Genomic DNA, 144,179 nt, shown 5'->3' on the forward strand with positions numbered 1-144,179 from the left:
AGTAATCTTGGTTGTAGGTTTTTCCCTTTCACCACTTTAAATATGTCCTGCAATTCCCTTTTGGCTTGCAGATTTTCTGCTGAAAGATCAGCTGTTAACCTTAGGGGATTCCCTTGTATGTTATTTGTTGTTTTTCCCTTGCTGCTTTTAGTATTTTTTCTTTGTATTTAATTTTTGATAGTTTGATTAATATGTCTTAGCGTGTTTCTCCTTGGATTTATCATGTATGCTACTCTCTGTGCTTCCTGGACTTGATTACCTATTTCCTTTCCCATATTAGGGAAGTTTTCAACTATAATCCCTTCAAATATTTTCTCAGTCCCTTTCTTTCTCTCTTCTTCTTCTGGGACCCCTACGCTTCGAATGTTTGTGTGTTTAATGTCCCAGAGGTCTCTGAGACTGTCCTCAATTCTTTTCATTCTTTTTTCTTTATTCTGCTCTGCAGTAGTTATTTTCACTATTTTACCTTCCAGGTCACTTATCTGTTTTACTGCCTCAGTTACTCTGCTATTGATATTTTCTAGAGAATTTTCAATTTCATTTATTGTGTTGTTCATCATTGTTTGTTTGCTCTTTAGTTCTTCTAGGTCCTTTTTAAATGTTTCTTGTATTTTCTCTATTCTAGTTCCAAGATTTTGGATCATCTTTACTATCATTACTCTGAATTCTTTTTCAGGTAGATTGCCTATTTCCTCTTCATTTGTTTGGTCTGGTGGGTTTTTACCTTGCTCCTTCATCTGCTGTGTGCTTCTCTGTCTTCTCATTTTGCTTAACTTACTGTGTTTGGGGTCTTCTTTTCGGACGCTGCAGGTTCGTCGATCCAGTTGTTTTTGGTGTCTATCCCCAGTGATTAAGGTTGGTTCAGTGGGTTGTGTAGGCTTCCTGGTGTAGGGGACTGGTGCCCGTGTTCTGGTGGATGAGGCTGGATCTTGTCTTTCTGGTGGGCAGGACCGCGTCTGGTGGTGTGCTTTGGGGTGTCTGTGACCTTATTATGATTTTAGGCAGCCTCTGTGCTAATGGGTGGGGTTGTTTTTCTGTCCTGCCATTTGTTTGGCATAGGGTGTCCAGCACTGCAGCTTGCTGGTAGTTGAGTGGAGCTGGGTCTTTGTGTTGAGATGGAGATCTCTGGGAGAGCTTTTGCCGTTTGATATTACGTGCAGATGGGAGGTCTCTGGGGGACCAGTGTTCTGAATTCGGCTCTCCCACCTCAGGGGCTCAGGCCTGAAACCCAGCCAGAGCACCAAAACACTGTGAGCCGCACGGCTCAGAAGAAAAGGGAGGAAAAAAAGAAAGAAAGAAAGAAAGAAAAATATAAAATAGAATAAAATAAAGTTATTAAAAATAAAAAACATTAAAAAGTAATTAAAAAAAGAAAAAAAAAAGACAGACAGAACACTAGGATGAATAGTAAAAGCAGAGCTATACAGACCAAATCACCCAAAGAAGCATATACATACACACTCACAAAAAAGGAAAAAAAAACCCATATATACATATATATCTCGTTGCTCCCAAAGTCCACCTCCTCAATTTTCGGATGATTCGTTGTCTATTCAGGTATTCCACAGATGCAGGTACATCAAGTTGATTGTGGAGCTTTAATCCCTGCTCCTGAGACTGCTGGGAGAGATTTCCCTTTCTCTTCTTTGTTCTCACAGCTCCCGGGGTTCAGCTTTGGATTTGGCCTCGCCTCTGCGTGTAGGTCGCTGGAGGACGTCTGTTCTTCGCTCAGACAGGACGGGATTAAAGGAGCAGCTGCTTCGGGGGCTCTGGCTCACTCAGGCCGGGGGGGAGGGAGGGGCACGGATGCGAGGCGACCCTGCAGCAGCCCGAGGCCGGCGTAACGTTGCACCAGCCTGAGGCGCGCCGTGCATTCTCCCGGGTGAGTTGTCCCTGGATCCCAGGACCCTGGCAGTGGCGGGCTGCACAGGCTCCCCGGAAGGGAGGTGTGGAGAGTGACCTGTGCTCGCACACAGGCTTCTTGGTGACGGCAGCAGCAGCCTTAGCGTCTCATGCCTGTCTCTGGGGTCCGCGCTTTTAGCCGCGGCTCGCGCCTGTCTCTGGAGCTCCTTTAAGCAGCGCTCTTAATCCCCTCTCCTCGCGCAGCAGGAAACAAAGAGGTAAGAAAAAGTCTCTTGCCTCTTCAGCAGGTCCAGACTTTTCCCCGGACTCCCTCCCGGCCAGCCGTGGCGCACTAACCCCCCTGCAGGCCATGTTCATGCCGCCAACCCCAGGCCTCTCCCTGGGATCCGACCGAAGCCCGAGCCTCAGCTCCCAGCCCCGCCCGCCCCGGCGGGGGAGCAGACAAGCCTCTCGGCCTGGTGAGTGCCTGTCGGCCCTGATTCTCTGTGCGGGAATCTCTCCGCTTTGCCCTCCGCACCCCGGTGGCTGCGCTCTCCTCCGCGGCTTCGAAGCTTCCCCCTCCGCCACCCGCAGTCTCCGCCCGCGAAGGGGCTTCCTAGTGTGTGCAAACCTTTCCTCCTTCACAGCTCCCTCCCGCTGTTGCAGGTACCGTCCCTATTCTTTTGTCTCTGTTTATTCTTTTTTCTTTTGCCCTATCCAAGTACGTGGGGAAGTTTCTTGCCTTTTGGGAGGTCTGAGGTCTTCTGCCAGCGTTCAGTAGGTGTTCTGTAGGAGTTGTTCCACATGTAGATGTATTTCTGATGTGTTTGTGGGGAGGAAGGTGATCTCCGCGTCTTAGTCCTCTGCCATCTTGGTCTCCCCTGAACATTTGTTTTAAATAATTTTCAGGATGGCTTTCTTTGATGTGCCCTCCTTGCTGAATTCCCAACTGAAAGATATATTTCTTTTTCAGCTCAACATTTTTGAGATATAATTCACATACAATAAAGAAGCTAATTTTAAGTTCAAATTGACGAGCTTTAGAAAATGTATGTAGTCATATAACTACCACAGCAATCATAATATAGGCTAGTTCTGTCATTCTAGAAATGTTCCCTTGAGACCCTCTGTGGTCTATTCCCACTTGTTACAATTAATGTAGTTAAAAATATGATTACATTTAAAGCTACCATCCAGCTCTTATTTTCTGTTTATCCCATCTGTTATTTGTTCCTTTATTTCCTCTTTTTTCTGCCTTCTTTTGAATTGTGTATTTCTTATGATTCCATTCTATAAACACTATTGACCTATTAGCTACATCTCTCTATGTTTTTGTTCTTGCTTTTGTTTTTAATGGTCATTCTAAGATTTATAATATACTCATTCAACTTATCACTGCCTACCTTCAAATAATATAATTACATTTTATCAGCCTTTGTTCCACTGTACATATGTGTTTCCATCCACTAGCCCCTACCCTTGGCTGCTTTTAAAATGTTCTTTTTCATTATTTTTCAGGAATTTGATTTTGATGTTCCTTGGTGTGTTTCCTCTGCTTTTTTTACTTGGTGTCTACTGAGTTTCTTGGAGCTTATAATTTGAGAAAGTTTTCACTGTTATTTGTTCAAATACTTTCTTCTATCCCACCATCCCTTTCCTTTATTTCTGGGAATATAATTATACGTATGTTAGATTGCTTGATTTTGTTTGAGATGTCACCTATTCTTTGTTTATTATTGTCTTTTTTCCTCTCTTTGCTTCATTTTGGATTGTTTCAAGTACTATGTCGTTAAGTTCACTGGTAATATTTTTTTAGGATCTCATCTGATGTTAATCCTACTCAGTGTTTTATTATTTCAGATATTGTATTTTCCATCTCTAGAAGTTACAATTAGGCCTTGTTTATAGCTTTCATTTCTGTCCTCATAATGTTCATGTCTCTTTCTACCTTCTTAGGCATATGTAGCATATTTATAATAACTGTCTTAAGTTCCTTGTTTGTTATGCTATCATCTAGCATTTCTTGGTATGTTTCTATTGGTTGATTTTTCTCCTGTTTATGGGTCATATTTTCCTATTTCCAGCATTCATGGTAATTTTTGACTAGATGCCAGACATCGCAATTTTTGTATTGTTGGGTGCTGACACCACTTGTTTTATATATTTGAAAGTTGCTAAGACAGTAAACCTTAAGTAGTCTTACCACAGAAAAGAAAAGGTAATTATGTGAGGTGATGAACATGTTAACAAACCTTATTGTGGTAATCATTTGGCAATACACACATGTATCAAATATCATGTTGTACACCTTAAACTTGCACGATGTTTTGTCCGTTATATCTCAATAAGGCTTGGGAAAAAATAGACACTGGGTTCTAAGCACTAACAGAAAATCTTCCTTCTGATTCTATTTTTAGACCCAACAGTTATATAGTCCCAGAGTACAGTAATGTCCAAACCAAAAAATTTATTCTTAATTTTGATCACCCCTGGGAGTATCATTATTCCAGTCACAAAGAAGCAAGTTTACCACCCTTACTACATGGTAATGCAGGGTGAACATAAAATTTACGTGAAATTAAAGAGCAAATGCTCTCTGACCAAAAAAAACCAAACATGTTATAACAGGAGTAATTATATTACCAGGCTCAAATTTTAAAATACCATGGTTCTAGAGCATGAACAAACAAACAGACCAATGAAACAGAACAAACAGTCTCAAAATAGACCCATATATGTCGGAATACAGAATTTGCTAAATGTAGCATGTCAAACCTATGGAGAAAAAAATATTTGTCTTTATTTTTTCTCAGACTGTCCCAATAAGTTATTAGCTCAGGACAACTTTACTCTGAATTCAACTTTACTCTGATTAAATCTGGCCAAGTGAACTGACTAGTTCCTTATCCTCAAAGTGAGCATAGGCTGTTTTAATAAGAAAGGTTGTTTGGTATCATACTTAGAATGCAAGATGTTGTGTTTATCTTTGTATATGTACGTATTACATATATTATTTAAAAGAAAGGTCCTGACTAATGGGTCTCTTCTTTCTGCGCTGTGAGGCATATGAGTACAAACACAATATATAGAAAAAAGTCTTGACTCTTGAAAGAAAAGCAATTACCAAAAAGCAAACGTTGGTAGTAGTAGTGTGATGATAACAACTCATCATTATTGTTCAAGAACACACGTTTCCATCATTAAAATACTGTGTGAAAAAAACCGACTTGTTTATAATCTTCATTTGTGGATAAACCTGAGGCATGAGAGGAATAACTAATTTATATTTGTGCAGTCTCATGTTCTTCTGTAATTACCACTTGGTACTATTGCCAGTGGTTCTATGTTTTAACAGGTCTGGATTTGTATGCATATGTCTAAGGAAGATGCTGGTGTTGGTGACTGTGAATTTCACTTCCTTAGTGTTTGACTTAAGGTAGCATCCAGGTATCACCCTAGGCCTCCTTAGGAGCGTGCTGTTAATGGGCACTAGCTGAGCTTCATCTCCAAGTATAGTACAACAGAATGAAAGAGACTATGTTTCTAGAAGAGGACATTTTAAAAACAATTTTACTCTGCTCTCATTTTCCCTACCCTTGTCTAAATGGACTGAAAATGAATTACAGCCAAGTTACCTACATGGTCCTTTAAGATGCAATTACCTAAACTTGTAGATCTATGAATTTTTGATATTTTTTCTTACTTCCAAATCCTTTATCCTTTTTCTTTCTCTTAATCCCTTCTCTCTGCATCCCTTCCCTTTTCTTCCTGAAGAATGATACACGTGGCTCTCCAAACTCTTTTAATTACTATACTTACCATCACCTTTCATGTCTCCATCTTTTGGTTCCACGCTATTCTTTTTGCCTAGATATTTTCACCATCTTTCTTTCCTGGATAACTTGTACATACAGTTGGCCCTTGCACAACATAGATTTGAACAGCATGGGGCACTTCTATGTGGATTTTTTTTTTTTCCAACAAACATACTGGAAAGATTTTTGGAGATTTGTGATAATATGAAAAAACCTGCCGACAAAACTCATAGCCTAGAAATATCGAAATAATTAAGAAAAAGGTATGTCATGAATGCATAAAACATGTAGATACTAGGCTATCCTTACATAGGCATAAGGTGAGTGATATTTAATATAAAATTAATAATGTGTTAGTTTTCTTACCATTTTATAACATTGTGTTCAAAAAATTACATTACAGTACAGTATACTGCTCTCTCCTAATTGAAGAAATTACCTGTCAGCCTATCGTCATGGGTAAGTGTTTTTTTAAAAAATGTAAATGTTTCTAATACTGTATTATGAATATGACTGTAATACCATATGCCATACTATTATAGCCGTTCATTCATTAGTGTATAGGCTAGGCTATCGTGAAGCAATCATTTTGATTACACTAGGCTACCATAAAGCATTCTTATTGCAGCTTCCTCGTTATCAATGCATGAAATAAATATGAATTTCTTTTTCACATGGTCTTTCCATTTTTGACATTTAGCGTTAGTAATATGTATTACATCTACAGTGTTTTGTATCATATAAGACAATATGACTATAGGTACTGACAGATGATTCATCTTGTAAACCGATGATGTAAACTTACGGTATTGATAACTACAGTACAGTGTTGTAAAAGTATTTTCTCTTCCTTATGATTTTCTTAATAACACTTTCTTTTCTCTAGCTTAATTTATGTAAGAATATGGTATATAATACATATAACATACAAAATATGTGTCAGTCGACTGTTTATTTTATTGGTAAGGCTTCTGGTCATCGGTAGGCTATTAGTAATTAAGTATTGGAGGGAGTCAAAAATTCCACACAGATTTTCAACTGCGTGGAGAGTCGGCACCCCAATCCCCCCCATTGTTCAAGGATCAACTGTATTCTTCAAGGTTCAGCTCAGAAACCATCAAATGGACTAACATGTCAAGTTACATGCCCAGTTTATCTGTAAATATTTGTTCGTGAATGAATGAAAGCATAAATGAAACAAGTCTTCCCTACATTTTCTCCTTCCTGTATCTTCATCCCACAGCTCAAGAACAAGAGCCATATCTCAGCCTACTAATATACCCTAGTGGATCATAGTCTGGGCTCTACTGTCTGACTTTTTCTCTCTGGGTTCAAATCCTGGCTCTGCCCACTAAGTAGCTGTGCAAACTTGTTTTCCCTTGTGGCTCAGAATCTTTATCCCTACAACTGTGATCATAATACTATCTCTTGCATAGGGGTATTGTGAGAATATGATGAGATAATACATAAGGCGCCTAAAATAGCACCTAAGGACTCTAAAAATGTAGCTATTATTATATTCAAGTGGTTCCAATTTCCTGACCCACCTCCACGGGACCTTCACAAGAACAGAGCTGTTCAGGTGCTTCTTTTCTATATCACATTCACTGATTCGTCAGCTCTGCAACCCAACAATCTCTTGAAGTCTCTCCTAAAACTACAAACTTTTTATGTTATCACAAGAAAGACTGCCTGAAGGTGACAGAATGTGAAAGTTATGCTTTTTATTATATTCACGTAAAATAGTCAGTTACACTGAGTTGTCCAAATGCATTGGTGAATTAAAGCCTCCAACTCTTACAAATTTTTATACATATATCTATGCATTTATAAATACACACATATGTAAAAGATATATATTTCCTTCTAAAATAAAGTGCCCAAATCTTGATATATGGGGGCATAATAGGGAAAAAAAATCATAAAGCTTTATCAATTATAGACTGTACTTTCTCAATATAAGAATCTGTTTTATATGCATTTATTCAGGTATAGGGAACTCTAATCACTCATTCTTTTCTGAATTCTCCTAAGTGAATTAATTTATCTGAAATATTAGAAGCCACATAGCCAACTTAATGAATCAGAGGCTGGTTCTTCTTACTGTACCTGCCACAAAGCCTGGGCTCCCCAACGGAAGGGTAGTTAAGCCTCATTCTTAATTTTCCTGTTGTTTTCAATGTTGTCTTTCTTCTAAGATGACAAGCAGAGAGAGAAATGAACCAGACACCTCTAATTCCAAATCCTCTATTAGCATTCAATAAAGTCAGGGCTTGGTGAAAAGATTCCTTTCGTCTTTACATCGCCCTGGGCTTGGTGAGAAATGGTCCAGGAGGATTTGAATTGAGGGGTCCTGCTGCCTTTGTTATAATTAAATCTTGTTGGAGCCACAGAAGAACAATTAGGGTGCAATGATCAATAGATCAAGGAGAGAACCAACTCAAATTGAAATGAAACTCTCTATGACAATGGAAAACTTTGTGAGAGCATGTTTGAATTTAAGAACAAAACAAGGGTTAAAGAAAAACTAGATGATTTAAGATAATTCAGAAAAATCCTCACTTTAAATAGAAACTAAGGCTCTATTCCCTGGTCCAACATCTTAGGTACTCTTCCTGTGTTTTCACTGTATTTTCTATTATCTTAGACTTTTAGGGTGATCATTTGTAGACTTTGACAAGGAATGGAATTTAAAAATGCCTTTGAAAAGACTTCCACCTATCGAAGCAAGGTGAAGATGCCTAAAAATAGCTTAATATGAACACAGCCGTTGCAGAATCTGGTGATTACATGTTCAAACTGCAAAAGAGCATATTTTATTCAAGCAGGCAAAAGAGAGATTGTCAGCACTGAAATTGCATTAAAACACTCTATAACTTCCCAGCATATGGGAGGCTGGGACCAGTGGGAAGCCCAGATGTTTCCCAGAGTCAGAACAAGGAATGGAGTATTTTATTTGGGGGGAGAAAAAGGGAAAAAGGGCAAGAAAGTGTTTCCATTTACCCAACCCACCTGAGCAGGGCCTTCACAGGAACAGAGCTGCCTAACTGCTGATTTTGGTGAGCATCTTGTTAATGGCTTGCTTGACGTGCGTGGTGGAGCTGCGTCGCCTCGTCTTGCCCTGGACCATCCTCCGGCGACGTACCTCTCTACACAGCTCGTAGAATATCTCGGTGATGTTCCCTTCCCCGGTACAGGCAGAACACTCGTAAAAAGCACATGCCAATTCTGTGGCCAGCTTCTCCCCTTCTTCGGTACTAACCTGTCTGGAGTGGTCCAAGTCAGCTTTGTTTCCAACCAAGATGAGAGTCACATTCTTGGGCTTTTTGATCTCATCCAGGATGTTCTTAAGTGGCAGCACTTCCTCAAAACTTCCTCGGTCAGTAACGTCATAGACCAGCACAAAGCCTTCCCCCCATCGCATGTGTCCTTCCCTCTGAATGGTGTCTTCCTGTTGGCAAGGAAAATACGGCAGTCGGGAGACCTGGCAGTAATTGCCATGTATAGATGCTGCAGATGCTAACGGTGATCCCTTAATGACTATTCCTTATGTTCAGTGTCATTAAAATTTCTTGGTAGTCTGCCTGAACAAGCTGACCTTCTCAATCAGTTTGGAGTAGAAGCATTACTTAGGGAACTAAACATTTTCTAACTGCATAGAACCTAACTTTCGGCTTCTGATTTTTCCTTGCCACATCATTAAGTGTGTAATCCCAAGAACTACAAAGAAATTATACTCTTAGTTGAGCATATTGCCTCTGAGACTTTTCATCACAAATAAAGAATTGGCCAATAGGTAACAGACAAGTAGACCTTATCCCATCCTTTGAGATCAGAATTAGAGGCATGGCATAGTGAAGTGGTTTTTAATTTTTTTTTTTTAATTTTTTTCTCTTTTCAGATTAGATTAGCCCCCAGGACAGAAAAACAGTGAAAACTTGTATAGAGAGTCAAACTCAAAGCCTGGGGATTTTGGCTTCTTTTTCTATCTCAACACCCTCCAAATATTATGCAGTCTCAATAATGACAGAACCTCATTTGCAGTGATTCTCAAAGTGGGTGATCCCTGCTTCCTCAGAAGGCAGCATGTGTGATTTGAAAATGCATTGCCTTTATAGGCTCAAATGATTTCTGCAGGCAAGTATTTCCCCGCTGCCTCTCTTTAGAATCAGTGCTGGAAGGTGAGAACATATATAGGGAGCAGGTAGTGATGAGAAGGAAAACTGTATAATTAGCTGCAAGTATATTTCTTGGATTAAATACTTTAATTCAAGTCTTCTTGGGATCCCAAGTAACTGAAAAGCATCATGAAATCCTTCAGCTGCCTAACTCTCATTCTTAGTGGTCATGCCTAATCTTGGGAACCAAACCTACCTATGAACTTGTTTATAATTTCAGAACGACTGGCTACAAAACAAATTTATATTAGTTTCATTTTAAAATAAGTTACTATTGTTCAATGATGTGGCTCAAATTTTCAATCGGATGTGGTGAGGTCTGAAAAGAATATTACAGAAGGGATTCTGAAAATGAAGTATTCCAAAAAAAGATTCTAAGGTCATATAAGTTTAGAATATAATACATAGTACATTTCTTAAAGATTCACCTTATACATAAGCATATTAAGGCTCTGAGAACTTCTCCAGTAATGATGTCTGTTTAACTTTATCACAGCATTCCAATGGGAGTTTTGGGAGATCTCTCCAACTCCCCAAAATATAGGTGGGCAATTCTATTCTAGATGATATTATGTGAATGTTATGATATTTTCAAAACCCCTTTGGAATACTGGGTAATTTACATAAGGATGCATTTGCAAATAAGTTAATACTGTTGCAAATAAGTTAATATTGTATTTAAAATAACTAGATAATTAAATTTAAAAAGTCTTTAGGCATCATTAGTTAATTATAGGAAAGTATCTTAATTTTGTTCATATTATGCACATCTCATTTTTATTTGATCCAGAAAATACTTTAGCTTATTCCTCATTCACCTGGCCAGCAGTATCTAGTATCTCCATGGTGACAACTTCATCATCAATGGTTGCTTGGTGTCGGTAGGTTGATTCTGAGGAAAGGTGAAAAAGAAGGGGAAAAGGTAAATAAGTGCATGATTTAATTTGATGCTTAGAATTACCAATTATTCACAGGAGTATGTCTGTTTTTATAGCATAAGGGAATGTGCATCCCAGGAAGTCTTTGCCTCTTATTTTATTCTCCTACGAGACCAGCTTCCTGATGCTCTCTTCCTTCTAGAATGAGGCCTCTACATCCTAAAATGAGAACGTGATTCCCACAAGTGCATTCTACCTTCATACTCCTAAAACTCCAGTTTCTGGAATCATGTTCATTCCTGTTCCAGACAAGATGGCATATAGACAGAAGCTGTTCATTTCTATCTAGACCTCAACCCTAGGAATGTAATGAACATTAGAGGGAAGTGGATGGCTATCCATGTAAAAAATGACTGTGTAAAGCTATGAGGGACCCTTGGGGCAGTAGAAGGTGGTTGGACCCCAGTGACTGGGGGTTGGTGAGGAACAGTTACCCAACATGGAGGAGGGCTGGGCAGCATGGAGGGGAGAGGGAACAAAGCAGAGTTCATGTTGCCTCTTCAAGGTAGAAAAATGGCAGCAGTTCAATACCAGCCGGAGACTGGTAGGATGATATCAGAGTAGTCCCCAAGCTCTGCTGGAGTCAGGAGAAGTTAGCAGGGCCAACGGCACCAGGTGGCTGCGTGTGCCCCTGAACGTGAAATGGAAACCAGAAGTTAAAATGGTGCTGCTCTATATGAAAGCTAGAACAATTGTCATAAAGCACTCAATAAATGATTAAGTTGATGAAGTTCAGGTTGAAGAACTCTCCCTGAAAGCACTAGTAAATGATAAGAAGGCAAATGTGAAAGTAAAATATAAGAGATATGGATAATAGAAATAGACATGTTATTTTCTACTATAAAATGAGCCTCAAAGAGAGAATAAAATCCATAGAAGAATGGAAAATATTTGAGGTTGTAGTGACTGAGAATTTCCTAGGATGAGAGGCATTGAACAACTTCATATCAAAAAGACTGACCTTATAGAGTGGATAAACAACAAGGTCCTACTGTATAGCACAGGGAACTATATTCAATATCCTGTGATAAACCGTAATGGAAAAGAATATGAAAAAGCGTGTATATATTTATAATTGAATCACTTCACTGGACAGCAGAAATTAACACAATATTGTAAACCAACTATACTTCAATAAAATAAATTTTAAAAAAGAACTAACAGGACACACAAGGGAAAAAGTCCCATGTCTCAACCTGTTACAACAAAATGTAAGGATATCAATGACAAAGAGGAAAATTTTAAAGGATCTAAAGGAAAAAAGCACATGACCTACAAAAGCATGTGATTCAGATTGACCCTGGGCTTCTCATCAGCAAAACTGAATTCAGGATCCTAATGGAGTCAAGCAAAGCAATGAAACTACAACAAAAGCAATCCAGAATTACAGTTCTAGATAACAACAATATATCAGGTTGGAGGCGGGGGAAGAGACCAGAGGCAGGTTTGAGTGAGCTAATGTACTTGTCTTACTCCAAATGATGACATGACAAAAAAGAAGAACTGAAAAAAGTGAGCAAATTATTCAACTCAACTGTTAGAAGAGGAAAACAGAATAAATCCAAGAAGATATGAGGAAAGAAGTAAAAGAGAAAACATTAGATAAGGTTGACAAAACCAAAGCACAGTGCTTGAAAAATTAAAAAAAAAAAGGTGGGTGGAGGAAAGGTAAAAATCTGGCAATACTGACTAATAAATTAAGAGAGAAGGTGCGATCAAACAAAATTTAGCATAAAAAGGGGAAATAATTACACATTCTGGTGAAATAGTAATAAAAATAATATTATGAACTGTATACCAAACAAATTTCAAACACTTGATAAATTTTGTGAGAGAAAAGAATACACAGATTGTTGCAATGAGAAACAGAACACAAGTAGATCAATAGTGGGTAAGGAAATTTAAATGCTGATTGTAGATTTCTCTTTGTCATAATGAAATAACCACACTCAATTGGCTTTATAGGAGGTTGCTATTAAACATTCAAGAAGCTGTTCTAGAAAAACAAAAAAAAAGAATAGCTACCCATTACACAAACTCCAACAAGAAGTATTGCAAAAGTAATATGAAGAGAAAAGAGAAAAAATTGTAACCTAATTTTATTCTTAAACATAGATTCAAAAATTCTAAATAAAATATTACCCAGTTGAATCCAACAGTGTAATAAGAAAAGTACATCATAAACTAGTAGAGTTTATTTCAGTAATGCAAAGTGTTTATAACTATTAGTGCAATTAACACATTAAAGGACTAAAGAAAAAAAAACACATGATTACCTCTATAGGTAGATCTACAGCATGATAAAATGTATATAAACTTAAAGTATATGCATATATAGAAAAATACTTTTTTCAAAAAATATGTAATAGCTAGCACATACTGCTTATCATTTGAACACGAATGGTTCTAAACGCTTTACTTATGTTAACTCATTTACTCCTTACAAATATGTCATGCAGTATGTATTACTATCAGATCCATTTTATGTGAAGAAACTGAGGCACAACAACATTTAATAAGTTGCTGAAGGTGACACAGGAGTTAAGTGGTAGGTACAGTTGAGACTGGAACCCAGAAGATTGGCTTTAGGAATTTAGGCTTTGAACCACTGTGCTAAGTAGCAACCGTATTAGATTATGTACCTATGGGAAAGAGGAGGGCAATGAAGGTCAGAAGAGGGGATGCAGGAAAAATAAAGTGAAATAATATAAAGGCTTCACATACACATGACATGGTGCCAGGAAAACAGCAGCATGATTAACTGAAGTATTAACTCAATTAACTCAATTATTTGCACTTCAAGTACCCAAATCACTAACCAAGCAACTAACTAAAACTTAGAAGTTTCTTTCTCATCAGGGTAGCCAGTAAACCAGTGTTTTTATTTCATTTCCTATCTGTCTCATGTTTCTGACTTTCATTTCTTCAGCTCATCAACTATTTTACAGTTCTTTTCTGACCACAGTTTTAAGTAACGTTGTTGTAAATCAAGTCTCCTACTCAAAATAGAAGCCACAGAAAGGAAACTTAACTAAGCAGCATAAGCTATAGCCAAGCTAGCCTTCGACCTGCCATCAGTCGTGTGTAATGATCATTGCCATAGGCATGGCCCATTGCGAATGTATTTTCTGAAAAATAAAATTTTAAAATGAAGTTTTGTTTTGTTTTGTTTTTTTTAGACTCCACATATAAATGATAACCTGGCCATGGACATTTAGAGTGCTTCTATATTTTGGCTATTGTAAATAAATGTACAGTTCAGGGAATATAGCCAATAGTTTATAATAACTTTCTATAGTGTGTAATCTATAAAAAATTGAATCACGATGTTGTACACCTGAAACTAATATACTATTGTGAATCACTATTCCTCCATTTTAAAAAATGAAAATGGGATTATGTTCAATAGATTTTAACAAGTGTATTTTACGTTACTGTCATTTTCCTATAATACGTAATCCCTATGTGGTATGTACAATGATTCTCAATTCTAGATCACTCCATCCCCCTACTCTTCTATGTTAAATGGGAGATTATTGTTTTGTCTGATTGAATGCTCTAAAATACCATTTACAGTAGCTACTCATCTAGAAGTTTTCTCTCAGTTATTTCCTTTTCATCTTCAGTGCTCCAGCCTGAAGAGGAGAGGCCAGAGGGCAGCACACAGCTAGGATCCATGCCCTTTTTGTTTCTCTCTCCACTGCTCTGCAGTGACCTTTGCACTGCCTTCCCTTTCAAAGGACTGGCATCAGCCCTGGAGCCTGGAAAACAAGAGTTCCGGGCTCTAGCCCATCTCTTTGCACCAAAAGTTGTCTGACAGGGACATTTTTCTCAGTTGCCCCCATGATAAATAGGATATGTATTTCAACCACAGAAGGTCACAGTAGGGGGGGGGAATAAAATATAATGAAAATGGTATGAAGTTGTGCGATTCTTTGGCGGTTTGTTAACCGAAACAGAAACGTTGAAAGGCAGGAAATGAGGGAATGTTAGCCACAGACAGAGCAGCGGGTGGCAGCAGTGATTTCATCTAAGCTGAACACTGGTTTCATGCCATTTGAAGCATTTTTTTCTTTAAGCCCCTTCTCTCTCTCATTAGGAACCCATGTCTACATGTAAAACAGTTGGAAACATTGCTTACAGAGGCAAAACCTTGTACATCGTGTGCTAGAATTATCCGAAGATAATTCTAAAAAATGTACTAAGTACTTTGGAGTGAAATTCTACTATTCATTCTAAAACATGAGAATAAGTGTGTATGTGTTTGGAGGGTGGAAACACTTTTCTTTTTTTCATACTAACAGAGAATGATAATTTTTAGTCTCTTTTCTTGAATGTTAGGGAGAATGATTGTTTAAGAGATACTTTGAAGTGAACCAAATATTGTATACTATAAGGTCAATATTAGTTTCAAGATGGAATTAGGCATATTAAATATATATATATATAAAACATATATCTGAAGTTCACTGTATATGAGAGATACATGATTTATAACCTATATTCATTACCATTTTATAAACAGAAGTATATTTTGTATACTAAAAGAAGCTGATGCTCAAAGGGATGTTTTGTGTGATTAATCCTTTCACTAATTTGGCTCTTCTGCAAATTTCAACATATTAATATGGACATTTGGCTAGTACAGTAACAATGACAGTAATGTTTATTTATGCTATAGTGGGAATTGTACTAACTGGAGTTCTATTGCGGTCTAACCACAGACTAGCCACGTAATCTTGGATAAATTTACTTCTTTGGACTTGCTTCCTTATTTGCCAAATGACGATCTCAAAGTTCCTTGCTGTGCCAACATTAAATAGTTCTGTGAGTTGTCTGAGCACCTCTGCTTAATATCCAGTTGAGAGCATTTGTTCCGGGTGTGTCTCTCTCTTAGAATGAGCCTTTCCAAGCAGAGGGAATTGTAATGCAGGCAGGAAGAGCCAATCTCAAAATCAAAGTGTCAGTGTGTCCAATATGTCTCCCACTTCCTACCCTCACTCTTGTCTGAGCCTTTACTAACCAAGTAGAAACCATAATCCATTCAAACACAGGGTAGGGTGCCTCCTGGGTAGTAGTAGCCTCTCTCTCTCTCCAACTGCCCCCAACAAGCATAAGTACACGTACACACACAACTGTACACGATCTAAGCCTTTGTCCGTGTTCTCTACCATGATCAGCATTTTCTGAAGGTAGTATGTCTCTCAGAGGTAGAGATTCAGTTCTTTCTTTGGAATCTAATCAGAACACAGAAGCTGTGCTGCACCCAGAGCACTGCTGCCACCTCCCTCAATCAGGGGTTTTTCCTGGCTAGGTGGTCCAAGTCCCAAATCCTATAGGCTCCAGTGGTGGTTTGCGAATGCAATTCACTCAATAAAATTTCATTCTTCTTTTTTTTTTTTTTTGCGGTATGCGGGCCTCTCACTGTTGTGGCCTCTCCCGTTGCAGAGCACAGGTTCCGGAAGCGCAGGCTCAGCGGCCATGGCTCACGGGCCCAGCCGCTCTGCGGCATGTGGGATCCTCCCGGACCGGGGCGCGAACCCGTGTCCCCTGCATCAGCAGGCGGACTCAACCACTGCGCCACCAGGGAAGCCCAAAATTTCATTATTCTTAGTGAAGGAAGCCCGAGCTACAGATAACTGATGCAGGAGATTTCTATTAATAGCTGTCATTTTTCAGAAGGAATAAAACCAAAGGGAAAATGGTTCACCCAAGACTAATTAAAAAGGAACATTAGTTACTAGAACATATTCAGAGAGAGCTCAAAAATTTTATGAGATCATTTTTTAGAAGCTTCATCTTTCATTGAGATGTACTGGTACAGCTAAATAAAATTATTATTTTTCTATTAAACTCCCATAAATTATCAAGATTCTCAGGGACTATAATCTTTATAAAACTTAGATAAGTAATAAAAATATAAGAGGAGAGTAAGCATTTACTTAGGTGGGGCAAACAATAGATAATGAATGATTTTTTCAAACCAAGTGCATTTTTAGATCCACATATATCATCTTAAGATTAGATTGTGGCTATATTAAAACATGTCAAAAATTATTGATGTTGAAAAACATTTTATTTAAAAGCAGAAACAGAGATGATTAATGAATGTAGAGACATGCTGTTCTCTTAGATTAAAAGATTAAATATCTTAAAGCTGTGAATCTTCTCAAAGTAATTTATAGTTTTAATGCAATTCCAATAAAAATTATGTCATGTTACGATAGAGTTTTAAAAATTGACCTGGAAGAATAAACTAGAGATAGTAGCCAAGATAATTCTGTAAAAAAGTAAAGAAGGAAGGCTTTCTCTACTGGGTTTCAACATGTTCTCAGGAACATACAATTATCAAAAGAGTGTGGTACTGGCATTGGATGTGAAAAGCAAATCTAGAACTGCAACCTCACATGCATGATCCCATGTATGAAAAAAAGGCAGCATTGGAAGCAGTGGGGAAAGGTGGGGATGGTTCAGTAAATAATAGGAAGACAGTTGGTCAACTATTTGGAAAAGATGTTGGGTCTTTACCTTTTACTTCTCAGTAAAATAAATTCTATAGATTAAAAAGTTAAAGATTAGATAAAATATAAGATCACTGTCTATTCCCTTCCCTGTTCAGTTTCCCTTTGTAATGCTTATCACTATTTGACATGTATATATTTGTTTTTTGACTCTTCTCTCTTCATTAGACTGTAAGTTCAACCAAAGCCCATGTTTTCTCCGTCTGCCTATTGATTTATCCGCAGCACCTAGAATCATCATAGGAGGCATTTAATACATCCTTGTCAGATGAATGAGTGAAAGCAATGAAAGGAGGCACAAGGGGGAAGAAAGCCCCCTTTTAAACTGAATGTGTGTAACCTTGTAGTGATAAACACGACAACAAAAAACAAACCAGGAATCACCTTGCCCCACTTCATCATTCTGAGGAAGGCCAGCTCGGTCTGGGACACTGTGCCTGTTAATGAAATGATGTATGCCTCTCTCTCTCCATATGGATTTCAAAGACATTGACCTTTACAAAACCAGCTGAGGTCCCGAAGCATACCAAACAAAAACTCAAAGGCTTAATTCAGAGTCAAATCGTAGCTTATTTGGAACCCATGGATTTTCAGTGTTATTTTGAAGATGAGAACTAAATAGATTACGAATAAGTACTCTGCTTTGGACTATGAAAAATACATGTGATGAATACCTCATCCATGAACACTACTGCTACTTTCAAGATCCAGAGATATCAATTTTTGCTGCTTTTTTATTTTTTAAATAGGCTTAAATCAGATTCATTGGAGAGAGGAGGGGGAGAAACATAGTTTATTTATACATTTTCCCAAAATGAGCATTCACAAGTTTTATATTACTGTTATCCTCTCCTCCCCATGCCATTCTCTCCCACACCCAATTAGCCACGACCGCTGCATCCTCTTCCTCCCACTAGAATGATGCTACGTTTACTGATGGAAGAGCATCAAGTTGTACCCATTTCCTCCTTGTCTCTGGTTTGACCTGATTTCATTCTATGCATTAAAATTCCACAGGGTTCTAAGCACAGATGGCATGCAACGCACATCCATCTTCTTACAGGGCTTCTTCGCGTGATTTGATACGGCACTTCCCAAATAGCTGCAAGATGCTTCAAAATGTTGCAACAGAAAATGTCATTCTCTCTTTTGGGTCAAAACTTTGATCAGAGAGAAGGATGAAACAAAATTTGACCTACCGAGGGTGGGGTCATATTCCCAGATGAACCGTTTGGTCAGAAATCTCACTACAAGAGCTGTGGAAAAAAAGAACAACATTTCAATCAAATTTGTTAATTTTCTTATAGTTCTTACCCTCATCAGGAAAGAGAAATAGCCCATACAACTATATGTGTTTTATGTTTCCTGGGCATATAAACCCAATACAAACCCGATATATCGATTTATGTTTATTCAGATATTTTTAAAATTTCATATTGTGGCCTAAAAATTGGTGTAATGTTTTAATGGTTTGTTGTGCATTAATGAACATCTTAGATTTGTTCCTTTAGTCACAGAGTTAAAAACATCACAATGTGAAAATGCGCACATATACAGTTTTTAGCAAAACAATGAATGTAGCCATAAAGCATTACAATATGGATCTCTAAAGTTTGAATACTGATAATGATTGATAAAGACCAGTTAAAATGTGATGATTTTTACTGTAATGAAAAGATATTTGTATTATAAAAAATATTCAAAATTACAGATTTTATTAGTGAATCACTAAAGCTTCTCAAAAGTAAGGCCAATGAAGTACTTACTGTCAGGATCTGGAACTATGCTATTCACTTCACTTGCATGATCTCCTCTACCAGCGCTTCACCCCTGAGAGGCAGGTACTAGGATTGACCCCATTTTTCAGATAAGGAAACTGAGGCTCTGAGAGGTTAACTCATTTAACTCAGCTCACCTAGCTAGTTAGTAGCTGAGTCAGGATGTGAATTCAAGAGGCTGTTTCCGAAGCCTGTAATTTCTCCATTGTCTAAACTGAATTTAAGGCCAAGGCCATCTGGCTAATATTTAACTAGAAGGTGAGTCAGAAAAAGAGCGATGCTTGAGAGAGGTGGATTCTATTGTCCTTAAAAAACCGATGGGACACACGCTGAACATTTTCTTATTCTTGTATTATAGTTGAAAACAATGGTTTTTAATCTTAAAAAAAACTTTTTTTGGAGGAGAGTATCACAGACAGTTTAAAAATAGAATGTAAGCTTTGGACCCTTTCCCTGGGAAAATGTATATACACACAGTCTAGTATATACTTTCAGCAGGCTCACCAGCCCTGTGAATACCCTTGATGGTCTTTCTGGGATCCCACTGACCTTAACTAAAGAATCAATGTCTACTGTATTTAATCATTTAAAAATGTCTATTATGGTAGTTTTACTGAAATCCCCTTTATGTAGTAGTCTATAAAGATAATCCTTGGAGAAACAAGACTATTGAGTTGAAAGTCACTGTCAGTCTCTCCTTTGTCCACTGCCTCTGTTAAGATCAACAGGGTATATACCCTCCTACCGCAGTGGTTTATATGAGAGATCCCAGGGCAAATTGCAATGAAAACCTCATAAAACAGACTACAAGTAAACGTGCCTTGGCTGGAGACTGAAAGCAGCAATGTTCTTTCTAATTACAGAGTGTGAGGCCGAATTTGAGCCAAAATATTTGCAGTGCCTAAAGTAGCAAGGCCACTGACCCTATAATACTTCCCACAGTGAGTGTACGTGTGGTTTGATCTTCAACTTGCAGAGTCTGTCACTGTCCACTCTCTTGAGACTGTCTTTTTTTTTTTTCATGTAAGAAACTGTAAGCCCTAGACAGATATTCTTCTGTTTTTCAATTGTCAGTGTTAGTCAACATAACTGCTTACAGTATTCAAAGAGTTTCACATTTTGTCAGAACATGGAGTTTTAACTCAAAAGGTTGTGACCTAGAAAAATTCATTTATCTGGCATCTTCAAGCCATGAGCTATTAAATTAAAAATTTACAAAAAAATTAACAAAATTTTTTACATAACTGAAGTTTGAAGTACCCCAGTTCCCAGACCATTTAAATTTAATCATTTCTCAAAGAAATCTTTATAAAATGTTTTAGACAGGCCATTGCCTTTCAAAACCAAGTATACCGAGTAGAACTAAATCACTCTTAAACGTTTGGATCTTAGTTAAGAATCTTGATTAGTGCCCTGTGTAGTTATGTGGCGATACTTTTAGAAGCTGTAGAGTCATTGAGGCAAAACAATTCTAAAGCGCTAGGGCTTTTGCGTATTTTTAATTTTTGGTTATCTAAATATAATTTTTCATATACACGCATATATAATATTTTCCTCCCTGAAATACCATGGCTTTCTCTCTCTCTTTTTTTTTTTTTTTTTTGCGGTACGCGGGCCTGTCACTGTTGTGACCTCTCCCGTTGCGGAGCACAGGCTCCGGACGCGCAGGCTCAGCGGCCATGGCTCACGGGCCCAGCCGCTCCGCGGCATGTGGGATCTTCCCGGACCGGGGCACGAACCCACATCCCCTGCGTCGGCAGGCGGACTCTCAACCACTGCGCCACCAGGAAAGCCCCATGGCTTTATCTTTTTGCCACGGTTTCCGAGACCACCTCTAATAACCTATCTATAAATGTACTTTGTTACTTTTATTATTCCAAAGATGGATAAGCCGTATTAACAAGCTTGTTAGAATTTTGCCTAATATTGGAGTAAATTAGTTCTGGGGTTTGGTTTTAAACAATTTGTTCCAAGAATATAAAAATGATTCTGGTGCACCTTTGAGTTATCATTTTGTTGTTGATAACGTCGTTCCTGCTTACTCCTGGGTTTTGGGCTTAGTTTCAGATTGTCACCTTGCAATGGGCAGTGCTGCTCGGCTTAATCAATGAAATCAATCTACACATTTTTAAAGGGGTCTACATCTTTATGTCATGGTTATTTTAACAAAAGAATCATACATTTAAAAATATTCAATCTACTTCAAATGCAGTAAAAATCATCAAAAGCCATTTTGAAAAATGGACATGTCATATATTCATTTTTTGAAAACATGTTTTCATCTCTCACAGATTATTCATGGAAAAGACAAATGCATTTTATATATTATTAAGTTTTCAATAATATCATAATGTAAAATTATTAGTCAAAAGAATGAAAATAATTTTATATCTTTGGAAATGATATCTGCTAAAGGCTTTATTGTTATTTAAATTGAGGTGCGTAAGTGACATTCACCATTTATTGATGCAATTACAAAACTTCACCAGTATTATTTCATCCCTAGTTTTATTATAATTTTATTACGAAATATAATTTTCATATGGGATATATCTTATCAAGTCTCACCTCCTCCACCACGACTACTCTCATCACATGGTTTTACCTCTTAACGATAATACAATTGCTTTCTCAGTGGTGTCCCTATTTTAACTGCACCCCCCAGTACTCCCTTACACTACTCTCCACACAGCAGCCAATGATTCTGTTAAAACTTGAACGAACTCTCACATCTTTTCCCCAAACGTTCGCTGACCTCATCTCATTGAATAAGTATTTTTCGAGTGACTTCTCTGTGCCAGGTTCTGTTTTAGCTGTTTGCAATAATCCAGTAAACAATTGAGACAAAGATCTCTGAACTTACCAAGCTTATATTCTTCTAGGAGGAGACAGATAAAAAATAAAAATAATAAATAACAATAGTCTGTTAGAGGTGTTAAGTGCTATCAGATAAAATAGGAAGAGCAAGGTAAGGGGGATTCAGCATTGGGAGATGAGGGTGTGAGAGTTATTATTTAAGATTGGGTGACCAGGGTAATTCTTGATGTGACCAGGGTAATTCTTGATGAGAAGGTGATAGAAGAAAGAGATGAGGGAAGATATGTGGGGGGAACAGTGCTTCAGGAAGAGGGAACAGCCAGTGCAAAGGCCCTACAGCAGGAATGTGTGCTTGATATGCTCAAGGAATATTAAGCAAGCCAGTATGGCTAAAGCAGAATGAGCAATAATAAGTATAGTAGTTGATTAGGTTATTTCCTGTCTGTCACGATTATCAGTGTAAGCTAGTTTCCAACAAAACGGAAAATTCACTAAGTAGAACTTAATCGAAAGAAATATTATTAAAAGCGACATCAAGATAATAAATAAATAGGATAAAATTCTGTTTATAAGCAAGAGTTAGATGGGAAAGTTTCTATATTAAAATAGCCATACTATTTCTAAAGGTTAACAAGATTGGGATAGTTTTTCAAAATAATTGCTGATGTCATTATCACGATGAGGCAGACATCTGAAGTACCAGCTGTAATGACTAGAATGATATTTTTAAATGAAAATTGATTGGATGTAATCTGTGCAATAAACCAACTTTTAGAAAGAAATGAACTTTTCAAGGTAAATGAAAACTAACACACATGATATTCTTATACTTTAAAAAAATTTAAGAGATAAATTCAAGAGAGATTCAGACAGAACTTTCAAAGGTTACTTTTTCGACTCATATTCTTAAAAAAAATCCTATTATGTATGTCATTATTTTTCACTTATACAATCATGAAACAACTTGATTAACAATCTGTATAATACAACTGTGTTGTAAGATACTTAAGCATATGAGACCTCCTAAATATTTGTGATCATTGTCTTTTCTCTAGGTCTCTTAAAGATGTATCCTTATTATTAAAAATCTAGTCTTTTTGTCTGAAAGGAACTTTTATCTCTTTACTGATGCATATTGAATGTGTTCTTAGTTAAAACAGTTTCCAATTACCTGTCCTTTCCAAACTCTGGCTTTCTCATCTATAATATATGGATAGCAATATCACCCTGTGGCTCATAGTTGATTCTTTTGCTTCTCCTGGATCCTCATATACCTCTGCAACATGAATTTCAATCATTTCCCATAGCACTCCTTACATCACCCCACCAGACTGATTGTACTCCTTACTAACATCACGCATATTCATCTCTTAATGCCTCTAATCACATTGTTACTGCTGCCTTGAAAGTCCTTATCTAACTAGTAAAATCCTAATCATCCTTCAAAATCTAGTTCAAATATAACCTCCTTTATGAAACCTTTCCTTTCTTTCTGTATCAGTTAGCAATTGCCATGTAACAAATACAACCCCAAACTCAGTAGCATACAACAATAAGCATTTATTATGGGAAAATTATCATGTGCTTATAGAATTGTGGTCAGTTGATTATCTTGGGAAAAAATCCAACTGAAAAGTGTTTAAAATAGTTAGGTCAGAGTTTTTAGGATAGGAAAAGAATTTCTGCTTCAATTGAGAGTACTTCAAGGAACATTAACTTTCACCTGCCCATTTTGACTAACTTTTGAACTTGCCTTTGATCCTGGTAACACACCCAGTGAAAACCCTTAATTTCATATTGTGCTAAGATGGTGCTCATTATCTCCTACATTCATATCATAATGAAAAGTTATTGTGAATATGTATTAAGTGATGTATATGGTTTTTATTCGGTAACCTGCAGGACTTTCATACAAAATATATTTATTTTTAAATTGTAAGACCAGGTAACTTTTAAATACTTTTAAATGACCTTCCACAAGAGTCTATTTAATTTAGAGCAATTATTTCACGAAGAGTTTTAATTATACTGTGAAAAACAAACAAAAACTTTTGTTATAGGAAAAGAAAGCAGATATGGATAATACTAGCATAATCAGAGTCCATTCTGGGTTATAAGTATATTTACTGCCCGTTATCTGAATCATTTTTCCTATTTTTTTACAACCAAACTTCTCAATGTTTAATACACATGTTAAAGCTTAAAAACCATGAAAAAACATTATAATAAACTTACACAGTATCCCATTTGTGAAACTTCTCAAAATTATGATGCATAGAAGATAGGATGTCTCTCTTTTCCTCTTCTTCCCGTTTCTACTTCATTACACTACTTACACTGTAACTACTTGGCCAGCAAAAAATGTGAAACAATGGTATACATTACCAAGCTTAAATGGGTGGCAAGAGTCAACACTAAATTGCTTTCAGTTTGAATTTCATGAGTGATAGGGAAAATGTCACAATAAGTAAAATATGTGAAAAATCATGAAAAAGAGAAAGAGGAAAGAGTTTAATACCACTTGGGAATGGTTTCCTCACTTCACTAAGCACAGCCTCAATTTAAACAATATCATAAAAATTATAATGGGAAAACAGTAAGAAAAAAATAGTGCAGTTTTGTCGGTACTGTTATCCACCTTCCTTTATTGAGTGTGTGCTATCAGATCAGGTGCTGTGCTGTATCTTTACATGTATATGTTTACTCTTCATTGCCCCATAGCATGGAATATATGCATGTGATTATGTATATGGATACACATATTATAGGTGTGTGTGTACCTCAAGGAAGAAATTGAGGCTCAGATTATTTACATTTCTTCCTGAAATATGTGCCCACTTGTCTGACACCAGTGTGTCACCCTCTCTCATTTAGTGGAAGCCCCTCTTTTTACAGATGAGGAATTTGCCACTAGAGAGCTGACAAGTCTTATTGGTATACTCCTCTATTGTTACTAGACTCTTAATTTGAAAAATTTCAGGGAGAAAGTTGTATGTACTTTAGAAACAGGGTCTATTTTGAAGAAAATATATTGTTTAGTCACCTAACACTGCTTTTGTGACCAAAAAAGGGATCAAAACCCTGGTGAAAATAAAGGCTTGAAATGTCTCTAGAAAAAAAGTGAGTTTCTAGACGCTTCTAAACACTCCTGGGCTTCTTTTCTTGCCTTCGTGTGGGGCACTGACCCTACTCCTTTCATTCTGTAATGCATGGTGTACTAACACACAGGGAGAAAATGCAATCATCCTGATGGTATCATTTGGCTTCATCGGAACGTGGTTTGCTGTATGTTTCTTCAAGGTTGCTTTCAAGGTTAATAATTATTATTTTAGATACAATGCAGAGATCCTTACTCATTTTGAGTGTCCCATAAATAATTTCAGGCTGATTTCTTTTTTAACTTTGCACTCTGGAAAGTCCAAAGAAGCTAAAAACTAGTCAGCATATTAAGTAGGTAACCCAGAATGGAACTAAATCAATGAAAGGGAAAAAGATGTATTTAGAAAGCAATAGACTCATAGATAATGTTACTATTCACCAGAGCATTTCTACTTGTGGTAACCAGTGAAGGATCACCTCCTCTTTCAAGTCTTCCCTGGCCTTCCCAAGCCGTTAATCACTCCCTATGTGATATGAAATTGTCACTTGTTTCTTCTCTATTATAAAACGTGCACAGCTGTCTTGTAAATTATTCACTTATACTACCTTATGTGTTACAAATTGTGAGTGACCTGAGATCAGAGATTAAGCCTTGTTCACCTTTATCTCCCATGGCTGGCATACTGCCTGATACATGATATGTGCTCAATAAATATTTGAAGAAACCAATGAGGAAACAATTAAAATCTGGATAAATTATTTGGCCCCCGTATTACTACTGTACTCAGGTTGGTACTCTAGTGTGCTTTTATTATCTGAAAACATCTTCTTTACAGCGGAACTTCCAGTGAATATATAGCACCACTTCTCAGGTTCAATGCCTACTTCAGATGTCTATTGAAAACCTGATTCGTCAACCTACAGGACCCTCCAGGCCCCTTCTCTCGGGCCAGAGGAAACCACAGCCCCAGACCTCATATTACTATCAGCCCTAAGTTTAACTCCAAACCTTCAGTGTTCATAAGCGTCAGGGAAATAAAAATGAGCTTACTTACAGAAATAGAGCGAATTCTACCTTAGACCTGTGGAGAGAGTTTATTGCTGAATACATTAATTTTGTAGAACTAAGTACCTATTTAATAACTATATGAGCTGTTGGATTAAAGTGTATATACTCTTAGAAAATACCACTTAAGTAGATTTTAGTTATGATTTAAATAAAGACACTAATGGAACTTCTGGAATGCTAACTATCAAAAGGGTAGTTTGTATTGAATATTGACTACAAGCTTATTTATTTCTCATAAACACTCTCAAAAGTAGGAATTAATGTTCCTATTTTACACATAAGAAACCTGAACTGAAAAGTAAATAAACTTGTCTATTTTGCAGAGCAGTCAAGTGACAGAACTGATTGAACCCAGGTTTGTTGACTTTAAAATGCATGCTTTTTCTAATGTCCAATATTTACCACTATATTTTAATATTTCTATGGATATGATTTAATTCTGAATGGTTGGAATTGTTTTCCCTATGAGCTTACATCTGACAAAGAGGCATGCTTTGAAGAGTGCATTTTTTCTTCATGACTAGATTTCTTCATCCTCAGTGGAGGGAATATCCATGACCAGAAACCATGGCAACACAGAAAGAGAATATGAATTTCAAGATGCAAGAAGGAAACTTTATATAAATAAGATTTTTGTTTTTCTCTTGAAAAGGTCTTTAAAAGATGGAGCAAAAGAAAAAAACAAGTGTGCAATGATACAGACATAAAGTAGTGTATGATAAGCAACTGTTTTCTTACTAGTTTCCTCAGTCATTAACAAGTTCCTTCTTTCAACAACACAGAATAGAATGTCAGGAAACATTTTAGGCAGTGAAGAAGACAGCACAGAAAATAAGACACGGTTCCTATTTTCAAGGAGCTGAGAATTTGCACTTTTGCATGTTCCAGGAAAAATCAAAAGACATGTGGGTAATTTAGAATGTTGTCTAAGTCCTGTTATGACGCCTGGGCAAAAGAAGGAAGGCCAGAGTGAGGTGAGTCTAACCGACTTAAGTGCCTCAAAGCGAGAAAACCTTCTTGTGTTTTCCAGAAGAGAAAGTGTAATATACAAAATCAGAGTCATATGTATAAAGTGTCAATCCTACGATTGCTTCTGTTCCATCTTTCAGATGGATGGGGTTTGGCTAAAATATAAGAGGAAGTTCAGTTTTACCTTTTTCCTTCCCTCACCCTGACCTCAATCATCCTCCTGTCAAATCAAGCCTCCAGATAAAATTTCCCTATTCCCCACCCCCTGGATCTGACACTTCTGGTCTTTTGTACTTTATTCCTGGGTCTCTCTTCAACCACCAAGCCCCAAGTTCATGTTCTTCCTTTTAGCAGGCTTCTCTTTCTCTGAATACACTAGTCTCCCCCAAAAAACTTGGGCCATTGTGCCTCAAATCAAGGACTGAACTATGGAAATCTCAGCACAAAGATTTGATCTAGAAGGACCTGTGGGGGACAGCACAGCTCTTTGAAGTTTGGGCTTAACAGCTGCAAGTATGGCTGAAACCAAGAATGTGGCACTTTGGAATCTCAGGACCCCTAGTCAAAGCAGACTAAAAGCCCTTTCTTCACTGAAAGGTTATGGAAATAGGCTGCCCTGGAAATGAGATGACAAAAAAAGCACCCGGAAATTGTGTGACTTGAAATGTCAGATCTTTTTTTTTTTAATTTTTAAAAATTATATTGAAGTATAGTTGATTTACAATGGGCTAATTTTTGCTGCACAGCAAAGTGATTCAATTATACATATATATTCTTTTTCATCCTCTGAAATGTCAGATCTTAAGGAGAGGGGCTCAGAGCAAAGATGTGTGCACAGAAATCAGATTTCAGATTTACTGATATCTAAATTTAATATTTTCAAATGCTTCTTGTATGGCTCTCTCATTAAGTCTTTCTCTCCTCCCCACATATATGAGATTTACACACATTTATTTAATCATTAAATATTTATTTATCACTGTGCTAGACATGAAAGAAAGCAAGACAGAGGATTCCCTAAGCAAGATCTTTGCAATGACTTCATATTAGACCTAAATTGTGAGCTAGGTCTTGGATGAGTTGAAATTGCTAACTTAGGGAGAGTACTGTAAGCAAAGAGCATCATGTTCAAAGGCCTCCCATGAGTCATGGGAGACCCTGGTTCATTTAGGAATCACAAGCGGTTCAGCGTAGGTTGAGTGGTGTGTGGATGGAGCTATGTAGGGGGTAGGTTGTGAGGTTCTTCACAGCCCAGACTATGAAGGAGCTTAGATGTCACATTGACGAGCTTGGATTTTACAGTGAAATCTGTGGGCACACACAGGTTCTGAGTAGGGAGATGGCTCAATCTGAGCTGGCTACCTATGGAAATTGTTCACTGATTCGTTGTACAAAGTGTGAGAGAGGGATTGGTCTATATGGAATAAAAGTCTGAGTTATTCTCTGAGGCAGAATATAATGGAGAAATTAGTTAAGTGCAAGTGAGGTTGGATTGAACACGTTGAACATGAGACATTAATGAAAACATCCAGGTAGAGAAGTCTCATCTCTCCATCCATCCACCCATCCATCCACCCATCCATCCATCCATCCATCCATCCATCTTCTATGCTTCTATTTATCTACCCATCTATCATACATTCAACATTTATTTATTAAATGCCTGTCATGTCCCAGTCACTGCTAAGCACTGTCCCATAGGCAGCTGACATCATAGCATGAAGCTGGAGAGAGTTGATAATTGCTAGAATGATACTTTCTAGTGATTGGCAAATGCAATGGGCATAGTTAAGATGCTCAATGTAGATAAAGAAAAGAGGTCTTAGCACAGAAGTGCTATCTATCTTCAATGTCATCTCATGGTGACTTCTCTTGATTCTTATGTTCTCCTCCTTCTCAGCTCCTAAAATTTCTAGCTGAACTAAAAAATTTAACAGATCTAGTCAGGGGACAAAAATTTGTTCATATAACCATAGTTTCTGAAGCAGTCCCATCCCCCATCCCCTACTCCCTGCTCTATTTCCTGTGATGGTCAAAATAAATTGACATAAAAAACATTTAAGCCCCATAAAAACATGGAGATTGAGCAATTTAATGGGAATTTTAAATTAATGCAGTATAAAAGTGGTTGCTTTATAATGCCAGAAGTTCAAATGAGATGTAAATTAGTTCCAGATGGGGGTCTAAGGATTGCTTTTATATTATTGTTTATTTAAGCCTGAACATTTTGACTTGTCCTGCATTCTGACAAAAATATCACTCTGAGAAAGAGTTACAGAATTAAAGTCAGTTCTCTGTGCAGGAAATTTTTAAAGATAAATGGTGTAATCTCCAAGAATTATTAGGGAGATGCTTTTGTATCTGAAAACCTAGCCTTGGAGTCTAGCTTCAGTGCATTTCAAGTCTTGAAAATCGACTTACTTTGGTATGGAATGGTAAGGTAAGGATTTGGTACTGACAACAGTGCTTTAGGATGACAAATGAGAATGGGAAAAAAAGCAGGACCATGACTTATAATTCTTAACGTGTTTGATAGGGAGTAGAGATTTGAGAATGCTTGTAGAGTATGTAAAGTCAAGAAAAAACTTTATATTAAATTAAAAATTAGCTTGTATGATTGAATAACAATAAATTTTCCAGAATTTAAATTGAAAGTAGAAACAAGAGAAATTAACTTTGAAATATGGTAATCAGCTGATTTGGCTTTGTCTCTTCATTTGTTTTTGAAGGTTAATAAGTCAAAAGCTATGGATTCTGTGCCCAGGAATTCGAACCAGTTTTATGTAAGTTGGAAATTATTATTCATTTTAATCATAATTCATTTTAATTATAATTCAATTTAATTATAATTTAATTATAAGTGATCCTTAAGAAATAAATTACCAGATTTCCTAAGCCAGAGTTTTAAATTTAATAATTATTTTCATTAAAATAATATTTTATACCAAGCCATTATATTTAAGAAGAATTACCTGTCTTGTATTAAGTATTTTTTCTAAATTTTTCAAGAGATTTGGATATAAAATTTTAATTTTTACTCTTTTTTGGAAGAGGAACGTGTATGGTGTTAATGTCTGAATTTCTTTTCCTATGCTTATATTACGAGAACACACAAGAAATTGGCAACTGGAAACATATGGAATTTGTTGGAGCATAAAACTGATTCAGAATGACTAAATATCCCAGACAAGCAGAGGAATATCTCATATGATCCCCACTGAATGCCTTCTTTTACAAAGAACCAAGGATCTTATAAGTTATTCCTCTCACACATGGCCTCTGCTTCAGACTCATTTTGGTTCCTGCCTATATGGGCACAAATGGATTTAAGAGGCTGTGTCTATGACTCTGGTCTTGAAGACTTACCTCTAGCAACTGGGTGTCTCCATTTGTAGCCCCATCACCACTCCTATTGCTATCTTCATAACCTCATAAGATAAAAACAAAACATGGAGCCTTAAAAAAGTCAGAGTTTATATGGAGAACTAGAGCTTGGCAAAATAAGACTGTAAGTGAGAGGAATTGTCAGAGATTGGGTTGGAAAAGGGCCCACACTATGAACAACATATAAGCCAAGCTAAGATATTTCTACTTATGCTTAAGATAATGAGAAGCCATTAAGATATTATAAACACAAAGATGACATGATCATCTTTTTGTTTTATAAAGGCCACTGCTATTTCAGTGCCAAGGTAAGGCTGGAGACAGGAGGACTAGTTAAGGAGCTATTCCAGTACTACAGAAGGAAAAATTCACTCCTACCCACCAGTAAATGTGTCAAGTCATAATTGGAATTATACAGTATATAGTCTTTTCAGTCTGACATCTTTCACTTAGCAATATGCATCTTAATTTCTTCCATGTCATGTCCTGCCTTGAGAACTTATTTCTATCTATTGCTGAATATTCCATTGTATGGGTATACTACAGTGTATCCAGTCACCAGCTGAGGAACATCTTGGATGCTTCCAATTTGGGGCAATTATGTTTTGGCCATAAATATTCACAGGAAGGTATTTATGTAGACATAAGTTATCAGATAGTTTGGGTAAATATTTAGGAGCAAAATTGCTGGATTATAGTAAGACTACATTTAGCTTTATAAGAAACTGCCAAACTGTTTTCCAAAGTGGCTGTACCATTTTGCATTCCCATCAGAAATGAACGACAGTTTCTGTTGCTCTGTATCCTTGTCAGCATTTAGTATTGTCAATTTTCTTTTGATTTTTTTTTTTTTGCCATCCTATTAAGTGGGCATTTTTATCTCACTGTTGTTTTCTTACAATTCTCTAATGACAGATAAGGTTGGGAATAATCTTTCATGTAATTGTTTGCTATCCATATATCTTCTTTGGTGAGGCATCTGTTCAGATCTTTTATCCCTTTGAAAAAAATAGACTTTATTTTTTAGAGCAGTTTTAGGTGTTCTGCCTTGCCATCCCTCCCTCTCTCCTAACTCCTGGCTACCACTAATCTTTTTATTGTCTCCACAGTTTTGCCTTTTCCCAGAATGTCATATAGTATGAGAGTTCCTGTTGCTCCACATCATTGCCAACATTTGGTGTTGTCAGTGAGATTTTGGCCATTCTAATAGGTGTGAATGGTTTATCATTGTTGTTTTCATTTTCAAATCTGTAATGACATATGATGTGTAACATCTTTTTATATACTTATTTGGCTTCTGTGTTTTTTCTTTGGTGAGGTATCTTCAGATATTCTGACCATTTTTTAATTGTGTTGTTGTTTTATTTTTGAGTTTTAAGAGTTCTTTGTATATTCGGGATAGCAGTCCTTTATCAAAATATCCTTTGCAAATATTTTCGCTCAGGCTGTGCCTTGTCTTCTCATTCTCTTGAAAGTGTCCTTCACAGAGCAGAAATTTTTAATTTAGAAGTTTTTAATGATTTTCATCAATCATTTCTTTCATGGATTGTGCCTTTGGTATTGTATCTAAAAAGTCATTGCTATACCCAAGGTCACCTAGATTTTCTCCTATGATATATTCTAGGAGTTTTATAGTTTTTCATTTTATATTTAGGTCTATGATCCATTTTGACTTAATTTTTGTGAAGGGTATAAGGTCTGTTATATAGATTTTTTTTTTCATGTGGATATTCAGTTGTTTCAGTACCATTTGTTGAAAGACTATCTTTGCTCCATTGTATTGTCTTTGCTTCTTTGTCAAAGATAGTTGGCATTATTTATGTGAGTTTATTTCTGGTCTTTATTGTGTTCCATTGATCTATTTGTCTATACTTCACCAATACTACACTGTCTTGATTACTGTAGCTTATAGTAAATCTTGAAGTCAGGTAGTTTCAGCTCAACTTTGTTCTTCTCTTTCAGTATTGTGTTGGCTATTCTGGGTCCTTTCCCTCTCCATATAAACTTTAGGATTAGTTTGTCTATGTTCACAAAATAACTTGCAAGGACTTTGATTGGGATTGTAGTGAATCTTTAGGTCAAGTTGGGGAACGTTGTCATCTTGGCAATATTGAGTCTTCCTATATATAAACATGGAATTTATTTAGTTCTTGGATTTTTAAAATCAGAGTATGGTAGTTTTCCTCATATACATCTTATACATATTTTATTAAATTTCTATATAATCATTTCATTTCGGGGGTGCTAATAAAAATGATATTATGGGGACTTCCCTGGTGGCGCAGTGGTTGAGAGTCCGCCTGCCGATACAGGGGACACGGGTTCATGCCCTGGTCCGGGAAGATCCCACATGCTGCGGAGCGGCTGGGCCCGTGAGCCATGGCCGCTGAGTCTGTGCGTCCGGAGCCTGTGCTCTGCAACGGGAGAGGCCACAACAGTGAGAGGCCCACATACCGCAAAAAAAAAAATTATATTATGGGCTTCCCTGGTGGTGCATCGGTTAAGAATCTGCCTGCCAATGCAGGGGACATGGGTTCAAGCCCTAGTCCAGGAAGATCCCACATGCCACGGAGCAACTAAGCCCGTGCGCCACAACTACTGAAGCCCGCACTCCTAGAGCCCGTGCTCCGCAACAAGAGAAGCCACCGCAATGAGAAGCCCGCGCACCACCATGAAGAGTAGCCCCCGCTCACTGCAATTAGAGAAAGCCCATGTGCAGCAACAAAGACCTAACTCAGCCAAAAATAAATAAATTTAAAAAAATGATATTATGTTTTCAGTTTCAAATTCCACTTGTTCGTTGCTGGTATAAAGGAAGGCAATTGACTTTTTTAAAAATTTAATTTAATTTATTTATTTTTATGCAACAGGTTCCTATTATCTATTTTATATATATTAGTGTATACATGTCAATCCCAATTTCCCAATTCATCCCGCCCCCCCCCCCCCATTTTCCACTCCTTTGTGTCCATACGTTTGTTCTCTACATCTGTGTCTCTATTTCTGGGAAGGCAATTGACTTCTGTGTTTTAATCTCATGCTGCAACCTTGCTATAATCACTTATTATATCCAGGAGGTTTCTTTCTCTTTGTCTCTTCTTTTGGATTTCCTACATATATGTGATGGCATTATTTCCTTCTTTCCAATCTGTATACCTTTTATTTTCTTTCCTCGTCTTATTGCATTGGCTAGAATATCCAATACAGTGTTGAAAAGGAGTGGTGAAAAGGTCGTCCTTTCCTTTTTTCTGATCTTAGCAAGAAAATTTCTTGTGTCACACCATTAATTATAATGTTAGCTGTTGGGGTTTTTTTTGGTAGATATTCTTTATTAAGTTATTCCTCTCTATTCCTAGGTTGCTGAGAGTTTTCATCATGAATGAGTGCTGAATTTTGTCAAGTGCTTTTTCTGCACCTATTATTGTGATCATGTGATTTTTTTTCTCTTGCCTGTTCATGTGATAGTTCCATTAGCTTATGTCTAGGTAAGCTAATCTTGGCTATAATTTTCTGTATTCACATGTCTCTCTCTAGATTTCAGGATATGGTATATTGCTCAGCAACTTCAATTTTTTTGATTGGACCAAAAAAGGTAATTGATTTTGTTTGTTCAGCTTTTTTGTTGCTGTTGTAAGGATAAGAGTGATGATTTAGAAGCTCTTTACATTTCAGGGCTGAAATTGGAAGGTTGCTTAGATATTTTACAGGATAAGTAGGTTTCAGAGCTTCTTCATCTTACTGTTATTTCTGCCTTTTCAGTATTCTCTCACTGTTCTTTCAGCTCAGCCATATGTGATATATATTCTAGTATTTTTCATGTGTGCAATGCGAAATGGATTTCACTGACCTACGTTGGCATCATAGGACTTAGAAACAGCGTTCAACTAACAAGTATTTAATATTTCACCATTAGTTTTATTTAGTTTTTTCTAACTCTTTCAAGTTACTCATAGTCACCTAACTTTAGACATATACACATATATATGATTACATACTCTTAATTATCCTCTACTAATAAATAAAAATGTGTTAAATTTTTTCATATACTCTTAAACCTACATGTGTTATCTTTTAGTCTTAATAATCCCAGAGTCATTGTTTTCTTCAAATGAACAAGTTATACTTCAGATTCACTTTGCTAGCCTTATTTTCTTTTCAACGCAAATGACACAAGGATATTCTCTTGCTAGCAATTTCTCTAACAGTAAATTGTGAGGCAAGACCAATATCTAATATCTAGAAATTAATGAACACAGAACAATGTTTCTATGTTGCTCACTAGGGTATTTTATAAGAAGATTTCACTTTATAATTCCCTTTGTTCTGAAATAAATTAATTTTAAAAGCTCACCAAATGATTGTCCTGTTCATTTATTTATTATATACATGATCCTAATATGTGTGTATGGCTGGTAACGCTCATGTGGTGTAATTTGAGTGTCAACTATAGATTATTTGGTGGTGAATTATCAACTAGTCTCTTTTTCTATTTTAATTTTTCTAGCATCTTCTCTGGATAATAAAAATAATATTTGGGGTCTAAAGGAGGAGAGAAGAGAGGGAGTGTGGGGAGAGAAGAAATTAAAAAATGTAATACCAGTCCCTCTTGTTAGATAAAATTAAACTACTAAAAAATTCACTGGCGTGTAAGGACATTGATTGGAGGCAGAGACACATCAGAAAAGAAGTGATATGATCTGAGTGCTCTGCAGATAATAGACTATCAGGAGGAGGGCAAGGGAAGAAGTAGGGAGAACAATTTGGAGGTTATTGTGATATCTGAGATCATGGCAGCTTGGACCAGGGAGGAGCCATGGAGGTGGTGGGAAATAATCAGATTTGCTTTTGGACTGGCTACAGAGTATGAGAAGGAAAGAAGGTTGGAGGATGACTCCAAGGTTTATGACCTAAGAAACTAGAAAGATGAAGTGCCCTTTCCTTACATGGGGAAAAACTATGAGTAGGGAAGATTTTAGAGGAAAGATCAGGAGTCAGTTTTGAACAAGATAAGTTTGTGATATCTTTAGGACATGCAATGGAGATGTGAAGAGGTAGAGGATATAGGAATCTGGAGTTGAGGCAGAGATCCAGGCTAGAGATGTAAATTTGCAAATATGTCAGTATAAAGATGGTATTTAAAGACACAAGACTGGATGAAGTCACCTGAAGACCGTATAGATATAGGAGCACCCTGAACTCTGGGGCACCTCTAACCTTTAGCAGTTGGGTTGATGAGGTAAAAGCAGTGAAGGTGACCGGGAAGGTGAAGTAGGAGGAAATCGTAAAGGGTTTAGAATCATGGAAGCTACGCAAAGAAAGTCTTTAATGAAGAAGAGATTGATCAACTGTTTCAATGTTGCAAGGAAGTAAGAGGAGGACTGAGAATTGCATTTGGCTGTGTGAAATCACAGTACGGATGGCAGCTTGATTGGAGTGGGCTCAAGAGAATACAGAGGAGAGGAAATGGAGAAGTAAATGTAGGCTTTTAAGCTATTATGGAAACGTTCTGAATCACATAAAAATCACAGAGATGGACCCATTTCAAACATTTATCAGTCATCATTTTGTTTGACGATACCATTTTTAATCACAGAAATTTAAGATGTTCATTTACTATTTAGTAGTTAAATGTGGAATGCCACAGAAAGAAGAGTAGAACAAAATGAAAGAAAGTTGTAAAATGAAAGAGGGGGACAGTGTTGTGAAGCATTTACTCAAGTGGTTTTTTTTTTAGAAGATTTCTTGGATTTTTTCCCATTCTTTTTTCCCCTTTAAATTAGACCTTGACCTTCACTCCCACAAGGGAAGGTAAGGCAGAGCACACATATAATACAAAGAGAAACCAGACAGTTATTCCTGGATTTTAGCATTCCAGTGACCAAGATTTTGGCATTAACAACTAGATTCTAGACAGAACCCCTTGTCTATCCCTTCGCCCTCCAAACACCCCCATCCTTAGATCCGTGAGATAAGCACTCTTTCTAGTCTAGGAAGAGAGAGGTCAGAGAGAAAAGTAAGTGAAAGAAGTGCTGATGTGGAGCTATATCCCTTTCCTCTTCGGCTGAGCCAGAGATGTTGCAGAAGGGGCACGGGAATTCCTGGTTAGCTTTAGGAGGTTTAAAACAAAGGGACGCCTCTCCTCCGCAACCTGTCTTGGTCCTGAGAGCCCTCTCCAGACCCCTCGTGACTAAGGAGGAACAGTAGCAGTAGCTCATGGGATGAGTGGGCAGATGCATCTCAAACAGGGTCGCAGAGCCACCGTCCAAGTAGGACCCAGAGCACATACAAAAGCTTGCTCCGTGGCTCGGAACGTGCCACAGGTGTGTCATCAAGAGCCAGTGGACCTGAGCACATCCTATAGTCTGATGAGGGGATTTCAACAGCAGATGTGCTCAAGCTCATCAGCACAAAGGGATGGCCCTGCCCGAATACCAAAGCCAGCAGACACCTTCAGGGACAAACAGTGAAGAACTTCCAATGCTTGATGGAAGCCCCTGAACTTCCACTTCACACAAGGGAATACATAGGCAGCAGCAAAACCCCACAGTGGACCATAAGTCCACGGCACAAAATCTGAAGTTTCAGAATAAACTCATAAAAATGGACGATTTTAAGTTCATTCAGAACACAGGATATGATTAGAGATTGAAATTAGGTAGTTTTAGAAAAATGTATACCAACCACCCGAGCCCACAATTACACAGAAAGTGTGTTTACAAGCTCTTTGGGAGAAATTGTGGTATAGGGAAATACAATACACTCTACTTGAAATGGTAAGAATTAGGTTTGGGTCCCACCTCTGTAACTTTCCAAAGAATTTCAAGCAAGGTAATTATGCTCTCTGAGCTCTAGTGTTCTTATTTGTAAAAGGAGAACAAGTAAATATATCCTACAAGACTGCTGTGATTATAAAATGCCACATTACATATAAAAGTGTTTTAAAAAGTATAAACGTTCCAAAATAAAGGGTAAAGAAAGTGACACCAGATTCTGCAATGTACCAGGCTCCTTGTACTGGTAAATATTATATGTATCTTGTGTTGTATTTAACATATTATATGTAGCAATTATATGTAGCTATTATATTATATTAGTTTATATTACATTATATTTCTGGCTTGTCTGGGAGAGCCTTATTTTACTGCTATTGCCTTGGCATAATTTTTAAAAATGCGGCTTGTACACTCAAAAGTATTTTTGGTTTGGATGATAACTAACATGGTCACCCTGTATATACTTTCCAGATCCTTGCAAGGTAAAGTAGGTATTTTTATTTTCTTTTCATAGGTGAGGTGCCTAAAGTTTAAATGGCTTGAGCAGTGTATCTATGCTCTCACAGTTGGTTATGCTGCTGTATGGAAAATCAAATCTAAGCCCACCAGCTTGAAAGGTCAGTCTGTTTTCCTATCTACTGTGCCCTCATGTAAGGTACAATGTTACTCTTTTGATTTACCTAAGAACCATGTGTATGTAAACAGAAGCAATTTCTCTGAGGCACAGAGGAATGGACCCACTTAGACTGAAGCAGCAAGTCAAAAGCAGAGTGAAGGCTAATCCTTGAATTCCTGAGCAGGCGGCTTCCCAAATCCTGTTTACCTTTACGGATTTGGCCTTTGCATTGGATTGGCAAACCGTTCAAAAACACGCAGATTAGCTTTAAGCAAATCAACTTAGAAATATTACATTAACAACCCCTCTCTTCAGTTTTCTTTTCTTTTTTATTTTAGTCAAACATTCTTAAAAGAAAATCTCTATCTCCCTCAAATCTGCCTTTTCCTTGGTATTCTAAAGCTTTTAATTGTGTCCAGTTTGTAAATCTAATTTAGTGAAACCTCAAAAAAAAGAAAAAAAAAGGTTATGTTTACTTCAGTTAAGCCTGGAGTAAGGTTCATGCCAGATCTCATTTTAACAAAATGAATTCACTATCCCCTGGTAAACATTGGTTGAAAGTTATAATTATACTGGTGACCAGAAAGACTCTCTGGCTCTGGTTTACAGAATTATTTGACCTTAAGTTAATATTATAAATCAAAAAGATGAAAATCTGGGCCTGAAAATGAACATAATTCATATTGTAAACTTTGCTCAAAGAAAAAAGCCTTTTGCAACATTCTTTAGCTAAACTGTGTCTTTACAAGCCAAATGAGATGAATATTTGGAGGAATGGTCTTTAGTTAATTCAAACTGAAATAATCTGAATAAAGATGGAGGGAAAGTGGCATCATTTTATAACTGTAATTGTGCAGATATATTTATTTTTCAGAATGGTGAGTGCATAAGTTAGCATCCTCTTATACAGACACAAGACGGGGGAAACTGAAACTCTGAAAAAAAAAAAACATGTAAATGTAGAACCTGTATCTGAAATTATGCCCACTGACCCCGAATACCTCTATCAAAATGGGATGAACTATTTAGCAACATTCAACAGAAAACAAAGCATTGCCCCAGAATAATTAACTGAAGAAAAGATCTGAATACATTAGATGGTAGACTGTGAGAAATTCATGTATTAAAATGCTGAACAAGAGAAACCACTGAATTGTTTTTTACTTGGAAGAATGTGTGTTCATAAAATTGGGGCTGAGCCTTCTACCTTTTCTATACAAATGTGTCTCTGGAACCAGACAGCATGTCTTGGAGTCTTGATGGATAATAGTTGTCTGTGTACATGAAACATGTCAAACATATACGTAAAGTACATCAGATTCCCTCAGAATAACGTGGAGGTGCGTCGGGATCTGAGATCCCCTCTCGAAGAGAGAGAGGTTAGGTAGATCCGAGAAAACACTGCCAAAGTTTTGTGAGTGCAGTATCTTCTTAGATAATTGAACTGAGAGGAAAAAGCCAGAGGGAGAAGTTTTCCAGAAGACAAGGCTACAGGTGCGTTCAAAACAAACAAATTGCAAGTGAATTGTAGGTAATAAAGTCAAAGGACACAGAAGGCTAGGCAGACTGGCCATCATGGGGACTTTGGGGGTTTCCAAAAGGACCACCAGAAATGCTAACTGGAATAAAACAAGAAGAGGTGAATAAAGAATGTAGAGACCCAAACCAAAAATGACCTAAAAAAACCCAAAACACAAAACCAGCAAATGATGGGGAATGCCAGTGATGTCAGCACAAGAAGCTTCATAAAGAATAATCTTAGCGTATTAACAATTTAAAGAAAAAGCTTTATGTGAGGTGACTTGATAAATCAGCCATTGATGCCAGGGGCAGAGGCACTGAGGGGACATGAAGTGAATTAAAGAAGGTCACTTTTATTAAAACTACCGATTCCATAGGTATTTAGAGATTTTTTAAAACTCATATATTCCTGCTCCAATATTAATGTGTCTATTTAGCTCTGAAATTTTGGTCTCTACAGTGAACATCAATGCTCTGGACAATGGTTCCATGAAACTCATTAGTGGTCCTTTAACTGTTATTATTGTCCCTAAAAGTAACTGAGAAGAACAAGGCACTGTTTGTTTATTTGCTCTATATTAAATTCTAGAAAATTTTCTCCTATTTTTTTATTAATTCATCTCAGGCTTTCCTTATGTAAGCTGAATTCTGACACTTAATTCTTAGCATTTCATTAGAATATTAAAATGTATCATTATTATTTAAAGCAAAAAAATATGTACCCACATCTATTATAGAAAAAGGAAACACCATGTTAGGCACTGTTAGTGGGGGAGGGGAATGAAATATAGACACACAAAACAGAACTTATACCCAGGGCTTTGCAGTTCTGATGGGGAGGTGGATGCTCACTAGTACCAATAATACAGGGCAGAATGTGACCTGTGTTATACATTGGCAGGGCAGAGTTCTCCTCTGTAGAAGAGTATGGGAGATTTAACGCTAATGCAAGAAATTCCAGTTTTAGTAATTTATCCCCAAAGATGTTTTCGACAAATACAGAAAGATATGCGTACCTAGGTGATTCCTATGTCAGTATTTAGCCTATCTGTACTGAACATTAGCCATCTTGACAGAATTTGGAGTTAATAGGAAATAAAATATTTAAAAGACAGTGTGTATACATACTTATGTATATGTGTATAAATGATATCTAGGGCCAGCCTACAGACCCTTACTATCCCCTTCTGTGCCTGTGGCAGACATTACTAATTGATCATGGCATACTTTGCTAGTGCTCTCACCATGGCCTATGATCCTTCTTGACATATTGATCCTGATAGTTGCTACCAATTGACTGAGGCGATGCAAGATGAGTGCATTTTATCATCCAGGATATAGGCACATCCTTGTGCCATGCTCCTCGGATCTGTTGTCGTCCTCGGGAGCAATGAAGGGAAGGCAGTGCAGGTGGAGATCTGAGGTTTCTCACTTTTGCTTCTGCCACAGCAGCTCCTCTGGTTAACATTTTGCACTTCAAAGTAAGATTTCTTTGGGGCAATGGACTTGTTACTAAGAATTTGAAAAATATTAAAACTTTCCAATGTGGTCCCTTTCTGTCTTCCTACAATCTTCCTAATTAATAAAGACAAGATCTCTGATATTAAACAGTTGGTTCTGTGTGGAAAACACAGTTTATGGATGACCATATAACATGCTTCCAAGCACACCAGCAAGCGAACTATCTATTCCATCCATGAGATACTTTGCTGTAAATACCACAACTGTGCTTACTCTTTTTATTCTTTTAATTTCTTGATATTTCATTCACATTATTGTATTTAACTATGTCAAAAATGAGTTATTTTTATTGTGTAAGTAAATTTAAACTTGTGTACTTTCATGCTGCAGAGCAACTAAGCCCGTGCGCCATAACTACTGAGCCGGTGCTCTAGAGCCCACGAGCCACAACTACTGAGCTCACGTGCTGCAAATACTGAGGCCTGCGTGCCTAGAGCACGAGAAGAAAGAGAAGCCAGCGCAATGAGAAACCCGCACACCTCAACTAAGAGTAGCCCCTGCTCACCGCAACTAGAGAAAGCCCGCACAGCAACAAAGACTCAACGCAGCCAAAAATAAATAAATAAATATAAATTTATTAAAAAAAAAACCTCGTGTGCTTTGCAGGAGCAACTAATTATTAACTGATTTTATTTTTTAAATCCAAAAATTATTTAGATCAAACTATCTTTTGTTCTAATGGTTTTAAAGATAAAAAGTGGCCTCTAATTCTCTTATATAGGTTAAAAGTTAACTCTCTAAAGAGTGTAAGTTGCTACAATTATTTTGGAAAAGTATACGGCAATAAATACTAAAGCTAAAAATATGCTTACGCTATTACCCAACAATTCCACTCCTAGGTATTAATCCAATGGAAAGGATTAATCCTTTCCAATCCAAAAGTCATGTACAAGCATTATTTTGGTAGCAATATTCATCATATTAGTCCCAAACTGGAAATCTTCCAAATGTCCAAGAGTAGAATGGGTACATTGTGATGTGTCAATGGCTATAACGCTATACAGTAATGTGGCTAAATCTTGCAAACGTAAAACTAAGTGAATGAAGTCAGACATAAAATGGGTTGTCCTGTATACTTCCATGGATGTAATGTTTAAAAACAGGCCAACCAACCTATGTGCTGGAAATGAACTTAGCAGTGACTGTTGGAGGCATTAGAGACTGGATGCAGGCACGAGGGCACTTTCCAAGGTCTGGCAAAGTTACGGTGCTGACTTCCCAGGTGATCTCATTGGTGAAAATTGGCACAGCTTTAAACTTATGATTTGTGCATTTTTCTATATATAGCTTATACTTCAATAAAAATTAAAGAAACAAAGTAATAGTTAACCCACCACATCCAACCACATCGAAAATAAGACGGCAAGCTCAGGCTTTATAGATAGTCAGATCTGGGCTAGGATTTAGGTCTAGGGGTAACTTGCCACGTGATTTGGACAAGTCACTGAGGTTCTCTGTTTCATGTTCGTTGTCTGAAACAGGGCAAGAATATCTAACTCATAGGATTGTTATGGTTACATAACAATCACATAACAATTCAAGACTCTCCAAGCATGGGCTCTAGGCGTGCGGGCTTCAGTAGTTGTGGCTCGCGGGCTCTAGAGCGCAGGCTTAGTAGGATTGAGCCTATAACAATCGTTACATAACAATTACAGAGTGCTTCCCAGGTACAGAGCGTTCAATGGCATAATGAATAAAGAAGAATGTAGTATAATGTCTAATATATCATCACAATATAGTAATAATGACATCTAATAATTACAGAGTGCTTCCCAGGTACCCAGATCTGTTCTAGGGACTTAATTTTCTCCTGAAAACCCTGCGGGGCAGGGCCTTTACTTGACAAAGGAGGAAACTGTAGAACAGACTTTAGACTCATCCAAGATCACACAGCTATTAGGGGGAAAAGCCAGAATTAAAATTCAATCGGGCTACATACTTAAGCACTGTATTATCTTGTGTAATAAGAACCTAATAAATGGTAGTTATTACTATTACAAGAACAAATCCTGGCAGAGATATGGGAGGCTATAGGGAAAAATTGACTTTGGGCTAAATTGCTGTACTCCATGAGGCAAATGGTGACTCTCGGGTTAGGCTTTGAAATTCTGTGCTAACTAAATAAATAGCTGCTATTATTGTTATGCAATTAGCAGACCTAATTTGAGACAGAAAATGAAAGTAAACAAATGCAGTATTATCATTGCACTTTATGAATTGAGAAAACAGCTGCGAAGAAGGTTAATGACATGCTCATCCTCAGTCCATTAATGCCTGTTCCCTGAGGTTATACACTCCAGGGAAGCAGGATACCTTGTCAGGCTACATCTAAAATCCGTCTTGGCCTTGGTGGAATTCCAGATAATTTTTTTGCCTCTGTCTTTTCAACATTTCCTATAATGAACACACTTTATTTCACTGTGGAAAACTCACTTTAAAAATAAAATGAAGTACAAACAAAGACCAATCTCTGTAAGGCAATAAGAACCACATGTCTTGTAAATGGAAAACATGCCGATTTCTCCTTTGTGTCTTGGAAGCAACTTGCCAGACACACAGTCCACAGCTTTGAACTGTTTACATAAACACACTCAAGCCAAGGGTTTGCACGCAACAGTTAAATTGCACCCACACTGGCATCTGATAGACTTGGAAGGGTAACAACTCGTATTCACTTCAGTTGAATTCACCTTAGGTGTCTCTTACAAACCACACACCAGCAATATTTGTAGTAGACTGTAACATCCGAAGTCACTGAAAGAAAAGCCTGTTCCTGCTGAGGTGGGGGAGTGCTAAGTGGTAGCTAAAGGTAAAATAGAGTGTCCAGGAATTGAGTGACGTAAGAGGATCGTTAATCCACCAGAGGGCACTACCAGTAAAGACAACAATTTCTCAGGAAAAGTGTCCATCCCTCCCACCCTCCAACTGTGTTTTTTTTTTTATAAAGATGTATGAAGTTTATTTATTTATTTATTTTGGCCACACAGAGTGGCTTGCAGGATCTTAGTTCCCCAACCTGGGATTGAACCCATGCCCTCAGGGCCCTCAGCAGTGAAAGGGAGGAGTCCTAACCACTGGATGCCAGGGAACTCCCTCACCCCCAATTCTAAGCAGAGAAAGCTGATGGGATTAGGTCAACCTAATTCCATTTTATTTTGCTTGCTCTTTCTGCATAAATCAGGTGAGGTCTTTCCTCCCTGTGAAGGGATCGATAGACTATGGGTTACCTTTACTCTTATGACTCAAATTGCTGTCATCATTTGATTGTAAACATGTCATTTTACAATAAATGTCGAGTGTTTCCCATGGGCCAAGTCCTGAGCTTGTCACCATGACGATAATAAATTAACTACAAGACCACCCTCTTGCCTGCAGGTTGGAGAGAAATAGCTTCTGAGATAACCAAGAGGCACATGAAATAACCCAGGAACTAAAAATATTAGAAGGTTGGTGTTATTTTGTTTTGCATTGCTAATTACTGTTGTTGAGTGATGGGAAAATTGGCCACGGTCATTTTGGAAAGCCATCTGAGGAAAGCAGAGAAGGATGTACTACTAGAATAGGCAGAAAGGAAAGCAGAACCCAGCATTAGCAAAGTCACAGAAGTAGAAATTTCATTACTAATGGAAACTAATGCCTTTCATTTAATATTTCTGGCTGTCTACATTGATTTAGAAAACTTCTAAATGCACCAATTCACCTACTTTAGAGACCAAGTGATATATCTGTCCCACCTACTGTAATAAGTGGGCTTTTCATGTTTTCTGAAGCTGTTATCTATAGTGTTTTATTTTCCCTAACAGAGTAGACTCTGAAGCAAGCCATCTCTGGGAGAGAAACAAAGTAGGGGTTTGCTCCAAGAACAAAGAACACATGACATCACCCCATTTGTGTCACTGAAATTCAAGTCATGTAGCAGTGCCCTAGGGGTGAAGTTTTGTTTTGTTTTGCAGTACGCGGGCCTCTCACTGCTGTGGCCTCTCCATCTGCGGAGCACAGGCTCTGGACGCGCAGGCTCAGCGGCCGTGGCTCACAGGCCCAACCGCTCCGCGGCATGTGGGATCTTCCTGGCCTGGGGCACAAATCCATGCTCCCTGCACCGGCAGGCAGACTCTCAACCACTGCGCCACCAGGGAAGCCCCCTAGGGTTGAAGTTTAACACTGACAACCTGAATTGAGAAAACCAACCCAGCTGGAACACCTCCCTGTGGTTTCCCATGTACTAGGAATAGAAATTTGCAATGAACAAATATAGTTTTTAAAATTTAATTTTCCCATAGTATTGGAAATTTAATAGAACTTTTTTTGATTGGAACCAGATTTATACACATATTCTTAGATACTAAAGCCTAATACAATTGTATTACTATTTGGAGGAGAAAAAAGGATTCTTTTGTCATAGTAACTCTTCAGAAATAACACTGCTTTTCACTTATATTAAATTCTCTACTGTTTATGTTATGCTACTTAGGAAAGTGCTATTTTCTTGTTAAATTAATATGTGTGGACAAGCATTTACTCACCACACATCAACATGACCTCCTTATAAGTCATCACTCCTAATATTTATGGTCTAAGAATGAGGTAGTTTGGGTGAGTCACAGATTTATACTTAGCCCAGAGATTAAGAAAAAAATTAACACCACAATTTCCCTTAAGTAATGGAAAAAAATTGACTTGTTACACATTTATTTTCTGGGTCAGTGTTTTTCCAGCAAGTCCACAGAGCCCTAGGTTTAGCCCAGGTTTCTTTATGTTTTCTTGAAAGGAAGAAAGGGGGGAGTTGTGATGGATGCTTAATTTTAAATTTGATTACAATCGTTTGCTACTTTAAGAGAACATATCTAACCGTATCTAACCATCTAATGTGACGGTTACTATTCTGAAATATATGAAGCAGTGGTACAGACTTTGAATATTACAAATGAATGAAACTGAATTAAGTTTCCCAAGTAGCAGGGCCCCAGACACGTACTTTACTTACAAAAGAGATCCTTTACTCACTCTTTAAACATTTGCTTATCCAGTATAAAAGAGGGAGAGTCTAGTATTTATAAAATGAAGGGAGAACGATGAAATTCAGAAAAATGCCAACAAGGTGTATGAGAAAGCTATAGGGAACCATAGTCCCTGGAAGACGTAGGAATAATTGAATAGCATTGATAATTTACAGAAAAAGAACATTCATGGTGCATTACTTTTGGCATCCTATCATCTAAATAAGATGTCTAGAATAAATAAATTCACTGAAGGCAAATTATAGGATTCCCATAAATTTTACTAATAGTTACAAATTATCATCTCTGGTGATTTTTCAAGATAGATATTGTTATGGGTTGAATTGATATTGATATTGAAGTCCTAACCCCCAGTGCCCTTGAATATGACCTTATTTGGAAATAGGGTCTTTGCAGATGATCAAGTTAAGATGACATCATTAGGGTGGGCCCTCATCCAATATGACTACATTCTTATAAAAAGGAGAAATCTGGACACAGAGATAGACAAATACAGAGGGAAGACAGCGTGAAGATACAGGGAGAACACCGTCTGCAAGCCAAGGAATGTCTGAAGCTACCAGAAGCTAGGAGAGAGGCAGGAATAGATTCTCCCCTGCAGCTCTCAGAAGGAACCAGCTGTGCTGCTGACACCCTGATTTGACTTGCCTCCAGAACTGTAAGATAACACAGTTCTGTTGTTTGAGCCACCTAGTTTGTGGTACTTTGTTATGGCAGCCCCTGGAAACAAATCCAGATATATATTCCTGAGCCCTGTCTTTTGGCTTGTCATTTACCACTGAGTCTCCCTGGCCATCAACAGAGCACAGAAGTTGTGTCCAGATTGCCCTTAGATTCAACCATCTGATCCGGTTCTGGATCATGTCACACCGCCATTCAGCTAAGGCAAGTTCCTTTTAGAACTGGCCAGAGCAAAGCAATTAGGAGGGCGATTCTGTTGTAAAAACTCACATATTGCATTATGAAGCCAAACAAATTCTATTTTTATTATTATTCCTCATGAAGGAAGCAGTGGCCCCCAATAATTAGAAAAGAATCAGGGGTTGATTGTATTTCATTTTCTTCAAGGAAAATTTGGCCAAATAGCTAGAGTAGTCTGATTTGTGAAAATTTTGCAGAATGTAAAAAACACTGGAACTGGACTTCCCTGGTGGCACAGTGGTTAAGAATCCACCTGCTAATGCAGGGGACATGGGTTCGAGCTCTGGTCCGGGAAGGTCCCACATGCCACAGAGCAACTAAGCCCGTGCACCACAACTACCGAGCCTGTGCTCTAGAGCCCACGAGCTACAACTACTGAAGCCCACGCGCCTAGAGCCTGTGCTCCACAACAAGAGAAGCCACCGCAGAGAGAAGCCCGGGCACTGCAACAAAGAGTATCCCCTACTCTCCACAACTAGAGAAAGCCCGTGCAAAGCAACGAAGACCCAACACAGCCAAAAATAAATACATAAATAAATAAACTTATAAAAAACAAAACAAAACACTGAAACTACAAGAAGCTACCATAGACATCCACTGATGGCCAGAAGTCTTCTGGTGCTTCCATAATGTGGCAGTTCATTGGTCCCCTGCCCAACAGGGTAATAATGTAGATTAAAACTTGCCTCAGTCACACTCAGAAATCACGTTTATAAACATTACCTCTGATATTGTTTGGGGCAGATGAAGACTTAAAAACTTGCATGCAAGCAGAATTTTTACATTACAGTTTTTAAGATACATTAAACTTCGGAATGGGTCTGCCCTAATATTTGATGAAGGAGCCTTGGAGAAGCTAATTTAAATGTGATGATAGTATCACACATTTTCCATTTTTGAAATATAAGTTACACATGCTTAGGCATTTAGACACTGATGTCACACTGTCTTGATCCTTGCTCTATAGAGACTTGGGAAAGAAACTGAATAGTATATGTATAAAATGATCGGTTATGATGAGAAACTCAGCTAAGACCTATTCAGACTGCATAAATAAATAAATAATAAAATAAAATAAAGAGACCAAATAAGGAAACCTAAATGAAGAAAATATAAAGCAAAAAGAAAAAAAAAAAAAAGAAAAAACAAACAAACAAAAAACAAAAAGGAAAGGAAGCAGGCATTGTATTTAGAATATATAAACACCACTAAGTTTTTTCGTCTTTCATTTTCAGGAAGGGTCTATGATGCATTGTAACTATCAGAAAAATATGCACACACCTGGGGCCACTTCTATAGGTGTGACCAGAATCTGCCTGTTGGAAAATAAAGGATGAAAAAACATGAAATTAGAGAAAATGACACATAAAAGGACAACTTAAGTTTCCAGCAAAGTAAATATATGGCTAAGTTAATCAATCCTCCAGCAAAGTCCTCCTGGGATGCGTTTTCACAGGAAAATGAGGGTGGAGAGGATTACAAGAGTCTTGGCTCTGATCTACCCCCGTGGCCTACTGACACGGGCCCAGCTCCCCAGAGCACTGGGATCGCACTGGAGCAGCTGCCGGAAGAGCTGCTTTCATTGAAATTGAGTAGGAAGGAGTACAGGCAGTGGGGCTGGGCAGAATAATAACTGCCCAATCTTCTGGGACCTGGAAGGGGTGAGGGCTAAAGGGAGGAGAAGGTTCCTGAAGCACTGGGTAGGACACGCTTGGTAGGACCTAACAGTCATCTATTTCTAGCATTTAGAGCTTTTCTCCATTCCTGGGGTCACTGCAATTTTCCGGGGGACTCTGAAAGCAGCCAGTTGTTAAGCCAGGGTATTCCCCACTCAGGCTATAAAGGGGTTCATGCTACAGAGTAGAATTCCTAACCATTTTCATGCCATGGACCATTTTGGCAGCCTGTATATCGATTCTCAGAATAATATTTTATAATATATAACATAAAAAGTGTAATTACAAATAAAACCTAGGTTGAAATACTATTAAAATATTTTAAAATATTGATGTACTGTTTTAAAAATATATAAAAACACAAATTTTTGATATAGCAATTACATGCTTCTTTGTTAACATTTTAAATAAGATCTAGTCACAAGTTTAATTAATAATTATCTACGAATTATCATAATTTCAAGTAAATTATGAGTATAGATGACATTTTGAAATATCAGCAGCAACCGATATATATGACTGAAAATATCTGTGGTATCTATGGGTGACAGTTACCGGTATTGCTAACAACACTGTGCTTTGTATCAACATTTGTAATGGAAGGCAAGGCTAAAGTTCGCTTAAATGAAATTTAAAGGTTAGTGAAAATGAAGATGAAATGTATTCCCATACAAGTTGACAGACCCTCTGAAGACTGCTTGGTTGGTCTGGACCTCAGGTTAGAAACATTGCTGTAGAGGTTTACCCATCCTGATACAGAAGTTTACCACAAATGCCACATCAGTTTTCGAGCAGTTGTATTATGATTACCTACTTCAAAAAAGTGTTAACTTAATCTCTATCTTTCTGGTGATTAAGAAGTCACTTCAAAATCTTGCAGTATGGGGCTTCCCTGGTGGCGCAGTGGTTGAGAGTCTGCCTGCCGATGCAAGGGACACGGGTTCGTGCCCTGGTCCAGGAAGATCCCACATGCCGCGGAGCGGCTGGGACCGTGAGCCATGGCCACTGAGCCTGCGCGTCCGGAGCCTGTGCTCCGCAACGGGAGAGGCCACAACAGTGAGAGGCCCCAAAAAAATCTTGCAGTATAACCGAGAGGTAACAGTGTGAGGATCAAATACTATTGTCTTGTAGGTTGGAGGAATGTTAATGAAATCACTGGGTTCAGAAAACAGATAATAGTTTTGGTATTTTCTGTCTAAACCAAGATATGCAACAAATTCTGCAGGAGTGGATGACATTATCACTGCACCATGTGTCCTCGGGGGGGGGAAGAACAAGTAGAGCAGGGTATTCATTACAGTTAATAAAACAGGATAATTAAAGCCTAATGAGACTCTGAAGTCAGGCAGCATTTCATTCAAATCTCAACCCCACCGCTCATATTTGGCAAATGATTTTAACTCTCTAAACTTCAGTTATCTGAGCTGCCAAATGGAGATAAAAGTAGTGCCCATCTCAGAAATATTAAGGGATTACATGAGAAAATGCACGGTAATGTATTAAACCAGCGCCTGCCGTAAAGTATCCCTCGCCTGTCGTGAAATGAGAAAAGAAGGACCAGCTACAGATTAATAAACGTCTCTCACCCTGTCTTCCCTTTCAGCTTCTTTTCTTGGACCTGCTCTAGGGTCTTCCCTTTAGCGGATGGGCTGTTTTTCATTCTGACCTCTGGATCTCTTCGGTTCAAGAAGGCAGGAAAAAGAAAAGAGGCCGCTTAGATTGCATTTGAGGAAGATGCGTAGGACATAGCAGAATAGCTTAAAAATATTTGCAGTCAGCAGATAAGAGTGTAGGTCTGGTATCAGCTCTAAAATATTTTGTAATTTGGGGAAATAGTTTACAATCCAGCCACCCCCAGTTTTGCTTTGCCAAAATGTCAGCAGGGACATGCAAGAAGCTTGAGAACTAGCAAGTAATTTTTCATACGAATTCCCACTAGCCGGGGTTGACCTGAAGGATATAATTTATGGCCATTCTTGGGAAACAACCATATTCCTGTTTCATGAAAATATGGTACTAAAACTGATCAACTGCTTCCTGTCCCTGAAGTGGTAGCTCTAAACTTACCAGGAGTGTCCCATTTTTACTCTTTTTGGCTTCCACCTTATACTTAAGGATGCAAAAAGTAAAAACAAAACCACAAAAAAGAACTCTAACTCCAAAACACACAAAGATAACTGATGACTAGGAAATGAGAACTTAGGCTGCTTACTTCTGGAAGCTGGGCTTTTCTTTCTTATCACAGTGAAATTCGAATGATGCCATCTGCTGATGGGGAAATTTTGCTTTCCAATTTTTTGGGTCACTTTTTTGGAATATATTTTCAAACTTAGAAAAAACCTACAAAAACAGAATAAACAACTCTCATATACTCTTTATTGAGATTCACTCACTGTTTACTATTTGTTCCATTGGTTCTATCATTCTCTCTTTATATGATATATAATATATATAATTTGCATTTTTCTTTACCATTAGAGAGTAAATTGGAGATATTGTGCATCCTTACCTCTAAGTATTTCAATATATATACTTAATAAGGATATTTTGTAATATAACAAAATAATTACCAATATCAGAAAATTTAACAGTGACACAATAATGTTATCTAATCCACAGTCCTTATTCCAATTTCTTCAATTGTCCCCATAATGCACTTTATATTTACTTTTTTTTCCTGGTCCAGTATCTGATCCAGGATCAAACATTAAAATTAGTTATTATACATCTCTACTCGCTCTTAAATTGGAAGATTTCTTTAGTCTTTAAAAAAATATATTTCAAGCCTTTGACATTTTCAACGAGTACAAGGCATCTTGAAGAGTATACAGTTTTTGAATACGGACAAACTAAAATGTCCCTCAACTGGATTTGTCTAGCATTTCCTTGTGACTAGATTCAGCTTATGCATTTGGGGGCAGAAATGCAACAGAAGTGACAGTGTGTCCTTCTCTGTAAATCATATCAGAAGACATATGTTGTTGGTTTGTCCCATCGTTGGTGAAGTTAACTTTAATCACTTGATTTAGGTGGCATTTTTCAGGGTAAAGTTGTTATTTTTCTGTTTGCAATTAATAAATAATTTGTGAGAGATCCTCTAAGACTATGTAAATATCCTGATCCTCGACAAACTTTCACCCATTACTTTCAGCATCCGTGGATGACTCTTACCTTAATCAATTAGTACAATGGCTCCCAAGTGGTAGTTTTCTAAATCTGTCATTCTTTCTACACTTATTGGTTGGTATTCTACCGTAAGTTATTGTTTTTATCAACATAGACTCATATATTCTTATTTTATTCAAGGTTGTAATCCATTACTATCAATATTTTGTCCCAGAATTGTCCAGCAAGTGCCCTTTCAAGCTGGCTCCTGTGTCCTTTTGACAGGCCCCCATCATTTATTTGTTGAGCACAACAAAAATAGTATTTCATTCTTTTGAAAAATTTGCTGCCTTCCTATACAGAAATGAATCTTTGGTTCTTACACAAAGATGATTCATTTTACTTTTACAGGAAGGAGAACAATGATTAATGATTGATTTAACTATGTATATGTATTTTTTAAAGTATGTATTTGGCTTTTCAGGATTTGTGGTTTCTTTATGTCAGTTATTGATTTCAGGCATTTTATATTTATGGAGGCAAGAATAAATCAGGCCAAAGCCAAAACAAACAACAAAAAATTCTAACCAAGTTTATCTTCCTGAGAACGGAAAAAGAGAGACTTGGTGGCTAGGAGACTTAGCCGAGGCCTTAGACAACGAAGGAAAATTGTGATAGTCCATTGTTCACATAAGAAGGAAGAGAGCAGTAGAGATTACCTTAAATGTTGGAAAACGAACAGAGAGAAAAATGCTCATAGCTATTTTTCTTTGTATAAATCTGCAAATATGTTTCATTAGAATGGCGGATATACTCTCTGTAGTTGAGCAGGTTTTTTGGGGTGTTCTATATATATAGTAGCACATTTGTGTCATTTTTGTTTTAAATCCTTTCCTTGATACTGTACTGAAAGAAATAGTGTTAGGTTGTGCGGATTTCACTAATTCTCAGTCTGCAGCACTGTGATCCTTGTTGGGGAGCACAGTAGCCTTGTTGGTCCCAGGCCACTTCATGAGCTAGAATGCAGCACATGAGGACTGAAGAGATGCAAGAGATGTGCAGATACCACTGAAATATGGCTCTTTAAAGCTCACATATTTGGAAAAGTTTGTAAAGCCTCCATCCATAAAGAAAACATAAAAGAACCATACAGTAGAAGGTATGCAGCATTTGGAGTGTGACCTCAGAAATGTCTGTTAACCTTTAAACCACAATTTCGTCATCCCTAAAACAGGTATGATAATAATACTTACCTTACCTATCCCACAGGTTATTATAGTAAAAAAAAATCTGTACAATAAAATACTTGGCATGGACAAAGAGTCATATTAATTATGATCACACTTCATTGAAGGACATTTGAGGACATTATATTGAGTGTTGGAAATTAAGAATACATTTGCCCCCATCACATGGATGGTAGCATAGTGGAGATGAAAATTTAAGAACTGAGTTGGAAAAATACATCTTGAGATGCTCAGTAAGCATTAAAGCCTAAAGGAATCATGCTTCCTGCAAGTAGAAACATCACTGAATGTTCCAGTCTATCTGGTATGAAATATGCCACCGCATCACACAGCAAAACCTTCATATATGGGCAATTGTAAGGAAAACCTCATAGTCAATGCAAGTATATTCTTTGGAGCCCCTCTATCTCCCCTTGAAGCACTCTCTTATCTCAGGGGTAAGCTAGTTACTGAAACCCCCTTGTACAGTGCACAGACCTGCTCTCCATACTCTGGGCCTTCTTTCTGCCTTCTTCCCATTTATATCTTGCCTCTTCAGGAACTAGCCAGATTCCCTTCACTCAGTGTGAATGGCTGATGTACTCAATTAATTCTCCTAGAAATACATGCGTTTTAGAAGAGATTTTAGGGATTCATTCATTCATTCAATAGATATTTATCAAGCACCTGTTAGGTGTTAGGAGTTTGGACTCTGACCATGCAAGAAGAAACACAATCTCTGCACTCGTGTAGTTACAGTTTGGTGATGAGAGAAATAAACAATCAATAATGTCAATAACAATCATAATAATAACAGCAAACCATATTGTTGAGCACTTAACAATTGCCAGGCACTGTTCTAAGTGTTTTACATAAAAAATCCTCCCCCCAAACACGGACGCATATGCAGTTATTATTCCCACTTCAGAATCTTAAAAATTAAGTCTTGTGAAGCTTAAGTAACTTTCACATGGTTATTACCTGGCAGAGGCAGAATTTAGAACCAGTTTGGCTCCAGTAGCTGTTCTCCTTGGTAAAGAGAGTAGAGGGCATCATAGAAGCATGCTCTAACCCATGCTAGGGTAGAAATGAAAAGCTTTCCTGAGGAAGTGTTGAATAAACTGAGATTTGAAAGATGAGATACTATCTTAATCAAAATGAATCTCATGAAGCTTTAGGGGTCCTCACACAGGACAATGGCAGGGGAATGGGAAGAGGAAGGTTTGAGGGCAAAAGAATCCGAATCTCATAGTTGAAATGTTTAACTACTCTGGTTATGCACAAAACTGACCAAGGCCCATGCATAACCCTGACAAGGCATTGCCACCAGGATAAAACATGGGTGGGTCAATCAGAATAAAGGAAAAAATCGGGGAATCAAGTCTTCCAGTATACCAAAGCTAAGATATTCCAAGCTAAGAAGAGTGGGACAGCTTGGGTCTATGAATACTAACTACACAAACCGAACATGCAGAACCAAAAGCCCATTGGTCTTTTCTCTCACACTTAGCACTGCTTCTAGGGCAAAAGGATAATATTAAGCATGCATCACACATTAAAGGAAAAAAGGGGTAATATGGATGGGAGTATTGAAGTGGGAAAAGCCAGCAGAGAAAAGTTTTTCTTTCTTTGCTCATGACAATCTCTTTTGTTCTCAAGGAGGGAAAATAAAGCCTGAACAGTGAAAAAAAAAAAAAAAAAGCCAAATTTACTATACAGTTATAACTTTATATTTATGGGCTCTTGGAAATTATCTAGTCCAATTATCTTATTTCACTAATGTGAAAATGAACCCAGAAATGAAAGTCTTGCTTCTGGTCACACAGCTAATTACTGGCACCATGAATAATGGAACCCAGGACTCCTTATAATGTACCAGACCTTGGAGTCCTATAATATACATATGTATTATGAAAAATTTAAATTCTACCATTAGCAGTAGCTTCACAGAGTGATATTCATGGTAAGCCTAAATTTTTGCTAAGAATTTTGACAAACTTTGCCGAAACAATACAAGTTATTGTTTTCTCTTGAGCCCCTGGCTGGGTTAATGAGGATCTCTAGCTTCATGGTGATATGGCATTTCTGCCCTTTGTTGAAATATGACAGATGTAGGTGGAGATGAGTGCTTTCTTTTTGCTGTGAGCCAACAATGCCAGAAGCACTGTAGAAACTCAAGCAGACATTACCCTTGCCAGGTGGCCTGATATTCAGATAGCAGAAAGGAATAACATAGTTGGAAAAGTGGATGACCCAGGCTGTAGGGAAGAAAGGATGGGAATTTACATTTATAATTTTATTTTGTGACTCATTGAGCCATTTTTCCTAGGTTGTATATCAAACAATGCCAGCTAATTTTAAGATGAAGATATAGATTTGAGATGAAAAGGACACAATGACCCCAAGGAACTAAAATTCAACGTGGATGTGAACAATAAGGCTAGAAAGGGGAAATGTTTCCAGTAGAGGATAGAACATAAATCTGAAACAGGGGAAAGAGAGTAATTTAATAATCATATGGTCTCTGATGCAATTCCACATCTGCTCGGTGGAAGCGTACCCTAGGGTCCTGCCAGGAATACAGAAACCACCATAGATCTTTCAAACTGAAGGCACTTAATAGAGGGAAATTGTTATCCAAAACAGTGGAAGAACTGAGAAGCCGGTCAGGAGACGGGGAGGCAACAGCAGAAAGCTATAACCACAACTAGAGGTGATGGGACGGCAGGAGGAAGTGGAGGGCCTAGCGTTTGAAGACTTCCAGAAGGGGCTGGAGTCAGTGGAGACTGCCTTCTGGGAGATGGGCTCATGGAGGGAGGGGCTTTTTTGAGGTAATGAGAGCTCAAGAGGAAATGTTGATACTACAGGAAACACAGCAAGGAGCAGAGAGAGAAAGAGGGAGACATATGGTGGTTTTCCGTCCTTCCAGCCCTTCAAACTTCTGTCATTGCCTCGTACTGGCCAAACATACCAGGAAGGCAAAGGACATGGGAGCCTAGGAAATGTGGTTTCATTTGAGACAGAGAAGAGCAGAAAAAGGGCAGAAATGAATCTGAAATTACTCAGTTTGTTGACCAGAACACATAGCAGAGTTAATGAAGTCTGACTCTAGCAGATCCTGTTCCATTGATCTCTGAGCCAATCCTAAGTGAAGCAAGTTTTCCGTTAGGACCTCTGTTGCCATGGGGTCTGGATTTGTCCATCCTCCTCTTTAGTGCTTTTGAAGTAAGCTCCAAACTCATTGTCTATTTGCCAAACTTTAGAGTTTCCCTAAACAACCAAAGTGTTTGGTCTATTATAAAGTCAACCTCCAGCTCACCACAAGAGTCTACTCTGATCCTGAAACATTTTTCTGAGACTCTGAAAGCCTGTTAATAAGCAGCTCTTATGAACTCCCTCTGCTAAGGGATGTGAGTAAGGCCTGAACCCTTAAATCTGGATGAAGATATTGATCCAAAATGAACAGATCATCTGGTGTCTTGGTACAGCCACCTATGGGATGTTCTTGATCACACCAGTGTGTCCCCAGGCTCTGTGTCCCCACCCACCAGGTTGGGTCTCTTTGATATGGTCAATAACAGAATTTCCCAAGCAGCACCATGCCTTCATCCAAAGGCTACCAGCCTTGGGGGCAATACAGCCTCGATTCAGTTCTCTGCACTTGGATCCCCCCTGGCCCACTAAGCAGTCAAATTGAATTTTCCTTCTCTATCTGTCCTTCAGTAATTTGCCATCCACGAGAGAGATTAATTAGCACAAAATAGTCAAAAGTGTATGAGAATAAGATAGAAATAAAACTAAATTTCCTTGGGAAACTTGACATTTTGTCCCTGGAGAGAATCGAAAAGGGTGTGATTGAAGTTTTCCATTGAAGTGCTCTCTTCATAAAGCCAGGGTGCCACTTTGAAATTTTAAATATAAGAGCAAATAGCAAATAATCTTCTTGGCACTGAGGATCAAGGTCTCAATCTGCTCCACCAGAGCAGACTCTGAGCTAAGTAAAGAGGGGAAATGAAGTGTCCCGAAACCCCCAGTGGATTTGAGGACACAATCAGCTCCTCAACCACATTTCTTCTCCCTTTGGCACTTGAGAGCTGAAGATGAGAGGAAGGCTCCTTGCTTCCCTGCTGAGCCCTGATGGCATTAGTCATGACAGGGCAGCAGCCACTCGAAGACTGCAAATTACAGCCCTGTGCCTCTGCATGCAAACTGTCCCAGTACCACTCAAGAGACTAGATTGGAAGCCCATATACCAACCCCTTCTTCTAGCCAACAATCTTTAACTTCTGCCAAGACCTTTTTTCACTAAAATAAAGTTGCTCGGCCTCCAAAAATAACATCTGTTGCTCAGAGTAACATTTTCAAACAACATAATAAACTGTACTTCCAGAAAATATACACTCTGTATCTCCCTAAGGGTCCTCGCAGAATGGATGATGTGGCATTCTGGGCTCCCTCCTTCCATGCACCGCCTGCCCTTAGGCAAATGGTTTTGCTGTCATGGGTGGTGCTAAGAGTTGCCATGTGGAAGGTGCCTTCATGTGCCGCATGCAGTGACCAGAGAGGCTTTAAATAACAGCCCTACCCAGATTTGCTCTGCAAGCTTTCACAAGCAGAATATTTTCCTTCTAAACTGGGGTCATGGTGCCCTGAAGTTAGTACCGGGGAGACCCAAGAAGGTTAAAAAATAACAATAACCATAACACTCCCAACTTGGTACATTTTTAGATTCCCTGAAAATTAACTTGGCTTTCAGGGATCAGCTAACGCCCTCTCTCCAACATCCCAGGATTACTCTGCAATTTGCTAATCTTAGAACCATATCCTCTCCATCTCTCCCTGTCAATCTTCAGAGACAGAAGGAGGTGCCTTGATCATGGTCTGCTCCATGACTATAATAAGCTCCCCTGACCATCTCCTAGGTGTAGGTCACTAATTACAGGAGAACTGGGAGAGGATATGGTGCTGTACAGTCATGAACAGCACTGGAGATAATTCAGAACACTCATTTCTGTATGTACAGGGTGGAGAAGGACTTAGATCCATGAAAACCCATCATTTGTAATTTGGGCAATAATTCCAAAGACACTTGTATTGTTATTAACCTCTTCTGCCTTGGAAGAACCCTAACCCACCCCCAAGACAATGCCTGTCTCTTCTGGAGCAGCTGTTTTCAAAGTTCAGAATCACCTGGAGGGCTTGTAGCATAGAGATTCAGGGACCCCAACTTCAAAGTTTCTGATTTGGTAGGTCTAGGGTGGGGCCTGAGAACTTGCATGTGCAAGATGATACTGACGCTGGTGTTCTGAGGACCACACGCTGAGATTCACATTCTGGAGGGGCCAGCATATATGCTGGCTATAAAATAACCTATAAAATAACCAGCATATATGCTGGCTATAAAATAACCTATAAAATAACCCTTTAAATGTGCCTCAGAAACAAGCAGCCTCTTGAGTTGATTCTGATGGCAGCTGGAATAGAAAAAGGTGCTTTTGAAAAGGTGGATAGGGCTTCCCTGGTGGCGCAGTGGTTGAGAGTCCGCCTGCCGATGCAACGGACTTAGGTTCGTTCCCCGGTCCGGGAAAATCCCACATGCCGCGGAGCGGCTGGGCCCGTGAGCCATGGCCGCTGAGCCTGCGCGTCCGGAGCCTGTGCTCCGCAACGGGAGAGGCCACAACAGTAAGAGGCCCGCGTACCACAAAAAAAAAAAAAAAAAAAAAAAAAAAAAAAAAAAAGGTGGATAATGGATATAAACTTTTAAGATAGATGATATTGTTATATAAATTACATCCAAATAATATTATTTTTTTCATGTAGACTTCACGTTTTAATATTTTTATAAAGACACAAAATCACCTGGTATCTTTTGTTTGTTTGTTTAATCTTTTTACACCCCTCGGGCTATAAAAGTGAATAATGTTTTAATTGGTTCTTTACCCAAATCAAGGACAAAGCCTTTCAGACTGACAACACAAATTTACAATTTGTCCTTTGAAAGTTGAATAAGAGTTAGAAATTATGCCCTGAGAGAAGGTAAGGTCAATTTTCGACCTCATTTTCCCCCTTCATTATATTTGCAAGTTTGGTTTATGATTGCTTCTCATCTAGTTAACCAGTTAAGCTCTTAGCCTTTTTTGTTGTCATACACAGAGCTCCAAGCCTCCACTTTAATAGTACACTGCACCTAAACAAAATGTGTACAATTCCCTGATCTCCTAAAAAGGCTACATTTCCTGAGATTTACGTGTTGTTTTCATGTTCAATATTAATGGTGTGGATGTGTCCCCTCTAGCTTCAATCATCCACCACAAACCAGAATGAAGTATAAGCTCAGTCCAGCCTCTGCCTCACTCAGTCGGCTTGCCTACTTAGCAAGCAAGCAACCCAGCAGTGAACGTCTCCTGTTCTGAGTCTAAAGACTCAGCCTCCATCCAGCTTTAATGCTCATCGGTTCCAGAACCTCCATGGAGCCCTTGACTCACCAGACTTTTTCCATTGTAAAATGGAGCCAATAATCAGTGCCTGGACTACTTCATTGGGTTGTTTTGATGATCAAAATAAGAATGAGATAACATGAGTGAGTGTACTTTGGAAACTTGCCTTAAAAAACAGCAAGGTTTCCATCTTCTTCGTGTCATGTTATGGGTGCCCTGTACTCGCAGTGATGGATTGTTAGTTTGCCCTGGTCCCTGTTCACAGGCTGCATTCCTGCTCCAAGTGAGTGGTTTCTCAAATGTATTCTTGGAGACTGATGTGAGAGGATGACAGCTCCACACCCACTCAACCACCACGGCAGTGCTAACATTTCACTGCTGCAGTATGGGTAATAAAGTCACTTCCAAATACGTGATCCCTCTTAACCCTTAAACCCTGTACAGTTAATATTAGTTCCCCCAATTTACAGATGAGTAAACAAAGGTGCAGATTCTTATTGTCTTCCCAAGTACAAAGTAAGGGACAGAACCCAGCCCTCTCAAAAATCCATGGTCTTTCCATCACTAAGCTGCTTTTCTTCTGGGAAACCAAATTTAAATAACTAAATGAACAGGTAGGTAGATAGGTAGGTAGATAGATAGGTGGTAAGCAGATAGATGATACATAGATAGATAATGGATGGACAGACAGACAAGTAGACAGATGGCCAACCAAAGGGTGTGTTCTGTTGATACACTAAAGTTTCCTCCTTTGTTTGAGAAGAACATTATTTTAATGACTTTTGGGAAGAAACGGTTTGATTTAGTTTACAAATCAAAGGGATACCAAGGCAGGGAAATAAAACAAGAGAATGGGAGTTACCTCTGGTTTGCCAGTGAAATGAACCATAAGCCCAGACTGTAATCTATAAGGCTTGAAGTGATGAGGTTTAAATGGCTTCAGCTCATGACAGGTTCAATAAGCGCCAACCTATAAAGACAGATCTATAGCGTTCCTTCTAGCTATAAAGGGCTCCCCCTTAAATGTGTACAGAATTTTATTTTTATGAGTTTCTAGTCAGTCATTCATGTGACAGCAATTCCTGGTCTGTACTAAACTTCCTCTTTTAATGATTAATCTACACTTCTTATGGAGAGCAGGAGGTGGGAACATTAACAGAAGCCAGACACCACATAAGCAATGGAACAAGGAGGGCACACACCAACACATCATCCACTTAAAAGTATGTGTGTGTGTGTGTGTGTGCGCGCGCGCGTGTGTGTGTGTGTGTGTATCAGAGATCTCAGCTCAGGAATTCTGAGGGCACCAGATATTAAGACCCAGCTTGCAAAGTGTTTTGTATTTTTAATTGCTGTAAACCCCATCGAATATAAAGTGAGACATACATATACAGAAATGGCAATCATAACTGAATTCGACTATTCTAATGATAATAAGACTTAGGACCATTTTAACATAAAAATACAACTTTATTTAAATAAAATTAATGTTCTAAATCATTTAAAAATAAATATTAAAAGAGTGAACCCTAATGTAAACGTGGGTGACAATGATATATCATTGTATGTTCACTGATTGTTACAAATGCACCAATCTGGTGTGGGATGTTGAAGCTGGGGAAGGCAGAGAGGGGGTGGGGTTTAGGAGTTTATATGGGAACTCCCCGTACTTTCCATTCAATTTAGCTGTGAACGTAAAACTGCTCTAAAACATAGTCTATTTTTAAAAAGAAATATTCATAACGTTTTCAGGTCACACTTTCTGGAGTTGTAGCCTTTAGGATCACTGCTATTAAGGGCATTTCACGAACATGCAGGGGCCAGTGATTCCAATCTCTGAGTGAAATATGTTGATCTGAAGGCTAGACTCTAGTTGAACTTTTGGTCACAGACCTTTGTTCTGAATGAATGTGTTTTGTAGAGCATACGATGGGCAGCCGCATGTTAAGGAAGCCTGCAGAACTCTGCAGTGTTAAGGCACTCTGGGTCAAAATGACATTTCCAGCTCTCACTGAAGGTACCAAAACTTTCCCATATGCTCTGCCTACTAACTACTTTAGCTCCCCAAAGAGAAAATGATCCTAAACAATCCCTTTTTAAAAATCGAAATCACTTCCCTCACAACCAGGGGAAGTAGAACCCTATCTGACTGACTGGGGGCCTAAAGCTCTGCAGACAACTTAAGTGAGATTTAGAAAATCTCAACTATATGCATAGGTTATTATTCTCTTTGATTGACCAACACAGAGGCTTTAACTGATGTATTGATTGGTTTTATCACTGCATAACATGAATGAAGCTTTGCAGGTCTCTGACTTATGAGAATCACTGCAGCGTGATGCCACTGTCTTGCTTTGGGATGTGTGTATCCCTCTGTTTGGGAAGCTGTAATCAGAGCTGGTGATTGGAGCTGAAGTTTGGCCTCCTTGCTGCATGTGTCTGAATTGATTAATACTGTTATTTTTTACTCTGTCTTGTGGTCTTCTGATTTCTCGCCACATATCAAGACCTTGAGATCATAGTAGTTATGACACATGGTAGACATTGAACAAATGTTTTCATTGAAAGACTAATGAAATAAATGATGAATAAATGCCAGGTGAGTTCAGAGACCAGATAATTTGAATGATTTACAGGGTTTATGTAAGAACAGCAGATAAGGCTGGCCTCTGGATTGGAGTTAGACTGTGGGAAATCCTGCATGGCCAGCAGAGAAGCCTAAGGGGAATCGATAAAGCGTTCTCAGTGGGGCAGGAACACAATGAAAACAGGAAAGCACGCTTTAGTAAGAATGTGGTTAGGAGCGACGATGAGTCAAAGTAAATATATAATAGACACACCTACAAAGCAATTGTTCTCTCTTTTAATTTTATATTGTTACTAAATTATTTTGACATGCATTTTAGGTTAACCTGAAAAGGTCTTGAAATGTCAATAAAATTATTGTAAATTATTCTGTTTCCTTGAGCTCATACAAATGAGTATTTTGTAAGTGATGGATTTCCACAGGAAATAATATTAACACATTTGAAGAGCGCAACCTACCTAAAATAATGGGAGTATTGGTTAAACATCCTAACGATAAAAATTATGTTAGTAATTGATAAAATAATGATTTGTAGCACTCTAATTTTCATGAAGTATTTTAACATGTATAAGACCTAACACTTTTTGTTTACATTTTTAAGCTATATAATAGCATTTTAAAATTAATTTTTATTGGAGTATAGTTGATTTACAATGTTGTGTTAGTTTCTGCTGTATAGCAAAGTGAATCAGTTATACATATACATATATCCACTCTTTTTTAGATTCTATTCCCATATAGGTCATTACAGAGTGTTGAGTAGAGTTCCCTGTGCTATACAGTAGATTCTTATTAGTTATCTATTTTATATATATAGCCAGGACATGGAAGCAACTTAAATGTCCATCGACAGAGGAATGGATAAAGAAGACGTGGTACATATATACAGTGGAATATTACTCAACCATAAAAAAGAACAAAATAATGTCATTGGCAGTGACGTGGATGGACCTAGAGATTGTCATAATAGCTTTTTAAAAATAGCTTTATTAGAAGATTATAATTATCACAACACAAAATTCACCAGTCTAAAGTGTACAATTCAATGTATTTTAGTGTATTCACAGAGTTGTACAACCATCAACACAGTCTAATTTTAGAATATTTTAATCACCGGAAAAGAAAACCCATGCCCATTAGCCGTCACTCTCCACCCCACCTCACCCGCCCCCAGCCCTATGCAACCATTAATCATTCTGTATCTACAGATTTGCCTATTGTGAAAATTTCATATAAATGATATCATACAATATGTGATCATTTGTGCCTGGCTTCTTTCACTTAACGTAATGTTTTCAAGGCTCATTCATGTTATAACATGTATTAGTACCATTCCTTTTTATTGCTGAAACTATTCCATTATGTAGATATACCATTTTGTTTATTCATTCATCAGTTTAAGGATATTTGGGTTGTTTTCATTTTGGGGTTACTATGAATAATACTGCTGTAAACATCCATGTACACGATTCTACGTAGACATATGTTTTCTTTCTATTGGGTGGGTATATAGCTAGAAGAATTGCTTGGTCATACAGTAACTCTATGTTTAACATTTTGAGGAACTGCTATTTTTTTTTCCAAAGGGCTACACCATTTTACATACCTATCAGCATTGTTTGAGAGTCCCTTTTTTTTTTTACATCCTTGCCAATATTTATCACTATCTGTGTTTTTCATTATAGCCATGCTAGTGGGTGCAAAGTGACATCTTATTATGGTTTTGATTTGCGTTTCCTTAATGGCTAATGATGTTGAACATCTCTTCATGTGCTTATTGTTTATTGTATGTGTTCCAGGGAGAAATGTCTATTCAAACCCTCTGTCCACTTTTAAACTGGGTTATTCATCTTTTTTATCATTTAGTGTAAAGTTTCTTTATAAAATTCTAGATATAAGTCCCTTATCAGATAATTTATTTGAATGTACTTTCTCATGCTCTGAGTTGTTTTTTTCACTTTCTTGATAATATCCTTTGATGCATGAAAGGTTTTTAATTTTGGTGATGTCAAATGTATCTCTTTTTCCTTTTGTAGCTTGTGTTTACATGCCACATCTAACAAACTACTCCTTAACCCCAAGTCACAAATACTCCTAGTTTTTCTTTTTTCTTCTAAAAATTTATGTTTTTAGCTCTTATATTTAGATTTATGATCCATTTTGAGTTAGAAATTTTATATGGTGTGGTACATGTCCAAATTCATTCTTCTACATGTGGATGTTCAGTTGTCTCAAAACCATTTGCTGGAAAGACTATCCTTTCTCCATTAAATTGTTCTCGATACTTCTGTCAAAAATCAATTGGTCATAAATATGAGTTTATTTCTGGGCTGTCAATTCTGTTCCACTGATCTATATTTCTATCCTTATGCCAGTAGCACAATTTCTTGATTATTGTAGCTTTGTAGTTAGGGAATGTGCATCTCCAATTTTGTTCTTCTTTATCAAGATCGTTTAGCTATTATGGATCCATTGAAGTTCTGTGTGAATTTTAGGATCAACTTACGAATTTCAGAAAAAATGTCAGATGAAATTTCAATAGGGACTGCAGTGAGTCTGAAGAAGAGTTTGGGGGGTACTGCCATCTTGCCATCTTAGCAATAGAAATTCTCCCAATATATAAACAGGGGTTACCTTTCCACTTCTTTAATTTCTTTCAGCAACATTTTGTAGTTTTCAGGGTACAAGTATGGCACTTATTTTGTGAAAGGTATACCTAGGCGTTTTATTTGTTTTATGCTATTTTAACTAGAATTGTTTTCTTTATTTCATTTTTGAATTGCTAATTGTCAGTGTATAGAAATATAACGTTTTTGTAACTTGATTTTGTATTCTGATATCTTAATATACTCATTTAATACTTCTAGTAGATTTTTGTGTGTGTGTGTGAATTCCTTAGGATTTTCTGTATACAGGATCATGCCGTATGCAAACAGATATTGTTTTATTTCTTCCTTTCTAACCTGGATCCTTTTACTAAAACATACCTGTAAGTTGCCTTTTATATTTATCTATGCAGTTACCTCTACTGATGCTCTTTGTTTCTTCACGTGGTATCAAGTACTCCCTTGTGTCTTTTCAATTCTTCCTGAAGGATTTCCTTTAGTATGTTTTGTAAGGCAGATATATTAGAGACAATTTCTCCCTCAGCTTCTTCTTTTGGGGGAAGCGTCTTAATCTCTATGAAGCATAGTTTTGCTGGATATTGACTTTTCTGTTGACAGCCTTTTTCTTTCAGCACTTTGGTTGTCTTTCCACTGCCTTTTGGCCTCCATAGCTTTGGAGTAAAAGTTAGTTGTTTTTCTTATTGAGGATTCATTATATACAATGGATAATTTTTCTCTTGCTTCTTTTAGAATTCTCTCTTTGTCTTTGCCTTTTGAAATGTTGACTGTGATATGTATAGAGTGGATCTCCTTGAGTTTATCCTGCTTGGAGTTTGTATCCTACCTGGATGTGGAGACTAATTTTTTTTTTAATCAAATTTGTGGGGTTTGGGGGCCATTATTTCTTTAAATAATATTTCTGCTTCTTTCTCTCTTCTACTCTGGGATTCCCATTATATGTATGTTAGTATTCTTAATTGTGTCCCACAGGTCCCTGAGACGCTATTTATATTTCTTCTTTCTTTTTCCTTCCTGTTCCTTACACTGGATAATCTCAACTGACCTATATTCAAGTTCACTGATTGTTTCTTCTGCCAGCTAAAATCTGCTGTTGAGTCCTGCTAGTGAATTTTTCTCATTTTAGTTCTTGTAACTTTAAAACCAGAATTTCTATTTGGCTCTTTGTTTGTAATTTCTCTTTCTTTATTGATGTTCTCTATTTGGTGAGATATCATTTTCATACTTTCCTTTAATTCTGTTGACATATTTCCTTTAGTTATTTGAACATATCTGTAAAAGCTTGTTTAAAGTCTTTGTCTATTAAACCCATGATCTGGGATCACTCAGGGACAGTTTCTATTGACTGTGTGTGTCTGGATGATACTTCCTTATTCCTTTGTGTGTCTCATAATTTTTTGTTGAAAACTAGACTTTTAAAATAATATAATGTGGAAACTCTGAAGTTAGATCACTCCTTCCCAAAAAAGTATTTTTGTTGTCATTGTTGTTATTATTTTTGTGTCATTGCTGTTGTTGCTGTTTGTTTGTTCTATAACTTTCCCAGACCAATCTTGCAAAGTTTGTATTCTCTGTAGCATATAACAGCTCAAGTATCTGTTCAGTTAACTTATTAATCAGCTAGTGATTGGTCCGAGACTTCTTTAAAAGTCTTGAAAAAATAAGTCTTCCAACATTTTTTGTCAGACTTTCCCTGTGTGTTGGGACATGATTTCAATGCCCAGGCAGTCAGTTTATAACTCTGCCTTAGACTTCATTTTCTACTTGCACAGAGCTTCAAGATTGGCTAGAGATGAGAGATTTAGGCCCTCTCACATCTTTTCTGGGCATGCATATAACTTTGTACATGAATACAACCTTCTAGATCCCCAGGAACATGTTAGAGCTTTTCAAAACCCCCTATGGATGTCACATTTCCCTTATCTTCCTTTTAAGTCTCTAGTTGCTTGTCTGTAATGTTAAACAATCACTACTGATTTTTTTTGACAAATGCCCTGGGGATAGGGTTTTTCCTCCAGCAGCTGTTCTGAGTCAGATCAAATAACAGCACCCTGAGTGGGCTTTTCCCCAGGCTGTGAGATAAATCAAATGATGACAAGGCTCTGTAGGTAGAACTTTTTGTGGAGCTCCAAACCCAACCTGACTGCTCCTCCATTGACTCCAAGGCTGCCATTTTTCACAGTTATGTGGTTGTGACGCTGGTTTTCAAGGTTACTGTGCAGAGTTGGGAAGAGAGTAACAATAGCAGATCAAGTTAAAATGCCACAAACCCTATAGTTCTTAATGAGGTTCAGCAGTTTTTCCCAAATAAGCTATTACCAGATTGTTACAAGATTTCAGTTAATTTCCTGTGGTCTAAAAAGTTGATTTTGATGGTTTTGCCAGTGTTTTCATTGCTTTTATGGGAGGGTGAATTTACAGAGCTCCTCATTTAGCCATTCCAGAAGTCTCCTACCATTATTTATTCTTAAAGAGAAATGTAATTTGATTGAAACTTTTCATATATTATAAGTGATTCTTGATCTTTGTTTTCATCTAATTTATTTAGGTGATTACACATTTTAGTTCAAAGTTCATGAATTTATGACATGTGGCAGAAACCTAAAATTTCCTATTTTTTTCCAGTCCCTTCTTTATATCACATAGTTCCTCATATTATAAATAATATTAAATCTCCTAAGCGATCCTCCTTTCTTTCCCCTTATTTTGATTGTGTTTCTTATCACTGGTACCCAGAACAGAACACAATATTCCTATGCTATCAGACATTTGCAGAACATAGGAGGGCTTTTCCATCTCCCCATAATAGGTATTATGCTTCTATTGCTGTTATTTTTCAGTGTACGCACTTGCTTGAGTATGCGAACATGCACAGATCCATATCAGCTTAAAATAGGACACCGAACAATGAAAATTGTAAAATAGATGCTGAAAAAGTTAGTTTTTCTCTGTTGGAGGTCAGGTACTTAGGTATACTGCAATTTGAAAATGGTCAGAAGGCTAGTCAGTTTGACATCTTTCAAACTGCCTACCACGATGCACAAATACTTTAGGAAATAATGGAAAGAAAAAAAGTCCACTCATCTTTCATGATTATAAGGATACAATTTAAAATACCAGCACACACAAAATTTTACTTGGTACTTTCTTTCGTATTCTTTAAAGATATTTTAATTTAAAAAAACTACATTAATCTAGTTTCGTCTTCTGGGTAATGCATAGCCTTAGAGAACTTTTCTAATAATTGATCTTTCAATAAAAGAATACACTCCCATTGACTAACTACCCCTCACACCCCTTAAGTACCAATAATACAAACGAAAAGGGTAAATACATTTGTTTGTAAACACATTTATTTGAGGGTGGCTACACCTTTCTGATATCTTATTAAAATGTTATCATAATGTGTGAAAATGATTGATTTTATTGAAAACGTCATCACTTAATTTTTCTACATCTAAATGATATACAGGTGTTCATAATCCTTTTGATTACTTTCAAATAAATTTAAGAATATATTTTGGCATGATAATTTCTAATTAAAAATTTTAAAACTCATACAGAAAAATTCTCCCTCTGTAATTTAGCTGACGTGTTTATGAATTTCTTCTGAAATTCATACCACTGCTTAATAGAGCACCTCACATTGTATTTCTTTCTGATAAGTCCAATGGCTCCATGTTTGATCATGAAAGGCAGCAAAAACAATCACAGTATTTTAAAATTAAAGACACCTAAGCTGTCAGCTTAAAGGAACATTTGTTTTCAGTCTCCTAGCCTATAAACACATTGGCTACAGCTGAAAATCTAGAGTAGAGACCAAATATATACATATACATATATATATATATACACACAATATATATATTGAAAGACAGAACCTATAAAGGACATGAGGAATAAAGAAGCAAGAGACAAAATGAGACTAAAATTGTGATCTCTCTTGATTCCATCTCTTTCTTTTCTACTTGTATCATCTATTATATTTGCTGCTTAAAAGCATGATATTAGGGCTTCCCTGGTGGCGCAGTGGTTGAGAGTCCGCCTGTCGATGCAGGGGACATGGGTTCGTGCCCTGGTCCGGGAAGATCCCACATGCCGCAGAGCGGCTGGGCCCATGAGCCAGGGCCGCTGAGCCTGAGCGTCCGGAGCCTGTGCTCCGCAGCGGGAGAGGCCACAACAGTGAGAGGCCCGCATACCGCAAAAAAAAAAAAAAAAGCATGCTATTACACTTTACTGTTTTGCTGTATTAACCAGAAACCCAGAGTACATAGAACAAAGGGAGCTAGAAGCATATATTTAGACATTTACATGCTATCATCCCCAGATCTGCCCTTTTCAGCTTTTTTTCCCAAATAGTTTGAAACCCTTCCCTGGATGACTGAGGGAACAGATTTCACATTTTTACTGTTATATTGGAACAGGAAAGGGGAAAGCTAAATGATAATGGAGGGATACACTGCAATTCTCTCGTTTTGACTATGTGTTAAGAACTTGATTCTATAATGAAATAAGTTCAAGAGTAGCTTTAAGCTCTCTAGAAACTCACTAACTACACTCTTCTTATTCATTTCAACCATTCTTCTGACTGAAACATTGTATTTTCCCACTCCACTTAAAATGACACCATCGGGTTTTCTGCAATATTTACTGTTATGTATTTTGGGAGACTGTAGTAAAAATATGAAGACTGGGAGCTTGGCAGTAATGAATAGACTTGATCTATACTCTGCAAAGTTAAAGTACGAGAAACGATCAATACAATATCAAGGAAGGTACACAAGACAATATCCGTCTGTTTCTTTTCTTTTCTTTTTTCATTAATTTTATAGACTGTTGTTTTATTTGGGGAGAGAATATGCTTTGGATTCATGAAGGCCTGGACTTGAGTTCCAAGTTTATCTCTTACTGTGTGATCTTATGCAAGTTACATATTATATTTGAGCCTCAACTTTCTCATCTGTAAAATACGGATAATGAAACCTGATGTGAGGGCCAAATCATAAACATAACTTAAATGACTGCATTGAAACGAAAGTTTGACCCCTACAAACCTCCAAGACATTCATCTAGGACACGTGCATAGCAACATTCTCCAAGTTCCTCAACTTACGTGGAGACTTGGTAAAGGGACCAACCTATTAGAGATGTGAAAAAACTATGCTTTCCTGAAGAAAAGTTATTTATTGGTAAATAACTGTTTTCTTTTCTGGAGTTACAGTTGTATTAAAAATCAGGTCAACTCTTTTATCTCAGAAGAGGTGAATGCCTACAGTAAAAGTTTCTTAATTAATTACTAGAAGTTTGTGTTGAAATTATAACTGCTTTCTCTAGTTAGTGTGTTGCCTAAAACACAATTATTTCCCCATGCCCCTGTTAAATGAAGATTTTGGACATCAGAAATGTGAAAGGAAAAGACAGAAGGGAAGGGAATTCCCTGGCAGCCCAGCGGTTAGGACTCTGGGCTTTCACTGCTGGGGCCCGGATTTAATCCCTGGTCAGGGAAATAAGATCCTGCAAGCCACGTGGTGCAGCGAAAAAAAAAAATTTGTTTTTAAATTAAAAAATTCAAGATGGAGAGAAAGAAAGAAGAGAAGGGAAGGCAGAGAGCAAGAGAGAATGTGTGATTATGTTGGGGGAGGTGGTGAGGAAGAGAGGGCGGTAGGAATGAGTGTGTATGTGTGTTGGCCGGGGGCTGCTGTGGGTGGCTACTACTTAGCTATCCTGGGACCAAGGTCAACCCCTCCATTGTCCTAGTTAAATTTGTATTATATTAATTAAATACAACTGCTTCTAAAGACAGCAGCGATTTTCTCCTTACCTGATCGGCCATAACTTTTTGCAATCTCAAAGGCAGTTTAGAAGAAAAGGATCTCCAAAACCAATGTAGTTCAGAAGGGCTGAAAGCTAGGGCCTGGCACTGCTTTTACCTAACTAAATTGAACTGTAGAACTACATTAAGGACTCTGCCATCAATCACTGTTCAAGTCCAGGATGAGAGCTCTGTACCTGCTCAAATGCAAGCTTCTGCCCCACCATGCTACAGTTAAATGTAAAGATTTTCTGAATTTCTATCAAAAAAATTCTGAAGTGTCTGGCTTATTCCGCTGAATGCATGATCTTCCATATTTAGGTTGCATCGCTCTCCAAAAAACTGTTAGGAAACATTTGCTTGCTGCCACGTAACATCCAAAAATATCAAGGTATTAAGAGAAGTGTGAGAAAATGCCTACGGGTTTTCTTATTCCAATTGCCATCTCTGAAAGCCACAACAGAGTGATTCATGGCTTTTCTCGGAGAAAATTACCAATCAACAGAGAAAGCAAAATGAGGCACTGAGGGATGCAGGGTGGGCAGTTCCAGTTATAGTCACACTTTATCGCAGCTTCGCCACTGCTCAGCGGGAGCTTCAAAAGATCGTTTCTGGACTTTGCGTGAAGCGCCTAGGACAGCACTTCACAAGCTTGGACACAGATCTTGAGGGTCAGTGGCCAGGCCAAAGTCGTAATGTAATGCAAAGCAGATGGGTTGAGTTTAGTAGTTTGGGGAAGAAGAAGGAAGTGACATGAAATTCACCCATATGAACCTATCTGGGGAGATTTCCAGTGCAAGAAAATTAAAGAAAAAGATAACAGTATTTCTTAGCTAGGGATTTAACTTTTTCTAAACTGCAAAGTCAAAAAATCTCATGGGGCTCCCCTGGTGGCGCAGTGGTTGAGACTCCGCCTGCTGATGCAGGGGACGCAGGTTCGTTCCCCCGTCCGGGAAGATCCCACATGCCGCAGAGCGGCTGGGCCCGTGAGCCATGGCCGCTGAGCCTGCGCGTCCGGAGCCTGTGCTCCGCAACGGGAGAAGCCACAACAGTGAGAGGCCTGCGTAACGCAAAAAAAAAAAAAAAAAAATCTCATGGAATACTGTCCTTTCCAACAGAGAGGAATTCCACATGAAACCTTGGAATTTTACTGCAAAGTGCTGATATAGGAAGTGAACAAAGGTCTGAATTATCAAATTATAAATAAAGATGGGTTAGGAGTGATAAATTAGGAGTTTGGGTTTAACATAAACACACTACTATATATAAAATACATAAACAACAAGCACCTACTGTATAGCACAGGGAACTATACTCCATATGTTGTAATAACCTAGAAGGGGAAAGAACTGGAAAAAGAGCTATATATACATATAGATGTATAACTGAATCACTGTGCTGTTCACCTGGAACTAACACAACATGGTAAATCAAATATACTTCCAAAAAAACCAGAAAAGAAGATAAAGATGCAGCCCTATTTTCAGTGTGAAATGAACGCACAAGGCATATCCACCATGGATCCTGAGAGCCCCTGCCTTGGGCCATTCGGCCCCTCAGGAGCCTTCTTCAGACTACTCCTTCCTATCCTGGAGTGAGAGGTGGGAGAGCTGGGGCCCTGAGTGGGGAGGCCTGAGCTCCTGGCTGGGACTCTGGCCGGAAGAGGAAACCTGCCTCTCTGCACAGTCCTGACAGCCCAGCTTCCTGTAAGTAGTAGCTCCGCAGACCGTGGCCAAGAATGTTCAAATGAAAAGCTCCACGCCCTTAAGGCAAATCCAGTAAATCATCCCCAACACCCTGTAACGGGAGGCATAAGCTTTGAGACTGAAGTCACACTGGCTGAAGGTGATAGGAAGTATGTGGAGGCCTCCTGTCTGCTAGGAACTAGGTGACTGAACCGCCATCTGTTCCTTGCACTACTCATAAATATCCGAGGTGGCTGTCTGCCTCACTCACAGGTAAAAGCCTCACTCAAGACTCCATGGGTGGGCTTCCCTGGTGGCGCAGTGGTTGAGAGTCCGCCTGCCGATGCAGGGGACGCAGGTTCGTGCCCCGGTCCGGGAAGATCCCACATGCCGCGGAGCGGCTAGGCCCGTGAGCCATGGCCGCTGAGCCTGCGCGTCCGGAGCCTGTTCTCCGCAGCGGGAGAGGCCACAACAGTGAGAGGCCCGCGTACCGCAAAAAAAAAAAAAAAAAAAAGTCTCCATAGGGACGTATCTTCCCCCTCTGATGTGGTAAGGGACGGAAGGGGAGGCCCCTAGCTTTCCGAGTGGAAGGTCGTTAGACAGACCATGGATTATAAGAATATTTCATAAATTCCCAGTCTCAATTCTTCTAATATGTACAAAATGATTAAGAGTGACAATTCTATTGCATCCAGACATTCATTTTTTCCACTTATTCTTTTTCCCTTGGGAAGAAACCAAACACAGATTATCAATAGCTTTGAAAATTTGTTTTTGGTTCACCTTCTGCATCTGAGACTCTGGTTTCATTTAGAACCAGCACATACAGAGCAGGCCAAAGAAAGCCTTCAACACTCACAAGGCAGCGGAGGCCCAGAGCGATTCCCATAATGACTGAGTCATGAGAATTTAACTCAGGAACCCAACCTCCAGTAAGGGAGTCTTCTTCTTCCTGAAGAATCTTAATGATCTGAACAATTTGTGAAATATTAAGCTAGAACCCTTTTACGAAATTTCACATCCAATTCAAAAGCGGGCATGGGGTTTGTTTCCTTCCTCGTGTCCACAGGTATGCCATTTATCGAGATGGCTAATAGCTGAGCTTTGCAGACTTAAAGACAGAGCAATAAGTAATAGTAGGGACACAGTGTAGGGTGTTGGGAGCCAGGGCTGCTAGGTTTCGAATCCTGGTTGTGCCACTTACTTAACCTTCTCTCCTCAGTTTCCCCATCTATAAGCAGGGATACTGTTAACTATTTCATAGAGTTGTTATAGACTTAATTAATAAAATGTTTAGAACAATTCCCGGAACATCAGAAGAGCTCAATAAATGTTAGATTTTATTATTATGTCTGGGTGAACCTACTCTTCATCCCATATAGGAAGAAAGGAAATGATAAAAGCCTGCTGGGGTAGCCCTCTAAGCTTACTTCAATGAGGAGAGAGTAGAGAATGGAAGAAAGAAGGGGAGAAGTGAGGTCACACATACAGCCAGGTGGAAAATGCCCTTGGGAGGTCGTTGCAAAGGTGCGGCCAAATGGCTCTGCTATTCACACAGTAAATTCTGGAAGAATGTCTTTATGGCCACCAGGAAATTCAATCATTTTCTCTTTTATACTTGGAAGAATTAAATTTCAGTTCATGAGATAATTTTATCTAAGAAGAAGAAAACAACTGGCAGATTAATCTTGAAAAAGGTCTGGCTTCTTGCTAAAAGAACTCTCCATCCACACCAAGTCCCAAGGGTTAACCATAATGAAATCAAAGAATAGCTGTTGGGTAGTAAGAATTTCAGAGGTAAAAAATAATCGAATATTGACTCCAAGATGTAAGATCACATCATAAGGTACACGGCTTATTTCTTCTCTCCTCATCTAAAGCCATTAAACGATATATAATTCCAGGAAAAGTGAGTCAATTGCTAAATTGCAAAACATGTACTTTCTACATATCCACGTTGATTCCAGAACAACACCAATGTCGAGTGCTATAAACTGTTCGTCTTGACTTTCTGACTTAACAATAATGATCTTTCACTTCCTGATGACCTCAGAATATTTTACAGACATTATCTCATTAAGAAAGAAATAAAGGGAGATTCGTGTGCAAACATCATGAAAAAGTGGGATGGAAGCTATGTGGGTTGGAAGCCATAAATTGCAATGAATGTAATAATAATAACTTGAAATATAATAATATAATAACATGTAATACTATATAATGTAATAATAACTCATATCATATCATCTTTAATGGTTTAAAAAATGCCTTTTCAGTCATGATGTCATTTAAATTTTAACATAAACCTGTGAGACAAGTGGGAGAACATAATAATCTGTGATCAAGAAAACCCTATAGCATTCAAATTGACTAATCAACTTAGTTGAGAATTGTAAAAAGTAAATGCTAAACAAAAATAATTTTGTTTACAAATTTAAACGTGTAATGGTATACTCATTCCCCACTTTGTTTACAACTCAAAAATTGGTGTCATCTTCCGGAAATATATGCTGATAAAAAAAGCCTTTCTTTTTAGCAGCCAAAAAAGTGTAAGCATCTATCTCAATTGCTAGTGAAAGAAAGCCAATGAAGGCATGAAATATGGTATTTGATCCAAACTTCTTGTTCAGGTGTACAATTTCTAACCTAGGAAGAATATTTTCTCTGATGTTATGTAAAGTTTTATGCCTTACAGCATGTTTATTTTACAATCTGTCATTCTGAGATTTCAAAAAATTATAAAGCTATTAAGATGTTTTCTTTTCTTTAAATAACTGACCTGCACATACCATTTTAGAAAAATTATTTTATTACAGTTTATTCTAAATCCATAAAAAGCACAGTTTTTACACAGGCCCATGAATAGCATAGAAAGAAAAAGCTCGTCCTGATTAACCCTAAGCTCACACATTTCAGGATTCGCCTGCCATGAACCCAGCTGGGAATAATGCCCAGTTTTATTTCAACTATGTATCTCTTCATCTTCTCTGCAGAGTCTAATGAGGAGCCTGTGAGCAAACACTTAATATCTCTGTCCTCCTATCAGATTTTTGTAGGAAGCCAAGTAACTTTTCCAAAAGTAAAATGTGTGATGTGAATTTATGGAAATCCACTCTATACCGCTGTCACTCCCCAACTCCCGTAACCAAGACACCCACATCAAACCCAGTGACACTTAGCAGTCAGAATGATGCTGAGGACAAATCAGGGAAGGGAAGAAAGGGGTGAATCACAACACCTTCTATCCCATTTTCTCACACACACCAATAGTCTCCAAAGGGATGCAGGGAGAAAATATTCAAACTTCTGTTTCTATTCATTTTAATCTCTTAAAAATGTCTACATTTTATATTTTTTTAATAAAGCAAATAATATATCAGTACCACAGTGACAGGTGATTAAACCAAACGGGCCCAGTCCAAATAAAAGGGAAAGATGTTCCTTTGTATATAGGACTAGCTTTGCAGGAAAGCAGGTGTTATTTATCCTCGAACGGAAGTTGTTTGCTTTTCTAAACTATCGGCTTGCTTCTTCTTCAAAAAAGAAGTATGACCTGCGACATGTTTTTCTAGAGAAGATACAATAAGCCAGAATGTCTGAAACTTTTTAATCCCTATGCGTGCTACGTGATCATACGGGCCTAATTTATCAGGAATGCACAGAGATCCAGATCATTATTACAAGCTGTAAACCTGGGAAGAGAGTGTGTTTGAACTGATGAATTTAATAGCATCCAATGACAGCAAATCATAATGACAGAGGGTGTGTCGCAAAAGCAGTCAGAGGGGAATTATGAAAAATGCCTATTACCAAGTCAGTTTGGGGGTGACCGTACTTCTTACTAAGTGGGCCAACCCTCAGGAGTTCTTTCAGAATATGAACCGAGGTACTTAAAATGTCTCCCTTAACTGGCATGATCTGAAATACCACAAGGAAGAACGGAGGCAGGCATAAAATGATATTCTGTTTTAGATGTAATTTTATTTTCCCGTAACCTAATATAACACTAGGATGGAAAGTGACAGAAAAGCAGCTCCAGTAATTTGTCAAACACAGACCAAACACTGCACAAGTAGCCTCCTTACAATTCCCCCGACGCTTACTTTATCCTTAAGCCGGCAAAGTCTTAGGGAAGGGTGTACGCCCCTGATCATTTTTTTCCTGGTGGCTATGTTTATATAATATTCATTTCCCCCAAACATTTAGATCTTATGTTGATTGCCACAATTGCTAGACTACACACAAACTGAATCCAAATCATGCAGTGTTTCAACAAGTAGAATATAGAACACGAAATATTTAATTTCTCTGGTCCAGCGGTATGTTCTATATTCCTAAAATAGTGCCCGTTAACAACCTAAACCTCAAATGCGTTCCTTAAAAAGGGATAGTATGAGCTGGGAGAGGATTCTGGGAGCTATAGCTTGATATTCTAAGACCTTCATTATAATCTCCATGGTAAAAACTGTGCCTCTTTCTTCCTTTTCGTAGGGAGGGGGAAAGTCTCGAGTAATTAAATTACCTCCGTTTGTCTGATTATTTTTCCATCTATATAATCTGGCCCTGGAGGATTCAACTGGAGGTTTCCCCTGCACGCTTATTAGAGGAGTTCATACGTACTAGAGAAAAGAAGTTGTATTTTTTCCAGATAGGTTGCTGAAATTCCAGAAATTGAGTTAAATGAAAAAGAATTTAATCTTGGTGACTTGATCTTGGGTTCAAAGGACTCAGACATACTAAAATAATCTCTACCGATCACTCTTTTTAATGGAAACTAAGACTGATTGAACAACATACAGGAACTTTCAAATACACATGTAATATTATATTTACAGTTCTATAGAGTAGCTGTTAGTTGTTCCCATCTTACTGGAGATAAAACTGAGTCTCAGAGTTTAAGTAACTAGTCTAAGGTCACGGAGCTACATGACTGCAAAGCACATTAATCCCAGGGCTCTCGCTTCTACTTCACACTATGCCACCTTTACTGAGTTGGTTCTAATAAATCAACAACTTCAGTAAAATGCCCTGTTCAGAATATTGTGGTCAACAAACACAATATAGTCACAGCAATGAGTCCCAACCTGTGCAAACCCCTGCCCCACACATCTTCTTGAATGTAGAAACTGTGACTGGCTTCGAACCAATGGAATATGGCAAAGGTGATGGGACGTCTGTCCCATAATTATGATGTTACATAAGGCTGGGATAAGAGGGACTTCCCTGGTGGTCCAGTGGGTAAGACTCCCTGCTCCCAATGCAGGGGGCCCGGTTCAACCCCTGGTCGGGGACTAGATCCTGCACGCATACCACAACTAAGAGTCCACATGCCACAACTAAAGACCCTGCATGTCGCAAGGAAGACCCCGCGTGCTGCAATACAAGGTACTACATTAAACACCTGTGAAGTTTAAAGAGTTAAACTGCTTCTTCTATGTTACTGCACTTCTGAAGGAAGCAAAGTCAATCTCCTTAATGATATTCATCTGTGCCAATCTGTAAGGCACAGCGCATCCACCCCCTCAAGGAATGCTGATGAAAGATGAGCTTTTAAATGTTTCTCTCTATGGCATGCAAGAGTTGCAGAAGCCATCAGCAGCATATTGGCATTGCGTGTTTCAACATGAATCCACAGGCTCTGAGGTTTGGTTTGGAAGTCAGAATTCCTTGATTTCCAAGATGGTAAGGTAAATCAGAGTTAAAAGTGGTACTCCTTCTTAATCTCCTCTCTTCTTTCACTTCCTGTCTTCAAATGTGCAATAAACGTGCTCTCACTTGTGGGAGTGATTGTTACCTTGATCCTTGTGGATTCTTCCCTTTACCATATGATGCTGTGAAATTCTACATTGACACTAACGATTAAGTCCAGTGCAGCAGTTTTGGGGAATGCCTACAGGCCTTTATGTGCTGAACGGCCAATGTCCTCATGGGAGAATCTTATGTTTGCTTCGATAAGGGTGACAGTATTCCTGAACGATCAATTGTCAGAAACAGAGGCCCCCTTCACGCTCTTTCCCTCCCTGAATCACCATTTCCTGCCACAATAGTTTTAGAGTTGTCTTACTACTCTGAGAGCATAATATATTAACCTGACAGCAAGGATGAGCACACACAGAAAAGTAGTAAAAACAAACATTCATTCCCTGAAGCTACAAATGAGTTGCTCCTGTCTGTTCTGAAGACTTGTAGGTCTGATTAATTCAGTATTTGGAAAACACTGCTATGTGCTCTCATTCTCAGCTATGATAAGCTAGGAAGGAGTTAGGTAATGAGTGAGAGGTTCAGTGATGCAATTGGAAAACAGACTTTGAGCCTTCACTGTGGGCAACGAACTAAGCTGGGTTCTGTGCTGGGCGATGGCCCTCAACATTGGCTTCTCACCGAAGTCAGAAGGGGAACTTTAAAAAATGCTGATGCCTGGGTCTGGGATGTGGCCGAAGATTTTTTTTGTTTTTTTTTTTCGCGGTACGCGGGCCTCTCACTGCTGTGGCCTCTCCCGTTGCGGAGCACAGGCTCCGGAAGCGCAGGCTCAGCGGCCACGGCTCACGGGCCCAGCCGCTCCGCAGCACGTGGGATCTTCCCGGACCGGGGCATGAACCCGTGTCCCCTGCATCGGCAAGCAGACACTCAACCACTGCGCCACCAGGGAAGCCCAGCAAAAGATTTTTTTAAATCTCCCACATAATTTCAATATGCACTGACAGCTTGAGAGTCAGTGGAAAAGGGGAGCAAAGTGAGTATGAAGCGCCTCAGGAAGCTTGCAATTCAATTCAATTTAATGAATAAAAATTTGAACCCTCAATAAACAATCAAAACACTTTTCCTTGGACTTCCCTGGTGGTCCAGTGGTTAAGACTGTGCTTCCACTGCAGGGCGTATGGGTTTGATCCCTGGCTGCGAACTAAGATCCCGCATGCCACGTGGCAAAAAAAACCCAAAAATAAAAACACAACACTTTTCCTTGAGAGGCTAATGGCATTTGACCCCCTCTTTTCAACTTCCCAGTTTCTTTTCTCTGACTACCAGCTAATCTCCACCTTCGGAGGCCTAGCTCTCCATGTCTTCCTCTCCTTTCTGACTCCTGACAGCATTCTGGGCAACTCCAACCTTTTCTTGCGAAAAATGCATTAAAAGAACTCATTTGTTCCCATTCATTCAAAAAATATTTATTGAACAGCTACTCTGTTCTGGGTATTGTGCTTGGCACCAGGATATAAAACAATATAAAACAAAACCAGTTAGTTCTGGCCTTAGTAACTAGAATCTAGTGGGAAGACAGATGGGCCTTTCAGCCATCAGCGTACTTTTTACCCTTTTCAAGGTAGGTACAAAGTTCAAAGGAGAACTTAAGTCTGATTATGGAAGTTGTAGAATGTTTCACAGGTGGAGACCAAGCTAAGCCTGGAAGGATAAATACTACTTTGCCAAGTAAACAGTCAAAGAAGATAGCTTCTTGTGGTTAGAATGAAAAACATAAATAAAATTATAGAGGCGTGAACAAGAATTGTGAATACTGGATCATCTGCTGTGAGTTTGTGAGAACAGAGGGCACGTGGGACAGAAGCAAGATGTAGACCAGCGTCCTCATGCTAAACAAGGCCTTAAGTATGTATTAGGTTCTTGGGAAGTGTCACACATTATGTGTGTGCTCTTCTTTTTGTGTGTGTGTGTGGTACACAGGGCTCTCACTGTTGTGGCCTCTCCCGTTGCGGAGCACAGGCTCCGGAGGCATAATTATTCTCATTTACAGATGAGAGAACGGAGGCCCAGAAAGGTCAAGAGCATTGCTGCGGGTTTCAGGCATCAGTGCTAGTTCTTATCCAGGTCTCACTCCAGAGCCTAGGCATCACCTGCTGCACGTAAGGAGAAAGTGAGACGGCTAGGCAGGTACCCAATTTATAACTGTGTAATCGCTTGGCCTCCAGTGAGAGCTCTTCGTCATTTCTCATCACCAATTTCTCCTTTGGAGTTATGAAACGAACAACCTCTCCCCTTAACAATCCCCTCTCACAATGGTCTTGGCTGTGACCTAGACATCAAGATTTGTAAAGCTCCCTTACCTAGTTCTAACGTGCACCCAAAGGCTGAGAATCAATTGACAGAGGACATGAAAATGGGTAGGGAAGTTCCTTAAGGAACTTGCAGTTCAATTCAGCGACCATCCACCCTGGGAACCCCTCATTCCCCTAGATCTCCTCAGATGCCACTACCTTCCACTGGGGGAAGACACTTCATTTAGTGTCAGGAAGCCTCTTAAGTGTGTATGAAAGCGACGGCATCACTTTTGAGCAGTAATAAGGTATCTTAGGGGAAAATTCTGAGGTTGGACTCTCTGGGGACAATAATGATTTTAAAAGATCTTCCTGTATTATTATCAAAGTGTGGTCTCTGTTACCACAATTAAGAAATCACTAGCATGATGACAACATCGAGAAGTGAAATGGTTGATTTTTTTCCCGTTCAGCTTTGACAGCCATCCATAGTGTCTGGATGTCTGCTGAGCCGTGCGCTCAAGCCAAAGATTAACCCCTGTGCGGGAAACATAAAAAAGCCATGCACGTTAAATTCTAAAGTTTTAAATCTTCGTCTGAGGAGAAACAGGTTAGAAGGAAAATAAAAAATCGTGATATCAATCTGATACATGATTTAGAGAATCTGTCTTGGAGTCAAAGAGATGAGGGAGAAGAGGGTGGAGAGGAGGAGAGTAGGAGGAGGGAGGGAGGGGGGAAGGGGAAGGGAAGGGGGAGGGGGGAGAGATGGAGAAGAAGGAGGGGCGGGGATGCAGGAGGACGAAGGGTGCGGGGAGAAGGTGAGGAGGAACGGGGGAAGAAAGAACAGGGGGAAACTCCTTGATTCAGAAGGAGAAGAGGAAGAAACAAAAAAGACGAAAGGGCTTCCCTGGTGGCGCAGTGGTTGAGAGTCCGCCTGCCGATGCAGGGGGCGTGGGTTTGTGCCCCCGTCCGGGAAGATCCCACATGCCGCGGAGCGGCTGGGCCCGTGAGCCATGGCCGCTGAGCCTGCGCGTCCAGAGCCTGTGCTCCGCGGCGGGAGAGGCCACAGCAGTGAGAGGCCTGCGTTCCGCAAAAAAAAAAGACTAAAGATCAGAGGCTACTTTGTCACAGCCATATGGGATAAGTGACAAAGAACAGGCCCTGCGATTAATGAAAATAAGCTGCCGAACTACAGGACTGTGCAGAAAATAACAAAGCATTTAATTTTACAGTGACAGTTGCAGCTCTGGGGATTTCCCGGAGATTAATGGAGCAGCTGGGAAGAGTCGATGGCCCTGGGGACGGCCAAAATGATGCCTGTCAAGGAATAATACCCAGGAAAAGCCTCTTGTTAGCTTCGCTCTGAAGCAGAAAATGGAGGAGGACTTGGGTGCTTGCTTTTGCTTTCTTCTTTTTCTTCCTATTAAAAAACATTAACGCAGGGGACAATTTGGCTTCAATTCAGATTCCTACAGAGATCATTAGACGGCCTATCTCCTCTCTCACTCTTCAAGTCTCTTAACTATAGGTAAAACTTTTCCACTACCCCAGGCTAAATTGGGAGTTATGACCAGGATAATTTTTGAGAAGGTGGGAAAGAAGTAACAATAGACTTTTGGAAAATTGGGATTTCAAGAGGTGTTAGAACCAGCATTCCAGTCAACAAGTAGGATTAAGGCACCATGATGAATCCTAAGTAAAAGGCACTACTCTTTTGGGAGAGCAAAGCTTACAACGAACCTGAGAATAAATGTAGTATTTAGCACAACCAAATGCTAAATATGAATATATTAATGCAACATTTAAGTATGATTTGACTGGCAGCCAGAAAGTTCTTTAGGTCTGGGGTTTTAGCACTATTACTAATTTGCTCCTACTTCAATGACCAGCCATAACACTGTTAGCTCTTAAGTGTGACAATGTTAGGTACAAATGGGAATTAAGGTCATACACATATACTGCTTTTTCTTAGTCTTTTGGCTATTTCTAGCAGCAAAATGAAATACTCTGAGACCTTGTTTTTTGTTTTGTTTTTTTGCGGTACACGGGCCTCTCACTGTTGTGGCCTCTCCAGCTACGGAGCACAGGCTCCGGACGTGCAGGCTCAGCGGCCATGGCTCACGGGCCCAGCCACTCCGCGGCATGTGGGATCTTCCCGGACCGGGGCATGAACCCGTGTCCCCTGCATCGGCAGGCGGACTCTCAACCACTGCGCCACCAGTGAAGCCCCGAGACCTTGTTTGCATTGTACTAGGGGAACTACATTGAAGTAAGATTTTATCATAATTTTATAAGACTGCATATTGTTTTCCTCTGCATTATCAGGAAATAAATACCAAAGATACAGGAACCTAGAAAATTTCTTCCCACCAGAGTAAATAAGGATAAAGAACACCAAGCTGGGTTCTAGAGTTACAGAGCTAGAATGGGTTCTTGGACGAGCAGTAGTATTATTATAAGGATGAGAAATAGATATACGAAGAGCTGGATAACTTACTTGCCCAAGGTCACAAGGCTAATTAGCGGCAAAGTCAAGACCATAAATTCTGCCCCCTCCTTCACCCAATCCAATGTTCACGTACTTCCGCCAGTGTTTTCTTTTTCTCACATGGCCAGAGTTAATGCCTTCTCTGAAGAGATGTCTGTCTTTCACACTCTAACAGAATAGGCTTTTGACAAAGGATAAGAAAGCACATTCTGCTCAAATATCCAAGGTTGGGTAACCACTGCTACTTGGAGAAGGTCACAGTGTCTCTACAGATATATTGAGGAAGTTACACAAACACACAGACAAAGGTTTTGAATCTATTAACATTCCTCTTTGATCATCATGCATGAAGAGATGCTCAGAAAGGAGGCAGTACAAGTACATCAATGAAAAGGGAACGGTCTTTGGGATCAAGTCTTGCTCCAGCACTATAGCTCCTACACTGAACATGTCATTAATTTTTTTCTGAACTGTGGCTTTACCAAGAAATGAAGGTATCCTTTACACACTTAGTGTGGAGATAAAAATGAGATACCATTTAAACTGTATTTAGCACAGAATGGGTACACATAATGTGTGCTTATACCAATGTCTTATTAAAATTGTATTTAGCATGTAACGGGTGATCAATAGTAAGATGTTATTTGCTTTTCCTTCAAAGGGCTTTTCCAGCCCCAATTACAGTTCTCAGAGAGAAATAAATGTTCTACCTGAGAGAAGGAGGAATCTATTATCCCTTCCATAGCTCTCTGCTCTCCACTGGCAGGAGTTAAGAGAACACCCCAACCCCACATGTTCTTTCAGAGTAAAGAGATCAAGGGATCTCTTGACATCAGTCACCAGAAGAAGCCAGGGTATCCCACACTGTCCCTCTTCTCGATAAGTCAAACAGAACTTTCTTTGTTGATGGAGATGTTCTGTATTTGCACTGTGCTACCTGGATTACTGAAATAGTTTCCTAACTGGGGTCTCTGTTCCTACCTTTGTTTTCAATCTCTCTCCCCCAGTGCACACCGTATTGTATTCTTAGTGTAGAAATTAAAGTAGTGTTATTAAAACATAAGCCATATCATGTCATTCCTCTGCTTAAAAAATTCCAATGGTTTTTCATGTCATTCCAGTAAGAGTTAAAGTCTTTACAGTGACCTAAGACGCTATGTGGTTTCACCATCCTCAAGAGTCTCCTTGACCTCTCTCGTCCTCCATTCCTCTCTCTCCAGCTAAACTGGGCTTCCTCTTTGGCGTCCTTTCAGACATAAGATCTTTGCACTCGCTGTTCCCTTTGCCTGAAATGTTCTTTATTCAGATGACCATATGACTCACTCCCTCACTTTCTTCAGATCTTTGCTTAAATGCAGTCTTCTTCCTGACATCTGCTCTGATCAGTCTATTCAGAATTGCAATCCTCAACACTCTGTTTCTATTCCCATCTTTATTTTTTTCCCATCACAGCTATCATACTCTGACATAATGTACACTGCAAATATTCATGTTCTTATTATATCTCTGACCCTTGATAATGCAAATTCCATTGTTCTTAACTATTTTGTTTATTACCATATTCCCAGAGCCTCAGACAGTGACTAGTATATAAATATTGATTGAGTAAATGATTCTACAGCTAGACTGTTAGGAAGAAAGGGCTTCTGGGAGAGGAATTTTCACAATAAGTGAGGGTTATGAAGTGAAGAGTTTGGTAAATCCCATCCTCAAAAATTTATGAATAAGGCAGAAAGCCACAGTTTCCTAGTTATCACCTATTTCATCAAGGATACAGAACAGAGATCTTGACATTAAGAAATCCATATGATTTCTTAGACTCTGTACATCTCCACGTATGCTCTTTTCATAATCATCTATCCACTTTTTAATATTAATTTTAAATGTTACTATTCTTAGTAATAGAAAGACAGGGAGGAGTTGGGGGTGCATTATATAGAGTCTGGTTTAGGGATTAGATTAGGGGGTTCAAAGAACTGCAAGAATTAAAGCAGCTGTTGACACCTTAAGTGAAGCCTGAAAGACCTTCCATCCACAGGGCCTATGGTAAGGGACATAGGAGAGCACGAAAAGGCAACTTGGGTCTACGATGGGTCCTCAGAGATTCAACAGTGGGAAGGCCTTTAGGCTGCTCCAAAACCTGAAAGCAAATGTCACTGGTCATGGGTTATGCACACATCATAATACAGGGTTGTCCAAATGCAGTAAGATGTTCCTTAATTTTTAAGTTAACCCAGGTTCTGGTACTAGAGCTAAAGAGAGTCTTTGATATTCGGAACCTCCAGGTTAAAAAGCTGAAAAATATAAGGATAGGTAAAAACAAGACCAAGATCCCTGGTTGAAGACCCTGATAATGGACAGAGCTAAAGATAGGAAATACAAAAGAGGGAATAAAGGCATCTGGAGCAAGTGTACTCATTTTCTGGGACTGCATAACAAATGGCCACAAACGTAGCGGCTCAGACACCCTTTAGTATCTCGCAGCTTCTTGTCCCACCACACTGCTCAGGGGCTCCCCGCGCTGCCACCAAGGGTCAGCCGGGGACTGTGGTCTCATCAGAGGCTTGACTTGGGAAAGATGCATTTTCAGGCCTCCTCGGGGTGTTGGGACAATTCAATTCCTCACGGTTGGGGACCAAGATTCATTTTTTTTGCTGACTGTTGAGGGGAGGAGGGTGTGTGTTAGGGGGCTCTGAGCACCTAGAAGTTACCCATAGTTCCTTGCCACACAGCTGTCTCACAACAAGGCATCTTCCTTATTCAAAGCCAGCAAGGGGAGGGTGTCTCTCTCACTCCAGTTTGCTAAGACAGAGTCTTATGTAATGTAACTTAATCAGAGAAGTGACACCCCATCACCTTTGCCATTTTCTGTTGTTTAGAAGCAAGTCACAGGTTCTACGTGAATTCAAGGGGAAGGGACATGGTTCATTAGGGGTCATCTTAAGGTGTGTCTGTCACACTCACACAAGCATCATCAGAGATCTCCAGATAACCATATTTGAGTCACAGGCCACTGCCATACATGATAGCACCAATCTATGTGCAGCCTAAGAAATGACGTATGGAGTCTAGACGTGGAATTGAACATTCTCCACAGTAAATCTTCCCTCTCCCTCGCCACCCTCATGCAATCAAGCATTGACCTCTGCTGATTATGCCTTCCTGAAACCTCTTAAATCTGTCCACTTTCTCTTTAAAGCCCTCACTGTGGTGTCAAGGCTGTCACCATCCCTTGCTGGGACTGTTGTAGTAGCCTCCTAGTTGGTGTCCCTACCCCTCCACCTCTGCCCCACCTCCCTGTATAATCTGGTCCTCACAAGGAAGCCAGAGTACTTTTTCTAAAATATAAATTTGATAACATCACTCCCTGATTAGAGCTCTTTACTCATTGCCCCTCACATTTTGGTTAAGTTACAAGCTTCTTAACTTCGTCTGGTTTCTGCTTACCTTTTTTTTTTTTTTTAATAAATTTATTTTATTTATTTATTTTTGGTTGTGTTGGGTCTTTGTTGCTGTGCGTGGGCTTCCTCTAGTTGCGGCGAGCAGGGGCTACTTTTCGTTGTGGTGCGCAGGCTTCGCACTGCGGCGGCTTCTCTTGTCGTAGAGCACGGGCTCTAGGCGCGCGGGCTTCAGTAGTTGTGGCTCACAGCCTCTAGAGCGCAGGCTCGGTAGTTGTGGTGCTCGGGCTTAGCGGCTCCGTGGCATGTTGGATCTTCCCGGACCAGGGCTCGAACCCAGGTCCCCTGCATCGGCAGGTGGATTCTTACCTTTCTAGCTCCCCTTGAGCTTCAGGATCCAGCCAAGTTCACTATTGCTTTGTTTTTCCAAAGTTCCACGTTTTCTCCTGCTTCTACTGTTGATACACTGTTTCTACTGCCTGTTACTTCCCCCCAACCCTGCACTCCATCTTTACCCAGTCAGTTTGGCTTGTTTGTACTCATCTTCAGCTCTGTGACCTCTGATCCCCCAAGCCTAAGTTAAGTGTTGCTTCTGTGTTTTCACATAGAACCATGTACTTTTCATGCTGGCACTCACTGATTTGTCAGGAACTGTCTCGCCTGTTAGCTGCTAAATCCCTGAAACGAACACAGTGATTCAACCTAGTGGCTTCTGAATAACTGTTGAATGAACAAATGCCAAGTTTTCTTATAAGCAGCTCTCTTGCCACTGTCCCGGATGCCTTACGCTCATTTATTTTCCAGTGTTGAAAAATATAGAGAGATAACTAAATATCACCGATGCAATAACTTTTCATTTTGAGATAGATTTGGACTTACAGGAGAGTTATAAAAATAGAGAGTTCTGTACACCCTTCCCCCACATTCATGTAATGATAATATCTCATGTAACCATGGTGCAATTATCAAAACTAAGAAATTAACATTGATACCATACTATTAACCAAATTACAGATTTTATTTGGATTTCGCCAGCTTTTGCAATAACGTCCTTTTTTTTTTCTCTTCCAGGATACAATCTAGAATGTCACATTGCATTCGGTTATCATGTCTCTTTAGTCTCCCTACATTTTGTGACAGTTCTTCAGACTTTCCTTTTCACAGCCTTGACACTTTTAAAGAGTACTGGCCAGCTCTTTGCAAAATGCCCTTCAATTTGTGTTTGTCTGGTGTTAATCCACGGTTAGATTGAGGTTATACATTATTGGAAAGACTGCCACAGATATGATGTACCCTTCTCAGTGAATCATACTATGTCGATATGCCTTGCACCTAGTGATTATTATTTTATTTAGTTGTTTTCTTATTTAATTTCCCCTTTAGTACTCGGTTAAGGTGGTGCATGCCAGGTTTCTTCATTGTAACGTTACTATTTTTTCCTTTGCAATTAGTAAATGTTTATTTTAGGGGAGATCTTTTGAAACTATGCAAGTGTCCCATTTCTGCTTAAAACTTTCACCCACGAAATCCATCCATGGTTGCCTGCATAAATTACTCCTGTGATGTTATAATGTTCTATTCCTCTCATTCATCCTATATTTATTAACTGGAATTGTTTTGTAAAGAAGACTTGTTATTTCTTCGTCTTTATTTAGCTGGTTGTTTGTTTATATCAGTGTGGACTCAAGGAGAGCCATGTTATCCATTGAATTATAATCAATACTATTATTGGATTTATGTTGTTATTTGCTTTGCTCAAATTATTCCAACTCTGGCCGTTGGGAGCCCTTTCAGGTTGGTGGATATGTTTCCCTCCTCTCTCATTTTCCAGCACTTTCTTACTTTCTGGTGCCACAAGATGTTCCACGTTCATCTTTCACTTGCCTACCCCAGCCCTGGAACCCCTTCTCCAAGGAATTCTGGTTCCTTTTGGTGGAGAATTATACCTGCCTCTCTGCCATTGTGACAGTCTTATCTGTGCACTCATTCTCATGCTCCCACACTGAAATCCCCTCTTTTATTTCCCCCAAAGAAAGACACACTTAAAATGACAGTTTTAGAAACTCTGTGGGTCCAGGACATAATAACGGAGACACAGCGATACAGTGTAGCGGAAAGAGCGCTGAACCTAGAGCTGGGAGATGTTTCTGATCATCTGGCATTTTGACTCTGGGTCTGGTTTGGAGGGAAAAGTACTGTAAGTACGGGAAACTATAAATACCATCGCAAGGGAGAGAAATCTGCCTCCGAACGCTTGGCTATTACTTCCCCTGCATTCATCCTCCTGTTCCTGAATTTCAGAGGTAGGCAAACGACTGAGGTTATTATTCTATAAAAAGGCATGAATCAGGGAAAAGAGACTTGCTTCTTTTCATCCTCAACTTTCCCACCCCTCCTCCAAGATAATTTGAATCTGAGGTTTTTGCTTTGCCAACAGGAAGAAAGGTACGTACCTTTACAAGAACAATCAAAACACTGACTCACAAACTCGGTGCAAGGATTTAAGATTATTTCCCTGTTTTGAAAAGCTTCAGAGGATTATGCTAAATTATATGCTGAAGGGTGAAAAGGAGACAGTGTGCAGCTGGACTCCCACAGCTCGCCTGACACACACGTACAGGATCCAGGCTGGGCTCTAAACAACAAACCCTGGCTTCCTTCAATGGCACATTCCAGGCCTGCCGTGAAGGAAGGAAAGGCAGAAGACATTTCAGCAGGATTGTAAATGATCCTTTCGCAGTCACTAGAAACAGATCTCTTGAAACACCCTTTTCCTACCCCCTCTCGCATATGGTCTGCTGCCCCTCAGTTCCCCAAATCTATACATTCTCTCCTCAGAACCTACACTTTTGAAAATAGGTTTTATTAGACTATTTTTAATAAAAGAGAAAAAAAAATGTTTTCTGATCTCCTGAAAAAAAATGGTGTTCAAGTGAAATCTGTATGAGGAACGCTTTACTCTTTTACTAGTATTTCATTAGCTCAGATTCATGCACAGTATATAGAGTCTTGGTGTCGTTTAAAAGCCTGGAGCCCATCTTTCCAGGAATGCTTCACATGATGTTCTCTAGGCAGTTGCCAAGAAGGAAGTTCTCCTTTGCTTTATTTTGTTAAAGCAGTTCTGTTGACAGCAGGATCTCTTGCTATGTCCATTTTTCACCCTCTGCTTGCTGCAGGATCCTGGGTTGCTGGTCTGACCACTGAGAACTTGATGAAATCCACAGAGAAAATCGTACCGGTGATGTTATGATTTCGCCACCAACTCGAAATCCACTACCTCTGCAAGACCAATTTCCGGTTGCCAGATGGCATGGGGTAACGTATGTCAAGGAGTCACTCCTTTACATCCATCAGAAATGGAGAGAGTTTTTGGTTTGGTTTGGTTTTTGAAACATCTACCTATATTATCTTTCAGAATACGCTTTGTGGAAAAGCGTAATGCACGATCCAGAAAGCTAGAGAGCCTCTCAAATTAATGCTTGCCAAGTGACTCGGGTCTAGCCCTTCTGCACATCGTTATCATCTTGGCTAATGAACAAATAAGAGTTGAAATGGAAAAATTCTAATTAGCCACCTGGAGACGGTGGCAGAATTGAGGAGATTCCCGCACTGCCTTCAGGTGCGTTGCTTTGGATAAGGTCCAGTATGGCTAAGGATGAGCCTAAGGTGTCAGAAAAGGCAGGAAGTGCCAACACTACCGGATCACCTCCCCTCCCCTTCCCCCCCTCCAACATAAGGGGCGATGCCCTGGATGCCAAGGGTGCCTCATTAGGAAACAAAGAGTTGGATCAACAGAGGTCATTGGTAATCTCTGAATAGGTTTTGCCCACTCATGTTTTTTTCCTGCTAAGCAGGTGGCTTTCGCCCTGCCCTACAAATGACTGTATCCTGGTTCCGTAGCCCCCCGTGGGAAAATCTCCACTTACCTTGTTAATGCACAGCAAGGCTGGCTGTGGGTTATTTATTCATTTTTCTCCTGTTGGTTTCATTAATTACCCAAATCTATCTCAGATTGAACCGAGGTCAAAAGAAAATCAGTTCAGGAAGGTGGGAGGAAACAGCATCGGCTGCCACGTGGCACCAAACTGAGGCACGCAGCTACCTAGAAGCTGCATCCCTGAAGATGAATACACTGTCCATACGCCATCCTCCTCCCCAGAAGGTTCACAGCTTCAGTTCCATCCTATGTTTCTGTCCCCAGATCATGGCTTAAATTGGACAACGTAAGGCGAAGAGCCACTCAGTCGGATGGTTTTGGGTTTTGTGTATCGTGAGCCACATTACAAGCTAAACAGACAAGCACGTGGAAGGGATGCAGCCATCCGCCCATGAAGCTCAGTGCGCTGCAAACGTGCCCCATCCAAAGCTGAGTGTGTGAGCCCTGACTACCTGAGGAATACAATCCCATCACTTCCTGCCTCCTTTCAGGACATTTAAAATCCGAGAAGAGGGGCTGTTCCTCCACAAGTTTACATAAGTGAGACCTCTCTAGTTAACGATTTGGTGAACAGGATTCATCTTAAGGCAAATGAGAAAGAAGCCCAGGAGAAGAAGGGGCACACCGCCCATCGCAGTGAAATGGTGTAGAGACAAAGCTTTTGTTTATTTCTGGGGAAATAAAAGAACATTTCCTTCTGCCCAGGCAGAGCTTTTCTGACTGAAGAGTTGACTCTGGCTCCTTGGATGGAGATAGTTAACATTATCAGCTTGTTACAAGGTTGGCACCAACATGCTAGAAAATGACACCTTGTCTTAATCATTCTTTTTTCCTGAGCAAGTATTTCTCAAACAGATGCAACCCCACACTTGGGCTTCATATTAGTGACACTGATCAAGTTTAAAACCCTGGTGGAAAGGTCAATCACGTCTCCTCTGCTACCAAGACTGTGGACCTTGCACCAAAAATAGACTAAGAATCAACTCCAGTAAACACATTGAAGGGAAAGCTTTTGATGATCTGTGAGAGTCTGGTTTACACTAAAAACAAAACCCATGCCACTTCTCTGGGCTGAGAAATGGTTTCCAAAGACCGTTAGAAATGGCGACTCTCCAAGTACTGTCAGTAATTCATTCAGAGAAAGGTATTTTGTACATAACTATACTGCAGAGGAGAGGTTATTCTTCAGCATTCATAGCACAGTTTATATTTTAGAAATACTGTGTAATCTTTCATTGTTGCCTCTGAAACAGAACAGTCCTAGGTGAGAATGAGAGGAGAAATAAGAAAGGTCAGGAATGAGGGAGAAAGGTTCTAATCGTAAAATAACCGAACCTCCTCTGGCATCTTGAGGGATCCCAGGCCCATTGGACCACAGACCAAGGGTGTCAATCTCATGTACAATAACGATCGCTTACATTGGCTGAGCACTTATTCGTTGTCAGGTGCTGTTCTAAGTATGTTCGTGGATTCTTCCACTTAATACTTACAGTCACAACTGAAGCAGTCTTTTATTCTCCAAATATCTATTTAGCACCTACCATGTGTCAAACGCTAGTCTGGGGGCTGGGGCTATCGCTCTGATCAACACACACACAAATGCCTGCATTCTGTAACTTACATCCTAGCGCAGCCAGGATTTGAACCTCAGCAGTCTGGCTACTGGGCTGTAAAACCATCCTAGTTATTAGTAGGTGTCACAAAATGCGGCCTCTTTTGGAGACCAGTGAGAATCTCTTAGATCACCAAGAGTTAAATGTGAAACTCCTGGGAGAGAAACACCTGGGAGAGAAACACCTGGGAGAGAAACACCTGGGAGAGAAACACCTGGGAGAGAAACACCTGGAAGAGATGTGCTTTCTGTGACTGATGTGGCTGGATTGCTCTTCTCGATGGAAATAGGAGTGGGGCCTGAAACTGAAAAGAGCTGGCGTTTGGATTCAGCAGACGCAGGTTCAAGTTCTGGCTCTGCTATATATTCCACGGATGCTTGGGGCAAGTTGTTAAACCTCTCTGAGCCTCGTCTGGAAGAGAGAAATTATAACAAGACCTACATTCTTTGTGTTGTGGTGAGCTATTCAGTGAGATAAGAGAAATAAAATACTTTGCCAAGTGCCCGGCATTGTAGGAAGTAAACTATTCTTATTTGTTTCTTATGGACCCGCAAAGCCGGACAATAAAATGTCAGAAGCCGATTGAAGTCGTCTTGGAACGTCAGCCCTGCACTGTATAAATGCCTGACTGCACGGACTGAGGCAGAGCAGAGGTCTCTAGCCCATCTGTCTTCAGTGTGTGTGTTCACGGGCACAGGCAGTGCGGAGAGCAAGATGCAGTGCACAGCATCCTGTGTTATCCAGGGGCACCAGAATGGAGCTCCCTGTATCAAGGAGCCTGAGTCTTTTATCCTGTGTCCCCAGCTTTGCTTGCTTTAGGTCTCTGTCCTCAATATGACCAGGTCACGCATGGCCCATAGAAAGCAGAGATGCCTAAAGGTCACAAACCGCTTTGTCTCTTGGTCTGGGTGCTCCAGCCCTGGGGCCTCAGCTCTCTTTCCTTTACAACCCCTGGATCTACTTCCTCTGCTCTCTACCTTCCTGTCCTCTCTCAGTAAGGATGCTTCTATTGATCCGTCCATACGGTCTGACCTGTTTAGCAGCCTCCTTTGGGTGTAGTTCTCAAAGGCACCCCCCTTCTTTACCAAGAGGGGTGCAGGACTCAAATCCCCTTGGGTCACGCCCACTCAAGTGATCACTCAATGCAATTCTCTAAACTTGGAAATTGACCAGTGATGATTCTTCAGGATATGGATCATCCCCTTCCATTTGGTCGCCCTCAAGGCTGATTTGGGCTCCATTCCTTAGTTTCCACAGATGGTTCTGAACGTCAGGGTAAGGGGGCAAATGTACGCACAGACTCATTCTGTGAAATGCATACTGATTCTCAGCAGGCTCTTAGTGTATGAAATCAAAGCTTCTGGGAGCCACACTCCATTTTCATGAGTAAGAATCCAAATGGTCACAAGTTTAGTGCCCTGAAAAAGACACAAATTTGCCATCTTACGCTTCCGTAGGTTAGAAGTCATTAGTGCCTCTCTGGAGGCCCTTGGGGAGAATCCATTTCCCTTCCTCCTCCACCTTCCAGAGTCTATCCATAATCCTTGGCTAAAGGTTCCCTTCTTCTATGCTCAAAGCCAGCACCATTACATCTCTGTGACCATCCCTTCTTCGCCACACTTCCCCTTGACCTCAGCCTCTGACCTCAGCCTGGAAAGGTTCTTCAATGTCAGGGAATCATGTGATTAAGCTGGACTCACCTGGAGAGTCTAGGATAGTCTCCCCATGTCAAGGCTCGTAACTTCAACCACATCTGTAAAGTCCCTTTTGCCCTGTAAGATAACATATTCACAGGTTCTGGAGATTAGGACGTGGACATCTTTGTGGTCATTATTCTGTCCATCTCGTTCCTCTCTCTGGCCCCGCAAGGGAATTCCACATGCAAATATATTCATGCCGTCCTAAGGTCCTCAATATTCTCAATCCATTACAGCATCTACTCAAAGTCCAAAAATCTCCTCAAAATCTCATCAGCTCAAAAGTCCCAAATCTCATTATCTACTTCAGATAAACCAGGCAAGGCTGAGGCTCTAGGTGGCAACATAAGGTAGCCTTTTTCTAATGTGCATGTTTTGAAATAATTCAACTGTTTTTATTTCTATAGTTTACACATTTTGTCAAAGGTTTCCACTCCTGATGGCATTCTGAGGCGTTTATTGAAAAGACCATGAGTGTTCTTTTTTTTTTTCCTGCATGTCCCACTATGTCTACTGTATGCCATTACAATCTTCCCATTCAGATTGCAACTCTCTACTCCCAGGGCAGAGCTAGTTATATGTTTTTCTTATATTCCTATATTCTAGATTCGCCACATATGGAGGAAAAAGCTAAACATGAGACTAAACAGAGACTAAGTATTAAGCCCATTCATATCTCAAAATTTTTCATGTGTTTCAAATGTAGAAACCACTGCCATTCATAATTGGTTGAGGTTCTGATCTTCTGGACTAGCATTCTTAGCCAACACACACACACACACACACACACACACACACACACACACACACACACACTCACATACACACACACACACTCACACACACACACACACACACTCACATACACACACTCATCAAATAACAGTGGAGATTTTTCAATTATCTAATTTGATCTAATGGCTAGTCCAGTATGTTGAAAACATGGAGCATGAAGAATTCAGTTTTGTTTCTAACTTTATCGATACATCTTTATAGAAAGAGCATTCCAAGATTACAATGAACTTGATATTTCTTGGCAAGTTGTTTCTTTTTGTTTGCATGTGTCCCTCAATAAAATGAAACCCTTTCACTGTAATAAAATTACTCTACAGTAATTTTTAAGCCATTCAAACCAGAACATGTTAGAAATAAAACCTATCGATATTGTGAATGCTATTGGAACTGGCACAAGGTACACAGGACTAAACAATAGTCTTAGCTGAGCACACAGACAAAGGCATTTGGGAAATTATAATGACTATCCTGAAGGTGACCCAATAAGATAAAAGTGTTCACTTACTAACTATGGCAATGCTGCATTGCATAAATAAAAGATAATACAAGAGAAATCTTCTTTCATTATGCCTTAAATAAAACCCATTTACAAAAGCTCATGTTTTCTCGTGATGGTTGGCTTGAGGAATTTCTTAATTTGTACTGAACAGCATCTCCTTTTGACTGACTCTGAAAAAAATGACCTAAGAAAACGATATGTAGAGTTTCTGCTTTGCCATCAAGGCTGTTTACACCAATTATACACCCAAAATAGCACCACCATAATGTAAATTTGCATAATGAATTACGGAGTCAAAAACAATCATCAATAATGATGACAGGGGTCCTTTGCCTTTATAAGAAGCGACGTAGTCTTCAATAATATTTATTGACCTAGAAGTCTCCTGCAATAATTAATCATGAATTATTCATAGCAGATAAAAGATTTCCAGTTATCTGATGGGATCCAATCTGCCTTCATAAAACGTTTGAAGCCTTCTGGCATTTTGCCCCGTGTAGGAGCCCGATTCTTCCAGCTATTTGGTTCACAAGAACATCTTGCATTTCAGTGGAGAAAAAAAACACCCTCTTATTGTGATAAGTAATGAAGCAACTCTCTGCGATCCAATATTTTTAACACACCCCATCATTTAAAATTTTTGACTTAACAATGTATTTTCCTTAATGTTGACATCCTAGGACTTTCACATTTTTAAATAGCTTCTGAGTTTTGCTTTTGGGGCTCTTCCACGTCAAATTATTAATGTGTCCTCCCTTCCCACCGAAGATGTTTAACACGCTTCACATTTTTCACATATTCAGTGCTAAGCTCGCCCATCTTTCTGTACAACTTCCGCCTTTCTCCCGTAACACCTCCTTCGCATACAGCTGCGCCTCAAAAGCCCAATAAGTGGTTTCAGCATGAAATCATAGGCAGAATTTGGAATAGAAGTATTATTTTAAAAACTGAGCTGAAGAAAAGTGTAATATAAAGCTAGAAGATCTCTTGGTAGTTTAAGCACCGTTTCCTCTGTTCTGGTTCCTCATTTTCCCTAGTAAAGGTTCCAGTGAAGTAAAGTACTTTTCATGGATACTGATGAATCGAAATGAATGTTCCCAAGTAACAAGGAAGAGAAGACAAGAGAGGGAGAAGGGAAGAAGGCAATCGCTGAGCATCTACAACTCTGCATTGGCATTTTGTTGGAAATTTTCCGAGTACTGTGGATAAAAGCACAGACACCAGAGGCAAACTGCCTGGGTTTGAGTCCTAATTCTGCTAGAGTCTCGTCTCTACCTGTAAGGCCCTGGGCAAGTTATTTACGCCCTCCTCAAGCTTCTCATCTGTAAAGAAGGGATAATAACAGGGCCAATTCATAGAGGAGTGGTTATGATTATGTGAGTTCATATGTGTCAAGTTTTATAACAGCGGTTGGCTTACAGTCAATGCTATAAACATCAGCTAATTATTGCAATTGCTGGTTATCATCAGATCTCATATGGGCTTGGCGTACAGCAGCCCTAATAGAAGATGGTTATTATCTTCTGCATTTTATTGAAGACGAAACTGGGGTGCACTGAAGTTAAGTAAGCTGACCACACACACAGTTAATATATGGCCTGTCAGGCTCCAAACCTGTGTTCCTGCCACTGAAGGGAGATGAAGACTGAAAAGCTGGCTCTGGGGAGCTTTATAAGGGCTTTTCCTGCAACTGAATCAGCAGGATGCCCAAGGCTCTTCACCCTCCCTAAGCATCAATTAGTTCCTACCCCTTTCATTTATTACTTGGTTGTCCTCTTTCCCCTCCTAATTCCAATATTAATGACATATGTGAATTGGTATGAAGAAAACATCATAATTTTGAAAGATAAGAAATGAAAGGGAACCATAAAAATCTCACTGAACGTATGGTATTTCAGTCTCCCACCGCCTCCCTCAAAGCTTCCCCAAGTATTTCCCACTGATTTCTCTCCCTCTTGTTGACTCTTATAGCATTTATGGCCTGAACTCAACTGCTAGAACACTGTCTTGTGTACAGTTTAAGACACTAACTTGCACAGACCTCAAAAAATAAATTTCTGATAGTAAATAGCTTACTGAATTTCACCTTTTGAAAACCCATGATGAGCTTCATTTGAATAAACCCCCTCTGGCCAAGGATTGACCAATTTGAGCCTCAATAAGAATAACTACAATAAATTCAAATGCAAATTATGACAACAACAAAAAACACATAAAGATGAGGGTGCATCACTTTTGGAGAATGCTAAGGAACCAACTTATTATTTTGACAGCTGATAATAGAGAGTAAGAATTAAACAATTTTTCTGTCTTTCCTATATAAACTGAACCTCACAGGAGCAACACAGTGGTTAAGAGGAAGTTTCTCCTTATAAAGATATTCCCGCTAATAAGTAAAGACTGATATGGAACACTTCCATCACCACAGAAATTTCTGTTGGAAAGTGCTGTTCTAGAAAGTCTACTCTAGACAATGAGCTTCAATTGCTACCAGATATTGAGTGACAGAAGTATACAATAACACCTTGCAAAAACCAAAAAAACAACAACAAGAAAACCTGAATAAAATGAAGCCTCTGGATCTAACCACCAATTTCCTGTATTTACAGGAAATACAGGGGACAGAGGACTGTGTTACACAACACTCTGGGGATCCAGATGGCAAATTCCAGTTTGCAGGACACTGCTTGGAACAAATGATGCACTTTTCTTAACAAAAATAATACCCAAAAAAATTGATGGAGGAGGAAATTTAAATCTCATAAATTCCATGAATTCCATAAATTCCACATGTAAGACATGCATCAAACAAAATTACAGTCCATAGCCTTTATTAAAAGCCTGTTTCAAACAGACTGTAAAATAAACAATTACTAATTTTAAAACAACTGAAGTCTCTCCTTCTGTATCGCTGTTGTCTTTTCAAAAGGGTCCTGAGCCTGAATTGAGTCAAAAATCAATCATTCTAATATTTACAGCTTAGTTGTAACCATGCCATACAATTGATACGGTGTCTATGTCAGTTTCCTGGTTTTGATAATGTATTGCGGTTATGTGAGGTGTTAATCATTGGGGGAAGCTAGGTGAAGGGTACACAAGAGCTCTCTGTTTGTTTTTGCAACTCTGACAATTTTCTAAAAATATTTCAAGATGCAAATTTGTCAAAATCAATCATGGTGCTGGAATCTATACCAGCTGATTTCTAGTTGCAAGTCATACAGGCCCAACAAAACACTAAGGTCCCTGAGACGAGGATAATCATATAATTCTCTGGACTTCCCCCCAAATATTGGCATTTTATTAGGCATATGGCAGGAGGATGAAGAGGGTGGAATAATTGGGAACATAGGAGGAATTTCATAACTATTTGTAAATTGATAAGTGGGCGACATTAAGAAATCATGGGTTAAATTTTGGGACTCAAGGATTTAAATGTATGGTTACTGTGCTCTTGATTTCACCTCTTTTGGAAACTGCTAGAAAAACAGTTTCCAATTATAAAATATATGAATGGAAAAATAGTCCCAGGCATTGGAACAGATAACCATTACTCACACTACTAAGTGTGGTTGAGTCTTCCTTTAAAACATCTAACTCAACACATGTTGCCAAATGACTAGGAAGCTGGCTCAGTTATTAGGTTCAGTTGTAATTTACAAGATTCTTAATGGAAAAAGAAGTCAAATGCTTTTCAGACAGATAAATATTCACAATTTTATTCTTACTTTTTAATTTTTGGCTTCACCACTTAAATTACTGTCCAACGGCATAAAGCAGAAGAGAACTTTAAAAAACATTAAAAAAAAAAAAAACCTGGAAATGCATCACTGAGAAAAAGATGTTATCTTTCTATCCAAAACAGTGGAAACTTATGAACTTTTCTCAATATCGTAGTTCTGTCTACACAACCATTGCGTAAGTTTTATAAATGCCACTGTCAGCAAGCAATTGAAAATTGTTTTTTTCCAAATGTTGGAGAAAGAACAACTATCTTATATTAATTAAAGCTAATCCACATTGGCTTTAATTGAGTGATGGAGCATTGTGTTCATAGGCTCAAGTTTATTAGGTTCAGTTCCTATGTGGTCTACGTAGCTTCTCTCAGTAGAATATTTGGTACCATGGTCTTCGACCATGTTTAACTCCCAGACTCTTAACACTGTAGTTTAGCCCAACCCACCCCTACTGTTGCCAAAGTATCATCTTAAAATCAAAGCTCAGCATGTCACAGTTGTTGAGCTTTACACTTTTTTTTTTAAACAAAACTTACCTTACTATGAAGCGAATGAAAAATTCTAGTCTTAAGGAACCACAGGAAAAGCTCACATTTGCTCTGCCCCAATAGAGTAATTTTTGGCCTAGTCTACTCCTGCTAGAATGTTAACTTCATGAGTGCAGAGACCCTGTCTGTTTTATTTACCCTGGTATCATTGGTAGCCATGACAGTGCCTGGCACTCAATGTTTATTACATGTAGCTCACAAAAAGCTGTACGCTTTTCCAAAGCCGAAAACACCTATTTCAAATGGAAACTGAGTACTTAGCAAACTTAAAACAGTGGTTTCCAAAATTTGGTCCTCAGACTAGCAACATCAGCATCCTCTGGGAATTTGTTAAAAAATACAAATTCTCGGGCTTCCCTGGTGGCGCAGTGGTTGGGAGTCCGCCTGCCGATGCAGGGGACATGGGTTCGTGCCCCGGTCCGGGAAGATCCCACATGCCGCGGAGCAGCTGGGCCCGTGAGCCATGGCCGCTGAGCCTGCGCGTCCGGAGCCTGTGCTCCTCAACGGGAGAGGCCACAACAGTGAGAGGCCCGCGTACCGAAAAAAAAAAAAAAAAAAATTATCTGGCCCTACTACAGACCTGCTGAATCAGAACCTCAGGGGTGGTGACCTGAAATATATATTTTAACAAGCCCTCCAGGTGATTCTGAAGCATGCTAAAGTTTGATATCTACCAGTATAATCTAAGGAAGAAAACTCTTTCCAAAATTCAGCTCTGATTTGCATCACATAAACTCAGCTATTTCAGCACAGAAACATACATATCCTGGGATGATTCTCTGGAAAATGACTTTCTGTAAAGACTAGATATGTGGGCCAATAAAAGTTGATCACTGTTATGCACTTTATATAGCAAGATACCTTGAATCGTAAGACAAGAATGTGTGTAAGGCTTCCTCCCAGACAACCTATTTTATGGCAAATCTAAACAGAACTTATTTAATGAACATGGAAGTAACATGATATGGTGTTAATGTCCCCACACCAAGAGTCAAAGACCTTTGTTTTTCTTTACTAGCTGAAAATTATCCAAAAAACTCACTGGGATTCCTCATCATTTCAGTGAGCTAAATAATACCAAAGTGGAAAATTCTATGATTCAGTAAGAGCATCCAGGGCCTAAAATGTTCCAAAACCAACATATTTCCATATGACAGAAAGAAGAGAAGGATGATACACATGCTGTATCCGAAGAGCTCCTGACAAGCCAGAAGAATAAATTAAATTGAACAAAACAGTATTTTAGAGGATAAGAATTAACTTCCACACCTGAATGGAACAGACACATACTCAGGTACAAGTATGGGAAGATCTGACTCAGCAACAGCATATATTTAAAGAAAAAGACTTCATTTGCAGTATACACCCCATGAGCCAACACTGTCCCCACTGTCACCCTGAAAGCAACAGTGACCTTAGACTGTCTTAGCAGAAGCAAAGTATCAAGTAGCAAAACCACAGCTGTGCTCTTTTCTGGTCTGGGCATCCCACATCTGAAAGGCCTGCATTCATTTCCAAGCCCTACGCTTCGTGGAGTGCACAGCTGGAGTGGAACCGCAAGGATGATGCTGTGACCAGAAACCGTGATCTCTGCAGAGCAAGTGAAATCACTGTGAGGAACCAGACAATGAAAAAGAAAACTCAGGCACGGGTGGAGGCATGCTGGTTTATCTTCAGATATGTTAAGGGCTGTCATGAGGAAGAAGAATTTAAAGTGCTCTGTGGAACTTGAAGGGGTTAAAGTCGGTGAGTAGAAACTGATGAACAGACTTTGGTTGCAAAGAAGGTAAAGTAACAGGAAGACTCGTGATAGTTTTATGTGCCAGTTTGTCTGGGCTCTAGGACCCAGTTATTCAATCAAATGTTACTGTAGGAGTTGCTGTGAAGGTATTTTGTAGATATGGTTAACGTCTACAATCAGTTGACCTTAAGCACAAGAGATTAGCCTGAATGATGTGGGTGGACCTTATCTGATTACTGGAAGGCCTTTAGTGCAAAAACTGAGCTTTCCCAGAGCGAAAGACATTCTTCCTCTCGCTTGCAGCATTCACTCCTCCCTGACTTTCCAGCCTGTCATCTTTCTCTACAGATTTCACTCTTGCCAGCCCAAATAAATATAGAAAGACGTAATGTGTGTGTGTGTGTGTGTGTGTGTGTGTGTGTGTGTGTTCTACTGGTTCTGTTTCTGTTTCTCTGGAAGACTGTAACTGATACAGTTGCCCAAGGATAGAACGGTCTATTTCTTCTCATGCTGAGTTCCTGTTACCAGAGATATTCAAGCGCAGGAGAGGAAACCACTTTGGCAACAATAAAGAGACCATTTAGAAGATATGATTCTTGATGAAATTATATAGCGCATATAGACCACATACTCTAACTCAATTTATTCACTTTATTGAGGAGCCAGTCTTCATCTGCTCTGGGAATATAATAATGAGCAGAAATAGTTACTACTCTGCTTTTTTGGAATGTACATGAATCCTGTACTATGTGCAAGGTATTCTAGAACACAAAGTTGGCGCTCAACAGATACTTGTTGAATGAATAATTGAATGAATGAATAAAAACATAGTTTAAGATTATAGGGAAATATATAGATACATATATTTATATATTTTTTGAGAAATGTTTCTATCAAAAATATGTAAATGTTTTAAAGCTTTAATTTTTTAATAAGGATAAGATTTGATTATCAAAAAATTCTATAACATGCCATATTTCTTTCTCCAGTAAGGCGTAAGTCCAAATTATTTTCCTAAACTCTTCTCCTTTTTTGACCCCCTTATATCCTGAGCCTACAAAAACACCCTGACTTCATGTCTATTCATTTCACACATTTGAAAGTGCAAATTCCTTCAGCATAGAATCTACAACCTCTGGATAATCTGTAACGTTATACACTCAGTGGAGGAACCCTCATAGCCAGCTACTGACCTGAGCGTGTTCATCCAGCCTCCAGCGATGGACAGCCGGGAAACCGACCATACTGCTTTTCCAAACACGAATGTTAAGGAACGCAGGGGAAGAACTGCACGGATTTCCATAATAAAAGCATGATAGTATTAGGACCATATTTATATCACACGTGTAACTTTTCAAAGTACCTTCACAGCCTATCCGACCTGCATCACTGCTAAAAAAAAGCAAATAAAAGTATCATTTGACGGATGAATAAAAAGAGAGAGTCATGGATGGGATGAAGGTGAAGTTTAAACCCCAATCCTTTCACTCGGTTCGGCTGGGTGCTTTTCTTTTTCATTAGATCATACTGACAGGACATGGCGCATCATATTCTCTTTTGATAACAACGGGAAATGTACCCTTTAGTAGAAGATGATTCATCAGTCTTCTTACTCTTGATCCAAAGCTATACCAAATGGAATACTGCATTACAGGGGAACTTTCCTACATACACAGGTTGCTGAGAATCTTGGGTGTCTTGATTGGCAGCTTACCCCGTACTCCCAGGGGGCTTTGCCATGCATTGATAATTCACTGATTACTGGAAATTTCTTATGAAAATAAAACCCTTTAGATTTTTTTTTACAAAATTCATATTACAAAAGTCTAATGATCATTTCATTTCCTAATTAAAGGTGTTTGAAAGGAACAGGGTGATACAAAATGAAAACACTTAGTAGCAAAGTTGCAAAAGCCTTGCACAGTCATAAACTGGGATTCTAGACGTGGCTGAGGCTCCAGTAAGTTGGGTGATCTAGGTAAGAATCTCTCTCATGTGTATGTATAGGAGCTTTACCTATTTGCGTATTCCAAGCTGAAATTACCTATTTCAGGCTGCCTTGTCTTCATAATATAACTACTTTCACTTTTAATGGGATGGAAGAAATTATGGCTGTTTTTCTGAAACCACATCAATTTTTAAAGGCAGCTGGAGCAATAGGGGTGCGTTTGCACTGGAATTTTGGCTTCAAGGCCAGTACCACCTTGAAAATTTGGCTGATTTCCCCAAACCCATGAGTTGGAGAAATACCAGTAATAAAAAGGGGAATTACAAGGATGATTTACAATTTTCTTCACTCCCTCCCTCAAATTTAGTCTTTGTCTGTTGCCAAGAAAACAAGTCATGATCAAAATGGAACCAATTGGTAACTGATAATTAAACTACAGCAAAATATTTCAATAAATAAATTAGCCATCAGATAAAAATTAAGGACAATTGAATTTTGATAATATATCCCAGCAGAAAAAAGCAGAGACAGAGATATGTCCTTTTGACTTTGAAAAACAGTTCTTGATTTTGTTTTGTTTTCCAGTATTGTTTCTTTCCTAATTATATTTTTCTTGGGAGAAAAGCTTAAGAATTGGCCACTGCCAGCCTACAAAAATGTTTACCCACCAATAAAAAACTGATTTTGATTCTTTTAATTTTCCTTTCCTCTTCTTTCTTTCCTTTCCCTTTCTTTTTCTAAGTCCTTATATGCACGATTCCTCATCTTTGCTTAACTTCCTGGGCACGCAAGAAAAGTCTGCATGACTTAAGCCTAGCACAGAAGTCTGACTTTGTACATATCCTTAGGTATACACCTGCAGTTTGAAAACACCCTTCTGTTCCTCTTGGGGTGGAAGAATCAAATGAAAATAAACTCATTTCGGCTGTTTGTCTCTTTTTGCTTTTCTATCTTTGCAGGTAAAGGAAGGTATAAATGCTTGAAAGCCACAGGTAACCACATCACGGTATTTTATGACAAGAGAACAGCTATTTTTCCAGCATTATCCAAACTTGTCTCAATGCCACCTTCCTCCCTTTGGCCCAGTCCATTAAAAAACAATTACTTCTCTAACCACCATCTACACAGGAACCAATGGACCTGACTTCCAGTAATCTTTAAATTTCAACAACCACTTAGGAAAGGCTTCTTCACACACCCACACACACACACACACACACACACACACGTTTCCAGGAGCTGTGGAACTTCTGTACCCACCTGAAATACAACCTGTCCCTCTTTTTACCTAAACAAATATTTAAAGAAAAATTACCATGAATATGGAATAATCTTATATCTGTATAATATATCTTATATCTTATATATATCTTATATCTTATATATCTTATATCTTATCTTATATCATATATATATCTTATATATATATCATATATATATATCTGTGTATATATATATATATCTTATATCTGTATAAATAATCTGTATAATCTTAGAACAAGAATAAACGAGAACTTGAAGAGTTGCTTGGCAATGTAAGTAGGTAGAAAGTGAGGCACAGGACCATTGCTGGTGCTCACATTCATGTGATGCTCACAGCTGAGGCTATTTCCTCTGCTCGTGGTCCTGAAACTGGACCCAAAGCCTAGGCATTATTGAAGTCACAGATCAATTTGCTATATCTTCCTGGAGAGTCCATTTTAGTCACCGATTTGGGGATAAAATTGTTTTTATATTCAAACAAACATAGACATGTTGTGGATTAAAATTTGCCTATATTTCTATAAGTAATAAAACATGCAAAACAATTACATGATTGTAATGAGATGCTTGCATGACCCAATCCCCTAAGTCTTTCTCCTCCTTCTTTTAGAAGTACTTTGAAGACAATGTTTAAGAAGCATCATACTACACCATGAAGTATAAATGAAGGGAACGAACTGGTATAGCTACTTGGGTAAAGAAAAAGTCCTAAAACACAAAGCTGAGCTCTATAGCATAAGGAAATTGACCTACCTAAGATGCTATTGATATTGTCTTTATTTAATATATATGAGATCTCATAAACATAACTCAGCCAGCAAGAAACATATATGTTAAAGCAGTATCTGGTGCTCAATGGAAAAGTCACATTTAAAATCAGAATTGTCCCTGCCCGTCCCACTTGAAAATAAAATGAAAAAGGCTTTTTAAAACTTTTAATAATTGAGAGAGAGGGGGGAAAGCAAACAAGAACAAGAAAAAGGAAGAAAAAATAAATCTCTTTGTGCCAAGGGAAACGGTATCCCATGCTTGTTTGTGTTTGGCACCCAATTCATAGCCCAGCAACCTGAGTCTAAGAACTTAAGCCTTCACGGACGAGTGCATCAATTGGTTTTGAATCAGAGAATAGCATTACTCCATTAACTTTGAGACTATCCCTTGCAAGAAATATATTTAGCTATGGCACACGATATTTCAGTCCTAAAATGAGAACGTCAACTGTGAAACGCAACTGAAAATTTCAGTTGTTTTTCTCTCGACTCCTCCCACTTACTACACATTCGAATAATGTGAATCCAGGAAGCATTTACATAAATGTGGTGTTCATTCTAGGTTTTATGGCAGGTCTTTTTGCTTTCATTACTTGGAGCCTGCCACATTACAGGCTGGCACACACGAGAAAGGAAATCTATGCCCTACATGCCGTGTTATTACTGGCTGCCTTACCCTTAGCCAGAGAAGGGAAACGTTTACTCTGCTGGGGCAAGAGAAGAAGCAAAGGGCTGGGAAAACTTGGCTCTCCACGTTGAAGATTCCACACAGTGTTCCTCATGCTGAACCAGCAAACTCGCCAAGCCAGGAAGCTCAGTTGAAGACAGAACTGCAAGAACTGCCAAAACTAGACAGAAGGAAGAAGAATCCTCCTGATACAAAAGACCCTGTAAATACTGCAATATATGTACACATGTACACATACCCAACATGTTTTGTAATTAACACATTATTAAGTTTCGCCTGTGCTGCCGCTTCTAATGTCAACCTGTCAACCAAAGACTTCTGGTTAACGTTAAATTCTGTTTTAAACATGGAAGGCTTATCTGTTACCTGGGCTTAGGAAACCATCCACCACATACCAGAAGCGCTTTCAAATTTAACGGTGTTAATTTATTGATGACACCATAATACTTCTGGCTGTTTTTCCAAGATTTCCAAGATATTAGCCAGGAGAAGTATTGTTATGATCAGCAGTGGTCAAGCTGTAATTGACATAAACCAGACTCTGGATTTAAGACAAAGAGAGAGACTGAGAAAGTGTGTGTGTCTGTGTGTGTGTGTGTGTGTGTGTGTGTGTGTGTGTGTGTTTAGGGTGTGCTGAGCAAGCAATACAAAATTTTTTCTTATAAGCTTTCTGACTTTTACTGAAAACCCAAATATCCACTTGAATGTAGATATATCTTTTTTTCTTTTTTTTTTTTTTTTTTTTTTTTTTGCGGTACACGGGCCTCTCACTGTTGTGGCCTCTCCCATTGCGGAGCACAGGCTCCGGACGCGCAGGCTCAGCGGCCATGGCTCACAGGCCCAGCGACTCCACGGCACGTGGGATCTTCCCGGACGGGGGCACGAACCCGTGTCCCCCGCATCGCCAGGCAGACTCTCAACCACTGCGCCACCAGGGAAGCCCGTAGATGTATCTTTGATTGTATGGTTTCACTAGACAACTTACAAATGAAGAAGAGCACACCTTGAAAAATTGTAATAATTTAAGCTAATATACTTGAGCACTTACTACGTGCCAGGTACTGTTCTAAGAGACTTGGCGTGTAATAACTCAGCCAGTCCTAACAACAACTCTTTGAAATAGGCACTATTACATCCTTCATATAATTGCAGAAATTGAAAATTTAAGTACCTTGTTAAAGTTGCTAAATTCACACAGCTAATAAAGTGTAGAACTGGGAGTCAGACCTAATAGTGTGACTCCAGGTCTCCTGTTCTTGACTCCATTAGCAAATGGCCAATATGGTCTTATTTACCCCAAATTCCAAATTGGTATTGAGCGTGCAGGAAAGCAGATGGGTCAGGTAAGGCTTGAAGCCTCTGAAGTAATTCACACAGACCCAGGTTCAGATCAGAGACGCTCAAGTTTCTACCACTCCAAGATCACAAGCTGCCGCCCCTTTGCAGGAACGTTTGGTGAGAAATGGATTGTTTGAGCCCACGGATGGGTCATGACCATTTGGGGGAGGCATTTGAGTAAGTGAGGAGCCGTAGTTACATTCCAGCAGGTATAATTTCTTGCAGACTTAAAAAAACAAAAGTTACTTATAAGATAAATTGAATCTGTACAATAGGAAGGCGAAGGTGGTATACAGTGATTAGGCAGAGATCTCCATATTAATTAAAAACTATTATAAACGTGAATTCACAGTCTGGTTTCAAAGTTGAGAGATGAGCTATGAAGTACTCTATGGTTGTTTTCACTGAACTATGGGAAAAGGTCTCAGAACCGTCTCCCATGCATAAGTCAAACCCGTCTACTTTATAAACGGGAGGTGTGGTTACAAGGTCTCAGGAAAACAGCCTCATGTTGAAATAGGAAAACACTGTCTGTTTATAGATGACAGACAAAAAGGCAATTGTTTAAAGGCATGTGGTCTATCACTGTCATTTTCACCTAAATGAAAATAAACACGCATGGTAGAATGTACATAAGGTGGACAGGAAAACCAGTCCAAAGAACAGTCATTAATCAAGAGTCATCGGATTTTCGAGTTGGAAAGGACCTAAATGAACAAGTTCAACTTCTGCCCTTTGCATAAATTAAAACGAAGGTCAACAGAATGTGGACTCTGTGTGCAGGTGTCATCTTCAGCTCTGGGTCTGAGGGCTTTCCCCTAGGGAGAAGGTCTGCAGTGAGAGGACAAGAGGATGGTATGTAGAGCCTGAGGGCCCCAATCTTTGAGAGAGGTAGGCCAGTAAAAAGCAGCACATGAAGATGTCTGCTTAGGGTCAATGGAGAGGTGGCAGGAAAGCCAAGAAGTGTGATGTCATGGGAGCCTGGGAAGGAAGGAGTTTTAGGAAAGCGTAAGTGGTTATGTTGAACGGTAACAAGAGTTCTAAGAAGACCAGAACTGAGAAAGATTCATTAGATTGGTTGGTTATTGATCTGTGGTGACCCTCACAAAAGCAGTTTCAGCAGCATGACCACAGTGGAAGATTGCCATGTTTAAGCAATGAATGGGAAGTCCAAAAATGTTAAGACAGTGAGGCAGAACCCAAGTTCAATAACCTTGGAGAAAAGAAAAAGATGGAGTAGTGGACAAAGAAATGTTCGAGGGGAAAATGTCAGTAGAGAATGAGAAGAATCCTTGAAGAAATAATTGAAACAACTTGGGGGAAGACAAAGGAAACTGAGGTCTAACTGATGCATCAGCCTTGACAGGAAGAGATACCCAGTTTGCTCTGAGATAATACAGATGAAAAAGGGTGGGTATACGGTACACAGAGTTAAGTGGTTCTCTCCACTGGATTTTTATTTTTATGTTTCACTTTTCAAATGATGCAGAGTTTATTTTGGTAAATGATATAAGGGTAAAAATTCCCCTTCCCTTATTGCCTGTGTTAAATTTTGCATGCATGAATGTTAAACACTGAGCTCTAAGTCTAGATCCCTCGGTCGTGAAAAATTTAGACCAGCTCTTGTTAGAACATGTCTTCCCACACACGGCATCGCCTTGGTCCTCCACTCACTGGAACAGTTTCCTCACTCTCCAGAGCCTTCCACCAGCTACGGAAATTGTTTGTTCTCACGCCATCAGGAAACACTGAGGAGATTAACAGGGAGTTTAACGATCTTCGATCTCCTGAAGGCTGGCGGTTTCTTAGCCTTGTCAACTATCTTTTTTTTTTTTTGCTTGGTTTCTGCCAGAGGCCAGAGCAAGTGGCAAGCAGGAGGAAAGAGTGATGGCAGAAAAGAGCCCTCTTGAGAAAATAAAAAGAGACAGAGAGAGAGAGAGAGAGAGAGAGAGAGAGAGAGAGACTTAGAACTTAGAATAGGGAAGATTTATTACTGAAATATACCAGAGAGCTGGTTTGGAAAGAGAGGTTGGTCACAGAATTCAAAGCTGCTCGTGCGTGTTTGTTTACGATTATGTGGATGACTTGTACTGGATGATCCGAATGGGTTTCCCTCTACAAACACACACCTACTAGGTGTCTGTTTGAGTCCTTTGCTGAGAGCCAAGAGCTCAATGGGCAAAGTCAATTATGAGTCTTTCCTCCAGTGAGAGATCAAAGCAACGTTATCTGAAAAACCACGTTGCCCTGATATTTCACCAACATGTACTTAACATTGAATTATAAAATCTGAGATCCATTTCTCAAATTGGATTAGATATATTTTCACTTCCACCATTTCACCCTTCATCTTAAAGGTCTGCAAACCTTTACTGAGGTGTGAAATACAAAAGCCTCTGAATTACCAATGTGGGCCACAACTGAATCATTTAAATTCACCCCAGAGGTTCTGGCAATAGCTATCTTACTTGAGGTCACACACGCCCCAGCTTTCACCAGTCCTCCCCAATTTTAGACGTGTTGGGTGATAATACAATTCTGTTTCTTGTAAAGATATATTCCCTCGGCAAGCGTTTATTCAGCACCCAACACATGCTCGACACTGAGCCAGTTTCATCAAGATTGATGAGATATTACATTGGCCCTTCAAGATCTCATATAGAGAAAAAAAGAGCAAATGTATTTTTTGATTTCTACAATCTGATTTCTTTGGAAGTTGAACATCCTTCCTCAGAATACCAAGACCTGTGTTGTATCCATTGCCTTGTGTATTACCAGCAGAGCTTCTTTCCCATAGAGAAGCAAAAGAGGACACAAAACCTGGTTATGCAAAATGAAAATTTCAGATAAAGAGAAAGAGGCTTCACCTGAAAGAGCAACACAGGAGAACAGGAGAGAGAGACACACACACACACACAACCACCGCAAAAATCTTACCTGACTTGCCCACGCCTGCTCTCCCAAATATTGCCAGTTTGACCTCTGAACTTTTAGCCATGCCGGCTGCTGGTAGGCAATTCACTGTGGTTCAAACTAAAGAGCTGAGAAGATCTTTTTGGTTCCAGCCCTTGGTTTCACCATATCATTGTAAATCAGCAATCCTTCAACAAAAGAGATTTGGGAATTCATAACTGACTGGAGAAAGAAACTCATATTTATTGAAGCATCCCCTACGTGCCAGCACCATTCACTCGATCGACATCTTCCCTGGTGATCTTCACCACAATCCTGCAAGAGGGTTCTAGCAATACACTGTAAACCATTCAACTAAAAAGTGATAGACCCAGGACTTGCACATAGATCTGTTTGGTTCTAAAAAATGCATTTTTACACAAGATAGCATTTTCAAAAGTACTTCCTCAAAGAATGTTTTTTGTCAGTCATTGATAACAAATACTTGCCTGTGAATACATGTATTTTCCACATGTCTGCAAACATCCAATATACATACACACATGGGGAGAGTCACATTTGGAACTCTTATTTCCCTTTGGGCTGAATAATACACATTCATATTAATGTATCCCATTGTAATATGATTGAATTTGCATTCCAAGGTTTAAATTTTATCTCTGTTCACACTGGATCACGTGGTTGAGTCATGTGACAGATACCCATGTTCCAAAATTGATATATAACATCTAGATAATATTTTTATATTTTTCTGGGCACAATGCCCTGGTACACAAAAGATAAATGACATGTGCTGACTTCTGATTCCTTTTCTATGACAACCTCAAGTAAATTAGTTTATGGTACTGTCCTGACACTTGGGAAATGACATTATATACAATGTAAGCACATTTTATATAGTTGGATGCTTTAGGAAGGACACCTAGGTCCTTGGTACCATGGAAATGTAAAATTGGAAAAAACCTTGGAGTCAATGGAAAAATCCATCCAGCCTTCCTTTTTGATCAGACAACCATCTAACAACCATCCTGGGTCTAATTTATCACTTCCAGGTATGGGGGGAGGAGAAGCATTATATCAACTTTTTCTTTCTTTCACTCAGAGCCCTTCAAGTAGCCAAGCAGCTATTAGGAACCTTTGCCCCATTCTAGATGTCTACTTTCTAGGAAAATGAGACCCAATCATCTTCCCTGGTTCTTCATGGGACATCTGTTCTTGTTTATGTTTTTTTGACCCTCACCTTCCCTCCTGACCATGTGCAGCTCTCTTCTCTGGTATTTGCCATTTTAATCACTCTAAAAATGTGGCACCCTCTGCATTCGCCCCTTGAGATATGACCTGACAAATGACCCAGCAAAAGTTTCATACGATTCTTCCTCTTCTTCATCTGGCGCTGTAGTTATATTTCAGCACACTCATATTAAGGTTCCCATTTTTTCACGTGAATTGCAGGCTCCCCTATTCTGAACTTCTGCTATCGATGTTTTCAACCTAAGTACAAGACTTCACTTTCAAGTCTGTTATCTAAACACATGAACTGTTCCTGCCAGAGTTTTGGCATCTACAAATTTTCAAAAAGAGCTTTTCCAGAGAAAGAAAAAAGTAAAAGTCTTTCTGAAAAAGCGTTTCTACAAAGACGTTAACGTGTAGTCGTCTCCTTCATTACGCATCTAAACTATGGACCTGTACCTCACAAATTTTGTATTTGCTGATTTCCACAGTGCCAGAGCTTCCTCCGAAGGACAGAAAGGTCAACAATAACACTGGCTGTTGTTTACTTCAACCCAATAATGAACAAACTCCCTAGTGATCATTAATAGTACAAAACCCAGAAGCTTTTACGTCTGTAATTTGTCCAGTCCCACACTTTTGGCTAAAGATAAAAAGAATTTCATTATTTGTCATTTTATATGCATTCATCACGAAAAGGCCTCGGGTAAGCTGGGATGAAATGAGAGAGTGGCACTGACATACATACACTACCAAATGTAAAATAGACAGCTAGTAGGAAGCAGCTGCATAGCACAGGGAGATCAGCTCGGTGCTTTGTGACAACCTAGAGGGATGGCATAGGGAGGGTGGGAGGGAGGGAGACTCAAGAGGGAGGAGATATGCGGATATATGTATACGTATAGCTGATTCACTTTGTTATAAAGCAGAAACTAACACACCATTATAAAGCAATTATACTCCAATAAAGATGTTAAAAAAAGAAAAAGATACAATCTAAAAAAATTTGAAAATCAAAAAGAAAAAACAAAGAAAAGGCCTCTATGTTTAAGGTTCAGTGGTTCATCACAGAAGCATAATCTATCGAGATGTATTAACTAAATAAATTCCGAATACGAATGGCAAGCATTTCTTTGAAACATAGAACATGCAAGTGTCTGGAGCTTGTATAAACAACAATTTGTTATTTCATACAGAACTGTTCATTCCCATGCACATAAAAATCCAAATAATTTACTATCTGATTTACGCCTCAAGAAAGTAGCCATCAAATGTGGTTTAAAAAAAAAAAACCAAAACATTTGTTAAGTTAAATTTTTCAGTAACTCCCAAATGGCCTCAGAGGCATAGGAATTTCACATAAGAAAGAAAAATTGTGTAGGTTAAATTTTTCATACATAACCTCATAAAGATGTAGCTAGTTATTGTAAATCTTAGGTTATGTTTAGAAAAATCCCTTAAAGGAAGACACAAAACTGACATATATCCTTCAACATTTTCTCACATGAAAATGTGAAAAGTTACATTTGATAAAGATAGAAAACAAAGATAAATGTGTAAATTGTTTTAATAAGGGACCTGTTGCCAAGTCTCTGATGTTCAAAATAATTCATGATCCAAGACCTTCCATAACACGGATCGAAGAAAACATTTTTTTTCATGTTGTTGTGCAGAAATATTCTGGCTGGGTCTTGAAGCTGCCATCCACGTTTTACGTGGACAGTGCTTTATTAGGACAAAAACTTCTCAGTTCTAATCACCCCTAAAGCTAAAATCACACTTAGGTATTTAAGAGATTAAAGGTTTTTCCTAGACATAAAGGTACCAAAAGAAAGCTTAGAAAGAAGAAGAGAAAAAAGCAAGACTCCAAATTCTGTGTTACATTAATGCATGCATTGATTCATCCCGCAGTTATGCTAAATGGCCACCTTCAAGGAGCTTACAATTCAATAGGCCTATGACATTTAGTTCACTAATAGCCCTATTTTCATATTTATTTAAAAATAATGATTTATCCATAATAAATCAATCCCAAGACTATTACACTTATCAAGGTCCATGCTTTCTATTTCCTTTTGGGAAAAAAAGGCAAGCATCTTTATACGGTAATAGTTTTGTAACTTCTATATTTATGGTCTCATCAAAATAAAGTGCAGGTGTTTAGGGAAGCAAAGAATCTAGTCTGATCGTGGGAATGAGATTCTCTTTGGGCCGCTCCTTCTCTAGCTCTGAAATCAAGTTTTCCTGGTCTCATTGTCAGAAATTCTCCCTTATCACAACGCAGCACGCACAGGAATGAGGATGATTGTACGAGACCCCTGGCTATACCGTTGCTCGGAAAGCAACAGGTATCCTGGAATGATAAACAAACAAGCCCATAGTGGACTGCAGGTCACTTGCTCTCGACCTAGGGAGCAAATGCAGCCTAAGTCAAAAGGGCATTCTCGGTCGGTCTCAGCTCAGACGGAGGGCGCTGTCAAGCTCTGGGAGCCGGCGCTCACATCTCCTTCTCAGTGACCCACAACCCCCGCCTGGGAGGACCCAGTGACCAGGAGGACCGCCCCAGAGGCCGAGCGTTCAGGGGCTCGAAAGGGTCTGCAGGAAGCAATCCCGAAAGAGCCACCTGGGCACGTGCGTGACACTCACCTGTTCATACTCTCCAGGCCCGGGAGAGCCGCGGTCCCCTTGCAAGTTCGGAATCGGTCCTCCGGGACCGCTAACCCTCCCACGCTGCGCAGCCCAGTCTGCGGGGGGCGGGGGGGGGGCGTTTCCCAGCTGATGGGCTGCGATCGCGGGTGGGAGAGGCGGCAGCTGCGGCAAGTGCTGGCGGAGCGGCCAGGATCTCCTCGCTGCCACTCGCTCAGACTAGCCGCCGAGGGACTGCGGCAGGACGCGAGCTCAGCCCGGAGAGGCCGCCAGGATGCTGCAGTGCGGCGCTCGGGCGCCCCCTACCGGGACCAGCGCCCGGCTCTTCCCGCGAGGCCGCCCCAGGCTGGTGAGTACGAACATCCAAATATCCGCCTTCGCGCCGCACGGGAGACAGGCTTCCCTTTGCCCCTGCTCAGTTCCCGGTCTCTAGGTTCCCACAGAAGGACCTCTTTCCTTGGTCAAAACCTTGCGTGTGAAAGCATTACTAGGTGATGTTTTCTATTCCATACTTCAAACCATCCTCACAACGTCCCTGAGAGACACGTTTAATTATCCCCATGATACCCGAGAGGAAACTTAGAATAACTTGTCCAAGGCTAGTAAATGGTTGGAATGAAATCCAGACCGGATTGGAAACTGAGATGCTAGAAGAGACATAAATAGTGAATTCAACTGAAATTCATATCTGTATATTTGAGAAAGTTCCAAAAGCTTCACACTGTCCTTACAAGGTCAGCATTTACAACGTTTGAAGTCATCGTCCATCATCCTCAAAACCTAACAAAGATAGTTAATATTCGTGCTGTGCCTTTCACATCGCTCATCTCATTTGGTGTTTTATACCCTCCCTTGAGGTAAGCACTAGTATTTAAAATTATTAGCCTTTCAGAGACGAAGAGGTGAGTTTCAGAGAGGTGAAATCATTTCCCAAAGACTGAGAAACTTTTGATTAGAGGAGTAGGAAACACCTATGTTATTTTTTTCCTTTGAAACCTAGGTGTTCTTAGCAAGATATCAGGTGGCCTCCAGAAAACCACCGCATAGAGCAGACCGGGACCTAGGGCTAAGTGAACAGTCTTCAGCGTGTCCTTGATGAAAGAGATGTAGCCAGGGAGGCAGTTTCCAGGGCCGGCTGACCTGGAAAGCCACTGCAGACGCGAGTTTGGGGCCACACTGACGGGAACAGCTGGGTCTGCGGCAGAGGTAAGAATTGCCTCTCTGTGCAGGAGTAGTCCTGCAAATTCTTGGAGAAAGCTCAAACACTGTTTGCTCTGTGACTTAAAAAACTACAAATAGAACTACCATATGACCCAGCAATCCCACTACTGGGCATATACCCTGAGAAAACCATAATTCAAAAGGAGTCATGTACCAATATGTTCATTGCAGCTCTATTTACAATAGCCAGGAGATGGAAACAACCTAAGTGTCCATCATCAGATGAATAGATAAAGAAGATGTGGCACATATATACAATAGAATATCACTTAGCCATAAAAAGAAACGAAATTGAGCTATTTGTAATGAGGTGGATAGACCTAGAGTCTGTCATACAGAGTGAAGTAAGTCAGAAAGAGAGAGACAAATACTGTATGCTAACACATATATATGGAATTTAAGAAAAAAAATGTCATGAAGAACCTAGGGGTAAGACAGGAATAAAGACACAGACCTACTAGAGAATGGACTTGAGGATATGGGGAGGGGGAAGGGTAAGCTGTGACAAAGCGAGAGAGAGGCATGGACATATATACACTACCAAACATAAGGTAGATAGCTAGTGGGAAGCAGCCACATAGCACAGGGAGATCAGCTCGGTGCTTTGTGACCACCTAGAGGGGTGGGATAGGGAGGGTGGGAGGGAGGGAGACGCAAGAGGGAAGACTTATGGGAACATATGTATATGTATAACTGATTCACTTTGTTATAAAGCAGAAACTAACACACCATTGTAAGGCAATTATACTCCAATAAAAATGTTTAAAAAAATGTGGTATTTCCACATGTACTGACATAAAAATATTTCCAACACAATACAGGATATAGTATATAAAATTTGATATAATTTATGTATAAAACCCCATATAATTTCTATGTGGTTACACAAACATGCACACATGGCTTCATAGTAAATATATGAAGGCTGTAAAGCCAACAAATGAAAACAGTTCCCTGTGGAGAGGCATCTAGGGTTGGTGTTCATAGATAAAGGGGACATTAGGTTTATTTATAATGTTTTAGTTGGTTTTATTGAATTCATCTTATAATGAAGATTGTGTATTATAATTGTTAGAAAACAAAAATTATATTGTTCTTTAAAAAAATAATGAAAAGACAAAGTTAATATTGATACATGCGTTCTGGAGATGGTTGAAAAAGCCTGTTCAAGGAAAATGGGCCCAGCAACAAAACCATCAGTACAAAAAAGGATACATGGTCGACGTCTACAGAGTTATATCTGTAGAGTTATATCTCTTACGTGAACGCTGCCAAGATGCCTCATACGCTCTTCTCCTGTGGTGGTGAATGATATTTCAGCCAGCTTGCTTATGAAGAGTGATGACAGGAAGGCATGAAAGGGAGTAGAAAGACGCTGTCACTCATGTCTGAGACCGGGAACGGGAGCTGTGCTGCTGGCAGTCCTGCTGATCCCAGGCATATTAGTGCTACCACAGGGCTGATGGCACAAGGGGCTCACTTTTACAAAAGGCTGACTCCAGTACAGCCCCCTTTAGGTGGCCTTATTGAAAGTACCCTTTTCTGTATTTCACACACAGTTTGCCTTTATTCCTTTCTTTCCTTTAGCCAGAAGGTAGTATCAGGAGATAGCACTGCTGGAGCAAGCACCAGACTTTACAATTAACTTCTTAATATAACATGGAGCGCAGAATTTCAGAGGCGGGCAAAACACACAAACCAAGAAAAAGCTATTTCTAGGTGTTTACCAAAAACATTCGAAGAAAGCAATTTCTTTTACATTTTAGTAGCTTAAAGATCTGCAATTAAAGTAAACTTTTAACTAATACAAGAGCTGAGAATTCTTCAATTCTGATACAAAGAAGTGATTGTCACATCTGAGAGTGGAACCTAAAAGTAACCTAAAACTGGCAGAAGAACATCAATAGAATCTGGATTATGTAATAAAATAAATCTGGAATCAAAGAGGAAAGAGCTTGTTCTCCTACTGCTCGTCTTTTACTAGTTGCCTAAAAGGAATGAATTGGGAAGTAACATCAACTATCGGGCAATATAAGCAGATTGATGTAATTATTCCTAATTTCATAACGTAAGACAGTCATTCTTGGATTATACATTTTTGTTTTCATTGTAAAGACTCAAGTTAAAGAAATGCCTCAGATAGGCCCAAGTTAAGATGCTTCAGATCAGGTAAGCAAATCTTTTATCAAAACTAGGTTGAAAAAAATCTTAAGCATCTAAAAATATTCATGGTGCTGTACATCGTAGTCTGATGAATGCACAGCGAAAGAGGGCAAATTTGACATTTAGAGGTTTTCAAGTGTGCTGATTCTGGCTGGTGGAAGAGAAGAGGGATGAATACCCGAGAAGAAGCTCTTACGTTAGAGTATGAATCTATTCTTACAGCATTTTACCAAACGCTATGAAAATGTTTACCTCGTATGAACTGATCTGTCGCCCCAGCCAGAGAGCTTTCTCAAGGACTGGAGTTACGTAGACCAGGCAGGACAAGCCAAGGTGAAATAGGAGGATGTGAAAGTCCAGGGAGTTGTTCAATGAAAGAGGGACAGACAGGCAGGTTTTTTTCAAAGTCAAAATATAGAAGCAAGAATCCGGGACTGGGAGACAAGCAGAAGCAAAGGCTGGTTGGCACTAAATAAATATATACATCTCTTTGTCAATTGTTTATTTAGGAATTCCATCCTCTTTCCCACTCCCCCCCAGATGTCCAGGTGCCCGCGCTGTCCAAGTCCACCATGCTCTCAGCTACGATGACTCTCAGGTCTGTGTTCTCCAGTAAGATACCCACACCATTCACGTCCCTAGTTTAACTCCCAGAAAGTAAATATATTTCTCTTATTCCCAACCTTTCCAAGGGACAGCTCAGGGCTACTTGAACACATAGAAGCCCTGTTATAGTCACCGCATGGCAGAAAGGCTGGGATACCAAACTTAGGATTGCTGCCCTCTGTGGTATATTTCACTAGGCATACCTTTAGAGTGGGGAGACACTATCAGCATAGAATCGACTTATTTAAGAAAATACCCACACATATTAAATAATCATTAAATGTATAGACAGGATGAGACTTGTGTACCCTGCAGACACAGTGTTTAGAGCGCGCATCCTTCTCCCGTGTCGGAGTCAGGGATTCTGGTCCTCCTCAGCCCTGTCCAGAACCTCAGCCTGGCTTGCTACCTCTAGCTGTCACTTAACTATGTTCCTAGATCTTCACCTTTCAAGAAACACTTTTAAAAGTTGGTGTCCGGGCTTCCCTAGTGGCGCAGTGGTTGCGAGTCTGCCTGCCGATGCGGGGTACACGGGTTCGTGTCCCGGTCCGGGAAGATCCCACATGTCGCGGAGCGGCTGGGCCCGTGAGCCATGGCCGCTGAGCTTGCGCGTCCGGAGCCTGTGCTCCGCAATGGGAGAGGCCGCAACAGTGAGAGACTCGCGTACCGCAACAAAAAAAAAAAAAAAAAAAAAAAATTGACTTCCATCATTTACCATTACCTGGAAGCATTCCATAAGGAATGACATTTAGTCTTAGGAGACTAGGGTGTTCCTTCTCCAAAAAGCTTTCATGGTTGTGATGAGGGAGGTTTTCCACGGTCCCTTCCCTGCTATGGTGAGGGAAGCTTTGCAGGGATGTAAAATTCCCTAGCAACCTTGATGGGATATGAAGAATTTGAGACTTGGGTCCTTCCTGGAAGACATTGTGCATTACTGATCTAAACCTTTACTTTATAGTGAAGTGACTTTTATTTTAGAGCTACCTATTAAGTATCCTCAGGCCTGAAAGTATCCCCAGGCCTGCCCTATATGGAGAAAATCCATCACTTGCTGCATTTAATATGTTGTGACAATATACTTACGTTAGTTTTGGTTCAGGGAATAGTTTATCTGTGGGGTTAATAGCAAGGATTTGTGAATGGCAAGGACAGAACATGGAACTATTTAATTATGCATTTTCATCTCTGAATTAGATAAACTCCATAAGGTTTTAGACAGTTGTGTGTTTCTACATTTTGATATAAAACAGCAGGCTCAAAATCTGAAATACAGGTAACAATCAGGCTAAAGTACTTGCCAGTTTCTTTTAACCACAGATGCTATCTTGCTCCACGGGCAAAAAAAAAAATTAGTATAGATGAGCTGATACATGGTAAATTATAAGCACTTGAATGAACATACACAGCTTAAGGCAGATATGCATTATTCTCATTTTAAAAGTAATAAGAGGAGGGCTTCCCTGGTGGCGCAGTCGTTGAGAGTCCGCCTGCCAATGCAGCGGACGCAGGTTCGTGCCCCGGTCCGGGAAGATCCCACATGCCGCAGAGCGGCTGGGCCCGTGAGCCATGGCCGCTGAGCCTGCGCGTCCGGAGCCTGTGCTCCGCAACGGGAGAGGCCACAAGAGTGAGAGGTCGGCGCAAACAAAACAAAACAAAAGTAATAAGAGGAAATAAGTGATTTGCCTCTTGTGCCCAGCAAGTTACAAGATGAGCTCCTATAAAGGTGTCACCAAGACACATTATTTTTATTATAATGCAATAGACTTCCAAATAATTGTGCTCAGACTGTAACAACTAGATTATCAACCTCATGTTGCCAATGTGAGTAAACACAATCATCTCCAATACACAGACAGCACTTTTATGAGGTTCTAATTTCTTTCACTCTACCATTAGCTTCATTTTAGAGATAAAGGGAAACCCAGAATATCTTGTCTACATTTACAAAGTTGGTAATTATTGGATGCTACTTGGTTATATTTTCTTAAATATGGAATATGGATTTTATTTTGTAAAATATATATTTGAACCTTTAGTCTTTTACTTCTAGGTTATCTGTATCATTTATTTATTTAATGAACATTATTGAGGCTCTAACATAACCAAGCACATAACTGGGCTAGATTCTGAGGATACGCCAGGGAATAATTCAGACACAGTTCATTGCCTATAGAATTTACAGCATGTTGGGGGAAAGAGAATATTAAACAAGTTTTAATTCTTATGAAACACTTTCAAGGTGTTTTTGTCACACTTGCACCCTAGTTAGTCACAGATATAGTGTGTGTATTTGCACTTGCATTCTGTGTTCTACGACCTACTAGTAGACCGAGATACATTGAATATTAGTTTGGTGGTAACTTCTCTGAATGAACCAACTCATCAGCTGCACATAAAGAGGGCTGGTGGTGTTCAGGAGACAAGGATTGAAATCAGTGAAATGGGAAGGCTCTGAGCCTGAACTCCAGTGCAGAAACCTGGAAGAATGAACATGAACAAGAATACAAAGGCAGGAAAGGGAGTTGGGGGTATGTTGTTAGGAGTAAATTCAGCATTTGCAGAGGCAGAATCCATGAGCTACATTCAGTAGAAGAGAGCAAGGGATGGTTAAGACACGGTCAGAAGCAAAAGCCATAGTCAATCTCAAAAGGACAGTTGTGACACGGAAGGTAAGCTGGCTGGTGAATGCTGCCTTTAATGCAGTAACTCAAAATTTCCCTTGAGAGACTTCTCTGGGGCTATTCTAGTCCAAGAGAGGAGAGTATTTCCCGATAGAGTCCATCTCCTGAATACAACCAGGAATCAACTAAGAAAGCCTTTTCTAATTCCAATGAAATTAGGAGGGGAAGAGGTGAATCTTGTTTTTTCTCAGCAGAAAAATATCACCTTCTAGGTAAAGACTAACTTTCGTTGGATAAATATTTTAATAATGTGATTGGAGAAGAGCTAAGATTCTCAAAAGGTAAGTGGAGCACCAGAGGATAGTTGATAAATTGCCTTTTTTTTTTTTTTTTTGCGGTACACGGGCCTCTCACTGTTGTGGCCTCTCCAGCTGCGCAGCACAGGCTCCGGACGCGCAGGCTCAGCGGCCATGACTCACGGGCCCAGCCGCTCCGCGGCATGTGGGATCTTCCTGGACTGGGGCACGAACCCGTGTCCCCTGCATCGGCAGGCGGACTCTCAACCACTGTGCCACCAGGGAAGCCCCGTGAGTAGTTCTTTAAGTGAGATCATTTAAATTTTGGGTGGAATCTGAATTTGTTGGGACAATAGAAAATAATTTAGAGATTTATGGGGAAAACATCAAGAAAGACACCTATTGGCTGGTAGTTAAAGAATCTCTTGGAGAAAAAATCTAATGGAGATTACTATTAGGTTGTTTCCTATGAGCTGTGGAAGTGAATTTGCCCTTTTAGTTCCCCAATTAAAATCTTCATTGCTCCCTAATGCTTCTGTGAAGTCCATTTGACTTTGGAGCACATGACTGAGTATTGAGTCCTTATTAAACTTGGTACAGGAAAAAAAATATGTTTTTCAGATGGAGAGCTATATATAAATTACAGTATTAATAGGAATAGATGTCACTTAGCACTACTATGCCCTAACGCTTTACTTACGTTATCTTATTGAATTTAATCTTTACCCCAATTATATGATTTAGTGTACAGTTCTGGTTTTAATTGCCTTGGCCTTGAATTGACACATACTACTATTTCTCATCTTCCATTGGCAAAACTTAGTTACGTGGTTACACTCGATATAAAGGGAGCCCAGAACTGCAGTCTCCACCTTGACAGCCTCTTCTCTACTTTGAAACAGAGAGCATACATTCGCAAAACAGCCAGCCAACCTGGCCACATCAGCCAGGGAAGTAGGATCCCTCTCATGTAGATGAGAGAACTGAGTGCCTTCCCCAATGGCACACAAACAAAAGTGGAAGATCCTCCTCCATGCCAGGTATTTCTTAGATGCTGAATGTTCACGTTTCAATTTAAATTTAAGGCAAAGATTCTTTAAGTGAAATGAGTTAGATGAAATAAAGTTAAGTTGGCAGACCCAAATACCAGAATTAAAAGAGAGCAGAACCAACTCAAAGGAATGAAGGAACAGCCTCTTTATGTACTGCTGAGGAATGAACTACAAGATACGTTGATAAATGGGAAAGAAGGAGCAAACCAGTACGATACAATTTGTATATTTTTAAATTGTCTTTATGCACATGCATGTGTCCTCATGCATACCTAGACAAGGCGCTGGTACAGTGGTTTCTTCTGGGGAAAGGAACTGAAGGCTTGGAGAGGAACTTGCCTTTCATTATATACAATTTATACTTTTTGAATATTTTATTGCGCCTATGTAATTACCTATGAAAAATTTAAAATTTAAGTTAAACTACAAAAAGTATCAGAAGAGAACATAACCCTTTGAGAATTGCTGCCCTATCTCCAGGATGGAGAGAACTCTTTAGTACTAACCTTCTACCCACACTCTTTGGGCTGGTGTGGGAACCTACATGTATATAGTACTCCTGACTCCCTTTGACTTGAAACTGTAGTGATTCCCGGCAACCTTCGGGGCATTGACCCTGGTCCCATGGCCAATAAACAACTCTGACGTGGTTCCACTTCCCCACTTCCTGGCAATTGAACCATCCAAGTTGACTGAGCACCAACAGAACCTGCATCACATTTACCACTTGTGCCTTGATCAACTCCCCTGAGACTGAACGTCTAGCTAGACTTTCTGGATGACTGGTCCAGTGCAGCACACATGTAGAAGATCTGCAGAAATGAACCAAGATGTACAATAGGCAAATGAGTGATTTGTGGACAAAGGATAATAAGATTTCAAAAGTGAATTCCTACGATTAAGGATTTTAAAGACAACAAAAAAATCACTTTTTTCTGTTCACATTTATTGGAGAAAATTGTTAGTGTTTTTTATGCCAATTGTCTAGTCAAGTCAAGCTTTACCTCAGCCAAAGCTGATTTTCCCAAACATGAAAGCAAACAACTTAAAAATAGCCTTGAATGGAAATAATTACTACTTTATATGATTAAGAAAGTATATCTTTTTGCCAGAAAGTCCCTTTTCTACTTGGCAAAGACCTAATTACCACTGCTCACTAAAAGAGAATTGATGCATTTGTTGAAATTTCTAGATTCCAAAGTTTAAAGTTGTTTACTAGAGTTTAGAAAATGCTAAAGGTTATCTTTCAGTCCAAAATGACTTCACAGACAATAATATAGTTCCAGTGATGGATAAAATATTGTTCAAGCCCTTTTGTCTTACTTTTGAGCCTTTTTTTTTAAGGGAGAGAATGCAACTAAACAAATATGGAAATTAATCCTTAATCCTAAACAGTTAAAACTTCATTTAAAATTATATATACAATAACTGTCTCCATTAGAAGTTAAATACTTTGAACCACAAAGTCAAAACAAAATTTATAATTAAAAGCTTCTCAGACCCTAGGCTCTCTTAGGATAAGTTATACCACATTCTTTAACTAGAACATGATGCCCTGCTTAGAAGGCAGATGGAGAAATATTAATTTGACTTTTCATACAAACTCAAATTTTTCATGTTGTTTGGGGTATGGTACCCATTGCATACATTCTTTAATTCATTTGTATATTCATTCATGCCAGACAAACATTTTTAAGATTATTCATTTTAATTGCATTTGGACAGTAAAAACAGTCAGTATACAATATGCTCATTCTACTTCAGACTAAAAATGGATGTCTCCACTCAAACGTCAACTTTGTGAACCAAATAAGAGAACCAGCAATAACGTTTAGTATTTAGATATACGAGAATGAAAATGAATACTGGCTGCTTTCCTAATAGTTTTTTGTTCGGCTGGTTGGTTTTTGTTTTTTTATTTCCAATTTTGATTTTTTATTTAACTTCTCCTCTTAGTCCCACAGAACTTTCAAACTGAAATGTGCCCCCTGGTGCTTTCCATTTGTTAGATTGTATTACTGGTCAAATGAACTAAAGACAATTGACTTCTATTTAAAGAGTTGTTTCATGAAGTTTTTGGTTCACCAGCACTTTTAATCTTACTATCAATTACAGTATGTCCCAACATGAACTAATGCACTAATAGATTATGTCTGTCAAAGAACAGGAACAAAAGGAAGCTTCATCTCTGGTGGAGAAGGATATATTGCGGTAAGACTTTGCCTTTTTTCTTCAAAATGCTGTGATACCAAACATCTATCTTTCCCTTCATCTCTGTGCGCTCCCCGCAAACTCCTTTGCAAGTTCCTCCCTACCTTACTTCTGGATACTGAAGCTCCTTGGAGCCCTTAAATGGGTCTCTCTATTTTCTCTCTCTCTTCATAAATTTTCTTAAGCAGTCCTATAGTGTAAATGCTATCCCCGTCTCTGTGCAGATGATGCCTACATTTATATAACACTATAATAACTATGACATTTTCCTTGTCTGGAGCAAAGGCTGAGAGCAATGCAATACTGTGCAAGGATCTTAGAGGAGAGGCTAAACCAGGTGGGAAGTTGACGCTGAGGGATTGTGAAACCAGCACCACCGTCATTAGACTGTCAGCTGCCTTCAGAATCTATAAAGGAAAGCAGGGAATCCATTGGAGGGTGCAGCGGCCAATAGTACAGGTTTCTTTGGAGTAAATTGTCAGTGTGTTGTATATTTCTCCCTTGTTCTCCACCAGCCATGAGGGTGGGAGGTATTCCTTTCTCACTTAAAGCCTGTAAGTCAGGATCTGTAGAACCATTTAGAGTTTAGCACACAGGTTTTGAAACACACGACTGGTATCAGAGTCCCTTGAAGGACAAGAGCTCCGTAAACGGAGGAAAGAAGGTGGGAGTGGGGTGAGTTGCAAGTTGACAGACTTAGAGGAAAGATGTATGTTTTCCAGGTGTCAAAGGTGAACTTCATGAGTTGTCTTGAAACAGGTGACTTCCTGTTTCTCAAGAGGACTTCCTGCCAGGAGTGAGGTGAACTCTGCATGCATTGGCTTGGAGTGTACCAGCTGTTCCCTTTCACCCCACCCAGAAGGCACCAGTGCCACATTTCAATTATACCAGTTATTTCTCCTCTATCCCACCAACCCCTTGAAATCCTGCAGAGACCCAGAACCATCCTACGCTACTAGAAGAGTTAAGGTCAGTCCCCACTCTGGGACTCAGAGTCCAAAAGCAGGACAGCTGGTGGAGTGCAGACATTTCAAATAGAAAGTATCTGGAACTTAGTTTGAAAACGATAATGGCTTTGTATTCTGCCTGATACTGGTCTTAGAAACCCTGAGACTTCCCCATTCCGGTGGAAGGAAAGAACCATTCAACAGAAAGGAGTTAAAAAGGCAAGTCGAGAAAGTATAAAGCTGCTATCTTCTTTCAATCTGCTGGATGCAGGTACTTTCAAGGAATGGTTGCAGGTTTATGTTATGTCCACGGGTGAAGATCTCTGAGCTCTAGAATTAAATACCTAGCTGAACATTTGACATCTACATTTGGTTGCTTTGTAAGCAACTTTAGCTTAGCAGAGCCAAAAGTTGATTGCAGCTCCCTCTCAGAGCTGATCTGATTCTTCCTCCAGGCTTTCCTGCCTCCTTACAAGGCTTCCTCGTCGACCCAGTTTCCTAAGCGAGAAAACCAAGGGGAAATCCCTCTCTCCTCCCACCATAACCTTCTTCTATATCAGCAAGTCCTGTTGATTCTGACTGATTGGTCTGGTAACAAATCCAGCCTCATCTACCTATAACTATTGTTATAACTCTTGTACGGGGCACAATCATCTTTCACCCAGGCAACACTAAAATGGTCCCCTAAGGGTATCTCTACATCTAGGGTTGCTTTCCTCAATCTTTCAACATAGCAGCCACTGTGATTAATTATGTAACCATTTTATTAAGGTGCCTCAACTCCCAGTATTTGCTGAGATACTGTTTCCCACTGAGTAGTATCTTCCTGGGTAATATCTCAGCTTGATTCTCTAAGTTTTCAGTCATTTTGGATCAGTTGGTCTCATTCAGCTCCTAAGACTCAGTCCTGTTTATCTGAAGCCTTTAATCTCATCTGCAATTCAGCTGTTCTGCCCACCCCACCAGTCAGCAGAATGCTGGCAGTTCACGTGGCTCTGAGCAGAGGCGTTTTACTCTTCTTGACTCCCTCCCTGGACCTGGGGTAGGGAGAAGAGACTAGGGTGGTAGAGTGCTCTCTTTTGTGACCAGCTTTGCAAGGCCTCCCCTGCCTCCTTGTTTGCTTGGTAACTGCCTTTCCATCTCATTGTCCATGACCTGCAGGGGATCTCCTGGGCACCATCAGTCTTTTGTTAACATCCAGCCACGTCTTCCATTGCCCTGCCACAGCAGCCCCCAGTGTACCCTCTTGAGCCACACGAACAAGCCTACATCCTTTCTCTAAAACCTCTCCCACTCCTGCAGGGAGACGTGAGATGTAAGCTCCTCCCATCTCAGAAGCCGGGAACCCATGGCGGGGGTGGGTGGAGGCTCTCAACATCCATTTCCCTCTGATTCTTTATACCCTTAATTTGTAGCACGGAGATGGGCAAACACTGGTGAAGAGCCCACAGAACCAAGTCCTAACTGTCAGGCTCCCCTCATACCTACTCCTCCCCCCACAACAAACTCTGAGGCTGATTAGGAAGGAAGAGAAAAAGAAGATGGAGGTTACGTAATAACCACATTGCCAGGTTCTAAGAATCTCTGAAATCAGTTCTAACTCTGTTCTTCCTAGGATCCACGTAAACCAATACATTTCCAACTGGAGCCTGTTTAGTTGGGTTTCTATCACCTACAAACCAGAAAATAGTGACTCCTACTACTGCACATAAACCAGAGGGATTTATCTAAATGCGAACATAGCCAAGGACCGAGCTCAACAGCAAACGTGCCAGGAGTGCTTCCTATTCTGATACGTGGCTTTCTGGCTGCTGTGGGCGATTGTTTGTTTGCTTTGTTCACGTTTGTCTTCATTTCTGTTTGAATAGTACAGTGCTACTAAAAGCATGGTCCCTGACAGAATAAGTACAGAAATTGAGAATTGAGAGCAATTTGCCATTGACATAACTTTCAAACATATGATCAGTGAACTCATCTCACTGAAAAAAAAAAAATAGACCAGTTTGGGTGTTTTCTTTATATTTCATTTTCCTAGTAATTCATTCTTTTTTGCAACAGTAGCAGTCTATGGGAAAGAAAGAAAGAAAGAAAGAAAGAGAGAGAGAGAGAGAAAGAAAGAAAGAAAGAAAGAAAGAAAGAAAGAAAGAAAGAAAGAAAGAAAGAAAGAAAGAAAGAAAGAAAGAAAGAAAGAAGGAGAGGGAGGAGTGAAGGCAGGAAGGAAGGAATGAAAGAAGAGGAAAGAAAGCTAGCTCTTTACCACAAATAGTTTGAGTTACTGCACTAGTATGTATTATATATTCTCTGTAAACTGACTGAAATTCTTTTATATAAAGTGGTAGAGGATAAAATAAGTACACAAACACACAACTTCATAACTTTGATTCTCTTAACTGGCGAATTACTCTTCCTCCCACTGATGTTCTCTTTGCCACCCCCACCAGCTATATGCACCTACTGTTTTCCCCACCTACCTGGCCAATTTCCTCATCACCTTACTGCCAACCACCACAGCTGTCTTCAACTGAGTTGCTTGAAATGCTGTTTAAACTAAAATGAACATATATCATGGTTCCTAAATAAAAATGCTCTTGTGTCCCACAATAGATCATGATCTTAAATAAATTTTATGCCCTAATGACTTGTGCCTAAATTCTTTTATAGTTTATCATAAAATTGCATTCGCACCTTTTCAAGTCCAACATTTCACAGGTTATATATAGGGCTTCTTTCTTTAAGCTTCAGGAAGATTAGTGAACTAGCTTGCATTAGGAAAAGCAAATACTAAGAGAAACAAGGAATAAAATGTTTACATAATGGTGGTGTTACCCATTTTTCTGAGTGCAATCACTTGGAAACTCTCCTTCTAATTAAAAAGAAAGATAGACAAATTAAAATTGGTTGGGTTTATCTCAATTTGATTGTAGTGGTTCACTCAATACATACCAATAAGAAAATACTTTGTTAAGGATCAGCTGAAGGATTGCCTTTCCCTCAATCACATTTGGCTTCTTATCAATGTTAGTATGGGATTAATTTTCTTTTCCACATGGAGAAAATATGCCAATGTATTTGTCTACAAGATAATAAACCAAAATCCGGAAACATTTTTGTCCTTATATTTGGGTTTCCCATCCACTTGGTTAAAGATTTGGTTAAAACGAAAGCATAGAAAATAGAGAATGACCAAGGGGTCGGGGGGATAAACTGGGAGATTGGGATTGACACATACACACTACTATATATGAAATAGATAACAAATAAGGACATACTGTATAGCCCAGGGAACTCTACTCAATGCTCTGTAATGGCCTAAATGGGAAAAGAATCTAAAAAAGAGTGGATGTGTGTATATGTATAACTGATTCACTTTGCTGTACACCTGAAACAAACAAACACTGTAAATCAACTATACTCCAATAAAAATTTTAAAAAGAAACGAAAAAGAAAACAAAGAATGTATTTGGAATTTTATGAGTTAAGAAATCTTAAAAAATTTTAGTAGTCAGTTTAGTGTATAGAAATATATTACCATAAACTATGAATGCTTAATACGGTTGAAAGATTCTAGAAATCAGGGAAGATAAAGACAGGACAGCAATGAAACAGAGAGGAGACTTGCAAAGAGATTGTGTGTGCACATGCATGTGTGTGTGTGCGCATGCATGTGCATGTGTGTCTGCACATGCATTGTGTGAGCGTGCATGTGTGTGTGCATGCACGCATGCATGTGTCTGAGCATGTGTGTGAGCGTGCATGTGTGCGCGTGTGTGCATGTGTGTGCGCACGCGCTTGTGTGTGAGTGTTCATGTGTGTGCGAGCGTGCGTGAGCACACGTGCATGTGTGTGTGTGTGCGCATACATGTGTGTGTGTGTATGAAAGTGAAGGAGGAAGAGAGGTTCATGGAAGGAGAGGAAGGCTGTGGAGACAGCTCACGGCAATTTTTTTCGAAAGTTTTAAAGAGGTCCAAACATTCTTTATCTCCTCATCCTCCAATTTTACAACATTTTCCATTTTCTCCACTTCCCCTCGTTCATTACCACTTATCACTTGAAAACGCATCACCAAAGGGAGAAATGCAAGCTGCCTTTCTGATCTCACTGCCGTAGCAGCATTCCGGGACTTCACCAGCAAGGAACTGAACACAGAGACTCTGCATCCTTCCCATCCCTTCTCCTCTGCTCACTTCCCATCTCCTTGGCATCCTTCCTTTGCTGCCTCTCCCCACACCCCACAACCTTAAAAAACAGACACTCAAGAGCAAGCTATGGTGAAGGTTGTTGTGAAGAGATTAACAAAAATACAGACTTTGAGTCAAATATTATTGCCTTAGAGACCCACGCGCTAACCTACGGGATATCCTTTTCATCTCATACTCTCACCAGGCATTTCTGGAACAGCTAATGTACTGGACTGGCAACGTCTTTCCTTTCTCTACTTTGCAATTGTAGCAGTTTACCTTCTCCCTCTCCCAAGCTGAGAGTTTATCATTGAACTGGTGGATGGTAGAAACTGTTACAAGGCCAATCGATCTTGTGATTTATAAAAGCCTAGGCTCATTAAAGACATTATTTTATGCTTCCAGAATGTGGAAGGGAGAAGAAGTATCTTTGCAGGGAGACAGTGAGGGTGAGAGTGGGAAGAAAGACCCCGGCATCTCCCCAGGGTGGGAAGAGGATGCTTTGGGGCCATGCCCTGGGGCTCTAGGCACTTGAGTTTCAGCACCAGCAAAGACCCTGTGTCTCAGTCGATGAAGGAATACCACGGCTGGACTTCAAAAGACCATGAGGACTTGTGAACAAGGCGCATCTGAGCAGGGGCAAGTGTGGATCCCATATTGAAAGTACCTTCTCAAATATTTGCTTTGCATAAAACCCCAGGACCTTTGCACAACCCTGGAGGGCTACCCAGAGTTTAGCAAGAGAGGTTGGTGGCATAGGAGTTTAGAGTTGGATTTAAATTAATTTCAGCAATAGAAGAAACATGGCATTTCTTGCACTGAAATGTGTGCCCACTCTGTAAGTATCATGACTACAAAGAGATACAAAGAACAAAAAATACTATATCATATGATTATATAATCATTATAAAAATTACCTCTCAGGATTGCATGTGGGAATTAGAAACCTTTCCAAGCAAACCTCTGTTTCCCCTTTAAGTGTCGTGAATGTTCAAAGTCAGGAATTCTTCTCTAACTTGTGTGTTTGCAGAATTCTAATACCTATGCTTCTGATTTTCCAACTAGTTAGAAACTAAAGAGAGCTCTTTGCTTTCAGTTCTCTGACATGACTCACAGTGGAATTGTATCTAAAACAGTTGCCACCTTGACTCTTTGAAGTAGGACTACAATCCTATACCACAGTGTGAGAGCCGAGTTTCCTCACAAATCAGTGACAGTGAACCTGCAGGGTCACATCAGGCCCTCAATATGTATTCTCTCTAATTCTTTTTTTTCTCTCTAATTCTTGATTCCCCTTATTTAGTAGTGGGTGTCTGTGTGTGTGTCTGTGTGTGTGTGTATGTCTGATAGGGGATAATTCCATTTATTTTTCTATAACATTACCATTTATCATATTTAGACATTTTTCCTGTGTCACTGACCCCTCCATTCCAGGAATATGTTGTTTCTCCTCTCCACACTAGAGTGTAGCAAGGGAAAAACTTAGCTAGCAATTGCACTCAGTGGTCTGATAAGTGCCTTGTTTATAGCAGAAGGACATAAATGCATATTTACATATATCACTGGCAAGATTTCCTTTACGTATCTGATGGACATTAATTTGGACTTAACTAGTTTCCTATAAAAAGAAATTGCATGGGACCAAGGAAGAATATTATGTGTTTGAATAATTTTCTCTGCCTGCTGTAGACATTAAATTAAATTTATATGCTAATTACGACAATAATGGCCCTTTTGATGATTCTACACTACAAGCATCAACTGAAATGAGGTCCCTAGTTGGCACTGAGAAAATCAAAGGATCTTAGTCTGAGGAGTAAATATGTGATTATAGTGATTATATGTGAATTGTGATTATATTCTTGAATAAAGAAAACAGATTGGGATTTACAAATTTCCTCTGAGGATCAATTAATGAATTAACACCTATTGAAGACTGACGGGGTTTCTGGAGCCGAACAAATTACTTCATCAACCTGCAAAAAACATCACTAGTGGACTGAGCCGTACACTGAACCCAGCCGAGCATGGCCCTCAGCAGAGCAATTAAGCACATGGAATTTATCTTCACTGCGCATGGCATCTGCCTTGTATATTCTGGAACACTGTTCCTGGCTCTGTCACCTGCTAGCTGCATAATAATAACCAAACAATCTACCTTCCCGAGTTTTAGCTTCCTAATTATAAAATGGAAAATCATTGCCCTGTTTATGGAGAGTCTCCAAGAAACAAGGAGCAGGAAATTACTTTTAAAATTATTAAACAGTCTACAATCATACAATATTATTTCTCTGTTTCATTTTTTTTTCTCGAGACTTTCTCAAGGGGTTGTTTGTTCTCATGATTTCTCATTCCTCTTTCTTTTTCTTCTAAATCCCCATTCCAATGACCCCACATCGCTAAATCAAAACAATGGCCAATTCTCAGTTTTCAGCTTACTTAACCCCATCAGAGTATATGACACAATCAACAGGTTAGTCCATTTTCCTTGAAAATTTTTCTTTCTTTTTTAAAAATATTTATTTATTTATTTTTGGCTGCACTGGGTCTTCACTGCTGCACGCGGGCTTTCTCTAGTTGCGGCGAGCAGGGGCTACTCTTGGTTGCGGTGCGTGGGCTCCTCATTTTGGTGTCTTCTCTTGTTGCAGAGCACCGGCTCTAGGCGTGCGGGCTTCAGTAGTTGTGGCTCATGGGCTCTAGAGCGCAGGCTCAGTAGTTGTGGCGCACGGGCTTCGTTTCTCCACAGCATATGGCATCTTCCCGGACCAGGGCTCGAACCCGTGTCCCCTGCATTGGCTGGCAGATTCTTAACCACTGCGCTACCAGGGAAGCCTGAAACACTTCATTTAGCTTCCAGACATACTTTCTTGCTTTTCTCCCTAAATCACTGGCCGTATATTCTCTAGAGGTTCTTATCCTTCTCCCTAATATTTATCCAAGGGCTTAAGACTTCTCTACACCTGTTTCCTTCTGTTCTCTCTACACTTATCTAATATCATGACTTTAAACGCCATCTCTATTCCGATTACTCCCACAGCAGTCCAGACCTCCCTTGCAGACTCCAGACTCATATTCTACTGATAACTCCAATGGGTTATCAATATATATATATCAGATCAACATTTTTTACACCTTAAATTTACACAGTGTTATATGTCAAATGTATTTCAGTTAAAAAAAAAAATTGCACTAAGTACCTTAGCTAAAGAGAAGAAACAAAGATAAAAATTGTGAAAGGAAAAAAATATTTCATTATTCACAGATGGTGTGACTGTGAACACAGAAAATCTTAAATACTCTAAATACATTATCAAATTAACAGGAGAATTTAGTGAAGTATCTGGATACAAAATGAATATATGAAAACTCCATTTTTTCCTATACAACAGAAGAAAACAGGGAAAGAAGTATCACTTACAATAGCGTTAAATCATATCAAATTCTGAGGAACAAATAAAAGATGTACAAAATCTCTATGGAGAAAATTAGAGTTTTTATTGGAACTCTATAATAATTAAATTAATTAATTAACCTAATTAATTATATAATTAATCAGTTAGATAATTTAAAAGACCAAAATTAAAAAGAGAAGTAGGCCATGTTTGTGGATACAATATTTTACAGATATCAACTTTATCAAAATTGACCTACGTATTCCATGTAATTTTATTCTAAATTTTGTATGATTCTAAAATATATAGGAAAATGTGAAGAGCCAAGAAGAGGCAAGCCCTTCTGGAAGAAGGAAAATGTTAGACCAGAGCAATCCTTTACCAGATATCAAGATTTATTTGAAGCAATGTTAATTAAAAAGGTATTCTTTTAGCACAGAGAAAGGCAACAGAGACCACTGGAACTGATCAGGAGTTCAAAAACAGGTCCATACTTACATCAATCTGAAATATGATGGAGACAGCATGACATATCAATGGGGAATTGGCAAACTTTTCAACAGATGGAACTAGGACAGTTAGTTGGATGGACACACACACACACACACACACACACAAGGATATTTCCAGGTAGATAAAGAACATAAAGACAAAAGGCTAATCTATCAATGTTTAGTCAATAACATAAGATAATATCTTCATGAAGTCAGGGAAGAAGAATATTTCTTAAAGAATATGCAAAAGCCACTAAGTATAAAGGAAAGATCTGTTAACTCAACCACATTCAAATGAAAACTATGTCATGCATAAAAAAAATTCTGAGGAGAATAAACAGATAAGCCATAGAGAAGGAAGTTGTATTTGCAACATATATTTTAAACAAAGATCTGGTATACACACACAGATCCTAAAGTTATTGATGAAGACCCCCTCCCAAAAGAAAAAATGGTGAAAGAGACTTCAACAGCTTCTCTTCAGAAGAGGAAATCCAGTTACCTGTTTGGGCTGAATTGTTTTGCCCCAGAATTCATATGTTGAAGTCCAATACCCAGGATCTCAGAATGTGACCTTAAGTGGAAATAGGGTTGTTGCTATATGTAATTAGTTAAGATGAGGTCGTACTGGAGTATGGTGGGCTCCTAAATCCAGTACGACTGGTGTCATTATGAAGAGGGAAAATTTGAACACAGACACACACAGGAAAAACACCACGAGAGCATCAAGGTAGAGATGGAGTGATACATCCATACACCGAGGAATGCCAAAAATGAGCCAGTAAACCGCCAGATGAGGAGAAAGGCGTGGACCAGATTCTCCCCACAGCCCTCAGAAGGAATGAATCCTTCTGGTCCTTGATCTTAGGCTTGTCACCTCCAGAACCATGAGATCATAAATTTCTCTTTAAGCCATCCATTTTGGGGAATGTCATTATAGCAGCCCTAGCAAACTAATGTGTGGTCAATAAACCTAGGGAAATGGGATCAGACTAGTGATTAAGGAAATGAAAATAACAATGATCTATGTCTACACATCGACTAGATGGGCAATAGTACAAGATCAATTAATAGTGAGAATATAGAGCATGAGGGACTGTCATACACTTCTGCTGACTGCTATTTTCAAACTAGTTTGGAACAACAGTTCGATAACATCCAGTAAAGTTAAATGTATACATAACTCCTTAAACCAGCAATTCCCCTCTTAGGCATACACCCTAGGAATTAATCAGTGAGCATATTGACTTCTCTGCACCAGGATACATACATTAAGAATGTGTAATAAGAAGCAAAATGAGAAACAAACTTGATATAGATATAGATATATAGATATAGATAACAAAATAAATAAACAGATCAGGACAATCTTGTTTTTCATTAAGTCATATCTGACATACAAACTTATATTAGTTTCAGGTGTACAACATAGTGATTTGATAATTTTATCCGTTATAAAATAAGCACCACAATAGTCCAGTTACCATCCATCACCATATTAGATCAGAATATATTCATACAATGAAATACCTTGCAACGATGAAAAGAAATAAACTAAAGATACATAAAAGAACAAGGATGACTCTCCCAAACAAAATTTTAAGTATCTGATGGGTATGATTACCCAGGTGTTTGCTTCATAATTATTAAACTGAATATATATATATATATATTATGTAGTTTTCTCTGTTTAATTCTATTTCACAAAAAAAAATCTAAATTTTTTTTATTGGGCAGAGAAGAGTCATTCGACCACCCTTAATTGCACAGAATCTGAAGGGGTAAAAATACGATAATAGTAGCAATGAGATTCTGTTTTAGGAGAAAGAAGAAAACAGGTATTTGGTAAGGCGTTAACAAGTGTCTGCTGAACATATGCTATTCATTATTTGAGATCCCTTGAGTGCAATTATAGTTTTAAAGGTATGTATTTTTTATACAACTATGTGCATAAATGAAAGCCAACTACTTCATCTGATGGTCAACCAAAAATAAAAGGAGATCTGTTTGAAAACTTGAAGTAGAAATTTGCTACACTGAACTTACTAAGAACCAATATGTCCGCGGCTAACTTGACTCATTTCTAAAGGATTTTCAGGAGACAGTGTGCATACTTTAGGGCTAATCCCTGTGTGAGACAGATGTAGACTATCCCACTTTGTGGATTTGGCTTTTTACCCAACTTGGCATAGTGTTCTGGAGGCTGGCTCCTGAAGTATTTCCTGACTGCTGAAACCCTGAGGATATAAAACAGGCTTACACTTTTCAGGACTTGTCATTGAATTTTCACCCCTTGCCCACTTTTTCTAAATTCCAGAGGTTTTTGGTAATTCGCTTTTTGTAGGTTGTCTGAGTCGACACTTACCCACCATCCCCTTCTCCCTAGTAACCTTCTCTCTAGGGGTGGCCTCATGGGAGTGGAGAGAGACACATGCAGAAGTCTCCTATGTGGGGCTCCTTGGAAAACTTGCTTTCTTGGTACGAAGGAACCTTCTCTTTGTATGGAGTTCTGTAGATACACTGGCAGATGTATCCTTCCACGATGAAGCAGCAAGCTTGAAGACCAAAGCAAACATACCACAGATTGTGGAGCAGAAACTTGGATCAAACCGTGCTCCCTATCAGCACTGCTGAACAGCTACAGGGACCACCAACCTCCAGGCTCCTGACATCACACACCATCAGTTGCAGAGGTGCATCTCTAAGATAAAGTATTTCCAGAACTATTAGAACGGTAAAATTATTTCTCTTCAGGGAGATAAACAGGCCCCATCTAGAACCCTGTCATATAAATTATTGAGTAACTGTCATTTGAAATTTGACTTAAAATCAATAACATACCTAGATAAAAGATAACTTCAAAAGCAATTTTGAAATAAACTCAGTGAATTATAAAATTGTAATGTCTTATATTTTTTTAAAAAAAACAGTGAAAACTAAAACTAAACAAAAATGCTAGCAATGAAGAAGACTTCCAATGCTGAAGAAATAACACTGGTTTCGAAGCAGTTGTTTCTGAAATTCATTCCAGATCTTTTTTTTTTTAACCTTGAAAAAGTTACTTAACATCTTAGTCTCCGTTACATCATCTGTTAAATTAGTTAATAATTTCTTCCTTACAAGATTGTTGTTTTATGTGGAAAATAGCAATTCCAGTCCTGTTACATGCTACTTATTCAATAAATAGTGGCTATCATTGAAGTTTATAAAATCAAGTCATTTTCTAAGGTCACTAGTTATGTTATCTTGAGGTTATTGATTTTCTTCCAAAAGAAAAAGTGGATTGAGTAAAATGACTCCCTAACATAACACGCAGTTGGCCCCTATCATAAACCCACATCACATCAGTGGAGCTGTAGAGAAAGAATATCATCCCTGGGTTCAAGTCTCAGCTCTGACCTTGCCCAGCTATTTGACCTTGGGCAAGTCAGTGAAGAAACCTCAGAAATCCTTTTGTGTAAAACTCTGGAGTTGAGTGGATATGATCTCTGATATGACCTGAAAATTCCCGTTGAATTTAAGGGACCAGTTACTTGAGGCAAAAGCACTGGGTTGCAATCATGTGAATGTAAGTAGCTAGCTAATTTCAGAGGAAAAGAGAATCTGAGAAAGCTCCTACTCACATGACAGTAAAAAATGTGACCATGCAAAAGAGCCCACGGCAACATAGCTTGGCTTCGTCTAGTTGTTCCTAAGGAAGCATTATGATGCCCTGTGTGTGTGGTCTGGGTCTCAAGCTAGTTGAACTGCTTAGAAGAATTTGATCTACTATGTTGTACATCTGGTTTATTTGATTTACAAATTCAGTGCTTAGCAAGATGTTATTAGATCTGTATTTGGGAATTTAAAATAAAATCTGTATGTGTCTTGGGTGATTAACCATTTGAGACAATCCAGATATATTGAAATTGTCATCGTAGTTTAATACGTCCAAGGGAATTTGATTAAATATGGAATGATGTTTGAAAAAAGTTTGATATGATATGTCAAATTCAAAAAAGCATCTTTTTCCAAATCCCTATATGTTAAAAATAAAATAAGATCTTATAGAAAAAAGAAAGTCTTAAAATTTAATTTTCAAATGGTAACTTTCACCAAAGAAATATTGATTAAAATCCAAGTATTAGAGAGAATCCTTGTTCTTGCACAAAGTCCCCATCTGTATTATCCCCTTCAGTATTTTTCTTTCTCTAGCTCTGGCTAATTCAGAGAAATTCCCACAGAAGAGGTAAATGATTCCCATTCCAAGCAGGCGGGCACACATCTTTGAAACAGAGTTTTATTCCAATGCCTGCGTTTGTAGTGCCACCTAGTGTTAAAGAAGGATAATGACATCTTCAGAAGTCAAGCAAGGAATCATTAGGTATAAAATAAGCTACAAGGATACAACATGGGGAATATAGCAAATATTTCATAATAACTATAAACGGAGTATAACTTTTAAAATTGTGAATCATTTTAATGTACGCCTGTAACTTATTTAATATTATGCATCAGCTATACTTCAATTAAAAAATTGTTCAAAATTGAAAACAAAAAAAAACTCAAGCAAGGGTGGGGTCTAAAGCTCCCATTTTTCCCTCTGATAGTTTATGAAATTTTGTATTTCCTTTTTAATATCCCCATAGCACATTCTATTTGTGTCACTGACCATATTTCTTGGCTTTAGGATTAGAAAAACTTCTGCCTTCAAAGAGCTTGTGTTCTACTGGAATTTTTATTTCTATCATGGCATTTACTACAGTCAGTTCCTATTGAAATTTTATATATATATATATATATATATATATATATCCACCTCTCCTCCTGCCTGTGAGCTTTCTTTCCTCCAAAGTACTTCATTACTAAAAGGCTTTGCATAGAGTCAGTATTCAATAAATGCATGTGGAATCAAATAGGTGTTCAAAAATAATTTACAAATCAATTCATTTGATAATTTTAATGAGCTGGCTTTTCTTTAGATCTTTGGTCAACAGCTATTCTGTTTGTCTATTGTATGCTGGAAATCACCCTGCTGTGCACTTTCTGACTAGAATAAGAGGTAAGATAGTGGAATTTCTCTTCCTTACCATGAGAATGACTTAATTTGATATTTATACCATCTCTTCCTTCTGCTTTTCCTATGCATTGATCTTATTTTCAGGCAAGCTTTCTCTTCGTGGCAGCAAGATGACTAACAATAGCTCCATCTTTTCAGCAAACATAGTAGAAAAAGAATACCTTTTTCAGTGTGTTTCTGTCAAAGTCCCAGGATGAGTTTGGATAGCCCTGGTTTAGGGCAGTTCCTCGTCCCTAAAACCAATCACTGTGTCCAGGGGAATATGAGACTCTATTAGCCAGCCTGGTTCACGTCTCCCTGTGGTCAAGGGTAGAGTGAGCTGTATCATAAACGCCATGTGGACCTAGAGAACAGTCGCTGGAAAGATACACTGAGAGAGTGTTGCTGTCATTCTGTGAGAGGATGGGGTTCCCCCTCCCGGAACACACCATCACAGGTCAGTAAGGAGGATGAGTGCAGAGGATGGGGATACAGTAGATCCCCTATATCCAAACCTTCAAGGTGCGAATTTTCAAAGACGTGAATGTGTGTTCGCATGCCCAATCACGTAAGTTCACATGTCTGCATACATTGTCACGTGTGTGCATCCCCTACAAGTGGTTGTGTTTTTGTGTACTTTACTGTACAGTAGTACTGTATCTTTATTTCAAGCCCAGGATGTCCGGAAGCAAGCGTAAAGCCGATTGTGTTAGTTGAGTACCTGGGCTAACTTTGTTGGACTTAACGAGCTAGTTGGACTTATGAACACTCTCTCAGAACGGAGCTCATTTGTATGTAGGGGGCCTACTGTATTGCAATAAGTTGCCAGCCACAGGAACTTCAGGTTAGCTTCAGTCTGACTCCAGACTGGAGCTTTGTGAGATAGTTCTTGGGAAAATAGGCACGTAACCCCTCAATTATAGGTGAATAAAGAGAGTGGTACCTACTTTTTGCCTAGAGAAACCTAAAGGCAGGAGGCTATGGACTTGCTATGATGACAGGGCAATGTGAGAGGGGACAAACTTCACCCCGACCATTTGTCAAGGCAAGGAGGCCCCCATGGGCCAATCAGATGCCCTGGAAGATAACGAGGACCCCAGTCAAAAAAATGCGTCCTGCCAAAATGGGATGATAGTATAGAGAGGCTGAGGACATACAGAGAGTGCGTCACCCCAGTCAGAATCCGCAGAGACTGGTCCAGTCGGAATTGTGCGCGAAGCGTGCAGAGTATTCAAAAAATTCATCACAGCCCCACAGCAAATGGCAGCATTCAAACATGCGACGAGGTGGGGACCATCCACTGAACGACGCTAGTTGCATTTTTCTGGAAATACACCAACCACTTTCCCTTCTACTCAGAGGGGCCAGGAGCAAAAGAGAAAATGGAGAAGGGGGAGTGAAAGGGTCAGGACAAACAATGAAAAAACAAAACAAAACAAAATTCAGCTGCTTGGATCATTGCAAAGGGGCCTTGTCAGGGGGCCCAACAGTGGCTGAAATCCAGCCAACCCACCATGACTGGGGGCTCCTCAAAAGGATCATTTTTAAATACTAAGGTGACTTTTGTGCAGCTATGCCCTCGATCACACCCTTTTCCCCACTACGGGCCCCCTTGCCCTGATTCAGGGCTCGGCTGGGTGAAGGAAACGAGTTTTGAACGGAAGGGGAGATTAAAGTTTTTATTTAGATTTGACTGAACATTTTCATACCTGAAAATTAATCATGTTCTTATAGTACCTAAAAGTGACTGGAAAACTGTGGAATCACCCAAATTAGAATGAACAGATGGGGAAGAGAGGAGACAGAGCAAACATGAAAGTAATGGTTGGAAAAAAAATCTGAAACTATGTTTAGGTTATGCCTTTCAAGTTCAGCTCATTCATTAAACTGTTTACTTGCAGGCATTTATGGTCTCTTTTCCCCATCTCTGGATTTATAAATTTGTATAAGTAATATATTCATCACTCGGCACTCACCGGGGGAAAAAAGTTTTATTTCTTTGAAAAACTAAAAAAATAAAAAAAGGCCCAGAAAGGAAGTTAATAATTACTGATGTATATTATGGATTGTGCAAAAGTCCTCTTTATCCCCTGAATGTTCACGGAAATCCTAAGGCATGAAATTGTTTAACAGTTGAGGAATTTGAAGGTCCAAGATGGTGAGAGATTTGGCCCAAGTCAAAGCAATTGTAAATAGCGGAAAGAGAATTCAAATTTAGTCCTATTTAAGTAAGTCCCCTACATACGAATGAGTTCCATTCCAAGGTGTTCATAAGCCCAATTTGTTCCTAAGTACAACAAAAGTTAGCCTAGTTACCCAACTAACACCACCGGCTCTAGAGTACCGTAACAGCTACATTGCTGCTGCTTCTACGTTTGCTTCTGGACATGCTGGGCTTGAAATAAAGATACTGTACAACTGTACTCTATACAGTACTGTGCAGTAAAGTAGACAAAAGCACAACAACTTGCAGAGGATGCACGCACGTGACAATGTGCACCAGACACATGAACTAACTTAACGTGATTGGACACGTGAATGCACGTTCGCATCTTTGAAAGTTTGCAACTTGAAGGTTCATATGTAGGGGACTTACTGTGGGCCTTTAATTTCTGATACACCATCCTGTGAAAGTAACAGCAATTGTAAGACTGGCCGGCCTCGTCTACATCTCCATGGACATTTAGCACTTGTGTTGAAGCATACATATTGGTTCTTCAAACCTCAGTCTGCCTGGAATCACCCCATAGCCTTGACAAAGGCCAAGGTGACTAAGAGGAAAGGGGTGTGCACAGTTTGGTTTCTAATCCAAACAGCTGAAGAGCAGGGAATGTGCTTACTTACTGAACCATAAATCAATAAACTTCATAACAGTTACCCTTTAATGGGGAAGCAGTGCATTTCTTTCCTATTTGTGGAGAAAGACTCTTTTTTTAAGTAAAATTCCATCCTCATTCCTGGGAAATGTATCCCTTCAGCTGTCTGTTCCTTTTCCTTTTCTCTTTGATCCACTGAAACAGTGTTTTTTTGATACTATTTAAAAAATGACTCTGTAACATCCTCTTTTATTCTCCTCCTGACAGATATGTGATGTTTTCTAGGAGACAGGAGTTACATTTCTTCAGAGAAAGTTTTCATCTTCTGTTCCAAGATTTCTGTCTAAGTTGCTCTAGTAATTGGGCACTAGAATCTTTTTTTCGATTTCTCAAGTATGAAATAATATCTTCTGCGTTCTATTTCAGTTAGTTTAATTCTTTTACTCATTTATGTCAATTATTTAGGCCACAGTCAGGATTACAGAATATCAGAACAAAAGGGGCTTGGAAACTTTCTAAACTATGTCTTTTAATATATGAGGAAATAGGAAAGTTGACTGCTATGTCCCATATGACACAGCTAATAAGTGGTATTACCTGGAGTGCTGTGCTAAGAGTGATTCTGAAGTCGTATCTGCAGACCTTGCTGAAGAGGGCACCATGACTTACTAGATTATCTGTCATGGGTGTGGTATAGGGTGTGACAAACACTTGCTGTATCCTTTCTACACCCTGCTGTCTCCTAAAGCAGTGCTTCGTAAACTTTAATGTACATACAGGATAAAATGCAGTCTGAGTCAGTAAGCCTGGGGTGGGTCTTAAGTGTCTGCCTTAAATTGGAGATCAAGGGTTAGCAAACTCCAGCCAAATCCAGCCCACCACCTCTTATTGTAAACAGTGTTTCTCTGGAATGCAGTCCACATCCATTTGTTTACATATGATCTATGGCTGCTTTCAAGCTACAACAGCACAGTAGAGGAGGTGTGGCAGAGACCAGATGGCCTGCAAAGGCTGAAATATTTACCATCTGGCCATTTATAGAAAAAAAAAGTTGCCAATTCCAGTCTTGGAGCATGGGTTGCCAACCTTGGTCGCATGTTACAATCACCTGGGGAGCTTTTAAAATTCCAGATGCCCAAGCCACACCCCAGGCCCATTAATTCAGAATCTCAGAAGGGGTAGGGCATCATTTTTTTTTAAATCATTTTTTAAAAATCTCTGAGAAGTTGAGAACTACTGTTGCAGAGCAAACATTCACAAATATTGGTGAGCACAAGAGTCACCTGACCTGGCTTAAAAATGCAGATTCCAGGGCCACATTCCAGAGAGTCTGGTCTGATAGGCCTGACATGGGGCCCAGATATTTACATAAATACACAAGTGCATCTCACACAGGGCCCCCAGGACCTCACTTCAGAAGTAACCAAGTATAGCCTTGTCAGTGTCATAGAAACTTTCTTGAAAGTTCTGTATCAGCTCAGGTGTTTACAGAATTATGATTCACAGCAGTGAGTCATTATTATAAAGTACATCCAGTACCAGGGATTGGACTTTTTACCAAGAAAAACGATCCTGCACACAGAATATGTTTCACTGGTGCCCTGATTTTGCTTAACCTCTGAGCTTAACCTCTGTCATTACTGCCACGTCCTACAGAAGAAAAAGACAACAAGTTTTCCCAGAATGAGTCACAATCTATGATTTCGCTTGAGTTTGCTTTTATAATATGGAAAAGACATGTGGATAACATCAAAATGATTCAAAATCTCTTGGCGAAATTTGGATTCCTGACTGGGTTTGGGGTTGTAAAGATTAGTTAGCAAGATTAATAGCTCATTTTCATTCCAATGCAATATTGAAAAAAATATAATAACCAGCTTCTAGGGTATCAGTATAAGTGAACCAAATCTTTAATCAAATATGATAAAAGTATGCTAGATCCCAGCATTTGGTCACTGCACAGTCTGCCCACTGGCAAGAACATCAGATCAGCAGTTTATATGCCCCTTCACTCTCTACGTGTGCAGGAATGTGTGTGGCAACGGCTTTCAGAGAAAAGTTCCTCCCAGTTTGGGGGCATTACTTGGACAAACAAGGGGATTAAAGCAGGAGGGCGATTCCCACTAAGCCTGGCTTTCTCATCTGCTGACAACCAATAGCATGGCTTCAGCTAGGTCTTCCGCGGTCTCATTGACGAATCACCATTTCATCACTTATTTATCCTTTGTTTACCTTCCTGTCTACTAACGGTTTGTTAGAATCCTCGTTGATTTGTGTGTTTAGAAATCTGTTTCAATTGAGGGTGCAACCAGGCAAAGGGAAGCAAAGTGGAAGAAAGAACACGTGACGTATTGATCGTCTGCTTTTGTTTCCTGAGATTCAAAGAAAACAGAATATCTCCTGTATTTTGAACAAAAAGCCTGCCATACACCTTTCTGGCAGCAAAATTCACTGGGGTACGTGAATGGAAGATCCAGCCTTCCACTGGACAAACATTTGTGGAAAGAGTGAAATGTATTATTGTTGTTGTTTTTCAGAAGCAGAGATGCTGAGCATCAAAGGGTGGGGCTGGAAGGAAACAGGCCCCTTCACCCTGCATTGTGATGAAGAAGCACGGTTCTGAAACAGGCAATTGGCGGCGGCTTGCCGTTCCCCACGGCAGTTGCAGAATTGAGAAAATCAACAGATGTCATGCCTCTTTTGGCCACCAGATGGGAGGATTTCAGCACATTCCTGCAGATGAACCCATGCTCTCCCCACCAGGGTTAATAGACGGTCATGATTTCGGCTTGACTCTCTCCTCTCAAGAGATTTCACACTCTAATAAATGAAATACAGATATGGTTCAAGGACTTACGTTTCATAGTTTTAAGATGTCAAGGGTCAGCCCTTCACATAATGTAGTTGGCATCCACAAAAGGAAAGCTATGGAAAGGCTCTGGTTTTATTTATTAACTGGTCTCTCAACTCTCTCACTGCATGAAGTCTGGGGCCGTTCTCTTCCACCAAGGCTTTCTCAGAAGGGGCAAGTAGTAACGCTGCCATTGTGGACACAGCTTTTGCAACTCCACAGAAGAGCATGGCGAGAGAGGAGGGGAGGCAATCTTTCATGGTAGAAGTAAAGGGAAATGTGGGAGAGGGGATTGTGTTTGCACTTGGAGGGAATGAAGGGCAGACATGGAAGTGGGTCTTACTGGGCAGAAAACTATGAACACGTACAGCTCTACCACATCGATTCATCCGCGTGTGCAACCAATCTTTATTCAAAACTATTGATTTCGGGCTTCCCTGGTGGCGCAGTGGTTGAGAATCTGCCTGCCAATGCAGGGGACACGGGTTCGAGCCCTGGTCTGGGAAGATCCCACATGCCACGGAGCAACTAGGCCCGTGAGCCACAATTACTGAGCCTGCGCGTCTGGAGCTTGTGCTCCGCAACAAGAGAGGCCGCGACAGTGAGAGGCCCGCGCACCGCGATGAGGAGTGGCCCCCGCTCGCCGCAACTGGAGAAAGCCCTCGCACAGAAACGAAGACCCAACATAGCCAAAAATAACTAAATAAAATAAATAAAATTAAAAAAAAAAAAAGCTGAATAGGACCTTAAAGAAAAAAAAAAAACTATTGATTTCCTAGGCAGTGTGATGGTCCCTAGGAATGGAAAGATGGACAAAACAGGGTACTACCCTCAAAGAGCTCATCTATATCTAGAGAGGACCGAGAAAAAGAAAATCTGCAAATGACAACTTGACTAAAACACAAAGAGAACCAATTACAGAGCAGTTGGGAAAGAAACTGGCCAAGTTGCAAGCAGGTTAAGAATAACGAGGGCAGCAGGTAGGGATTAACAGGAAGGGAGAGACGACTGTGAGATCAAATGCAGGATTAGAAAACAAAGTCACCCTAGGGAGTTGAGGGTTTAACATTTGCAAGCCAGTTGGGACCCAATGTGGGACTGAAATAAAAAGCAAAAACAAAACA

The 144,179-nt window shown here is 39.3% G+C and overlaps 1 protein-coding gene and 1 long non-coding RNA gene across 3 annotated transcripts; both read right to left on the reverse strand.

The window, feature by feature from the left end:
- Window positions 1–7,366: 7,366 nt before the first annotated feature.
- Window positions 7,367–113,388, reverse strand: RERG (RAS like estrogen regulated growth inhibitor). 2 transcript variants are annotated; one of them, XM_067695772.1, is made up of 5 exons: window positions 113,170–113,388; window positions 109,318–109,481; window positions 18,494–18,550; window positions 10,654–10,727; window positions 7,367–9,108 (listed from the first exon to the last, which is right to left on the reverse strand). In XM_067695772.1, exons 2-5 carry the CDS (start codon window positions 109,376–109,378, stop codon window positions 8,701–8,703), a joined length of 600 nt encoding a protein of 199 aa, XP_067551873.1. In that variant the 5' UTR covers window positions 109,379–109,481; window positions 113,170–113,388; the 3' UTR covers window positions 7,367–8,700. The 2 variants fall into 2 exon arrangements, with proteins under 2 accessions (XP_067551873.1, XP_067551874.1); XM_067695773.1 differs by lacking the exon at window positions 18,494–18,550.
- On the reverse strand, window positions 88,241–92,963 carry LOC137201675 (uncharacterized). The gene is made up of 3 exons (XR_010932276.1): window positions 91,989–92,963; window positions 91,559–91,951; window positions 88,241–91,513 (listed from the first exon to the last, which is right to left on the reverse strand). It is a non-coding gene; the product is annotated as an uncharacterized lncRNA (long non-coding RNA).
- Window positions 113,389–144,179: the final 30,791 nt, after the last annotated feature.

Source organism: Pseudorca crassidens, chromosome 11 (assembly GCF_039906515.1).
Source record: "Pseudorca crassidens isolate mPseCra1 chromosome 11, mPseCra1.hap1, whole genome shotgun sequence".
NCBI lineage: Eukaryota > Metazoa > Chordata > Mammalia > Artiodactyla > Delphinidae > Pseudorca > Pseudorca crassidens.

Coding starts and splice junctions, on each gene's coding strand:
- RERG (XM_067695772.1), bottom strand. CDS start 109,378: ATGGCTAAAAGTTCAGAGGTCAAACTGGCAATATTTGGGAGAGCAGGC. Junction 10,728..18,493: donor GGAATATGACCCCACCCTCG/GTAGGTCAAATT, acceptor ACCTTTCCTCAG/AATCAACCTACCGACACCAA. Junction 9,109..10,653: donor TACTAGATACTGCTGGCCAG/GTGAATGAGGAA, acceptor CCTTGCCAACAG/GAAGACACCATTCAGAGGGA.